The 137,583-nt window shown below is 35.3% G+C and overlaps 19 protein-coding genes and 2 non-coding genes across 37 annotated transcripts; 12 read left to right on the top strand and 9 right to left on the bottom strand.

The window, feature by feature from the left end:
• Positions 1–387: 387 nt before the first annotated feature.
• LOC114725389 (cyclin-D1-1) lies at positions 388–2,575 on the bottom strand. Of its 2 annotated transcripts, none has more exons than XM_028911901.1 (5): positions 2,039–2,575; positions 1,850–1,936; positions 1,454–1,760; positions 1,245–1,351; positions 388–880 (listed from the first exon to the last, which is right to left on the bottom strand). In XM_028911901.1, exons 1-5 carry the CDS (start codon positions 2,285–2,287, stop codon positions 647–649), a joined length of 984 nt encoding a protein of 327 aa, XP_028767734.1. In that variant the 5' UTR covers positions 2,288–2,575; the 3' UTR covers positions 388–646. The 2 variants fall into 2 exon arrangements, with proteins under 2 accessions (XP_028767734.1, XP_028767735.1); XM_028911902.1 differs by having other exon boundaries at positions 820–880; positions 1,182–1,351; positions 2,039–2,574.
• A 7,063-nt stretch (positions 2,576–9,638) lies between these two features.
• LOC114725394 (U2 spliceosomal RNA) lies at positions 9,639–9,834 on the top strand. The gene has a single exon (XR_003738415.1). It is a non-coding gene; the product is annotated as a U2 spliceosomal RNA (small nuclear RNA).
• Positions 9,835–12,202: 2,368 nt separating this feature from the next.
• Positions 12,203–23,094, top strand: LOC114725386 (centriolin). Of its 3 annotated transcripts, none has more exons than XM_028911899.1 (18): positions 12,203–12,374; positions 13,344–13,402; positions 14,209–14,302; positions 14,453–14,556; positions 14,636–14,674; positions 15,716–15,799; positions 15,902–15,963; positions 16,353–16,455; positions 17,972–18,112; positions 19,544–19,612; positions 19,701–19,757; positions 19,836–20,102; positions 20,472–20,555; positions 20,723–20,833; positions 21,203–21,273; positions 21,627–21,848; positions 22,045–22,138; positions 22,414–23,094. In XM_028911899.1, the coding sequence occupies exons 2-18, from the start codon at positions 13,400–13,402 to the stop codon at positions 22,732–22,734; spliced, it is 1,926 nt and encodes a 641-aa protein (XP_028767732.1). In that variant the 5' UTR covers positions 12,203–12,374; positions 13,344–13,399; the 3' UTR covers positions 22,735–23,094. The 3 variants fall into 3 exon arrangements, with proteins under 3 accessions (XP_028767732.1, XP_028767729.1, XP_028767730.1); XM_028911896.1 differs by having other exon boundaries at positions 14,448–14,556; XM_028911897.1 differs by lacking the exon at positions 12,203–12,374 and adding an exon at positions 12,544–12,569 and having other exon boundaries at positions 14,448–14,556.
• A 2,663-nt stretch (positions 23,095–25,757) lies between these two features.
• On the bottom strand, positions 25,758–27,492 carry LOC114725392 (LIM domain-containing protein WLIM1-like). The gene is made up of 5 exons (XM_028911910.1): positions 27,324–27,492; positions 27,077–27,173; positions 26,816–26,859; positions 26,635–26,718; positions 25,758–26,056 (listed from the first exon to the last, which is right to left on the bottom strand). Exons 1-5 carry the CDS (start codon positions 27,459–27,461, stop codon positions 25,844–25,846), a joined length of 576 nt encoding a protein of 191 aa, XP_028767743.1. The 5' UTR covers positions 27,462–27,492; the 3' UTR covers positions 25,758–25,843.
• Positions 27,493–27,882: 390 nt separating this feature from the next.
• Positions 27,883–31,474, top strand: LOC114725390 (octanoyltransferase LIP2, mitochondrial-like). 4 transcript variants are annotated; one of them, XM_028911903.1, is made up of 3 exons: positions 27,883–28,028; positions 28,127–28,194; positions 30,744–31,474. In XM_028911903.1, the coding sequence occupies exons 1-3, from the start codon at positions 27,888–27,890 to the stop codon at positions 31,453–31,455; spliced, it is 921 nt and encodes a 306-aa protein (XP_028767736.1). In that variant the 5' UTR covers positions 27,883–27,887; the 3' UTR covers positions 31,456–31,474. The 4 variants fall into 4 exon arrangements, with proteins under 4 accessions (XP_028767736.1, XP_028767739.1, XP_028767738.1 ...); XM_028911905.1 differs by having other exon boundaries at positions 28,012–28,028; positions 28,127–28,190; XM_028911906.1 differs by lacking the exon at positions 28,127–28,194 and having other exon boundaries at positions 27,958–28,028.
• Positions 31,475–37,159: 5,685 nt separating this feature from the next.
• On the bottom strand, positions 37,160–41,398 carry LOC114725391 (adenylyl-sulfate kinase 1, chloroplastic-like). 2 transcript variants are annotated; one of them, XM_028911908.1, is made up of 7 exons: positions 40,646–41,398; positions 40,108–40,248; positions 39,116–39,265; positions 38,812–38,930; positions 38,636–38,720; positions 38,403–38,449; positions 37,160–37,822 (listed from the first exon to the last, which is right to left on the bottom strand). In XM_028911908.1, the coding sequence occupies exons 1-7, from the start codon at positions 40,671–40,673 to the stop codon at positions 37,727–37,729; spliced, it is 666 nt and encodes a 221-aa protein (XP_028767741.1). In that variant the 5' UTR covers positions 40,674–41,398; the 3' UTR covers positions 37,160–37,726. The 2 variants fall into 2 exon arrangements, with proteins under 2 accessions (XP_028767741.1, XP_028767742.1); XM_028911909.1 differs by lacking the exon at positions 40,646–41,398 and adding an exon at positions 39,401–39,499 and having other exon boundaries at positions 40,108–40,187.
• Positions 41,399–47,435: 6,037 nt separating this feature from the next.
• Positions 47,436–53,157, top strand: LOC114725385 (DNA polymerase kappa-like). 5 transcript variants are annotated; one of them, XM_028911893.1, is made up of 15 exons: positions 47,495–47,553; positions 47,650–47,843; positions 48,177–48,349; positions 48,635–48,808; positions 48,929–49,052; positions 49,148–49,248; positions 49,334–49,420; positions 49,678–49,773; positions 49,933–50,053; positions 50,770–50,898; positions 51,140–51,246; positions 51,672–51,783; positions 51,896–52,038; positions 52,364–52,695; positions 52,838–53,157. In XM_028911893.1, the coding sequence occupies exons 3-15, from the start codon at positions 48,179–48,181 to the stop codon at positions 53,061–53,063; spliced, it is 1,923 nt and encodes a 640-aa protein (XP_028767726.1). In that variant the 5' UTR covers positions 47,495–47,553; positions 47,650–47,843; positions 48,177–48,178; the 3' UTR covers positions 53,064–53,157. The 5 variants fall into 5 exon arrangements, with proteins under 5 accessions (XP_028767724.1, XP_028767728.1, XP_028767725.1 ...); XM_028911891.1 differs by lacking the exon at positions 47,650–47,843 and having other exon boundaries at positions 47,436–47,553; XM_028911892.1 differs by lacking the exon at positions 47,650–47,843 and having other exon boundaries at positions 47,437–47,553; positions 51,155–51,246.
• A 522-nt stretch (positions 53,158–53,679) lies between these two features.
• On the top strand, positions 53,680–55,029 carry LOC114725382 (uncharacterized). 2 transcript variants are annotated; one of them, XM_028911887.1, is made up of 2 exons: positions 53,680–54,147; positions 54,404–55,029. In XM_028911887.1, the coding sequence occupies exons 1-2, from the start codon at positions 53,683–53,685 to the stop codon at positions 54,437–54,439; spliced, it is 501 nt and encodes a 166-aa protein (XP_028767720.1). In that variant the 5' UTR covers positions 53,680–53,682; the 3' UTR covers positions 54,440–55,029. The 2 variants fall into 2 exon arrangements, with proteins under 2 accessions (XP_028767720.1, XP_028767719.1); XM_028911886.1 differs by having other exon boundaries at positions 54,396–55,029.
• Positions 55,030–56,442: 1,413 nt separating this feature from the next.
• Positions 56,443–60,057, top strand: LOC114725380 (nuclear speckle splicing regulatory protein 1). 2 transcript variants are annotated; one of them, XM_028911885.1, is made up of 4 exons: positions 56,443–56,573; positions 57,234–57,357; positions 58,354–58,402; positions 59,222–60,057. In XM_028911885.1, exons 1-4 carry the CDS (start codon positions 56,497–56,499, stop codon positions 59,809–59,811), a joined length of 840 nt encoding a protein of 279 aa, XP_028767718.1. In that variant the 5' UTR covers positions 56,443–56,496; the 3' UTR covers positions 59,812–60,057. The 2 variants fall into 2 exon arrangements, with proteins under 2 accessions (XP_028767718.1, XP_028767717.1); XM_028911884.1 differs by having other exon boundaries at positions 57,234–57,507.
• Positions 60,058–60,746: 689 nt separating this feature from the next.
• LOC114725376 (dual-specificity RNA methyltransferase RlmN) lies at positions 60,747–64,885 on the bottom strand. 3 transcript variants are annotated; one of them, XM_028911878.1, is made up of 7 exons: positions 64,547–64,885; positions 63,670–63,780; positions 63,399–63,533; positions 62,704–62,808; positions 61,831–62,000; positions 61,621–61,720; positions 60,747–61,272 (listed from the first exon to the last, which is right to left on the bottom strand). In XM_028911878.1, exons 1-7 carry the CDS (start codon positions 64,826–64,828, stop codon positions 61,030–61,032), a joined length of 1,146 nt encoding a protein of 381 aa, XP_028767711.1. In that variant the 5' UTR covers positions 64,829–64,885; the 3' UTR covers positions 60,747–61,029. The 3 variants fall into 3 exon arrangements, with proteins under 3 accessions (XP_028767711.1, XP_028767712.1, XP_028767713.1); XM_028911879.1 differs by having other exon boundaries at positions 63,749–63,780; positions 64,708–64,885; XM_028911880.1 differs by having other exon boundaries at positions 64,708–64,860.
• A 1,855-nt stretch (positions 64,886–66,740) lies between these two features.
• Positions 66,741–67,375, bottom strand: LOC114725379 (uncharacterized). The gene has a single exon (XM_028911883.1). The coding sequence runs from the start codon at positions 67,334–67,336 to the stop codon at positions 66,962–66,964; it is 375 nt and encodes a 124-aa protein (XP_028767716.1). The 5' UTR covers positions 67,337–67,375; the 3' UTR covers positions 66,741–66,961.
• Positions 67,376–70,187: 2,812 nt separating this feature from the next.
• TRNAN-GUU (transfer RNA asparagine (anticodon GUU)) lies at positions 70,188–70,261 on the top strand. Its single transcript has one exon. It is a non-coding gene; the product is annotated as a tRNA-Asn (tRNA).
• A 390-nt stretch (positions 70,262–70,651) lies between these two features.
• On the bottom strand, positions 70,652–73,902 carry LOC114725373 (probable beta-D-xylosidase 5). The gene is made up of 5 exons (XM_028911876.1): positions 73,194–73,902; positions 72,624–72,793; positions 72,383–72,480; positions 71,496–72,257; positions 70,652–71,403 (listed from the first exon to the last, which is right to left on the bottom strand). Exons 1-5 carry the CDS (start codon positions 73,878–73,880, stop codon positions 70,745–70,747), a joined length of 2,376 nt encoding a protein of 791 aa, XP_028767709.1. The 5' UTR covers positions 73,881–73,902; the 3' UTR covers positions 70,652–70,744.
• A 5,344-nt stretch (positions 73,903–79,246) lies between these two features.
• On the top strand, positions 79,247–86,201 carry LOC114725375 (vacuolar-sorting receptor 1). Its single transcript, XM_028911877.1, has 12 exons — positions 79,247–79,825; positions 81,221–81,913; positions 81,995–82,083; positions 82,170–82,239; positions 82,310–82,393; positions 82,608–82,684; positions 82,773–82,854; positions 84,057–84,139; positions 84,282–84,348; positions 84,973–85,101; positions 85,182–85,291; positions 85,758–86,201. The coding sequence occupies exons 1-12, from the start codon at positions 79,528–79,530 to the stop codon at positions 85,854–85,856; spliced, it is 1,881 nt and encodes a 626-aa protein (XP_028767710.1). The 5' UTR covers positions 79,247–79,527; the 3' UTR covers positions 85,857–86,201.
• A 1,740-nt stretch (positions 86,202–87,941) lies between these two features.
• Positions 87,942–89,257, bottom strand: LOC114725364 (transcription factor bHLH85-like). Its single transcript, XM_028911866.1, has 5 exons — positions 88,922–89,257; positions 88,569–88,811; positions 88,361–88,426; positions 88,141–88,206; positions 87,942–88,040 (listed from the first exon to the last, which is right to left on the bottom strand). Exons 1-5 carry the CDS (start codon positions 89,255–89,257, stop codon positions 87,942–87,944), a joined length of 810 nt encoding a protein of 269 aa, XP_028767699.1.
• A 3,854-nt stretch (positions 89,258–93,111) lies between these two features.
• LOC114725378 (zinc finger protein-like 1 homolog) lies at positions 93,112–97,768 on the bottom strand. The gene is made up of 9 exons (XM_028911882.1): positions 97,518–97,768; positions 97,039–97,119; positions 96,637–96,757; positions 96,449–96,543; positions 95,837–95,908; positions 94,861–95,106; positions 94,542–94,650; positions 94,174–94,360; positions 93,112–93,607 (listed from the first exon to the last, which is right to left on the bottom strand). The coding sequence occupies exons 1-9, from the start codon at positions 97,539–97,541 to the stop codon at positions 93,526–93,528; spliced, it is 1,017 nt and encodes a 338-aa protein (XP_028767715.1). The 5' UTR covers positions 97,542–97,768; the 3' UTR covers positions 93,112–93,525.
• Positions 97,769–99,497: 1,729 nt separating this feature from the next.
• Positions 99,498–104,138, top strand: LOC114725377 (mitotic checkpoint protein BUB3.1). The gene is made up of 9 exons (XM_028911881.1): positions 99,498–99,821; positions 99,928–100,058; positions 100,985–101,067; positions 101,719–101,985; positions 102,301–102,376; positions 102,553–102,633; positions 103,240–103,318; positions 103,403–103,503; positions 103,732–104,138. The coding sequence occupies exons 1-9, from the start codon at positions 99,699–99,701 to the stop codon at positions 103,817–103,819; spliced, it is 1,029 nt and encodes a 342-aa protein (XP_028767714.1). The 5' UTR covers positions 99,498–99,698; the 3' UTR covers positions 103,820–104,138.
• Positions 104,139–105,878: 1,740 nt separating this feature from the next.
• Positions 105,879–107,186, top strand: LOC114725359 (zinc finger protein ZAT6). The gene has a single exon (XM_028911859.1). The coding sequence runs from the start codon at positions 106,196–106,198 to the stop codon at positions 106,988–106,990; it is 795 nt and encodes a 264-aa protein (XP_028767692.1). The 5' UTR covers positions 105,879–106,195; the 3' UTR covers positions 106,991–107,186.
• Positions 107,187–117,372: 10,186 nt separating this feature from the next.
• Positions 117,373–121,200, top strand: LOC114725393 (BTB/POZ domain-containing protein NPY2-like). The gene is made up of 4 exons (XM_028911911.1): positions 117,373–117,434; positions 118,083–118,152; positions 118,555–119,730; positions 120,295–121,200. Exons 1-4 carry the CDS (start codon positions 117,373–117,375, stop codon positions 120,856–120,858), a joined length of 1,872 nt encoding a protein of 623 aa, XP_028767744.1. The 3' UTR covers positions 120,859–121,200.
• Positions 121,201–124,881: 3,681 nt separating this feature from the next.
• LOC114725384 (LOB domain-containing protein 38-like) lies at positions 124,882–126,169 on the top strand. The gene is made up of 2 exons (XM_028911890.1): positions 124,882–125,240; positions 125,429–126,169. Exons 1-2 carry the CDS (start codon positions 125,057–125,059, stop codon positions 125,935–125,937), a joined length of 693 nt encoding a protein of 230 aa, XP_028767723.1. The 5' UTR covers positions 124,882–125,056; the 3' UTR covers positions 125,938–126,169.
• Positions 126,170–129,165: 2,996 nt separating this feature from the next.
• On the bottom strand, positions 129,166–134,193 carry LOC114725370 (QWRF motif-containing protein 2). Of its 2 annotated transcripts, none has more exons than XM_028911872.1 (6): positions 132,429–134,193; positions 130,779–130,898; positions 130,276–130,392; positions 130,086–130,175; positions 129,788–129,898; positions 129,166–129,689 (listed from the first exon to the last, which is right to left on the bottom strand). In XM_028911872.1, exons 1-6 carry the CDS (start codon positions 133,905–133,907, stop codon positions 129,609–129,611), a joined length of 1,998 nt encoding a protein of 665 aa, XP_028767705.1. In that variant the 5' UTR covers positions 133,908–134,193; the 3' UTR covers positions 129,166–129,608. The 2 variants fall into 2 exon arrangements, with proteins under 2 accessions (XP_028767705.1, XP_028767706.1); XM_028911873.1 differs by having other exon boundaries at positions 129,788–129,895.
• Positions 134,194–137,583: the final 3,390 nt, after the last annotated feature.

Here is a 137,583-nt window from a genome sequence, read left to right as displayed (position 1 = left end):
ATTAAAACACGTAGTATAAAACACAACTAAAGAGCCTTTCAAGTTTCAGCATTAAATCCTACTACTACTATTATTATTATGGGTTAATATAATTTTTTATTTTTTAAATTTGTTTTTATTTTACTTTTAATCTTTCAAATTTTAAATTATGAGTTTTGGTTCTTTTATGTTTTTATTAAATTATAAGACAAATATTTTAAATAAAAAAATATTTAGAATTTAAAAAATCAAAATCAAAATGATAAAAATTTTAAAAAATAAAAAATTATATTAATCATATTATTATTATGAGTTAATATAATTTTTGATTCACCGTATTTATAGAAATTCCCTGCAATTTTTTGGCCGGGTAATTGTAACATGGTTGAAAAAGTAAACGACAATATGTCACCAAGAAAAAAGATAATAATTAATTAATGTATTAACTAAATGTCACAAATAATCAAGATTACCTTAACTCCATCCGAATCGAGGCCCCTCAAAACCATCACCGTTGATTCTAACAGAAAGAGGACATTGACAGAAATAAAAACTATAAGTAACCTCTTTCTCTTGCTGACAAAAGATATTAAAAGGAAAGGACAACTAAAAAACAGAGGCGAATTCATATGGTGATGATGAATAATGAGGATACTGCAGAGGAGGTCTATTCCCCGGCAGGATCAGGGGATCGCGCCCGCCTGTTGAGCGGCTCGGCTTCGCTGGTTGACGCTGGGTTCTCCGAGCGAGTTTCGCAGCTGCCGCATGAACTAACAGCGTCGAGCACTCCTACTGGACTCGAAGGCCGCTCCGGCTCGGCTCCGGGGCATTTATAGCCAGCATAGGGACACGTGTCCACCACGTAATCCTCCATTAGTTGGTGACAGCTTCTCACCATTTCCTGTCCCCGAAGAAGAAAGTTTCTTTCAATAAATAAAGACACCAAATTTTGTCACCCACACACGCACACTCCTTTCCATGCTTCTCACTTTCTTCCATTTTCTTTTCTTTTCGGGAACCCAAAAAATACTCAGCCCTTAATCTGCGTTATACACAATGCAGCTGGAATCATTTGACGTTATAATGCAAAAGTCATTTTCAAGGTCACAAACACGTTTAGTAATTACGTTCCCCGTTCTGATCCAATAATTTACCTATTCGAATTATTAAAGACGTAAGATTTATTATAGCACAGAAATAACCTGTGAAAGGGTAAAACAAGATTATGAATAATTTATATTCACGACTAAGGAGTATGCGGGTACTTTGTTTACTCCATCATGGAAGAACGGCGGCGATTGGCCCTGGCCAGCTGAACAGAGAACCGCAGCGGCCGCTATGGCCGACGGCGCAAAACCCAAGAAATCAATAACTGTAATGTTATTCACAGAGATCGGAGTAGTGAGTTAGATAAATCACAAATAACAGGGATCCATTGAGAAAACCGTTAAGTGGAGTCAGGTATATGTGGTACCGAGGGCGGTGCTGAGGATGAGATTGGAAGCAGCGGAGAAGAGCCGGGCTATGGAATCGGGTTGCGGGTCGCAAGAGAGCTTAGAGATGAAGTAATGGAGATAATCGAAGGGTGTTATGGAGCGTAATCTCCAGCTTAGCTTGGTCATGACACACAGCTCCATTCTTTGAATCGTTTTGGGTTCGAATACAAATCTGGGATCCACTAATTGAAGGTCCAGTAACAGAGGCACTTCAGGTTCCTCCATTTTCGCCGCTAAAGACAAGCATGCCACTGATAGCAGATGATACTCCCACTGACTTTGTCGCTGCGAATAACAAGAAATCACGTCAGATATTTCCCCGGGAAATCTGATATTTTCTGGAAGAACCTCGATTTTCTTCGCATGGGAGGTACCGGAAGTGGAGAGCAAGACAGAAAACGATCGAGGTAGTTGACTGAGAGGAACGCCGTTACCGGACGAAACTCGTAGTGTGCGCGAACCTGCATTTTCCACAGATCGACAGACAAATCAAATCAGAAAATCCAACAAACAACTGTTCAAATACGTTATGTAACTGGCGCGTCAGGCGCGTTGATGCGGACCTTCAAGATCCAGTTGATGGAGTCTTGGCGAGCGGTTACGTCGATTAAACGAAAACGGCACCGCCGCAGGTAATCTGGGTCGGGCATGTGCTGTGCCTCGACGTCGATGAGTCCGCCGATGGTTGCGTCGTCTGAAGGAGGTGAATACGGCTGCAAGTACGGCGGCGACGTCCTTTGGTTTTCACCGTAGACAACTTCATCGGCAACCTCACCGCACAGCAAGTCACCGGCGGCCGGCGAGCAAGACATTGTGTAGGTGGATGGTGAAAGAGTACGAAAGTCCGGTCACAACTCCCAACAGCAATGATGGCGCTGCGTTTGGTTTGGTCATGGCTGGGAATCAAGAGCCTGGGCTTGACATTGTTTAAAAGCTGGATAGAAGATTTTTGTACGGCGTTCTTCGTTTGTCTGTTTTGCTTCTGCGGGTGAGTTACAGAGCTTGAGAAATGAGGAGGGAGGAGTCGGGAAGCAGGGACGAGACAGGGGAAAAGAGAGAAGCGAAAGTGGGAGGCTAAAGGGGAGCAAGCGTATTAATGCTAATGAGATGTGAGGTGGTGATTTCTCCGTCGCTATTTGATGGATTATTTCTCATACTTTCATATTTTTATTATGGGACATATTTCTTTTTGCCAATAAATTGTAATGGGACAATTACGTCAAACGACGAGAGAAGTACCATATGCTAAAAGGTCTTTAAAATTATAAGTATTCTGAAAAGTTAAAGGCCAAATTCTAAATTGTAAAATATTCTTTTTGCCGATAGAGTGTAAAATATTTTATAAAAAAACAATATCATGTTGATAAAAAAATTGTTAAAATTAATTATGGACGATAAATATGTAAAAATTGTTATTTTTTCTCACAAAAATTTTTATTAATAAGAAGAGAAAAAAGTATAGGACAGAGTTAAAAAAAAATACCCATCCGGTTCTTAATATATGACCTAATTATTGAGTTGATTTTGGTCCTAAATATAATACCTACCTCTCATATTTATCAATTTTCTCTAAATTACCTTTATGGATATTTTCTCAACTATAATTAAGTAGAAGAAGAAGAGGTATTAAGAAAGATGATTATAGTATTTTATGAAAAACGTGTCATTTTTCTTATAATTAACTAATTTACCTAGCTTTCTCGATGTAATCAAATTAGTTAAATAGGTCTTATATTAAGGATCGGAAGTGTATTAAAGTAAAAAGAATTGTGTGAGAGAACAAAAATGTGGCGGTTGAAGAGTGTGCATAAATCAGGAAAGAAATAATGCAGAATGAGCGAGTCAAGATAGGAAATTAACAAGAAAAATTGAGACATCATCTAAGTATACTTTTATAAACAAAAACAGGTTGTGGTGGGTCTTTCTTGTAAGAATAAACAGAGGGATTAGATTGTAAGCGTGGCAAGACAAAAATTGCAAGGTATAATTGGATGATTTCGAAGTATGACTAGTGAGGACAATTCTTTTGTTATTATCGTACTTTCGTGTTAAATCATGCTCCTTGTTTTCAATTGTTTCTATTGTACATAGTTAACTTGTGAATTATTGCTTCAAATCATTATTTAACAATGGCGAGATGTATGCAATAGTCCTTGTATAGTTCTCATTAACTGTTCACATGGAGCATGCTGCTTTTGTCTCACTAATAATTGTATGAGGACTAAAAGATCAATTGCTTCTATTCTACATCATGAATCCTGTTAATTATTACTAATTTTGGTTCTTACATGCAATTCTCTCCCGTTATATACTAAGTTTTACATTTAAGAACAGCATTTTATTTTTATTTCAACTGGGTTTTAAAACGGAAACATGTAATTATGTATTGTCGGTTCTAATTACAAAACTTCATTTATAGCCAACAAAATTTTGCAATCAGTACTCTAACAAAAGTGATGTTTTCATGAAAAGTCAGAGATTTCTTGATTCCCCTTGTCTGTGTGTCGAGTGTTTTTTTCGCGATTTTAAGTAACCCAACCGAAGAATTTGTGCCCCCATTATTTATGAATTTACAATAAACAGAATAAATACATGAAAATCATGTGTTTTTTGGAACTTTTCTTGTTTGTTTGGCCAACTGTATTTGTTGAAACTTGAAAATTTATAAATTCTTTCTTTTTAATTGACAAAAACACTGCTTTAAAAACTGGAAAAGTGATCAGAATAACAACCTGAGAGGCTATATGTTCGTTTTACGGGTTGGTCAATTGATAGATAATCATAAATGTAGAGTCTTGCCTTAGGTGAACATCTCTGTAAATATTGAAAGAAATACTATATATCGAAGCCCTTTTCTTTTGTTTTTTTTTTTAAGATTCCCATGAGAAAAATTATCCTTAAGAATAAAATCAGGTTAACATGATTTTTTATTTTTCAAGTTTATTTTTATTTTAGTTTTGATTTTTTAAATTTTAAATCATAAGTTTTAATTCTTTTAAAGGTAAAATAATTCAATTTTTTATTAAATTATACGAAGCAATACTTTAAATGAAAATAAATTTGAAGGACTAAATCCTATGATTTTAAACCTGAAAAACTAAAATCAAAATAAAAATAAACTTGAAAGACTAAAAATTATACTAACCCGTGAAACAACACACAAAGTATGAAAAAAAAAATCTTCAGATCAGAGAAAAACAACAGAAACAAACACTAGCCAACTTCTTCACACAAGACTTTATGATTAGCATCCCTATTTGAGATTCTAAAGAAGAAGGTATTCGGCATAGAATCCAATCAGAAGGACACATTTCTTTAAAAGAGCATTCATAAGCCAGTTAGTAATCAAGTTGACTTTTCTAAGAATCTAAATAATATTAAATAATATAATAGCCCACCAATAAAAGTTGGTCTAACGGAAATAGCTAGTCCCTCACAACATGACAAACCAAAGTTCAAATCCCCACTGAAAAAAGTGTTCACATTTAGTGCCAAATAATGTCTCAAATCGGATTATCTTTAATAGAAAGATAACTATACTTTAATAAATAAATAATATAATGGTCCCGATCAGTTTCCTTTTAATAAGAAACTATCGAATAGCTATGACATTCTTGTTTACACAAGACACAGGTTCTTTACTATCAGATTCATATACCACATTTTCCAAATCTTCGTAAGAGACTCTAACCACAAAACTAATAGCTTGTCTGGTAAAAACCGCTTTCGCAATGATTATAAATTTTATATAATCACCAGAATTTCATACAAGTATCTGTAAATAAAATAATCATCATCAATTAATTTCATATCTAAAATTTAGAAAGCCAGCTGGAGTGCATTATAATTAATGTTCCTCGATTTTCTGGTTCCTTTTTCTCCCCAACTTTTAGCCCAACCCTCCGTATGCTGGACTGATTAATGCCAAATCATCGTGAAGCCGCACATGTGATAATAAATTTTGAAATAAAACAAGTATACTATAGGAGTAATAACAAATTGTTAAATTGTTAAAAAAAAAAATCCTAGAAACGTTTTTCTTTTTGGTCAAATCTAAATAATGTCTGTTAATGACTATGATTAAAAGTAGATGTCACGCGGACAATGACATAATTTGAAGGGTAATAATTGTGAAGCAGAGAAACGTTTTAGCCAAACCAGTCAGACACAGAGGAGCAAGTCAATGTGTGCGTCTCATTTTGGAAGAATTAGAACCTGTCCTTATTTTATTTAATTTTATTCCTGCATTTTTTTCTTCAATGCTAATATGAAAAACTCTTCTCCACCGTTTTGAAAACAATAAATGAGATTTTTTTTGGCTTATTTTAGCCTACGAAATTTTCAGTGATACTATATTTATGCATTTCAACTAAAAAGTTACGTTAATCATGTGAAGCAAAATTTCATCGAGTTTGTTGCTCTAGAGATTGTAAAGAAGCCAATCCATTGCGAAAGGATAACATTGTTCACGAAAGAGCGAGAAAACTGTCATCAGTTCTTGCGAGGGATCAAATCACGATCGAAGCCTTCATCTTCCTCCAATCGAGCATAGGTTTCTCTCCTTGAGTCCGTAAAACCAGAGAATAGCCATAGCTATATCCACCTAATATTTTTGATCTTCCTCTTCTCAAACAACACAGGATGACAGATCACAACCAGCACCAGCAGCAACCCGTTGGAGTTCCACCACCGCAAGGTCCTCATCCTTCACTTTCTCTTCGTGCATTTGATCATCGTCTTTATAGGCTCGTGGTTATCGACGACGATGTCAACATTATAGGAATTTATAATCTCGTTGTGATTTTGAATTGTCTGAATCTGCAGGGTATCCACCGCCGGAGACAGTTTCGAAGGACAGTTATCCTCAGCCGGGGCACTCATCGCCTGGATATCCACCGCCAGGATATCCGCCGCAGGGATATCCGCCGCAGGGGTATCCGCCTCAGGGATATCCGCCCCAAGGATATCCTCCCCCGCCGTATCCTGCCGGCCAAGGATATCCACCGCCGTACTATGGACCCCAATACGCTCAACAACCCCCGCCACCGAAAAAAGATTCCGCCGACGATTGCTTGACAGGATGGTAAGTCCTTCTTCTTCTTGTCTTCTCTGTGTTCTTTGTGATTCAGTGCGATCCGGTCACCACCGGTGATTCCTCTGTGTCGCGCGGGGCGGCAGGGTTCCCGCGTTGTTAGGCGCGGTATTCGTGTTTTCTTGGCTGCATTTTGCTGCGAACCTTTTGCTTTCCCCTCTCTCTCGGTTGATTAGGGACGGTGATTTCGTCATTTTTCAGTTCCATAATTTATTTTTTCGACATGGTTTTCTCAAAGTCGTACTCCTTTCTATTTATTCTTTGATTTTGATTTCATTTTACATATATGCAGAATCTTAAAGTTTTAAAATAATTTAAATCTTCCCACAAACAATGCTAATTTCTTAAAAACATTTATGATGATTAAGCATTGCTATTTATTATTTTTGAAGTTAAGGAGGCTTTTGGTGTCATTATTCATTGGGCTTTAAGGGAGAAAAGTAGACCGAGATTTTATAAATTTAGATTTAAGAACCCAATTAGAATAATTTATAAGCAGTTTTTTAATTATAATTTACGAAATATGACATAAGTATATGAAATAAATTTTATCTCGATATATGTAAAATATCTTTATAAGTGATTTTAAAAGTGATAACAAACATGGCTTAAATTCAATCTTCCAACTAGCTTTTAGAGTATTAACTATTAAGGAGGTGTTTGGCAATCTCCAAACCATGGTTTCAGAAACACTTTTCCGTAAAACGAGGCAAATTTCTTCACATATTTACTTCGCAAACCGTAAAAGCACTTCTGAAACCATGATTTGATTTTTATCCAAACACCCCCTAAATATTACTATCTCCGGTCCTCATTATAAAACCTAATTTGTATCTTATTTGTAAAGACTGTAAATGATGTCTTATAATTAAAACCGAAGATAGTACTATAAAATATTTCACAATTAGGCTTTCTTTACTCCACTTCTGTTAACAAACATGCTTCTATAATTAAAGTTACTTTTCAATCCGCCGACTATTTGATGTACCATGATTATATTTGCAATTTTGGTGCAGTTGTGCTGCTCTATGCTGTTGCTGTATGCTGGATGCGTGCTTCTAAGAAGTCACCAATTACGTTATGCAAATTATGGATTCCGTCAAGTGCGTTCGTTCAACGCACAAAATATTTTTCTTGTTTTTCTAATATTGTTTAATTGTTTGATTATTATTTCTTTTTGCTCCAATTTTTTTTAATTATTATGAATAGATGACCTATTGGCATTGCTATTAAAAGGCCCACTGCCCTGCAGGTTCGGTGTTCTGTTAGGTCCCAAGTTAGCTTCCAACCCTGCTGAACGACTTTAATCATTGTTCCTCAACCAAACTAGGATAGCTTTCCTGTATTTACGTACAATTCAAAATAAACCATATTACTACTTAAAAAAAAAAAAGTAAAGCTTACATTTTTCATATATTGTATTGATGGAGTCTTAATTGTAGGTTACTACCTAAAATTTTTTATTTTTTTAAAACTATCTTTTTTTTTGGGGCCAGGGTAAAGCCATCTTACTGTTGTCACATAATCTATAATGACATCGATCATCATTATATAATACTCCTCCGATTATTAATATAAGACCTGTTTAACTCATTTAATTAGATTAAAAAAGTTAGTTAATTATAAAAAAATAACATATTTTTCTAAAATAGTGTAATCATCTTTTTTAATGTCGTTCCTCCCTCTTCTACTTGATTATAGTTGAGGGAGTATCCATAATGATAATTTAAAACAAACTGATAAATATGAAAAAATAGGTATTATCTTTATGATCAATATCAACTCAATAATTAGATCATCTATTAAAGAACATAAGAGTATATAATAAAAGATTTATCAGAAGCTGCTAAACTAAATTACTCACATGGGAAAATTTATTTGTAAGTGTAATTGAAGGGACCATTTTTCTGTTATAGGTTCTGCGCGGTTTTTAACCAAACTAGATCTAGCATGTTCCCTCGTAAATGTGTAATCATTGCTGTGCAATGATGGCCAAAAAAAGAAAAAATTGCTACGCAATTACTTCAATTAAAAATGAACAATGCATCACTTTGTTTTGGTATCGTTTTATTATTTGGAAAGTCTCTAGCATGTCATAAATAATTTTTTTAATTACCCGGGCATTGAAAAAATTTAAGATTTTTTTAAATATGTATAAAATAAACAGTTAAAAGAGAATAAATTATTTTGTAATGGAGTCACAGTTAAAATAAACAAGCAATACCCTATGCAATTGCATAGAACTACACTTCTTTAGGCGAAAGGAGATGGTAATAGTTAATTATCATAGGTAATTTGTATAAGCACAGGTGTAACAAACAAATCAGACAAGTGAAGTTCTTTGAGTCCAGAAGGCACCTCTTGCAACTATGTTTGTTCTGATGGGAGCTCTAGCCTTCAAATCTGCGCACACTTCATTAGAATTACAATAGTTATTAATCATTATATTTTAAGTTACCAACGACGATTCTTTCAGAGTCAATATTAGAATTAATTGTATATTAGCTGTCAAGTGTATTAGCTTAGCTGTCAATATTAGAGTTAGTTATAACCATCAGTTTCAAAATAGAAAAGCCACGTGTATGTCTTACTAGCTTTAACTGGATGATCCTATTTGGTCAAATATCTAGCGACAAACTCCTATATTCCTTTCATTACTGGCTGTATATACTGTAAGCTTGTAGTTCAATAAGATTGATTCATTTACTTTTACTTCAGATTCTTCATAATCAATGCATATTTAAAGAAAATAAGAGTAATTTGGTAATTAAATAAATAAAATCTGTTACAATAAGATCTCTTAGAATTTCAAAATAATTTAATAATTTGAAAAAATCTTTTTATATTTAATTGTTTTGGGTGAGATCTTATTATAACTTTCCTAATGAATTAAGCATTATACGACTTAAAATTCAATGGGCAGCCGATAAGTTTTAGTTACTGGGCGTTTCGTTCTACTGTGAAAGAAAACTTCGGGCAGTCCACGACTAGAGATAGCCCCACATCGGGGAGTCAGCCTCACAGCAGAGCAAGAGCAGCTATAAAAGCCGAAGAGGCCTGTCGTCAAAAGCATACCTTTCTCGGCCTTTTGGCTAAGATCAAGTGTAGTATCTGTTCTTATCAGTTTAATATCTGATACGTGGGCCATCGGCCCACATGATATTAAATTAATTTTTTTAGGGGGAGGGTCCATCACAATAGCTTGCTATTGGGGTCCTCACGTGTCGCTCATGCGTTGCACTACTGCGCGGGCCTGGCGCACCCCACCAAATCATCGTTGAAAGGAATTGTCATGAAACCGGTTCATGTGAATTGGTTTTAAAAGTTAATTAGGTTCTTTATTTTCATTCTCGCGATGTTGGTTCCCAACGATAATTTTACGGTGGCATGACATGCGGTGATTCAATTGAAAAGATTCAAATATTAAAATTATAAGTTTTTTTAATTATAAGATTGTTTATAATTGCTAGACATGTTTCCCCCCGCAAAAGTTTGAGGTAATTAATAATTCAATCGATGTAAGTGTCATCGCTAATAAATAACAATAGTATTACTGTCAATAATTTATGAACAAGATCACAAAAAAAAAAGAACAGTGCTGTTTGAATATTTAATAAAAATATGCTTTAAGATAAATATGTTTACCTTAGATATTGTTGGCCTGGCCTCAATGATTGCATTTATACCCAAAAATTCAACTACTTTAAACGATAAGCCAGTGTTACGATTTTCGTTACTGTGCTTATTCACGATTCAACTTAAGTTATGCCACCTCTCGTTCCCGTTCCAAATATAAAATTACTCCGACAGCATCTAGGGTTCCTCGAACAATGTGATATCTCACGCCGGGTAAATCCTTAACCCTTCCCCCTCTTATTAAGACTACAGAATGTTCTTGTAAATTATAGCCAATACCAGGTATATAAGCAGTGATTTCAAATCCAGAGGTTAAGCGTACTCTAGCAACTTTACGTAAGGCAGAGTTTGGTTTTTTGGGGGTGATAGTGGAAAAGTTGACAGATAAGTCACGCTTACTGCCACTCTACAGAACCGTACATAAGATTTTCACCTCATACGGCTCCTCGTTCAATTCTTTCGAAGTCATTGGATCCTTTTCCTCGTTCGAGAATCTCCCCCCCTCTTCCACTCCGTCTCGAAGAGTAACTAGGACCAATTCAATCACGTTTTCATGTTCCAAAGTTAGGTTTAAATCTGACGAGAATAATATTCTACAACTAGCAATTCATTTATTTTCAAACCAACCCATTTACTATCTATTATTTGATTGACTAATCCTTTATATTGGAATGGGTGAAGAGTCAAATGTTTTGGCAATTCCTCACGGGGGGATGAATCAAGATAATTTTGAATCAGAGTTCTAGACTTTTGTTCATCCCTCGCTGTAATAATATCTTGGGGTTTGCAGCGATAACTTGGTATATCTACTATATGACCATTAACTAAAACATGTCTATGGTTAACTAATTGGCGAGCTTGAGGAATAGTCGAAGCCATACCCAATCGGAAAAGTATGTTATCCAAACGCATTTCGAGTAATTGTAGTAAAACCTGACTGGTTGACCCTTTCGCTTTTCTGGCAATACCAACGTATTTAAGCAATTGTCGTTCTGTAAGACCATAATGAAAACGCAACTGAATGCTACATGAAGAACATAAGCCAGATGAAGGAACGGGAAGACCTAGGATGTAGAAGATCATAACATGAGTGATTCGGCAGATTTTGATTCCTATATATCCACTCATGCGGTACTTCATTGTACGATATATATAAGATCCATCTGTATAGATATCATCATCTACATCCAGAAAGCCGTATGCTTTGGAAGAAGCTTGTACAGTTTGGAAAGGGGTTTTGATTGATCAAACTAATTTGAATATATTAAAAAATAAATTAAATTAGTTATTTTTAATAAATAAGTATTGTCTTTCTTCAAATATCCTTACTAATCAAGTTTATTGGCTAGAATTATTATTATTAAAAAGACTAGCTTAGGAAAAAATAATAAATATAAGAGTTTTATATTTAGGATCAAAGTAAAAGTAAAATAAAATCTTATATTAAGTAACGGAGGAAGAAGTATACTCTTATACTACAAGGAGTCAAAAGAATAAACCATGCTATTTATAAGTATGATAATTATTTTAACTACTCCTTCCAATTCTAAATATAAGACTTGTTTTGTGGTGTAATTTATAAATTATAAATGAGATCTTATAATTAGCATATGAGTTAGTACTACTCCGATTCTAATTATAAGAGTCAGTTGACTAATTTGAGGAGATTAAGAAAATAAGTTAACTTAGTTATTTGAAATAAATAGATATTATTTTTCCTAAAATATCTTTACTAATTAAGTTTATTGATTAGAACTATCATTATTAGAGGAATTACCTTGGGAAAAAACACATAAATATAAGAGATAAAATGGATTGGGATCTTATAATTAGGATCAAAATAAAAATCAAATGAGGTATTATATTAAGGATCGAACGTATAATTAATCCGACTCAGGTCAATTAGTAATTAATAATTAAAATAATGAAGTAATAACAGGGGAAAACCGCATTGAAGCTATCTCTGTCATTTCCCCCCTTCCGGTATCCTGCAGCTTGAATCTTGTCGTCTGCCAACTTTTCCAGATCGCAAACAGTGTTGCCGGAATACGCTTCCTTCTCATCCGTAACATAGTCATTGGTCGAATTGCTTTTTGAACTTTTCTTCTCGTTTCGACTTGTGAAAGCAATTCTGAGCAGAAACCAGCCGCGATTTCGACTTTAACCTTCTGGTAACCTTCTTCGTACTACTTAATTATATATTATTGTATTGATAATACTTCTTATGGTTAATGATTCTGTATCATGGTTTTGACTTAGTTTGTGGGCCTTAATCTTTCTTTTCTTTACTTTGGTTGGATAATTTGCTCTTTCTTTTAGTTTTGGGGAAAATGGAGCCGAGAATTATGTTTAACAGCAAATACGTGGTGCGAAGATGTTTTTTCCACTAGTACGCTGGATTTCTGTTCTATGAAGAATGAATAGAATTTGTATGTATGAAGAATGAATGGAATTTGTATGCATGACTTTTTCGGCCAATTGATGATGCTTCATTAAAAAATCTACACACAGTTCAACTTGAACACAATAGAAAGTAACAAGCTTAAAATACAATGCAGAAGGAAATTAAAACAATAACCAAGTGAAACACAAAATACTTGAATGCCTATTTGAATTTGACTGTTCCGGAAGACTGCTATTTTGCCTAGTAGCATAATTTTTGAGCAGAATTTGGTCGAGGAACATAGCGATTGCCATATTTCCTTTCTAAGAATCATACGTACATATGTGCGTGTGTGCCTATACATGTATGTATATGCATATGGTTCTATGTCTCTGTATGTATAATGATATAGCATAATAGTGCTCGTGAGACTTGGTGTGAAGTTTTCCCTCTCACTCGATCTAATTTTTATGGGCTGATGTAAGTGACTATCATATGGGAGACGATGTAAAATTGTATTGTTCTTGCTCAGCAAACTCCTTACCGTGTAGACTTGTCCACTGATATGTTTTTTTTTTTTTAAAAACAAAAAAGATGCTTGTCGGCCTCAATGCTTGGTCCTTTTCATTTGGTTATGTGAATATTTTCCTCTTATTCTTGTTTATGAGATATGATGGTAAAACTCTGACCTTTGTGTTTTGACTAAAATTGAGTCCTTAATGTATTTTGTTTGGTGATAACATGTTTTCTTTAACAGAATGGCTGAGAATATGAACAGTGAGTCCTTGTTGGCTCAGATCCAACAACTGGAACATGGTATGCACAATTTATTAAATTCTGAGTTAATTTGACGTTTTTACAATGTACTGTAGGCTTTATGATGACAACGTGACCGATGTTGACTTATATGACTATTCACTGTTCAAAAAATGCCTAGTGTGTTCATATTTTATTTTGTTGAGAAATCCAAGTTGAGAGACAAGTTAAATGATTTTTAGCCTTCTTCTTTGGCCAGAGATTGAGCAAGTGCTAATATGTGTAGGTGCAGTACGTCAAGCCTCTATTGTTTTTTACTGGAAAATTATTCAATACATCAGCATATTTTGATGCTTAAGACCGTCTAAATTGAAATGGACTAGCAACATCTGAATCCGTTCTGTATTAAAATAAAATCAAATAGGTTTTATGATAAGTTGGCTTTTTATGAGCAGAGTTGCAGTTGGAAGCTTTGTGGTGGCAAAGGCTTTGACTTGTTGAATAGATTCTAACCTTAATGTGTATTGGAAATATAGACACTTAACAGAGAGTATAACTGCTGTTTGTTAGTTTAACTATAGCATCATTATGATGTTTCAATTGCTGTCATAAGCAACTGCTCATGATCTGATATTGTTAACCAGCAAAATGTTGCGTGTTATCATGCTGTCCCCCCCTCATTTATTATCATTTAGCTGTAAATGATTAATCTGGAAGTCTTTCTACATATGTATATATCGTAACATACCAACATGCCCTCGCTGATACTACATGCTTTTACTTTGACTGCTTATTTATTTGGCATGATAATCATGTCTTATACAAATTTAATACAAATTTAACTTACCTACTGTACAATATTGTAGAGCGTGATGAATTACGCAAAGATATTGAGCAATTATGCATGCAGCAAGCTGGGCCTGGCTATCTTGCTGTGGTTACTCGAATGCATTTTCAAAGGTACATGCTTTTACTTTGTTCTTAGGAAAATTATTCACATTTTGTTCCAGTAATGTTCTCCTATCGATGATTGGGATTAGCTGGAGGGTTGGTGTAATTGAAATAATAATAAACATAAATTTTGTTAAATTTCATATCTACTTAGGACAGCTGGACTGGAGCAAGAGATTGAGAGCTTGAAAAAGAAATTGGCTACGTGCACAAGAGATAATTTAAATCTACAAGAGGAGCTTTCAGAGGCTTACAGAATCAAAGTGAGTTATTTATTTTGTCTTATCCGTTGCTTAAATGATTCATTTGATGTGGTTTACATGGTTTCTTTGCTGTGTTCAGAGTCAACTAGCAGATCTACACAGTGCTGAGGTTGCGAAGGTCTCTTTCTTTCTACTGTCTTCATAATACTCTATATATGTTATGTACTCTGACACAGTTTTTGAATGGAAAACAAACTTGTGCATTTCTTTGCTATGGATTGTCATTATAAATAAAGTAGATCGCCTTTGTGACATGGCATGGAAACCTTGTCTCAAATTTTATTTGTATAACGTACCATAATTTAAATACTGTAAGCTTTTGGATTGTTTACTGTGAAATTTTTATATATGAAGTTTTGGGTAGAGATACTTTTGCCATGGGTTAAATAGGTGGTCTGCAATGGTCACATTGCACTGCATTTTTCCACTACCTCAGTGTAACCATAACCTTAATTAAAAGCCATGAGTTTTGCACTTGACTTGTGGCAGAAGATGATGAAATGAGTTCCCTTCTTTATACGCTTGCTAGTTATCAGAGTCTAAGAACAAGAATGTGAACTGAACTGCTAAGAAATTGACTTCAAAATTTGTCAGGTAGATGAGTGGCTCTTCTGTGATGTGAGGTTCATGGTTTTAGATCTCACAAGAATAATGATGTGTCATATTTATCTGTGTAGGGTGGGATCTAATGCGGTATCATATTGATCTATATTAGTTTAAAAAGTAAATATACATTATGACGTGCGAATGTGAGAAGTTGCGTTGCTGCTACTTTTTATTATTCTCAAATTGTAACAAATTAACCGTATTAAAAATTAAAAATTAAATTGATTATTAAAAAATATATGAAATTCATTATTATTTAGTTTTTTTTAATTCAATAAGATATATTTAAAAATAAAAGGATAGAATGACATGAACTAAATGAGAAGGTCAGTGTTTGAGAATAATATTCTGCCATTTAAGGCAATACATTGCAACACAGCACACTGATATATAGAAACTCCTAACTACATACAATAGTAAAATAAAATACTACTCTAGACATCGCACATGTCATGAATATTCTCTTACAACATCTCACAAGATTGCTAGTAATAGTGCAAAGCAGATGAAGTTTTGGTGACTTGCTGACATACTTGAAAATTCCTTTGTCCAGAATATGGAAGCTGAGAAGCAGGTTAAATTTTTCCATGGTTGTGTAGCTGCCGCTTTTGCTGAAAGGGATCATGCAATAATGGAGGTTACAATTGTTATTGTTTTTCAATAGAGAATGATGTTCCGTTCTTTTGGTGCATTATATGGTGTAATACCTAATGTGGTGAGTATAAATGGCCGCTGACAGGCTGAAAAGGCCAAGGAAAAGGAGGAGTCAATGTCACAGCTAATGAATCCCATCCAGAAGAGGTATTTACAATTCTAATACTTGATTTCTTGTTAACTTTAATAAATGACCATTTAGTAAAAAACGAAGGAAAATTTTGGACTACTTTAGGGCCAGAAAAGATATTATGTTTTTGTTTCTTTTAATCTGATGATGATGCCCTGGTTGCCTGATTGTGTAAATTGCGTAGCAAAGAAGTAATGAGGGAAAATGAAGAGATCTAAGAGAAAATGTTGAAACAAAATTGCATAATTTATATTAATGTCGTGTGATTATTATTACTACTGTTTTGTGCCATCGTTTTACTTTTTATTTATTTATTTATTTTTTAAATATGCGTTACAAGATTTGTTTAAGATAAAATCATTTGTTTGTCATTACTCAAAGTCAGCTTGCGAAATATGTCACGCAGGGTAGAAGAGCTTACCTCAGAATGTATTATACTAAAGAAACTTAATGATGATTTGCAAATTGATATGGCAAAGCTGGCGGAACAGAATGAAACTTTCAAGATGGTAATCATCTGTCTTACTTCTCTTTTTCTCTCTGGACTTCCTTTGTTATTCCCTTCATTGCCTATGGTATCTCAGGATACGCAAGACTGGTTACCCAAAAGCTGTGTTTCTCTACAGATTTCATAGCTATCTTCATTTACTATTTTCTTCTTTATGCAAATTGTTTGTCTCTTCACATAGTGAAGTGATAAAACAATTCGCTGCCACATTTAAGAATATGTGATTATAAGTTGTGTTATGTAAATATTGAAAGAAATATGAGTCAGTTAGGTTAGGTAGTAAGAGTTACGGATTGGGGAGTCTATAATTGTATATAAATAGGCATAGGGACAAACCCTGAGATTATTGTTGAATTTGAAACTAATCAGTGTGCTATTCAGCTATCTAATTCTCTCTTTCTCTCTGTTTCCCCAAGTTGTCTTCTACTTTCACTCTTACCTTCTACGTCAAGTTTTGTTGGTTTAACTGATTACAGTTTACTGGGAGAAAAACATGTATTGCTTAGCTATTACAACTGCATAGTAAAGTGCAAAAATTAGGACATTACATTGCATTGGACACTCATTTAAGCTTATGAAAAATTTGAAATAATGTGTGCTAATATTTGGATTGAGTTGATAGCATGCAAATAAAATTGGCATGGGTGAATCCTATTATGAAAAAATTGATAATAGGTAAGTAATAATGAGTCACATGTACTAATTAGATGAATCCCCTCATTGTAGTTTGTTTGTGGAGCCATAAAACAGTTTGAAAGATAGCATCTTAATCACTTTCTAATGTATCCTGGCCAAAGCTTGCCTGCCTGCCTTGGATTTATCTTCCGTGATTTTTTTATGCTTAATGATGTAAGCTGTGTCCGGCACTTGAGATTAGTGTAATATGCTAGCTTTAGTTATGTTTGATAGATGATGTTGAGGACTCTGCAGTACGGTCATGCAACTGGGTGTAACCTGAGTTCTGATATGTGTTTCTGTAGGCTCAAAATCTTGAGGTTACGGGTTCAAATCCCTGCAACAATTTTTTGATAAAAAAGGATTTCTATTTTTTATTAATCATTAATCTATTGTTATCTATTAATTTAATGCCTTCGTATACATGGATGTATAACTTCTTATCAATATCTGAGCTTTAAGGATCCTGGTTGCATTTTGCCAGTCTAGTATTCAAAATGTTAGTTTGTCTGAATTTAAGTGCTTAAAGAACTTGAATTGGTTTTCATTTGTGTTACTCGTTGCTTGTGCTGTTCATTAAACTAAATAGCAGTTTTTGTGATTGTCAAACCTCTAGTTAATGATAGCTTATTCTGGGGACGCTTCTTGAAGCAAAATTTAAATTACTTCTAAGTGATGTGGTTCTCTCATATTACTAATGGCACTTCGTATGCATGCATGCATGCATCTTATGAGTGTATTCAATTAGGCTCCTTTATGCCTTTTGCTTTCCTAAGTTGACTGTTCTGCAGTACCTTTAATTTATTTTCTACTAATAGCTGATATCTTTGATGAGTGTACAGGTTATTAACAAATTCTTTGAGATAAGGCAACAGTCCTTGAAAGAATTTGAGGATACAAGTTGGGATGATAAATGTGAATTTCTTTTGCATGACCCAGATGAAGTGTGGAGTTTTAACGATACTTCTACCTCCAAATACATTGTAAGATATCATAACAATAATTTATTATCAAATTATATGACCTTATGTCCTTTGTGCTAGCGATTTAGTATGGAGACTGTTGCTACATTAAGTTTTCAAGTCTTTATAATCCAAAACATATTGAGAACCTTCACCTTGAAGGGGAGCAAATGGATTGTCCAGCATGAAGATTGAGTTCTTTTAATGTAACCAAGAGGAGATGGAGGAGCATTCTTGGTCAGCCTGTTCTCGAGAATGCCTTGTGAGCCCCCTCTAGAGCAACTTTCTAGAGTACCCATTAACCTTTTGGCGGTCACCTTAGTAGAATGCCCAATAATCTTCTGGTCTGCTGGCCTCCCAGAGCAGATTTCTTAGGAGTGCCAGCTAAACAAGATATCAAGGAAAAGCTTGAGATGCGTTCTGACCCCAGGCTCATGCCCTTCCTTATGACCGGTAAATCATTGGCATGAGAAGAAGCTTTACCTCGGTTGTAAAAGTACTTCCAGACTGAGTTTGGCAATGGACACCAACCCCCCACCAGTGCAATGCTAGTTGGTCAGGATTTGACTGAAGAGGCCTTAGTGGGGAAGCCTACTTTCACAGTCACTTAGAGCAAGTTAGGTATAGCTGGGGCTCAAGCGTCTGCAGTAAGGTCCTCAGTGATTAAGATGTTTTCTTATGTCTGAAGCCCATGCCGCTTTTAACAGCTCTGTAACTAACCGTCTATTACCTGAAGTCTCTTTCGCAGCCATGGAGCAAACCACCTCTTGAGATCCACATTTGTTACTTGAGCATAGTTTCATGGCTTAACCCTCTCTGGGTCTGACAAAGACCAGCTTGTTGCTATGCATTCCGCACACTTTATGCAAAGCAAGGCTCTCTTGGCTTGTCCCATTCCATGCATTAAATTTTAACCTTTCATTTCTTTTTATTGATAGAACTTCATTAATCCATTGTGTTCGCTATGCTTTTACCAGTGCAAAGATCGCTTACTCCATGAAGATCTTTTCATTGTTCCCACTTATTTCCCCATCATATCTTTTCATTGTTCCCACTTATTTCCCCATCATCAACCATTAGTATCCATCATTGAGCTCATAGATTATAGCCACAGGGGACCACCTTCCATTGTATGTAAGACCATGCAGACATTCTCATGAAGGCAGCTCTAGCAGAAGCTGTACTGTCTGGCACTTGGTTTAATAACCTGTTGATCTTACTTGTGTTCTGCTCTTCATTTCCTTCTCATGTTTAGGTTTTTTTAAGTATTTTGTACCTCCTTCCTCATGAGGCCTCCTGTTGGCAAAAGATTCCAGTAGCGTGCATTTTTAACTTTCCATACGTTCCTTTTTTGGGTGCATATAAGTGAAAAGTTTAACCAATTATAAAGTTTAAAGTTAATGGTCTTTTTTTATCTTCTAGACAACTGTGAATAACTTTTTTCTCAGACAGAGTACATTGGAAGACGAGCTGGAAAGAGTGAGAAACTCTGTGGATAGTCTTCAAAATAAACTAAGGGTGGTAAGCATCTGGTTTATTTCGTGATGTTTTCCTTGTTAACATTTTTTTCAGTAATTTTCTAATATTTTCTCCTTTTCCGGTGTTTTAGGGCTTGGAAATTGAAAATCATTTGAAGAAGAAAATCAAAGTTCTGGAGAAGAAACAAGTGAGTCCTTTTATAATTTAAAGATTTATTTCAAATTTAATCTACTTGCCTGTTCTAATCCTGCTTATTCATGTGCAGATGTCTTTCAACATAATGATAAATAATAGCATATCGGACTTGAAATGTTATTATTCTCAGTATAGGGATCACATAAAACATTTACTTAATGATGGGGAATCGAGCATCAAATCCATAATTAGCATGATTGATGAAAGAGTCAGGAAGTTTGATCAGAGCGGCAACCTAAATTTGATCCCACAAAATGAGGCAGAAGCAGAACCAGAAGACCATGAATGCCGAGATGTGCATATTAGCCCTCAAGCTATACCTGTCTCAGAAAATGAGGTTTGAAGCTGCATGCAAATGCTGACCCCCTTTTTGCTGTTCAAATCTTTTTCTGCAGCTTGTTTACTACATGAGGATGCTGAATGTGGCACTTCATCTATTGTACTAAGTAATTAATTGCTGGAAATGTAATATAAACAAGAATATATTTATGCTGAGGACTTAAATTTTACAGAATTTTGAGGACTTAATCCAGGTGGCATAACAATTACAACACTCTTGCTTGTTAGAAGTTTTCTGATACTTTTTCAGCTGTGATCAATATGTTTATAGGATGTTTAACCTTGGATCTTGCTTAGTTTCACCATTTTTGACCCTTGTAATATGCAATCTGTAGAATTCGCATAATTCTTTCATCATCTTTTACAGAGTAATGAACCTAGTGTGCTGAACATAGAACATGGTGGAAAAGGTGGTGCCTCTGAAGCTCTATCCCAGGCATTGCAGGAAAAGGTCTTCTCATTCTCAATATGCTCTTTTTAAAAAAAAAAAAAAAAATCTGCTTGGTCTGCTCTTGCAATTAATTTACTTCTTTGCTAACAGTTTCTTTACCAATTGCAGTGCGTGTTTCATATTTTTAGTTATATCACAATTAATGTTAACCATACAATATTTTTCAGGTGGCTGCATTATTACTTTTATCACAGCAAGAGGAGAGACACTTACTGGAGAGAAATGTGCATTTAGCTCTTCAAAAGAAAGTTGAAGAACTTCAGAGGAACTTGCTGCAGGTAAATTTCTAAGGCATCCTTGCCTCAAACACCTAAGCAATGACATGCTTGTAGAATGGCGTTGGTAGAATTTAGGAACTAGGATACGGTGCAGCTGGGCAAAATTTTTGCTGAGAACAGGAAGTTAATTGCATGTTTGATTGTCATTTTCTTTATCCATCATGTTCTATTTACTTATTAAACATATCTTTGCCATACTCTCCAAGAAATATAAAACACAAATAATAATGCTGTCTCTAATTTGTGGTTTAGTGCAATCCATTTTCGAAAAACCACTTGTACATGGATCCAGGGAGTTCAGTTATTTGTTGGCAGCAAGTATACATTTTTCCTTTCTTAACCGATATATATATATATATTTTTAACCAGGTTACCAATGAAAAGGTGAAAGCTCTCATGGAACTGGCACAAATAAAGCAGGAGAATCATTTGCTTAGGGAGTATGATTACTTTTCCCTTGAATCATTTTCTCTTTCAACTTTTAAGCTGGTAGAATCTCATGTGGAGGTCTTTTTTCTTCTATTGCAATTAGAAAAAATCCTGATTTCTTCTGCTTATCCAAGGACTCAATGTATAAGACGTTCAGTGAGCAAGACTGTAGGAGAGCATTAATTTCTTTTCATGTAGTAATACTGGGGAACGATTAATTTGTTTTCTAACAATTAGATTCTTAATCATTTTGCCAGCTGCAAACTGTTTTTTGAGCTCTCGTTATTTGTTTCTATTGCTAGCTGAAGTGTTTCTCCATCCATGGTCTTACTTTGCTCTAAAGATCTAAACTAATAACCTGCAGAAAATTTGGTCCTCAGACTAAAGAGGAAAAATCTGTGGTTGATAGTGGAGAAAGAAACTTGGTTATTCATCAACAGGATGGAAGATTAAGAAACTTACTGAAGAAAACATATTTGAAACGATGGATCAATCCACTAGATGCGAGCAGAAATGAAGCTGACAGAGAAACTAACAGTGAAGGGAAATTTTTCCATCGGAGATCTAGCAGCATGGACCTTGCAAGGCATGTGCTAATTATTAGTCTTGGTGCTTTTCTTTATTGTATTATTAGATGATATTGTATGGGAAATCTATGCATATGTCATATCAATTTGACTCATTTGAAGAAGCCGCTCCTTGGCAAATGACTCTGCCTTCTCATCCTTCTAATTACTTGCATAGTTTTGCTTTCTCATTTATCTTTTATTTTCTCCCCTTAGAATGAAGATTGAAGTCGCTACTCTTAAGGAAAGCTTAGAAAGCATGGATCATCTGACTTCTTCGTTTCATAGACTTCGCCTCTCTCTTTTAAAGGTATCACATCACATGAGTAAAAGCAACAATTTTTTCCGTTAGGTAGCTGGTGGATGCTACCTCATAATGGCCTATGTGGTTATTTCATGAGCAATAACATTGATCTCATCGAATCCACCTTAACTTTTGTGAATCCTTCCTTGATGATATCTTCTTATTCATGTAGCACGAACTAAACTTACTGTTGAACTTGTCTACTACAATAGAAATTTATCCTTATTTTTTTAACTTAAATGCTGATAACTTAATATAGGTTGCTTTGATATGGTTTTCAGGCCAAAGATTCGCTGACTTCAGAAGGTACAAAATCTGGTGCTTATCAAGTCCTTGACAGTGTGATCAACGAGGCAAAACTTTTAAGGACTGCTCTTGGCAGCTCCCTACCCATCAGTTGGTCAGCCGGAGAAGATGTTGGTGTCAGCGGAGATAGTACATGCAGTGACTTGGGGTACATAAACCAGGACTGCGGTGATGAGAAGGTAGATACTGTATCGGCTGCTGGGTTTGAGATGATGGAACTTGTGATATTTGCAGCTCAAAAGTTAAAGGACGCTGCAATGCATTCTAATGTGGTTCCTGACATAGAAGCTGCATGAACACCGCTCTGTATAGATCGATGCCCTTTAAGGTGCTGCTCTGAGAAAGGGTGGATGATGTAGAATTAATAGGTAGGAGGATGAGAGTTTGGGGGAATTTGTTTCCGAAGGGAGAAAATTGAAAGCTGTGCTGGACAATCACAACGATACTGTTTCATGTTTGTACAAATTTATTTATTATGTGCGTCTTTCATTCATTCATTGTACATTCAGTGTACAGATTGGCTGATTTGAAGGAGTCAGTTACCATATTAGCTCAAAACTCCAAGGCTGATGAGTGCTTTTACCATAGTCTGTAAAATCCTCTGGTATTTTCAGATGTTATGCATCAAAAGTAATTCTGGAGTTTGATGTGGCATTTTTGCTATGCGTCTTTTCCTTCTGAGTCAATTTTTCGTTCTTGTCTAAATTTTGTCTGTGTTCTTGGTTGAAATGCACCTTCGCGGCTCTTGTCAAGCAATTGTTTTTCTTTTTCGGCCGATAGTTTGGGTTTATTTCGTGAATCAATTTGCTGAAACTAAAAATTCATGCAAACTAATTCAGTTATGAGAAACTGATGTTCATTTCCTCTTTACAGTTTGACATGCGGGTTCTTTTTTACCCTAATTTCTCTTAATCTTCTCTTTGGTGAATTTTTCTTCATCCTCTGTTGGATGAGATGGTACTCTGTATAGCTGGTCTACCTTAAAGGAGGAAGTACTATAAAAATGGAGAGCAGTCTCCTGAAAAAGAAAAGGATACAATTTTCAGTTCACAAGAACTTGCAATTCCCTGCAAAATCCACAAGGGCATCCCCCAAAAATTAGTTGAAATCCACGAGCAGGGTATCGAATATTCTTTTTCACTAACCCCACGTTATACACTTTTTTACTCTTTTGGCCATATACACACATCTCCTCTCAAACTCAAAAACACGTGGTAACTACTCTGGCCGTGCCCAGATCTGTGCCAAATCACCATATAATGCAAATCAAGCGTTTGCCTCAAAAACCATCTTGTGACGCACAATCACACAAACATCTTGGGATATTATAGTGGCCCTCCCTGTTTGAAACTCATCATTTGTGTTAGTTTCATTCAGTAATCATAATCCAACCAATAAGAGTTAGGCTTAGTAAAAAAAAGGTAATTTCCTGTAACACAGTGAACTAATGTTTTAATCTATACAAGGAGGATATCTATATTTAGTATTTATCAGTATTTCAAATAAAATTGTCTTCAATAAAAAGACAAGTGTGCCTAGAAAAAAAAACCACAGTCCAAACAAAAGCCTTCACCTTCAAAGGAGCCCTAATCTCACAAAAAGATTTTTGTCCAAGTTACTGTGTATTCCGAGGCAAAAATTGAGAGAAGGATGGACCTGAGAGAGATGAATTTCCTGGTTTCTTGCATGTTGAGCTGTAGCAATCCCAAACTCAGCATCTAAACCAATCGGGATCCTTTTCCCTCTTAAAAACTACTACCTCCGGTTCTTATTATAAGACCCCATTTGACTTTTTGTTTGGTCCTAATTATAAAACCCCAATCCATTTTGTCTCTCATATTTATGCATTTTTTCCAAGATAATCCTTCTAATAATGATAGTTCTAGCCAATACATTTAATTAGCAAGGATATTTTAGGAATGAAAACACTTATTTATTACAAATAACTAACTTAACTTACTTCCTTAATCTCCTCAAATAAGTCAACTGGGTCTTATAATTAGGACCAGAAGTAGTATTGACTGTACATAATAAACTATTCGAGAGAATAAATGTAAAGAGAATATATAGGTCCCATGTACAGTCACTCTTTCATGTCTTCCTCTCTCTCTCTCTCTCTATATATAATATAAAAGACTACATAAATGTTGAAGATTTAACTTCAACTTTGTTGAACAGCATTTTCTCTCTTAATCATTCTGTCATATATGGAGTTAATCATTTTAAAGGATTTCCTAAACAATATACATTAATTTTGAGCTAATTAAGGAATAAGGATTCTCATGACTTGATAGACTCGCCATTCCTTCCCTTGACAGACTCCTTTCTAGGTTTCTTCTTCTTTTTCTCAGAAGTCCTATATATCACTTTTATTGGCATCTCCCTTCCATTTTTATCTAACAGCTGAAGGTTCAGCTTTTCAAGCACTTTCTTTGGGTCTCGATTCTTCCCTTCCTTCTCCGAATGACTCATCGGAGTAACATCTGCAAGCTGCTGATCGATATCAGATTCAGAAACAAACTCGCGAGAAGATGAACAAGAAGCATTTTCATGCCAAGTTGGAGAAGAATTCCCCGAAACCAACGAGGTTTCTGTTTCACATAACGAGTTACAGTCATCGTTGCAACTTTGCTCTTCATCAAGAAGCTGTCCCATTCCTTCTGAACGATCCTCGTTTTCCTGTTCATCAATAATAAGCAAACTTTTTCTGAGCATATCATTGTTAGAACTCAAGAAATCATAATCAAAGCACAACTCTTTTGAGTTCTAAGAACATGAACATAGAGATTTGGAGCCCTTTAAAATCTGAAACAAGGGTGTTACTGTTTCCTATAACAGGTCAAGCCTTACTCTCACTTAACAGAACACACTCTAAAACTCCCATTTAGGGCTGGTTATTCTTGTACATAATTTGGTCTGTGATTCAATTAATATGCAGGGTCACCTTCAGATTACGCCTGGAAATATTGACCTGGTTTCATAAAGTAATAATTTGTACTAGGTTTTTTTCTGTCTTGACAAACTTAATTATCACAACCTGCGTATATGTTGCATATTTTTTCTCTTTATTATGGTAATATAGTATATAGTTTATTATTATTGCTTTCTTCTTCTTCTCTTTTTTTTTTTTGAGTACAAGGAAATACAAGAATGTAGAGAGTAAGAAAAAGAACAAAGGAGAGAGATGATCATAAAACTCTAAATCCTAAAACCCTCAAATGCAGTGCCATGTGTGAGCTATATATGCAAAAGCTCATTGACAATGGATCCAAACAGTGAAGAGGGGAAGGCAAGAGAAAGAAGGGAGAAAAGGGGAAAAAGTATTGAATCGAACAAGGCACGAGGCAGATTACAACGTTGATAGAACAGATCCATAGATGCAATAATACTCCGATTAATTAGAGTTTAAGCACCGACTTTCAAAGAAGGATTGGCGCTGCGATCTCGGGCGTCGCCGTCGAGCTGGCTGTAATTGCCTTTTTCTTTGAAAAGTTGAACGTGATGGTGCTTGCAGTATAGCTTTCCCTCGTGAGTGATGAAGTTGGCTGAGGTTATCGTACAGCCTCCATGGCTGCACTTGAAGCACCCTTTGTGATATGGAGTCCCATTCACTGTTACCTGAAAGCGATAGGTTCGAATTAGCTTCAAAAAATGAATCCGTTGTTTCATTGCTTGTCAGTGAGACGTGAGACTGAGAGGAAGCGAGGCCCCTTTTGTCTTCCATGCATGCAAAGATGTCAATAAAGGACTACAGCGTGGTAAATAAACTTGAAACTATTATAAACTAATTTGAATATGTTAAAAAAGTTAATTTAGCTAGTTATATGTAACAAATATAAGTTGATATTCGTGAAGTATTTTTTTAGTCATAATTACTCTAAGAACCCTTTTTTATGTATAATCAATAGGAATAATATAGAGAATAAATTATAAATTTAGAAAACAAAATTAATTGAATTCTTATATTTAGAATTAAATCTGATCTCTAGTTAGTTTTTATATTAAGAATAGAAGGTAGTAATTAATAACCTCACATAATGCTGACAAATGTTCAAATGTAATTAAGATTGAATTGATGATCAATCTAACAAGTACATTTTCAATATGATAATCTTATTAGTAACTGTGCTTTTTATGATCAGTGCAAGCGGGATTTTTGGCTGTTTCAAACTAAAAATGGGGAGTTGAATACATACCCTCTCGGTAGGATAAACTGTCTTCTGGCAACCTGCACATTTGTCTTTGGTACCCAAGAACACGTTTGAGAGAATCTTTGCATTCTGTTACATGTCATTACCAAATTAAAACAATTCACATGAAGGAAAGGAATTAATTCTTCGAACTTCAACACATGCATGCACTGAAATCTCCACTCACCTCGTTATCTGTTTGTTTTTCAGGTTTTTGAATCTTGGGTGTTCCTGCAATTAGTAGAGAGCATATAAATGTTTTCAGGTGGGAATATCTATTAGGGAAAACAACCCATTAGTCCAGGCCAAAAAAAAAAAAAAAAAAATTCAGAACCAGAAAGGTCCCAAGAATTCATATTCACAAGTGAAGTTTGTAGAAACATTAAATTCTCTGGGACCTTTAATAGAAGTAATCTAATTGAATTAAGATAACATAAAATGAAATGACCTTCAAAGCTCTTCTCAAGGCTACCAGTTCGTTTGTAGAGCTGATCATAATGGGGTCTGCAATATAGCACCCCTTCGAATGAACAGTAGTTGCTCAGCTGCAATATACCATCACCATCATTAATTTCAAATCCTTCTTTGCTTCAAAACCAATTGCATTTGTTTTCTTTCCATGATATCAATTTTTTTTTCCCATGAAAATACATAATTTTTCCATTTTTTAAATATTTAGTTGTTATTTACTATACCTTGAGGGTATTCCGGCAATGGTGGCATCGGAAGCAAGCCTTATGGTAAACACGGCCGTCGGCGGTTAACCGATCGACGGGGTAGGCGGTTTTGTCACAGACTGTGCACTTCTGTGTGGTTCCTACGAAACTGGCCATGGCTTCTTATCCTGACTCAGAAGCCTCGATCCTTGTTCAACTCAGAAAGAGACAGAGACAGAGAGAGATTTTGATACGATTTCTTTCTCTTCTCTTTCTCTTTCCTTCCTTTTTTCTTTTCTTCAATGGTGGAATTATGGGAACGACTCCAACAGATTAATATAAGCAGAAAAACCAGAGGACGAGAGATGAAAAAGCGAAATGAAAAATTAATGGAGGGTGGGCAGTGATTTCCGGGCGAGGGTCAAGAGATTTTACTTATTAATACATTGCTGATCGTAAGTTGTTTATGTAGCTAACCTCTATGTCTATTTTCAAGCAATCCCACCACATTCTCCTCTTTTTACAAGTTGTAAGTGATAAATAAATCATATTGCTTCGGTCGCTATTCGTCTGTACCAACAATTTTAGGTGCTTAGAATAAAAATGCATTTTTTTTTTAATTACTTCTTCAAAATCGCATCTATCTTGTGGAGGCTGGAGGCTAGCCCGATAACGCAATTCACCAAGTGGAGCTTAGTGGTGAAATTTGCATCTGGAGCAATTGCAGATATAATTTTCGAAAGTGTAAGCCTCCCATGTAGAATACAATTTGTATCTCTGCTCAGATTTTTCATTTTTCTCAGCTTTCTTTTGCCTTCTCTTTTCAACACTCGAGTTCTCAGCCGCCGAACTTCATCTATCCTCTACCTTCTAGTGGCGCCTACTCAGGCTTCCACTCTTTCACTGGTAGGTGTGGCTTTCACAGTTTCCAGATTTAATACTTCTTTTGGTTGTTTTAAAATTGGGCTCAGAAAATGAAACCTTTGATATACAGCAAAGGAACAAAATGTGGACTGAAATCCTTGCTTAGGTAGCCAGAATCCTTTCAAATTATAGTTTAAAGGATCAACGTTGTAAAGAAATATGCTTTTTCCAAATAGCTCGAATCAAAGGAGATAAATCATACCATTCGATTGAGAATCTATCCAATCACATTCTCAACTCTTCTCGGGGCAGCGCCATGTTTCTCCAAATCCATAACTTTCTTTTTCATTTTTTAGCTTCGCCCCTACACGGTTCTCTTTCTCGGAAGTTCTTCTTCCTCCCTATCTACCTACTGTTTCACCGCCCGGCATCAGCTCCCCCTGCTTTGATTTTGGCTATTTAGTCCGCTAGAATTTCATCAGTCGTTCTCCTTTTTCTTTCACTCCTGTAATCAACGATAGCCACGTGTTTTCTTTCTCGAGTCTGGAGCTCTCCATCCCTCTTCTGTGTTCATCACTCAGCCAGCTTGTTAGGAAGGGAAAGTGGGGAAGAGAAAAACTTTCGGCCGCCCATCACTTCTTCCTGGCACGAAACGAAGAGGGAAACCTTGAATCATATTTCATGTTTAAAGAAAACTGCTATTCGTTGTGTTCTTGATCTTGGGGGATGCTATGTGGATTTGGGGAAGACACTTTTGTAAAAGGGTTTGTCCAATGTAAATTAGGATTTGATTATAAGCATGAATATGGCTTTGAGTAGGACTTGAGGGGTAGTGCTCATTGTATGGCATTGTCTCATACACACACCAAATGCTTGATAAATTGCAGGAGAGACTTATAATTGAAGTCCCTGGCCAGTGCATTATAATTGTAGCTTTTTGTTGGTTTTGATACACACGACATTGTTCCTCTTTGTTATATTTACTCGTGAGTGTCAAAGTGGTGCCCTTCAGTCCTTGCTAGAATCTCAAGAATCAAGATGCTTTTTCTCTGAAATCCTGGTTTAATTTTTTTTACATTAAATTGATTATCCTAAGATGAGGTTGTGATTGTTGAATGAAAACTAGGTTCACTTGGCTGTGATGAACGTTAGTATGCATCTAAATGATTTAGGTTAGGGGTTTATGTTACAGTGAAACTTACTTTCTTTGTTGTTAATATGTGTCTACATTTATGTTGTAGGAAGTAGGGAAATGCTTTGCATATGATAGTTCTCGACCATTGGGTGTTCTTACATAAAATGCTTGTGCTCGAGAATTTTTTGTGCTTTTGATCTTTTCATTCATTGCTTGTGAGTTAAATGAAACAAAGTTACTGCTATTAGAAAGTGATTGAAACCCCCCCCCCCCCCCGGCCGCCCGGGGGGGGTCAAAGATGAGATATAAGTCAGGATTGTCTGTGGTTCTCAAGGTGAAAGCATACTCTCAGTTTGAACCTGTAAACCTTGTTCCTTGCATGGCTATCCTTCAAGCTATATTAGCACTTTCATATTCCAAAGTTTTGGTAAGGTGTTTGTCAGTTGTCTTATCTGTTTATCTCTATTATTTCCTCTATCATTGATTATTTAAAGTGTGACATGTTATTTACTTGGTAAATGCTTGGGATCTCAACTAGTAGAGACTGAATCAAACTTCGCACCAGTGGCATTTAAGGGACTAGTCTTTCCTTTGGACAGTCTAGAATAGTTTGTAGTTAAATGTGGGGTGCATGTATATTCTGTTGACTACGTAGGCATATTATTGCCATCTAGTTATAGCCACACAAATTCCACAGAAAAGGACCTCTGACCTGCTTTGTAGTTTGTTGAGCTGATAGCTGAGCTCTCATGGTTGTTTCATGAGATTTTTGGCTGGCGTAGGAAATTTCAAGCTATCCTACTTGGAATCATGAGTTGATATTCTAAATAAAATTGTCTTTTTATCAATATTTCTGCATGAAAGAAAATTAGAGATTTCATTATGCTTGATGTGAGATTGATCCTCTACCCCTGCTGACTGCTGACCACTCTTCTGGCGTTGGGGATGTGGTTATTATTCGACTGAAAATGGATCCAATGACATTGTAGCAGTGACATTTGCATCTGAAGCCATAATGCATGTAGAATACAATTTTATAAAGGGCAAATCAGGCATTTAGTAGTGGCTGGAAAATGTTTCGTCAAACTTCCCTAGTGTAATGTAATGGATTTTATTTTGGATTTTACACTAGCATGGTCAAAAGTTTATTCATCCTACCTAGCGCTAATACCAAAGTAGTTCGTTTTATGTTTTTATCTCGTTGAAGCTTCTTCTGCTTAATTATATAGGAAGATAAAGATTAAAAATATCATAGGGGCCGGGATACTTTGTATAAAAAGGTTTTTGTGGCTATAATAATAGTTTAATATGGATCCTGATCTTCATTCAATTGTTCTTTCTTTCTTTTGGGGTAAGTAGACTTGATTATTATGCATATTGAATGACTGTTCGACATGCTGAGTGACTCTGATACATAAATTCTTTTTAATAGTTCAAATCAATTATGTCATGATCAACAGGGGAATGAGAGTTTTGCGAAGTCTTGAGGTCTGGAAACTGGGAATTGTGAACTATTTGGATGCATTAAAACTGCAGGAAAAGCTAGTCTTGGATCGTAAATCCCATAGGATATGTGATACTCTTCTGTCCTTGCAACATCCACCTACATATACTGTTGGCAAACGACGAACTGATCACAATTTATTGATTCCACAGTCTGAACTTGAACGGGTAGGGGCTGAGCTTCATTACACGCAAAGGGGAGGAGACATTACATTTCATGGTCCACACCAAGCCATTCTATATCCTGTTATATCCCTTCGTGAGATGGGACTCGGTGCTCGAAGTTATGTGGAGAAACTCGAGTTGACTATGATTGAACTTGCTGCTCTGTATGGTGTGAAAGCTTGTCCTGGACAGGCTGGTGAGACAGGGGTATGGGTTGAGCAAAGGAAGATAGGCGCAATTGGTGTACGGATTTCTAATGGAATCACTTCTCACGGGCTGGCGTTTAATATGGATCCTGATCTGTCCTACTTTGGGCACATAGTTCCCTGTGGAATTACCGATAAAGAGGTCACTTCTTTGAGAAGAGAGACAGGTCTTGTCCTTCCTGGTGAAGAGACAATTCAGGAGCAACTGGTTTCTTGTTTTGCAAGGAATTTTGGTTATAGTAGTCTTATCTGGAAGGAGGGTACTCCAGTACTTTCCGATAAGGATGATACAAAATGAGATATAATTATTTTGTGAATTGATGGTTTTATAACTTTTATTCTGTCTTTCTTTAATTCTTGGGAAAATCTTCTAGTAGAAGTCATTGCCCATTACGCATATACACACACGCACGTTACATTGTGAGAATTTTTTTAGCATATAATGGATGAAAAGAGCAGAGTGAGAGAGAGATGTGATCGACCTGTGTGAAATGAGATTTACAGGGACGATAGTAAATTATATACAACTTTCTCTTTTTCTGGTCTCGTTTTTCGTTGAAAGAAATTCCAGACCCTAGTCCATCATGTTGAAGCAAGCCTGTCCAATGTTTGTCTAGCTCCTCTGAAATATAAAAAGGGTTGGAACTTGGAAGATTCCTGGAAAGAGTAACAAAAATCATTTTTATTCTGGCCGACACAGACCATGTTCTTCTCAGTAGAAACAGTATTCAAATCCCCGTCGCCACATGCAGTTTTGTTTGGTATCTATTTCTAAGCCAGTGGAAGCCTTCCATCGGCAGCCTCTATCTTTGAAAAGAAGCCTTCAGAATCCACTTGGCTATGCCCTCTATTAACTAAATAACTATCATGCTTCATAGAACTATGCTAAAAACCATGTCAGGGAGGTCACATGTTTAGTGGAGCCAGTGCTACTATTTGAAGAAAGTTGTCTTCTCTACCTTCCCAAAACAGTGCGATGTGGTTTTGAGCCATATTTTACTATTTGGTTGAATTTCAGGATATGAACAAAGACTGCTGAGGAAAAGAAACTTCCAGGTTCTGTATGACAATCTTACCCTTGGGAAAAAAGTATAACAATCTTACCCAGCCGAGTTTCGCTGTTGCTGCCACACTCATCAGAAACCAATAGGGTACGATCAAGTTAATTTAATCATAAACTTGAGAAAATGAAGAAACCGATCTTGTATCATGTGACTGTCACACGAAACGTTTGCCATGTTACATCAAACAGATTATAGAGAAAACAGAAAAGTGTAAGATTCAAAACTTAGTATCACATGACAATCTCCATTCCACGTTCAATCCGACAAAACACCAAAGATAATGTGCCCTGTGGAACAATCCATCTTTGGCAGCTACTTCTTTCCCTTTCCCTAAATCTGAAATCTTTCACACTACCAGTGTCTACTATAACTGTAGGGATAGTATTTTGGTACTCGATCCAGTCACAGAACCATTCTATATACCGATAAGAAACTTTGACGTCGAGAAGGTGCTCCACCTTTTAGATGCATATCCCCCTTCTATCTGCACAATGGAAGTGATCTACTGGGATAGATGAAACTCCTGATCCCTTAACTATCTGTTCCATTTTTAGTCTAAGCCAATCTGCCATGAATAACACTCAAAGAAGGGCTTTCTTTATACTGATTCTCATACATATCATTCGGTGTTCTAGAGTTCCAGCAAGCTGTGAGGCTGAAAGTAGCCAGCTGATGGATTGGTATTCGCCAAGAAAGTTGCTAGCTTATCCCTCCTCATTCTCTCCGATGATATCTAGTTTAGAAACACGCCATGAAGCTTCCGGGAGATCTGCGGATACAAGTTTAAGGAAGGCGCCTCCAAGCAATTCAAATCCGATCCAGAACAAGTGACCTTGAGGTGATGTGTTTGCAGATTGCAGTGTGCAGTTTGCAGGAAACTTGAAATTCCAAGCAGGATCACATTTCTCACTTAACTGCTGTATTTTTTCACTTATCGACCAAGAGAAAAGTTCTCAGTTGACGAGGCAGGAATTTCTGTTTACAATATTATGGAAGAAATTGAACCAGTAGAATTGCTTGTTTCACGAAGATCAGTGGCCTCTTGCTTGTGGATTTCTGTCGAAAAGATTACGGTTTTCAGTTGACCATGGCTAAATAGGCATTTTTTCTTCATCTAATGTATTTTTCCAGTTTGAAAGGCACTTGCCCAATATAATTTTGATCCTGCAATTGGCCCATCGCCAATAAATTAGATATGGGCATGGTTAAAATTCGGAGCTTTGACAAACAATTTGCCTAACTGGCCTGTATGTTCAATTGGAACCAAGAAATTGGCAAGGATTCGAATTGGGGCTTGTTATCTAAACAGAAACATGAAGGTTAGGCTTGAATGGATTGATTGGAGAGACCTATCACCTGTACTCCCATTTATGGTTCATATCAGTGCTATTAACTCAACAGATGTTACTAGATTCTCTCTTTTCATCTGAATTAAGAAATGAGATTAGACCTAAGGGTTCTTTTGATTTTCTAAGAGAGTTCAATTTGAGGTCTAGATAAGTTACCCTCCTGTTCCAAACTTAATATTACAGATAATCTGGGCAGCGCTGAAAAGGATGTTTCCTGGGAGTAGCATATTACTTTTTGGCTTTCTATGTGTGTCGGTATCACACATATAGGTACTTTTCCCTCGCAAAGCATTGGCTTTATGAAGATACTTAACCTAACAACTACTTTATCAGATCTTAAGAGCAAAGCAAATCCACTGATTCGTGAATCAGTTTGTTCAATTTGTCCCAAATCACTGGCCAAGTTCGCTTCTCACACTCTATCAGAGAACAATATAACACAGCAAGAGAGAGTACAATGCTTTTAGCATCCTCCAACTTGTGATAAAATCAAATATTTCCAAATTTATTAAGAATTCTCTGTATTCAGCTATAAATTATGATCTAAAGTATGTGACTGTCCCACCATGTGAACCGCCTATAAATTAACCACAACGTGAAGAATCTAACTTTTTGAAAATGTTCTTGAAAGGGGAAAAACGTCTCAAGATTTTGATAGAGATGGAAGGCATGCAAAATCAAACACTCCAACTACATATGATTGCTTTTAAAAAAATAAAAATTGTTGCTGAGATGTACACATTTTTCAAAGCATAGATAACAAATTAAGTTGTTGACAAATCAGGTTTTATTTTTTATTTTTTGCCAATGGACAAATCAGGTTTTAGTGCGCTAATAAGAGTGAATTATTGATGAACATGATGGCTACCAAAATGTACAGTCATGGGACCCACCTCACCTCCATATTGACAACTAAGGAATCCAATAAGCAAAGATTTTTTTCTTTTCTTTTAATAAAATGAGTCGGAGTACACATCTTACACATGTTCTTATTTATATTAAAAATCTTTCATAATAATAAAATATATGGAAAATTGTAAAAAAAAAGACTTTGGAATTGTAAAAATGCAGATAGGAACCTTTGATAACTTCACTTTGGGTTTTGACAATAATAATATGTCATAAAGTTGTTAAAACCCAAAGTGAAGTTGTTAAGGGTCCCTATTTGTATTTTTACCATTCTAAGATCTTTTTTTGTAATTTCTCCTAAAATATAACTTTAATACAAATTTCAAAACGATTCCATAGTTCGATTCAATAGTTAAGAGCTCAAAACATTCAAATATCAATATTAAATCTAAAATTTATAGAAAGCTATCCTATTGACAGGTTATGATGAGGCTTACCCCGAATTTTTAGCTGCTTTTTTATTCTGTAAATTTCTCCACACATTTTATTGAACTCCTCGCCACTTTGTTCCTTCAATATTCTCATATTTAAATGTTAAAAAGATGAGCGTAATATTTCCAAAAAAAAAAAATTTGTTATCCTCTCTTAAAAAAAAGTCTAATTTTCTATAAATAAAAAAAAAATTTAAAACAAGCAACGCTTCTCCTCCTTATACCAGCTCTTGGACAGAAATTATGTTTCTTCTTACCAACAAAATATGTAAATAAACATGTGATTCGAACTATATAAATTGTGTTAGGATCATTCACATTTTAATTTAATTCTTTTATTGTTTTATTTTTGCACATGCTAAGAAAATCTATATAATAAGTATGACCGGTAAAATTTTCGTAAATAAATTGCAATAATATTAGACGTTTATTAAGGTAGAAAGCATTGTTAATATAGAATATAAAAAAACTAAATGTACCTCTAAGAAAATCATGTTCATTTTATATACTTTATTTAAAAATTCATTTAAATTATATAAAATATTGTCAATATCAATATATAAAATATAAAACCATGTTGTAGTAACTATTTACGATTCATAACTAATTTCCCAGCCACACACCCCTTGTAATAATACACATGGCCAACTAAATTAAATATAGTTGGTGCAGATGTTCATTGAGAACAAAATCATAGAGAATCATCTCTTTTTGTTCAGAAAGTGGCTCACCACTTGCCACCTGAAAGAAAAGTATTGCTTCCGGAATATTCACCAATGGTGGGACTTGTGTTAGTTTCATAGTTTGGCTCCCACGCTAAACTTGATATTCCTTTTTTGGATCTTTGAATCTTCTTCTTCTCCTTCTTCTTCTTCTACTTCTGTAACTCAGCAGCTCTGGGAATGAGTTTTCCAAGTCGCGTGTGTTATGGATTCGTTTAAAGTGGTTAAAGACGGAGTTTGGTTCTGCGTTTCAACGATTTGGGAGCTTCAAGAAATTCGCTTCTCCAGAATCTTGCAGTACTTGAAAAACATGGCTGTCACTGTGATCAGAATCAGAAGAAGAACCAGATGAGAAGAATATTCTCTTCCTGTTTCCCTCATTTTCTTAGTTTTTTTTCCTGCTAAATCCTCCAACATCGCACCAAACAACCTCAATTTTCCCACGCCTACATTCCTCGGCTGTTCTTGCACTGTGCGGGGGTCAACTCAAATTTGCGGGAAGAAGATGAACATGTAAGATGACTTGTCGAGGCATCTATGAGTTTTAGATTCTAGCCGTTCAATTCATGATGATTTCATATTCTCAGAAATGATCTTCATTTCAGGTTATGCAGTCTGAAACAGATTCCTTGAGCATACATATCTCCTACTACTGCTTCTGATCTCTGGATATTTACTACTGAATGCTGATAACGGGAGCTCATAGAATTTTTCTCATGGATCACAGTCTCGTGCAAGGAATATTCTTGAGCAATAAAAAAATGCATCATCATTTTTGCCAAAGCATCATCATATTTGAATATTCTTTTCTCAATTTCTTAAGCCCAAATAAAGATATGTAACTTCATCCGATCGAAAGGGGAGCTCAGCAACCCCTATTTGATTTACTTTAAACTAGGGACACGTGGATTAATAATCGTCTCACAACTTTTGTAACCCATATTAATTTGATCAAAATTTTAAGAAAAATATTCAAAGTTCAAATTTAAATAGTGAAAAAATTGGAAATAATAATAATAATAATTCAACATCATCATCATCCACGCATGCATACAAAAGAGTGCTTACATTTAATGTTTAAGAATATCGTAAATAAGATTTTCCTCAAGGATTGCCTAGAGAAAAAAGAAAAAAAAAAGTCTTGCACCTAATATCTATAAGCCATTAATTAATACTTAAATTTTCAATAAAACATTTTTTGACTAAAACTTGTGAGCCTAGAAAAATAGTTAGTAAATTATTTGTTAGGTAAGTGGTAATTAACTTTAAATACGCTCCAAAAACATATAAGCAAAAAGTTATTACTTAACAATTCGATGTGCCTTGTATAAACATAAAATTTCGCAAAACGTGCCTTCCATGGGAACATATAGGTAAAACATTTTTCTTGAATTCCATAAAATGTCCAAGTCTCATTAATTCTAACAAAATGTCGAATTCATACATGTTGTAAGCATTTTTCGGTAATCCGTAAATAAACAAAACATTTTGTTATATAATGTTTCAAAAACACACTTATGCTAAACAAATAAGAAATTCACAACACATTGTACAAATTCTTAATACATCATACAACCTTACATCATCAACTCAATAAATAGACATCTTATTTTATAATGGATACAAGTCAATTTTACACAGAAGGATTTGGCGGAAAAAGCATCCTAGCCTACCAGATCTCAGAATATCATCTACAAACTACAATCACTGTTATTTATATACACAGCCAGAATGCTCCTTTTTAAAAAAATTACAATAACTTCTCTCATGAGATTTGGCCAAACTGCACTTGATACCTCTTCTTTTTTTGTTTTTTTGGGCAAAAAGAATCGCTCTTCTGAAGCACAAAAAATATTGATAAAAAAAATGAAGGGGCAATTTTTGCAATAAAATAGCAATAACTCTGAGATTGACCAAACCTTTGAAACATGAGGCACAAGGCGTAATTTAACCAAACCTGAGGAGAAATTAGTGCAATTTGCTAGTAAATTTATCACTTCATCAATGAGGCAGAAGACGTAGAATAAGATACTAAAGCAAGCCGTATAGCAAGCACAGTTTCGAAATTGTGATGGCAGGGACAAGCCGCCATTATTAGGCTTGAAGGTAACCTTTCTCTTCCAAATAAAAGACCACTTTTTCAGCCATCTCAATAGGGGACGAACACGGATCTCCATATTTTAGCACTATCTGATGAACAAAACACGCAAAGAATATCTTCACAACAAGGATATTTTTCATACCGACAAGGCATCGTCAAGGAGAAAATATTAAATATACTAGGTATCACCAATAAACTTTGATTCAGTGATTTTAAATTATCTTTGGAATTGAATGATCGAACTGACGTCCCAGTTTGAGCTCAACTATCTCCAAGCAAGAAAAAATATACTAAAACTTTTCAAGAAAGAGATTCACTAGAGATAGCACAGGGATTTGTTTAAGCTGTAGGGTACCACAGGGCTCACTTTTCTTTTCTCTCTTTGTAATGTCTATTGTAAGTATTATAAGTTTATTAAAAGATAATCTCGCAACAATAGCCTAATTGACCTTCTAATTTCCTTAGAAGCGCTGTATGCCTCTTGGGAAGTGCTTTGAGTAGGATTTAGTACCAAAATAGTTTTTTGGTGTTGATATGATCAAAAGCTGCTTTATAAAGCTAGGCTAATCCACGGGAACTTTTTCTCTTTTAATGAATATATCGTTTGTGTATACATGCATGTCCCATAAGTCCATCAACGATGTTGTGTAGTTGAAACTGCATACATACCTCGGAATTCAAAGGGACCTCATAAGGATCATCAATCCCTGTAAAGCCTGAATATTTTTGTATCAGTATTAGTGCGAGAATGCTAAACACAAAAGCAGCAGAAGCAAATGCCTCTAGACTAAAAATTGCCAGAAACATTGAAAAGTTAATATCGTGGAAAGACTGGTTTGAGCATCAATTTGTACAAGCCATATTCACATCAAGGAAATACTAGACTAGCATTGTCAGATTACCTTTAATCTTTCCAGCACGTGCAAGCTTATAAAGGCCCTTAGGATCTCTTTCTTCGCATATTTGTAGAGGCACATTCATGAAGACCTGTCATATCTATGTTACGCAAGTAATTTAACAAATCATAGGCCAATTTTCTTTGAATTCATAAAGCATATCAAAATTAACAAGTAGTGACCTCGATAAAGTCTCCATCTGGCAAAAGTGCTCGGCAGGCATCCCGATCTATTTTGAAGGGAGAAATCAAGCTTGCAATGCAAATGACTCCCGCATCAGCAAACAGCTTTGCTACCTCACCTTGATGGAATAAGAAATCTTTCTTTAAGCCCATAAATCATGGAAACACACATGCACACATTACAGTCACTATTCATATGTGCAGTCACAAACTCGACAATCAGGCAACTTTCCAATTGTTATAAGTACAAAGTGATTCTGTGGCATGCCCACAAGAAACTAAACATTAAGTAGATGTGGCTCACCAACTCTCCTAATATTCTCTGCACGATCTTCAGCCTTAAAACTAAGGTCCTTATTCAAGCCATGCCTAAGATTATCCCCATCAAGAACGTAAGATAACTTCCCCCTCTGATGCAAAATTTGATTTAGAGCACAAGCCACAGTGCTCTTCCCTGTCAATTTTGAAACAAATAAAGGTCAGAGCCCAGAAAGAACATAACTTGGAGACTGGATTGCATTGAAATATATGTTGGCATTGGCATACTTAAGAAGTAAATATATCATAATCAATCAGAAAAAAATTGTACACTGGACAGTACAAATCAATAACTGTATAATCCTTCGCATTGCTGAGCTCGCTAACTATTCCTTGTTCCTTTCTTTCAGCCAGAAAACTTCCCTCTTACCTTCAGCAACACAATGCCAATGAATACAGCATAACAAAACAATTTATACAAACATCGAAAGAAATCATAAAATAAAGGATGCAGATGAGAGGGAGAAATCTTTAAAGATCTGATGGATGATAAATTGCCTGCCAATAACACCACCTAAAATGTTGCAACACCACTTTGCATAACGAGGCTAAAGAAAACTAAATATGATTGGCCTAAATTATTGTTTTCGTCTTTAAAGCATGACTATCTCAATTTGGTCCTCCAGAGTGTATATCTATCAATTTAGTTCTGCAATGACTTTCCCAAATCCTTTTTGTCCTTTTGAAACATAAAATTGAGAAGTCAGTCAGCATGATTTTTACAAATGGAGGAACAAATTTGATTGGGGAAAACACTATTGCAGGACTAAGTTGACAAGGTTATGTATGAAGGGCCAAAAGATGTTGGCACTTGTTTAGTGATCTTTTTGGACAAAAACAATAACATGCACTCTCAACAGGGCAACAAAGAACACTAGTCAAGTTTGTCCGGCAGAATGAGGCTGACTTGGAATTATTTCAAACGAAAGTGAAATAGAAGCAAGAAATTAAAAATAACAGAATCAACAGACTACTGACCAGAACCACTGAGACCTGTGATCCATATTACACATCCCTTTTGATCAAGCAGCTTCTGTCTATCAACTTTTTCAACTGCGCATTTATGCCAGAGAATATTCGTTGAGTTTGCAAGGGTAGATAATTGCCCGAAATGTCTCCCTGATATTGAAAAACAGATTAGAAAGGTACAGATAGTGAAGTTGAACAGTCAACATCACTTCTACATGTCCTCGTTAGTCAACATATGCCAGAATCCTTAGGGCATGACTTTGTCAAGTCAAAACAAAAATATACAAAAGTCAGTTCCTCGACTGGTTTCCTTTTGACATTCCACTCAAACCCGCAACCCAATGTTTTGGGCAAAGTCTTGCCAAATTAACCAAAAATTTCCCGCATGGCTGAACAAGAAACAAATGAAAGAATAAACACCTTTTAACATCTTTAAGCCACCACGCATGCATCCGCCACCACAAGTCAATTCTCCAATATATATGTATATAATAATAGCAACAATACAAACTCCCCATAAAAAATCAAAGTCAAATTGAAAAATTACCCTTCTTCCCGGCATTCCCATTGCTCATAATTTCGTTACATCCGCCGGATTCTTGTCATCACCGTGACACTCATCCTATTAAAACTCGCGCTCTTCGACCCGTCTACGGCCTTCATTTGCAACGAGTCCCTCGATCTGAACATGACCAAAGAATCGGCATTTTTCAAGCCTAAAAACCCTAGCTTCGTCGGCGGCGGCGACGGTTCGAAGCGGAGCGCCAGTCCCGGGGAACAACTTCTCAGGTACGGTCTTCCCACAGTCGCCATCCCCATCATGTCCAAGTTTGAATAAGACCGTGGAAAGAGGCTGCAAAAATACCTAACAGGGAAATGAAAAGGCTGCGAAATTTATATAAAAAGGAAGAGGAGGAGAAAATTTTGCGGATCCATGGAAATATAGAATATTGGAAAGAGAACGAAAGGCTGTGAGAGAATTAGAAGAGTTGGTGAAGGTATTCGGTGAAGCCTTTTCGAAGAACAGCGAAAAAGATGGGATAATTATGCAATGAGGTAGCCAAGACAAAGTGAGGTGGTTTGGGTTGCGATGGGACAGCCCGAAAGCGACGTCGTTGCTTGTGGATCATGAGGGTACGGACTGCAAACGCAAGCAAATGTTTTCCTGGGAAAATCTTAAGTGGGGACGAGGACGACGATGGGATCAAAAGAATATGAATATCCAGTAGATGCGTATCATATATCCCGTCGGAATTTTGGCTCAGGAGAAACGCAATAATTGCACGTGTGTGGTTTACCCGCTAAGTTAAGAACTCAGACGGCAAAATTAACCAGGCGGCGGAATTAATTAGAGAGTATCTGCCCGCGTTTTTTTCCTGCCAACTACCCGCGTCTTGCACTATAATGACGCCAAACACCGATCATAGAGATTTCTTGAGTTTTATTTATTTACTAAAATATATGTTTTATCCTTCAAATTTATATTAAATTTTAATTTAATTTTTTAAATTTAAAAAGTACGTCTAATTTTTTTAATCTTAACCCTGTTAGTCTTATTCCACAACAAAATACCCAGAAATTTAATTAAAGGTAATTCTGTAATTAAATATTGACAAAACATTCTTTAAATTATTTTTAATATAATTATTTTTATAAATGCCTAATTTTTTAATGTTTTAGTATTTTTAATATTTTATTATATATCTAAATTATTTAAATATTTGAATTTTAAAATGTAAAAATAATTATACGAAAGACTAATATTTAGGCTATGATTTGCTAGTCTTTAATTATAAAATTACCATCTAAATACTCATATTTTTTTTTGTTAAATGAGTCTGACAGTATTAATACTAGAGTACTGAAAATATGCCGGCAAAAAAAAAACAGAAATATACCTTATAAATTTAAATAACTAAGCCAAAATCTGGGATAAGTTTAGACTTACTCCAGCCTTTATTTTTTATTTTTAAAATTTCCTTTGATTAAATAATCTTTCACGAATTAAAACAATGAAAACAAAAATTAAAGTATAAAAAAATTTTCTGACACTTCCTTAATATTTTCCGAATTCGGAGTAGATATGCTGTCGAAATCGAATCAATGTAGATTGGGCAAATCTTTCCTCTTTCTTTCATTTTAAAATCACCATTAAATAAATAATTAACACAGACAAACAAAAGTATTATATTGGTTATTAATATAAGATTTTATTTAGTTTTTATTTATTCTAAATATAAGACCTCAATCTATTTTATTTTTTATACTTATGTATTTTTTAATGTAGTTTTTCTAATAATGTCATTCAACCAGTACGTTTAATTAATAAGAATATTTTAAAAAAAACAACATCTATTTATGACAAATAACTAACTTAACTTATTTTCTGAATCTTCTCAAATTAGTTAATTAGTTTTTATATTTAAAATTGAAGGAAGTATTAAAAAATAGACAATCCTTACTGGTCAGGAAATCATTCTTCAAACCGAGGAGTGGAAATTTTATCAAATCTTTTGAGGACTATTAAAAATTTAAAAAAATAAAAAATACTTAGATGAAATTACTTATATCTATTATTATATCAAGTTTTTAAATTACACATAACCACATATTCTGTTATGAAATATTAACACTTAATATAAAATATATGACTATTTGTGATTGGAATATGACTTAATTATTGTTAAAAAAAACATTATCAGTTGAATTTTTGAAGACTTGCTAGAGTCAATCGCGAAAAAAATATCAGACTTGAATTTAGCAATAAAAATTATTGTCGTAAGTTGGGCTGAAGAATTTTTCCTTGGGAAAGTGACATAAAAGAGGTTAAAAATTGTAATATTTTAATTTAAGCATCTAAAAAGTTAAAATTTTAAAGAAAAAAACAATGCCACATATGATTTTTATAAATATAGTCAAATGACTAAAATATTTTTGTGTTATTTTAAAAAAAAAAAGATATCAAACATGTCATTGCCATATATTTTTTATTCAACATTTGTCATTATTAGTTCACAACTTAGTAATAAATAACTTGTCATTGTTAGTATATTTTTTGTCATTTGTTCTTTAACGTTTGTCATTGCTAATTCACTGTTTGTTAATAAATTTTTTGGATACAAAAGCATTTTTGTTATTTAACTACATTTACAAAATACTCCCAGATTATGTACCACTTTCTTTCCTAAATTTATTAGGTGTTTGAATTAGAATATTACAATTTCTAACTTTTTTTTATGTCTTTTTTTTTTCTTGCACACTCCACACGTGCAAGAGATCAACAAGACGATCCATTTTGTCAGGAGAAACTAGAGGTGGCCATCCAATCCTTTATTAATTTCTCCCATTTGAAGCCCAAACATTAGTCATCTGGTTAACCATCCACTGGCGTATTTTCTTAATATAAAAATTAGTTTTATATTTAATTTAATTTTAGATATAAAACTTTAATTTATTTTGTCTTTTATATTTATTTATTTTTTTAAGATAATATTTATAATAGTTGCATATATTAAATATTTTATTAAATAGTAATTTTAATTAATATACATAATTAATAAAGATATTTTAAGAAGACAACACCTCTTAGCGTTAAAAAACAGGAGGTAGTATATAATTATGTAAAATATAAGCATGAAAAAATAATTATGTAAAAAATCAATAGCTTAAATATTCCAAAATATTTGATATTCCCAGTCTATATGCTATCCGAGTGGTCTAATTTTAGTTAAACTTATAACTTCTATTACAAGTATCCAACTCCTTTAGAGGATAAAGACCCTGTGTTGTCGGTGCGCACACATGGGCTTTTTTAAAAAAATAGTTTTTTAACTAGAGAGGGCCAGAGGTTAATGAAAAACAAAGGGGAAATCACAAATAAAGACCCTCAAATTAGCAAAATCACTCTATGGTCACCTGAATATGCCAACTTACCATGAGGGACCCGGTCTCAAATTGTAATTATGAAATCATGGCCAAATTACCAAAATACCCCTCTTTAATTTTTTTTTTTAAAAAGAAAGCCACTGCCTCACCGGAATCCGGCCACCGGCCGCCGAAGCTCCGGCGCCGGCGGCCTTCCTTTGTTTTTTTTTTTTTTTGCAACTGTTTTTTTTTAAATCGTGGGGGAAGTGAGGTTGGGGGATTTGATCCCCCAACCTAATACTTCCCAAAATAAGGAATGACCATTGAGCGAACAAATTTTTGTTAACATTATGATGCAAAAAAAAATATAAGTTAACTCATTTACTCTTGTTCCAGGTGATAACAACAATACATTTGGAAATAGCAAGTTCTGATTGTAAAATAACACGTCTGGAATAAAAATTTAACAATATGTTTTTTTTATAACAATAAATTTTGTTGCAGGCAATAACAACAATACATTTAAAAATAACAAGTTCTGATTATAAAATAACAAGTTTGGGATTAAAATTTAACAACACATTTTTTTTTATAACAACACACTTTGTTTCAAGTGATAACAACAATACATTTAAAAATAACAAGTTCTGATTATAAGATAATAAGTCTGGGATTAAAATTTAACAACATGTTTTTTTTATAACAACACACTTTGTTTCAGGTGATAACAACAATACATTAGGAAATAACAAGTTTTGATTATAAAATAACAAGTCTGGAATTAAAATTCAACAGCACCTTCTTTTTTATAACAATTAATTATTTTATACTTTTGGAAAATAAATTATTTATAACTTATAAAAAGTACTTGTAATCTATTTAATTTGCTAAAAAAATAATTTTTATCTCCAATTTATAATCAGAACTTGAAGTATAATTTTTTATAGATTAAAAATACTTTTTTATTGTTCAAATTTATAAATAAAATTTAGGGAAAATGGCAACACACTTTTTTAATTTTTTTAAAAAAATTTTAATCTATATATCTATACAACTTATTATAAATCAAACTACTTCTTATAAATTATAAATAGTACAATTTATTGTGGATTAAAAATACTTTTTGACTACTTAAATTTATAAATAAAATTTATCTCTAATTTATAATTAAAAATACTATTTTATTCTTTAAATATAAAAACTATTTTTAATATTTAAAGAATGAAATAATATAAAATTTATACTATGATTAATAGATTAAAAATGCCTTATTATAAATACTTTATAATTTATAAGAAGTAGTTTGATTTATAATGAGTTGTATAGATATACAGATTAAAAAGTATTTTTTAGAGAAATAAATATATTAAAAATATTTTTTATAAGTTATAAATAATTTATTTTTTAAAAGTATAAAATAATTAATTGTTATAAAAAAACGTGTTGTTAAATTTTAATCCCAGACTTATTATCTTATAATCAGAACTTGTTATTTTTAAATGTATTGTTGTTATCACTTGAAACAAAGTGTATTGTTATAAAAAAAAACGTGTTGTTAAATTTTAATCCCAAACTTGTTATTTTATAATCAGAACTTGTTATTTTTAAATGTATTGTTGTTATTACCTGCAACAAAATTTATTGTTATAAAAAAACATATTGTTAAATTTTTATTCTAGACGTGTTATTTTACAATCAGAACTTGTTATTTCCAAATGTATTGTTGTTATCACCTGGAACAAGAGTAAATGAGTTAACTTATTTTTTTTGTTTGCATCATAATGTTAACAAAAATTTGTTGGCTCAATGGTCATTCCTTATTTTGGGAAGCATTAGGTTGGGGGATCAAATCCCCCCAACCTCACTTCCCCCGCCATTTAAAAAAAACAGTTGCAAAAAAAAAAAAAAACAAAGGAAGGCCGCCGGAGCTCCGGCGCCGGTGGCCGGATTCCGGTGAGGCAGTGGCTTTCTTTTAAAAAAAAAAATTAAAGAGGGGTATTTTGGTAATTTGGCCATGATTTCATAATTACAATTTGAGAGACCGGGTCCCTCATGGTAATTTGGCATATTTAGGTGACCATAGAGTGATTTTGCTAATTCAAGGGTCTTTATTTGTGATTTCCCCAAAAACAAAAAGGAAACCGCAGGGGGATCGCATCTCTGACTCTCGCAAAGCAATGTTTTTTTTTTTTGAGTGCAACGAGAAGATATTATTGAACAAAACACTCAAGGATACAACTTAAAAAGCAAGAAAAACAGGAAAAACAAGAAAACAACAACAGCAAAAAAGTCTAAAACTTCACAAGGTGACTAGAGTCTTAAGTCGTACATTGGTCTTGGCTGTGTGATCGCTCAACGAAAGAACTTCATTGACTAGCCTATGTGCTGGCTTATCTTCCTCACAAAACAATCTTCTGTTTCTTGCTTCCCAGAGCTTCCAACAAAGCAGCCCAAACGTGATGCACCAATTCGAGTCTGAGTTGACGGGTTTTAGGTGGCCTTCCATCCAGTGGTTAAAAGGCTCTCCAAAGAATTGGGGGTGGAACTGAGGGGGAACTATAAGCTTCCAACTATCTTGGGCTAGCGGGCACCGTCTTAAAACGTGGTCTAGATCTTCTATTTCATTTTTGCAGACTTCACAAGCTGGATTAAGGGTCATATGGCGCCGAAGCCGCTCTTCGTTAGTGAGTAATCTGTTGTTCAAGGCAAGCCAAAGGAAAGTTCTTACACGTTGCGCCCCGGGCCATTTCCAAGCTAATCTCCAGCGTGAGTCCTTTTCGTTCCAATCTTGTTCAGCAAGAAGTCTATACGCGGATTGGACCGTAAATCTCCCATGGCCTGTTAAATGCCATATGCTCTTGTCAGTATCTCTACTGTCAGACGGCGGCTCAATTCCAGCTATTTGCACTAAGGATTCCTCTGGTAATATTTTGTCAAAAAGATTCCAGTTCCAGTCACCACTCTCTGTTACAAAAGCTCTCACTGTCTTCTGAAGTTCACCCTCCTCGACAGGAGCGGTCGTTAGATTCTTAAGTGGACCCAAGTCACCCACCCAATAGTCAGACCAGAAGCGGACCTTGGTTGGGCTACGATGGAGGCAAAATGGACTTTCAAGTCCAAGACAGTTTAGGCTGGAAGCCCAAGGCTTAGCATTAGCGATGTCTTTTTTTTTTTTTTTAACTAAAACATAGATATCTTCCTATTGGAGACAATCCTATTCGAGACATTATCAGACATTAAATGTGAACACCTCTTCTAGCAAAAATTCAAACTTTAGTCTACTACATTATGGGAGGCTAGCTCCTTCTGTTAGACCTAATCCTAGTGATTGCATTAGCGATGTCATAACTATGCAAATGCAATTGCTACTTGCTTCTTTCCCACCCAAAAAAAAAAAAGAAAAATGGCAAACTTCTTTCGCACACTTTGGCGCTCAACTCTCGTTCCCCATTCTCTCTCACCCGCAGGCTTTTTCTTCGCCTTGAGCAGTAAGCGTTTGTAAGCAGAGGGCGATGGAGGGAAGCGAGACGTCCGGAGACACTGCTCAGCCGTGGCAATCCTACCACACCGTTTACACTAATGCCAAAGCAGGTTCATGCGCCCTTCCTCTCTCTCTCTCTCTCTGTTTTTTTTTTCCGGTGTTTGATTTTAGAAATTATGCTCACTTGTTATCTTCACACGTTTAAGTTTATGAAGCCTATTCTATATATGAGAAGCGAAAATTGAAGTACGGTTGAATTATGGGTATACGAGGGCCTTCTGCGAACCAGCTTGCAGGCGCATAGGCATTTCAAGGGGAAAAAGAAAAGGAAAGGAAGGAGCGAAAAAGAACAGTTCGTTTCTCTTTTCCTGCTCCACAGAAACACGAAAGGGAGGCTGATGTAAGGTCATCCCGGCCTTCCTCAAAGCGCCGCCTTAGTTTTCATCAAAAAATGATATCTTGTGGTCAAATTATAATAACTAACTGAAATTCGATTACAATATTTTGATCCCATGCACGATTTACGTGTAACTAATTTGATTTCCGTCTGTCTGAGACGAAGATGAGTTATACGTTTTTAGGTGTCCTTTCGTTTTCTAGTGACTTACTTCGCGTGGTGTACGTTGCGATCAAAACTGGGTTGAGTTCATATTTGTTACAGAATATGAATTGTCTGTTGCTATTCCCGTTTTAATTGTACATTCTCTTACAAGTAGTACCTGTGGATATTAAGGAATGGAAGGAGTTGACAAGGAGAAAGTACAAAGGATAGTTTATGAAATGAGCAAAGGTTCAAAATATTTTGAGAATGAAGAGCGCAAGGAGGCTTTTATCAGGCAGAAAATAGAGAACCTACAGGCTCAGTGCGCGAAGCTTACAGAAGCTGACATATCTAATTATCAGAAGGTATCATTAACATTTGCTTCTAAACGTTGTGTATAGGTGTAGCTGTTTACCGATTAAATCGTTTCGTGTTGTTATGATTTCAATAGTGAGATGAGTGAATGTTTATTCTTTTCTTGCAGTTTACATGCAACTAATCTCTTTTGTAGCTGTACCTTGTGGATTTTATTATGCTCTAGACACAAGCTTAACTTATTAGTTGTTAATATCAATTACTGCTCTACTTCAAGTTGGACAGGTTGCTGAAACTATTGCCTTGGTTTATTATCTTACTTTATCCATGGACAGGTGGCAGAGAAAAGAATGCTTGAGCTAGAAGCTACACGTGACCTGTCAAGGTGTTGGTTACATGTAGATATGGATGCTTTCTATGCAGCGGTTGAGACTTTAAGTAACCCTACATTAAAGGGAAAACCAATGGCTGTTGGTAGCATTTCTATGATATCCACAGCCAACTATGAGGTTTCATTTATGTCAGCACATTATGAGCTTGTTGTTTCTAGATTTTGACATTATCTGATATATGAAACACCGACCTTCTTCAACTTTATTTGTCTAAATATGTTTTGATATCCTACATAGGCCCGGAAATTTGGTGTTCGTGCTGCAATGCCTGGATTTATTGCGCGAAAATTGTGTCCAGAGCTAATTTTTGTTCCAACAGATTTCAAAAAGTATACATATTACAGTGATTTGGCCAGAAAAGGTAATTCTTTTATTTCCAGGATCTTTTCTGTTGTGCTGCTTTTGCGTTAAAGAGATTATTGATGATTGCTTAATAATTTTGTTTGTTATTGTTAGTATTCCAGAGATATGATCCTAATTTCACGGCTACCAGTCTGGATGAAGCATATCTTGATGTAACTGAAGTTTGCAAAGAAAGGAGTGTCACAAGTAAAGAAGTTGGTATCTCTGATTTATTTGCTGCATTAACTGGCCTTTACAAATGTAGTAACCCTCCTGTTTTCTTTTATTTTTTTTTCATAGATTGCCAAAGAACTCAGAGCCTGTGTTTATGAAGAAACTGGTCTCACTTGTAGTGCTGGAGTGGCACCAAACCGCTTACTTGCAAAGGTTCTGCTGTCTCTTTTTCACATTGAGTGGAGAGAAATGTTTTAGGGATTAAACCGTTATATTGCTCCAAATTAATTTTATTACTCCTAACATGAAGGCTTGTATGTTTAATCTTTTAGAACTAGATGCATCACTAATAATTTTATTAGGTCTCCTTATTCTGTAAAGATTAGCAAGTAAATGGCATATAGTGATCATTTGATCACGCAATACCCACTTGAAATTGGAATCTTACTTTCGTTTGTCTTACTGTTTAGGTTTGCTCAGATATAAACAAGCCAAATGGGCAGTTTGTTTTACCAAATGACCGAATGGCTGTTGTAACATTTATATCCTCTCTTCCTATCCGTAAGGTGTGTTTATTTTTTATTTCGCCCATGATTCTAGTTGACTGAGACAAAATGATTAGGTCTGTACCTAGTTGTGGCACTGTAGTTTTATATACATCTGATATCTTTGGCAAAGATGTATTTTTTTCAATTAACAATCACAATGCTTAACACTTTGAACAGATTGGGGGCATTGGTAAAGTTACCGAAAATATTTTGAGGGGTGTTTTGGGAATTAGCACATGTGAGCAGCTGCTGCAGAAGGGTGGCTACATCTGTGCCCTTTTCTCTCAGTCAACTTCAGGTTAGCAGTATGTTCAACTCTTGCTGTTGTCATGATTATCATGCAAAACCTAGCGGGCTGGTGCCCTTGTTATCTATTTCATTCGTCTGCTGGACAGTTTTGGTGCAGTGTGGATGGATATTAATGTATGATGATATAATTGCAAGTTGAAATTTGGAGTTTAGTATTTAATATAATTTTGGGAATTTCAGGTCTAGTTGTCAGGGTATTTAGATATGTCATCTTTAGTAGAATTGGTTCTGTTCAAAGTTAGGAATTCTTTAATTTTTACTGTAAACCTTAGGTTGTTTGATATAGTGGAACTTAAGTTGTTTGAGTTGCCTATATAAAAGCATATTATTTATGTTAAGACCTCAACCTATCGCTTTTGAATTTGAGTAAAATTATTGGGCGTTCTTGGTTACTTTTTATTGGTTCTAGTTCCCTTCTATATTGCTTCCTATATTTATGTGGCCGTTCAACTGAGTTTTCTATTAGGTTCTTTAAGGCTGTCCCTAGATAAAAGTTATAAACATGATTTAGAACATTTCATTCCTTGTTCTTTATAAGGTGTAAGCCTGTCATGTCCGTAATTCAATCTTCTGGTTTCTACATCTTCTCAAAATTTACCCTTTATTTTGGCAACAGTGATTTATATGTTTCACCAAATGTTTCGTTTCAAATTCTGCTTTTGATCACTCTTTGTTAATGTGACACCATCTGACAATTGTCTGCAGACTTTTTCCTATCTGTGGGTTTAGGAATAGGGGCAACAAGTACCCCCCAAGCAAGGTTGCGGAAGAGCATCAGTAATGAAAGAACATTTTCAGCCACTGAAGATGAAGCACAGTTGTTTAGAAAATTAGGTATTAGTCTTGTCTTTTTGCTGTTCATAGTATCTTCAAAACTTTTCTATATTGCTTAATTTAAACTCATTATTTGTTCTGGTTTTTTACTTGGAATTCTGAGAATCACTAATTTCAGCTATTTTCTTTCTTCCTTTTTTTTGGGGGGGGGGGGGGTTGTGGTGCTTGTCTATGATTTGAAGAGTGTTTGAATTAGACAGTAATTTAGTCAACTGTATTATTTCAACATGTGGGTCACGAGACTTCATGCTTGCAGAGGAACTTTCCGAAATGCTGTCTGTGGACATGCAAAAAGAGGGCCTATGTGGGCGAACGTTGACTCTTAAACTGAAAACTGCATCGTTTGAGGTACGCTTGACGTTTAAATTCTGTTTTAACTAATGTATATTCCTAAGGAGCATTTTGTTTTGCTTGGTTTTGCAATTCCATTGGTGAAACCCTTAGTCACTTTTTGAAGAGCTATGTTCGTAACCCTGAGGATACTTTTCACTTGTTTTCTTTTTCATAATATGAGGTTTTGAAGCTTTCTTATTGAGAAATACTTAAGCATATATGAATATGATGTATCACATGACTCGATGACTACACGATGAGCCAATAAACGCTCATTAAAGTATTGACAAACCCACTTCGGTAAACTGCATTCTCAATTGCTTATTCTATTAGCAACATAATATATTACATGTGCCTAAGCATTTTTACCTTTTGTGATAGGTGTCACTGTCATAGTGCACAATATGATTCAGTGCTAATAATAACTGCACAATCTACAGGTTCGGACTAGGGCTGTGACTTTACAAAAGTACATCAGCTCGAGGGATGATATCCTGAAACATGCTGTAAAGCTGCTAAAAGCTGAACTTCCTATTTCCTTAAGATTGATAGGTGGGTTTTATGTTAAGATGGTCCTAAGGCCAAAAGAAAAGGGATTCTTGCAGTTTATACCATGAGAAAATTCAGGTGTGTTTTGAGCTTGACCAAGGCTTTTTTCTGTCAGGCCTGCGGGTGTCTCATTTCAGTGAAGACAAGTGTGGTTCTCCATCTGACCCTACACAGAAGCCCATAACTAATTTCATTGCTTCCAGGGATCCTAAGAAGAGTTGCAGTTTATTGCTTCCAGATGTTACGGACAATGACCCTGTAAGTGATACAGAAACCAATATTTAAAAAAAAAAAAAAAAAGTGATGCAGAAGCCGGTATTTACATTGACAGGGGCCGACCTGTATTCATGAATGCAGATATTTTGATGGTAGTCATTCATTATAAGAGGATAACCACAGTTGCATCATGAGGAAAAATAATGATGCAGACAAGTAATGTCACACACACACACACACACATTTTATTTGGCTACATAATGTGGATGTTTAATTTCGGGAAAATGTTGCTTGATTGATTTGACTACTTGTAGGTGATACCTCTCTTTGTGCTCCACTGGTACTCATACTCTGGCTTTTTGTTTAGGTGGAAACACCGGTCGATGATGCTTCAAGTTCTGACTACAATGAAGTTTCGAAAGTGCTGGGATCTGATCTTTGCTCTCTTGGAGACCAGTCTGGGAGTAGCAGCCTTGACAATGTAACTTGCATGCCTAATCTTTCGGAGGATGAGCAACTTAATTCTTGCCAGGACGAGACATTATTGTGGTTCAATGACTACAGATGTTCAATCTGTGGAATAGAACTGCCTCCAAGTTTTGTTGAGGAAAGACAAGAGCACTCTGATTTTCATCTTGCTGAAAAGCTACAAAAGGAAGAATCTGGCATTCAACCAAGGACCGCTACGTTGAGTCAAAGGTATATATTATTTTGCCCCTGTTAAAGCATTTTATAAGCTTCTATAACAGCACGTAGGCAGTTGAGATGAACAATTCTGTGCCCATTTCATTTGTTCCCTGAACGTACAAGTTAATGCTGGTAATCATGTCCTTTCAGTCAGATTCGGAAGGGAAAAAATATCACAACACAGAGTAAATCCAAGAAACAGAAGTTGTCTCGGAAAGAAGGTAGATACGTGCCGATTGATTATTTTTTTGTTAAAAACGGTCAAAGCCTGTAAATTATACTACATTATTCTTTATATCTATATACTTCTGTACAGCATAACTCTACAGGGGTGGATATTTGTATCATGTGTATTCTTCCTTGTAATGAAATGTGTATAATATTCTATTTATAATCTGCATAATAGGCTGAACCCTGATAAGAAATAAAATTCCCTTTCCCGGCATTGTTTGAGTGGGTTTTGTCTTTGCTTAATTTTGTTCTTGCTGAGGCCCACCACATATGCTTCATTGTAGGAATCCATTTTGTATATTTCTTATTTAAGCGCAATCCAATTATGATTTATATTTTTGTGGAAGTTGTTTTGTTTTCTAAATAAAAGAATAGAAATATCAATCGTTAAAATAAAATTAAACCATTCAAATTATTTGTTTGGAATTTCGTTTGAATGTTTTACGCTTGGTCGATGACTCAACATCAGCCCCTCGAACTTCATGACGGAGAAAGATCATCAGGTAAAAGGATCAAAATTTCTTAAAACTGGACGGGTAATTGATTCACAATTCTATATTCAAACAAACATGATGTTTGTGACACAGTTATTTTCTGCTAATTAAAATTAGGCGAGAATTTGAGGAGGTAAAAAAAAAAAAGCTGCGAATTTTATCTTTTGTCTTTAAATTATTATTATTTTTAATTGTGGTGACGTGGCTGGCCTCTATCCAAGTGTGAGGAAATATAAACAGGTCCAAAACTTCGAAACATGTTGAGTTCATAAACATGTCCGTACCCTCCTTAATTCCTCCTTGCAAATTCCATTTTCAAAATCGCCGGTTGCAACTCAGAATCGCCGCAAGCACCCGCCTCTCGCACCCGCCTTCTTCAAATGTCAAGCTCAGAGACAATTCAACTTTGCCGTCCATGTCTGACATTCTCGAAGCTTCCAGAGCCCAGAAGCTGGACCTTCAGCTCCGAACGGTGGGGCCCTTTTTCAGAATCACGGCCAAGAGCTTGGAGAGCCAGAACGAGGTGGGAAGGGCTGAGGGGATAATTAGGGTGTGGCTAGGAGGCAGAATTCTTCACTTGGACTCCATGAAGCTCCAACGAGAAACGATCGGGATGGAGAAATCCATCTTCGGGATAGGATTGTTCATCGGAGCTTTGGCCATTCGATATGGCTATGATTGCGGCTGCAAAAAAGCTGAGTTGCTCGCCATTAATGATTCTGATCTTTACCATTCCAAGGTTCTCTTCTCACCCTCCCTTATCTCTTCCATATCGTCGCTCTTTTGCTTATTTGATGAATATGTTTGAGGATTTTGTAATCTTTCCATCTGTTGAAACACACCAACTTACTTCCATCAAAATCATGTAGTTTCCAACAGAGAACCAAACACGCACCAAGTATGAGACATTAATTTATACAGTAGGCTTTGATGATGGATAAGAAAATTGTGTAGTATGATGGTTGTTTTAATTAGAAATGGTTTCAGCTGGTTAGGTTCTACAGCAGAATCGGATTCAAGGCCGTGCATGAAGTGAGTGGATCATCAGTTGGGGACTTAGGGCACATGTTAATGTGGGGAGGAATAGGCACCCGCATGGATGCCAATATTGAAGACCTTATGATTAAATGGTGCTCCAGATTCACACCTAAGACCTGATGATTCTTATCCCTTCTGTCTCACTGTGCATGCAAAGTTTAGTTTATTTTTGGTTTAGACACCAAATTAATTAAGAGAATTATGAATAGCGTGTCTTTTTACATTTTTATATATGTATACTTAGATTAATTACATCCTCTTGTATAAAATAAGGTTTGTAGAGCAACTCCCCATCATATTACCCTATGTTTTTATTTATTTTCTTATTTATGATGGTTTTTTTTTTTTTCATGTAGTTAACAGGCTAGTTCAGTAGTTTGTTAATTTCGTTATTTTTCTCTGTTTGAAATTATTCATGTTTCATTGAAGATTAGCCCGAGAGACTAGGTGAAATGAGACACATTTAAGAAATGTTCCTTTCATTTCGTGCGCAGCAATGTAGGTGAAGTGAAAAAGTGTAATCCATATGATTGTCGTTCCTTATAATGCAAGTAATATTTTCATTCTCTTTTTTTCCAAGAAATTATTGACATAATACACAGTCCACCTTGTATGTATCCGTAATTGTGCTGCACGAAAAAATTGTGTTGAGAAGATTTTGAAGCTTTGCCGATTTATTTGAGTGAAGCATTCTGGGCGAGGTGTGGTTATTGCGCAACCATGCATAGACAAGCTTAAATTTGTTTGAAATAACTTATGAGTAGTTTTTTAATTATAATTTACGAAATATGAGTTAAATAGATAAAAATAGTTTTATTTCGATTTACGTAAAATATGTTTATAAGTGATTTTAAATAATGTGATTACTAGTGCTAAAACATTAAAAAAAAAAAAAGAAGCAGAAAGAACTGCTTAAGCAATTAAAAAATAAGTTAAGTTAGTTATTTGTAATAAATAGGTATTGTTTTTTTTTTCAAAATATCCTTACTAATTAAATGTATTAGGTAGAATTATTATTATTAGAAGGACTATTTAAAAAAATATATATAAATATGAGTGAAAAGTGGATTAAAACTTTATAACTAGGATGAAGCGGAGGTAGTATTTATTTTGCACGGACTGTATTGCAATTCTCAGGGAAACCGCATCCTATTATTAGCTTTGCCTATATTAATTCAAATGTCAATCCCAGTCAATTTATTGCAGGGGCAAGAGTCTCGTAAATAAATGAATTGAGTTGGAATTTTCCTTTCGCCAACGAATTGAGTTGGGAATTACACCAATCGCGCAATTAATTTGGTTCGGCCGTCGGCCCCATCCATCTTATTACTATTAGTTTCTAAATTTTAAGATGTAATAAAAATATTATTATTCGTTGGCAAAAAATAAAAATATTATTATTCTCCCAGATACGGTAAATGCTTTCATTAGTATCATTACCCATCTCCCCCCCCAAAAAAAAAAGATATGCTAAATGCTTTGCATACACTGAAGAATTTTAAAAAAAAATTAGTTAAAGTAGCTGGCACAAAAAGGTTAAATGTGAAAAGAAATTAGTTAAAACTGGTTAAATAAAATTAATTTGGGAGAATCCAAAAAACAAAAGCTTAAAATTATTAAGTCCTAAATGAGAAATTCATAAAAAAATGTATTGTTATTTATAACTCTATTGTTGTTAAAATCTATTAAAGTATTGGACTCAAACATCTTCTAAGCTTTAATAATTTTAAGTTTTTTTTTTTGGGTGAGATTTTCTCATAATTTTTTGGGGCCCGTTTGGTACATTACTATTTTATAAAAAATTTAGTAATATACAGATAATTATTTTCTTTAGAACAATACAAAAATAAATCAATAATCATGATCATATATAATAAAATAACTATATTTGTTTATGCGAGAATGACAGTTAGATCCCAAAATATCAATTTAATTACAGTTGGGATTTTGACAAAATTTTTCAAAAAAAATAATTATCAAATATGGATTATATAATGAGAGGAGGAGGAGAAAAAAGCCCAAGCTTCAGTCTCGTCTGTTTTAGCTGTGGATGCAGCGGAAGCCAATGTCTCGTCGAGAGGGTCGCGATTCTGCCCGACGCAGTTCTAGATTTGACCGAGAACCAAGGTGCTTGTTGCTTGCCTTTTCCGTCTAACAGTTCCATCTGAGCTTGGTCGATTTCGCGCCTGCTCCCCGCCAAAATTTGTTTTTGTATTTTTTTGTTCCTTCCGAAATAATATGTGAAATTCGGAGGAATACGACACCCCCGTTTTCGTATATTAAGTTTTTCCCCATATTATGGCTGTTTTTCGATGATTTGAAGGATATATCAATTTGTCCATTGAACCATTGACTAATACTTGGATTTCGAGCTCGGGAATTTATTCCTGCTAGCGAACCATTCGTGTGCGGTTCCAATGTGGCGATTTCAAGTTACAGTGTTTTACTCTTTTCTAGTTGAGACGCCTTGATTGCCATGGAATTGATTCTATCCGTAACGATGGTGAATATCTAGAAGGAAATTTCTTTTCATTGGCTTGCTACGACATGTGGTTCCTTGTGGCACCCTATATTACTAGCTTAAGCCAAGGAAAAAAAAAAAACATTTTCAATTTTGTAATGGCTTGTTTATTCTAAAACGCATTTGGATCTTTTTTACTCTTAACATGAATCTGAACTGTCGAAGGTGTTACGGGGTGCAGTTTTGTTTGAATACATTTGGTAGATTTCTATGTTTAATTTTTGATCCTATGGTCATGTAACTTATTTGGTTGGAGCTGCTTCTAGTCCGAAGAGGTTTAGAAGAGATGGATTACAAGAAAGAGAAAGAAGCAGAGTAACCAGCGGTGCTGATGTAGACAATGTAGATCACCATGGCAAGGATCACAAACGCCGCCGGCTGCATGATGTGGTACCCCATGAGGCCTCTTTAGCTCATGATTCTAAGAAAGAAAGTGAGGCTGAGAAAAAGGATTCAGACAAGAAACCAAATGAACATAATGAAGGGTCCAAACGTTTATCTGATCCTACTGATTTACCAAGATCTCGCTCTTATGTTCAGGTGTTGTAGGAGTTTTATGCAGAAGAATTGTTTTTGACTATTTCTATCCCTTGAAACTCTTCTCTTTGCTAGATGCTTTTGCAACTTTCTGCTTCTTTACATGTGTCTTAGAATTGGACAATTGGTTGCATCAGGAGTGCTTGTAGACCTATGAAATATGAACTAGCTTCTGGCCGCAGTCATTGTAGGCCCAATTGGTATACATAATGGAATGGAATAAAGAAACTCACTTTTAGATGAGAAATGTCTTCGTAACCCTGAATAAAAGAGAATAAAAACTTGTACAGTTATTGTTGAGTAATGATAATAGAGACGTAATATATGATGCATGTTTTGAACTTCTTGAAATGGAATCCTTTTCCATTTCTTTCAAGGTAACCAAACGAAGCCTTAGATTCTGCATATTGCTTCATATTAGTGAGCAACCCAAAAATCTAAAAATTGAAAAAAAAAAAAAAAAAAAAAAAAAAAAGGATAGCAGTTGCCTTCTTAGCTTTAAGATCCATGGTCTTCCATGTCCTTGAAGACGAGGGAAACATGTGAGGCTATGATCACTAGTGAAGCTATTATGTAACACCTTTTATCTTTTCCCAAGAAGTAGTTTACTTTATTGTCTAGGTATTATATTTCCTTGCATTGCACACAATCAGGTTGTCTATCTAATGGCTGATAATTAACGATTGTATCTATGTGCATTTGTATGTATTTTTCTTAATTGCTTGATTATTATTCAGTGCATGCAAACTATTTTTCTGGGGCCAAGTATCGGCATTCTTGTTCAGTTCCTTGCCTTCAAGTACTTCCATATATAACCATCTTAGGCTTGCCTCTGCATATTTATAACAGCACGATGAGCGAGGTAGTGCCAGGCAGGTTGGTCGAAGAGCGACTGGTGGTGAGTTTCCTTGTATCTTTTTTTATTGTTACCTTGTTTGTCATGTCACGAGTTAAAATGTGTGTCATTGTAAAATTGGCTCTACTTGCACAATCATCTTATTTCTTCCTGCCTGCAGTAAGATTTAACTATGCAATTTTAAATTCTAACACTCCATGCTAGAATTTGAGTGCCCACCAGCATGCTTATTGGAATAGATTATATTTTATTTTGGATGAAAACGATGTGTTCACTTTGACTCCCACCTTGTTTCTGATTTCTTTTCCCTCTGTCCGAAATGTCATGCATGCAATGTATAATATGAATTGGGGTGGCTAAAAATTCTGCATCTTTTTTCCCTTCCTGCATAGCAAACATATACCTCTGGAGTCTATGATGTGATAGTTTTTAGTACATGCTTCAGATTAGTTAAGCTATTATTAATTAAATGCTATGATATTATTTTCCTGTTAATGTTCATGCATAATATTGGAATGACAAATTTTGTCAGCAAAACCTTATTATTGAATCTTCTCTTGGGATAATTCCTTAGTGGTTTCTCAGACTCATGGTTCTGTGATGACCTTGTGGCTTTTCAGTTGTAATATGCGTTAGTTACTGTGGTATAAAACGTGGTTAGAAAACAAATTAAGGTTCCGAGAGCTAGATTACAGTATCTCCCTTTCGATTTACAGAAGTTGAGATCTGGTTTCATCTTAATTCCACTTTTTCCGTTCTTTCTACCAAGTTTGTAATATAAGTTACCTTCTTAATTTTGGCCATAAAAAAGTGACCTTCTTGTCTGTGACAATTAATACTGTGTGTATTTTTCCATACAAGAGCATGGATGGTGGAAGGACTCAAGAGATCACCATAATGAAAGGGCAGAGAAAGCTCATGGACGAAGTAGAGATCAAAGACATGAAAAATTAGGAGCTAAACCAGATGACAACACTTTACACAGAAAAGATGGCCCCTCTGAAAGGAAAGATGATCCTCTTCCAACTACTAAGAAAAGACCTGCATTCAGGGAGAAGAAGGTTCCAGCAGATCTAGGAGACGCCAATCCAGCTGCAACTGAGGCTGTAAAGTCAAGCCAAACATGTTACTCTCCAGAAAGGAATGAAAGGAGGGATGACAGAAGCAGCAACCTGCGCCATTTTGATAGAACTGAGAAGCAATATACAATAGAAAGTGCATCCAACAAGGTTGAAGCTAGGAGGGATGACTTCTCATTGAGAGGGAGGTACCGTGGTGGCAGCGGCAATTACAGGGGAAGGGATAGATTCAGTGTAGGACAAGGTTATCATCCTAGCAAGCCTCGAATTGAGAAGTGGAAGCATGATTTGTATCAAGAGATTGACAAGGATCCTATTCCAAAAAATGAGGATGACCAAATTGCAAAGCTGGAAGCACTCTTGGCTTCATAGGATCAGATTGCAGGCAACGTTTCTCGTGTTTTTTAACCTATGCTTCAGTTATCAGCACTTCAACTTTTGGCGTGTTCAGGACAGATTCCATGGATGCGCCACTTTTATGTAATGGGTTCAGGCTTTCTTTTCCGTAGATTTATACCTGCGTGGTTGTCATGACATGTGTAGCACTTGATTTGAACTGGTGATTCTGTTCATTATATATCAAGCTATAAAAGACAGCAAAATTAACCACATTGTTAAGTGCCGGGACTTCTCGTTTCTTGAGGTTGATTGGATTCTTTAGCCCAGTGACTCGAGTGAGGAGAAGAAAATTGCAATGTTGCTCGAGTCCAATTAATGTAAGCCTGCATAGCCACACTGCTTAAGTGCTTGGTGAGAATAACGGAGGGATAGGTAAAAGCTACAAGAATGCAAAACCAATCCATCCCTTTGCTATTGATTGTGTACTACTCCATGAGATGAGAACGGAGCACCGTTTCTCACTTTTACCGTTACGTCAACCACATTTCAAAGTAGTGCAACGTTAGGTCCTCAGATGAAACTTGTTAGGAATTAGTCGGGTAAAAGAATTAATATGCTCCATCATTTGCAAATAGAATGACCGTCCTTGATCTGTCGTAAATGAACAACGCTAATCCCACAATCGTACTGAAAGGCTTCATCGGAGACGAACAAAAATTAGGTCGTCCAGCGTGCTTAATTTTCAAATGCCGAAGCCATTTTCATGTTTGTGCCCATTTGTGATTTGAAGCGGCGTATGTTGCATTAGTCCAGAAAATTTCAAGAACCAATGACCGTCTTTGATCAAACATCCCCATTGCACCTTCGTCCAATACTATTGTTTCTCCTAAGGCCTCACTGTATGTGATTTACTCTCTTCTACAGGTTTAAACTTGATAACAATAACCAAACCAGAGATATCAATTAAAAATTCAGCCATCAACAAAAACAAAGCTACATTAAGAATAAACCAACAATTTAGTCACAGAATCATTCTCCTATAACTACCCTAACCAACTTCTAATTTTCTTCTGTAACATATCATAAGGCCTATTTAGTGTTAATCCCAAAAAAAACCAATCGTTAGTGCTCCAAAAATAACAAGTTGGTTGCAGCACTCGATAAACTAACTGATGACAACTTTATATTTTCGAGAACAACCTTGTACACTCACTGTTTTTGGGGATTACCAATTGGAGGACCAAATTGTCATCAAATAACAAGATCTTCTATGTCAGTTAGGACACCTGCATTTCCAAGAGACTTCTTGTCCGGTTGATTAACCACCAGCTGCCCACAAGCACCACTGATGTCCTGACCCATCTGCTTTCGGACTGTTGTTCGAATACCATAGTTGCCCCTAAGAATTTTCTGAAACCTTGATACTTTCTCCTCATTACTAGTTCTGAACTGACTCAGGGTGCCGATAGGATTGAAAGGAATTAAGTTAACTACCTGCCTCAAAAGGACCAAGGTCATGAGGAAAAATGTTCGAGAATAATGCATCACGTATCTAGGAAGGAAAGCATGTACTGGGGGAAAAAAGGCTTTAGTAAATAGTGTTCGGAGATATTAAACTAGGTATCAATAAGACGTGCAGCAAATGCGCAAGACCTTATCACAAAACTACGGGAAACAGGTGCAATTATTCATACAAACAGCGGAGAACAACTCCCCAAAACCGTGAGGACTATCAAATTAGTTGTATATCCTTTATTTAGTGAAAAATGCCAATGGTGTTAACGAAACAATCAAAATCCAGACATTTCTCATATAGTTCAAAGTACAGTCTTGAGTTTTTACCACTTGAAATGTCTCAACCAGCTTCCCCAGTTGGTGGGCATGTTGCTCTTCATCATTCACCCCATCAAGCATTATGTACTCAATTAAGATTTTTTGCTGACTGTAATTAAGAATGAAATACTGTCATATTTTGCACTCATGAATGAAAACATATACAATCCTTGAGAATATGAGGTAACAAAGAGTCCAAATATGAAAGCGTATACTCACCTGTTCCTTTGATATTCTCGCAATGCATCCATGAGTTTTTCCAATGGGAAAGCACGGGCTGCAGGCATTATCTGGCAACGGATATCTTGGAGCGGTGCATGGAGTGAGATTGCCAAATTTAAACCAGGCAGGTCATTATGAAGTTTGTTAATAGCATGAATGATGCCGACCTGTTACAGATGGAAAGAAAAGGAAATGTTACAGCTATATATTTCACGCATTCAAGAGTTTCTGGTCAAGAAAATCATTTGTACACCGATTTAAAAAGTATTAATGAAACAAAATTCAATAGCGCCTTGGGTAGTTGAATGAGAAAACGGCTTACAATACTATAGGAAAAAAAAATGAAGATGCAGCAGAAGAGACTTGAATATAAATAACATTGTAACTCAATCAAAAATACATTCATAATATCCTTAGGCAGAGGGATCAATTTTTGTGATCCATGTAACTCAATGGAAAAGCTGTTTTCTTCAATCTAACATTTTTGGTAAAAGTTTTTGTTAGAACCATGCGAGATAAGCTATTTAGTATTTGTTCCATATAAAAAATATGATATTCCTTAAAATGCAGCCAAAAAGTCAACGGCAAGGACAGTGCCCCAACAAATTGTAACTTGTTGTTCAATTAGATTTGAAGAAAATGCAATCGGCGTGGTTCACTAAAAGGTACATAAAGCATTAGCTAAGAAGTGATTGTTAGGAAATAAACCTAGCAGGGTTCAATTCAACCCAAAGTCCAAGAAATATAGCACCAACATAATGGAACGAAAATAAAAATTTTGTTAATCTCGTTTCTATCAATGACAAATCCAGGGCCTGGGACGGAAAAGAAAGAAGAGAAACAATGGAAGTCTACAGAGCATATATATACCGTTGAGATAGTTATCCTTTTTGGTGACAATTGAAATGGCAATCCAGTCATGACACGAATAGATTCTACCAAGGCAGAATAGTTATTCAGAGGCTCTCCCATTCCCTGTAAAATAATATATTATTAGACTGCAAACTAGACATTAACTGCCAATGCAGTGAAGCTTGTATGCATTAGGCATATATAATAATGCTGCAGAAGAGAGTAAGCTTGAGATTTGGGTAAACGAAGCAGGAAAATAACAAATAAACATGATGGTCAAAATTTAACTTCCAACACAATTGTTAGTTTATTCATAATTCCTAATGAACATCAATTACAGACTCACAAGTGCTAATCAGACATGACACGTGATCACAGGAACTTTTTTTATCCTTCTCTTTTTTTCACCTATTTTTGGACAATTATAGACCAAGGAACCGGAGTAATTCAAGTCTGACAATAGTTAGCTAAAAGGTGTGTCATAACAAGTGGTTACATAAGATCAGTATCTATTATTTAGCATGAGCCGAACAAGTTGACGATTCCAAGGGGGAAAATCAAATCTTACAATTTTGTCATTACAGGATATCATATTTTCGTAGAGCAGGGAAGACAGAATACTAGAAGAACATTGAAATTAAATATTTTGCTTCAGTTACAAACACAAAAGTAGAACCTCTTCAAATCAGCAATAGTAGGGGAAAAAGAATTACCATGAAGACAACATTACGGATTTCTGATAAACAAGAAGCATGAACCAATTGTTCCACAATCTCTCCAGATGATAAATTACTTTTGAATCCCATACTTCCAGTTGCACAGAATTTGCAACCCATTTTGCAACCTACCTGTAGAAAACAGGAGACATTGGCTTTTATTGCACCAACCATAAATCAAAAGGAATATGCTTCAATCAGCAAGAAACAGCTTCATATCAGCACTCAATTCAATTTGGGGGGGGGGGGTGGAGATGGGGGAGGAAACCTGCGATGATATACACAGAGTTGATCTTAGACCACCAGGACGAGGTTTACCACCATATTTCCCCAAACGCGTATCATACCTCATTATCACAGTCTCCACAAGAGCTCCATTCTAAAAAGAGAAATACCAATCACGGTTAGTTATAAATGAAATTAAAATGACTGATATCCCTATGTTCGTGAACCAATGCTAAATTATTATTAGCAAGGATAATTAACCGACATGCTTCAAAACTTCAAAGAACAAGGTAATTCAAGGAAATAATTAGCAGAATATATAGATAATGCTGAATTAAAGGGAAAAAATTACAAGCTCAATTAGCATCCAGTTTATAATAAACATGCCGGTATCAAAACAGAAACAGGAAAACTTGACATGAAGACTTAGGCGGGAAAGGATATGGAGATATTTTAATCTTCCAAGAACTTGAGAACTTATTTATGAATGGAAAACGTAATAATTGGGAAAACAGAAGCTTAAATATTATTTTGTACATATACAAAACATTAATTCAATTTTTTTCCATATACGTAGTCATCAAACAGTTAGGTTTCTAATGCCCCGAAAACTAGAAGTTTTCACATAACAAACACCAGGCTGCAGGGAATCAGTTTCCAAGTCCCCCTTAACATCTTTCTGAACAGATAGTTTCCTTCACCAGAAACTATAGTTCAACAACCTACCACCATTCAATTCAGAGTACCTAAAGTAACACCTTTTGCCCCCAAAGAGAACACACCCTGATTCACCCAGAGCTAGATGCATAAAAACCACTTAGCCCGATTGCACAGTGATCGGAGAAATCATAATGCTGGATGCAATAAACAGAAGAAGAACGGTCCATGAGACCGGATAGAGGGAGAGGATCGCGTAGTACATGGAGCTTGATGAGGAGCTTGGTGGTGAGATTATCAGCAGAGTGGAACACAGAGTGAACAGAGGAAGAGAGGGGCTTTTTGAACTTGGAATGAAGCAAAGAGTATGCTGCTGAGGGCAATGATGGAACTTGCTTCTGCCAGTCGAATTCCTCGCACTCACCGTTTTGCTTCTGATTCTGAACCACATGCTTCCATATAACCGGAACAAACTTCGCGTCGAGCCCTGCGTTTTCGAACTCCCTTCTAATGTCCCCGGCGTCGAACACCGATCGCATAGGCATCCTTCGACTTCTTCACCGTTCCAAGAGCGGGAGAGCCCAAATCCGTCTTCGTTGGCGCCTCGGCAAGTTTATGGTTACGCCTTTGCGGGTAACACCGGTTAAAACCCGAATCAATGGAAAATTCTCCCGGCTTGAACCCGAATCCGACTGACTTTTTTCCTCAAGTGAAAAATTATACACATATATATAATGAAATAAACTAAATTTTTTTACTAGTTGCAGTATCCTCTTATAAAAAACAATTCTATTTAAATTACTATAAAATACTAAATGTTGGTATATCTCTTAACAAAAATTTAAATATCAGTTGATGACGGACTAGCCCAAGCACAACTTACACACGCGTTTGTACCAATAATGACAGTATGAGCTGTTTTTAATAAAATAGAAACTGCTGTTTTTAATAAAATAGAAACTAAGGTTGAGTCAAGTAAATCATGTATTAGAAAAAGATGCATAAATTGGGGAGTGGGGTGGAGCTTCATTAACATATTGCCGTGTCTACATATAACACACACGTATATATACCATGGCATGAAAAAACAGATCGAACTGGCCCATTTAACTGATGAACTAGCTAGTAATCTGTAAATGTCAAATTGATAGGAAGTCAAACCGGCATCAACCTAGTCAAACTAATAGAATCTGATGGAAACTAATGATGAACTGGCTTCGATGATCATATTGTTATTGGTTTTATTTTTGTTCATTTAGCTCCTAATATCTTAGTAACACTATATTTGACTAAATTTTAATGATAATTTTTGTGTCAATGATTATTAATTTTAGTTATTGAAAAATTATAAAGATAAAAATTCTCAATGTTTTTGTATTTTGTTATTTTTATAATCAAACTATTATTGTATTTTCTTGTATTATGTTATTAGTAGTGATTATTAATACTGTTGTATTTTGTTATTTTCAATTAAATTATATTATTTTAATATGGCTAGTTGAATCTCAAGTTGATCCCGATCTGACTCATTGATCTTTGAATTACTATTTCAACTGGTTTAGCTTCCTATCTAATTTTTTATTCCTTGATATATGCATATTATATATGTGTGTGTATATGAACATTTGAGTTGTGATTGATTTGGAAAATATCTTTTTTATGCATTTAGACAGTTTAAGGTCTTTTGCATTCAATCATTGCATAATGTTTTTGCTAAGTGGTGTAAACTGCGAAGAGCACTATATAATCGCAAAATCTTCCAGTCCCCATAAGTCCTCAATTCTCAAATTTCCCAGGAAAAGAACACTGCAAACGAAACAGTTCTTCCATATTATGCGTATAAGGATAAATATGCCACTGAAACTTCGTATAAAACAAAGCATATATCTATATGTGCTTTTAATTATATGAAATTCCCCCAACGTTGTAAATCATTACTTGTTGCTTTTTTCTATATGAAATAGTAGTAGTGATCTTTGCTGGCCAAAAGAATGGTGATCTTCATTTAAATGATATTAGCATTAAAAAAAAATCATTGTGTGCGTGTGTGCGTGTGTGGAAATGTGAAACAAAGCACAAGTGATATTATATTTCATATTTGGCGGTGCATGCCATCTTTGAATTTGACAATATGTTTATTCAATTATCTTACATTTTCCGGGAAATTTTTTTCCTATATTTCATTTTAATTCGATGCTCAATACCAATTTCTCAAGACTATCAAATAATTAAGACCATAATTGCCTATTTAATTTTTTTCCAAAAAAGATCCATTTTTTTAAATCCATCGAAGGGGAAAAAATTAATTCGAATATAATTAAAAAAAAACATATACGTGTCTAATAACAATAACGTGGCTATATAACGTGAATTAATAAAGCACACTAAAGCTATATTCTTATGTAAATCAGCTTTGCTCGTTTGTTACGAAGAAGAGGAGAGAAAGGGAAAGAGAAATTGTCAAATATACACCTTCTCATTACAATTATAAAATACAAATGAATTAATGACATGGTTACCCAATCAATCGTGATTAGTGAAGATGATGAATGACCATGCTAAACAAACAAATTAAGACAAACCCATATATAAAATAAATTAAAACCCCAGAAACCCAAAAAAAAAAAAAAAAAAGTCAAACTTGCATGTGTTTCCATGGACATTATGCGATGAAATCCTCAGTACTTCCGAATGTTGTTGGAATTACGACGAGAAACTTGTGACGCGTGAGAGGAAGCTGCAGATTTTGCAGCGGGAGATGCAGCAGAAAGGAAAGAAGGAGGGTCTCGGGGGCTGACCAGAAACCCATCCTTACCATACCGGTACTCTGAGAACTCTGCGGCTGTGGCAGCCACGGACGGCGGGAGGTCGGAGCGGGTCCTGCGGTGGGAGGACCCGCCAAAGGAATCGGATGATCCGAGGAGCAGGTGGTAGCTGCGGTCGTTAGAGCTGTCGGAGTGAGAGAAGCTACGGCGATAGGTTCTGGTGGTGGCGGGAGACTTGTGATGTTGCTTCTTGATGACATCAATAAGATATGGAATCAAACCTTCCATGTTAATTAATTCCCTCGAGGAAGAAAAAACAAACTTGCCTGATTCTGTATGAATTATGATACTCTCTTGGATAACATATGAGTGTATATATATAGTCAGAGAAGGAGCACACAGAAATTGGTGGAAGGCAAATAAAGTGAAAATGGAGAACAGCTCATAACGAAGTTATAGATATGAAAAGAATATACGGGAAAGTGCCACGCGTTTAAATAACTTAACGACGTCGTTTTATATACATTAATACGTGGTAAATGCAAGGACCTTTGAATTGAATATAAATAAATACTCCTCTGATCCTTATTATAAGACCCAATTTGACTTTTTATTTGGTCCTAATTATAAGACCCAATCCATTTTCTCTCTTATATTTATACATTTTTTTAAGATAATCCTTCTAATAATGATAGTTTTAGCCAATATACTTAATTAGCAAGGATATTTTAGGAATAACAACACTTATTTATTATAAATAACCAACTTAACTTACTTCCTTAATCTCCTCAAATAAGTCAATTGGATTTTATAATTAGGACCGTAGGAGTAATTATATATCCAGAGGCGGCTATGGATATACTAGGGAAATACTCAACCATCAGGTTTGACTTTGACGTTCGTGATGGTCAATGAATTGGGCTGGTATTAGAATTTCTAGAATTCGTATCCAAAGCGAAGAGCAAGATCAGAGCTGACGTTATTATTATTAGTAATGTATGTATATCCAAATTATTTGGACTCTCTCTGTTGCTTTTTGTCAACCCAAACGGTAATGTCACGCGCGCCGGCCACCCCAAGGTCAACCTGTGGGGTATTCTATATTTGATTATTTTATTTTTGCCCTTTGTAATTGACGAACAAAGGTTATTTCTTTCAAAGAGTATTTTGACACAAGAATTTCGTGAGCATATAATATGACTGCAGGACACAAACCTTCACCTAATAATCGTCTAAAATTTGTCAATACGCCGGCAAAAAAAAAATAAACATAAAAAATCATCAATGCAAAAATGTTCGACTTCGTGGAGTGGTGGGAGAAACTATTGTCCATGTTTTCCTCGCGTGATCATGGGCTAGAGCACTTTGGTTTGCTACTCTCCCATCCATTAAATCAGACTCAGTTATGCGAGATGATCTAATTCTCAAGAGGTGGTCACATCAGAACCATTCTTCCACAATGGTGCTTATAGAGGGAATTGTTATAATTTTATGGGAAAATATTGCAATTAAGTCCCAGGAAATTAAATACAAAAAAGTCCCTTGAAATTATCAAATTATTTTAAAGTCCCAAAGAATTTCATTGTAATAAATTTTATTAGTTTAATTACCAAATTGTTCTTTTTTTTTTTAAATTTGTATTGACAACTGAAAGAGTAGTCATTGACAACTTAAGGTGTAAGGATTGAGAATTATCACAGCAGGTATTGACAACACATTTTCTCAACATATCATAAAATATAATGCATAAGTTGTCAATACTTACTACAATAGTTGTCAGTCCTTACACATTAAATTGTTAACAACTGCTCTTTTAGTTGTCAATACAAACTTTTAAAAAAAAACAATTTGGTAATTAAAAAAAATCTTGTTTGACTTTTATTTTGGTTTTAAATATAAGACCTCAATCCACTTTGTTTCTAATATTTATGCATTTTTTTCAAGATAGTCCTCCTAACAATAGTAGTTCTAGCCAATACACTTGATTAGCAAGGATATTTTAAGACAGATAACACCTATTTATTACAAATAACTAATTTAACTTCTTTTCTTAATCTCCTCAAATTAGTCAACTAGCTCTTATAATTAGGACCGGATGTAGTATTTGATTATTTTCCCCCCTTGTAATTGATGACAAGAATCTCTTGAGCATATAATATGATTGCAGGAGAGTATATATATATAAACCTTCACTTAATAATCGTCTAAAGGGGTGTTTGGTTAGAAACAAAACCATGATTTTAAAAGTACTTTTACGGTATACGAAATAAATATGTGGAGGAGTTTACCTCAATTTGTGGAAAAGTGCTTTTGAGATTACCCAAACACCCCCTAAATTAAAAAATGGTCAATCTAATGTTCCACTTTGTGGACCGTGGAGGGAGAAACTATTGACCATGATTTCCTCGCGTGCACATGGGCTTAATTAGAGCATTTTGGTTTGTTATCCTCCTATACCCATTAAATCAGGCTCAATTACGAGGGAATGGTCTAATTCTTTTGGCTTAAGAGGTGATTAGCTCAGTTGAATCAGAATGATTCTCGCACAAGTAAATGGAATTGTTATAATTTTACAAATGAAAGGGTTCATGAATATGATTCAATCATCTATTTTGAGTCCAATATCTTTTTTAATTATGTCTTTGTGTGCGTGCGTATATATAATTGTCATTAGACATGGACACACTCTATATAATAGGCATGATATATTTCACAGGGGCAAATGAAATTTATAATTGATTCATAATATTAAAATATTACCTCCCATCCTAATTATAAGAACCAGTTGACTAATTTGAGGAGACTAAGGAAGTAAGTTGAGTTAGTTATTTGTCCTAAATATATATTGCCTTTCCTAAAATATCCTTACTAATCAAGTATATTGACTAGAACTATCAAACAGATCTTATATTAAGGACCAGAGGTAGTACAATTTAATAATGTATCAAAAAATAAGATTCTAAAACACTTTTTAATGAGTTATGTTCCCCCCAACCCCAACCCCAACCCCAACCCCAACCCCAACCCCAAAAATTGAATCAATTAATACATTAATTTTCCAACTGTGTGAGCAGAGATGCTATGAGGTCCGTACCATGAAAGAGACTGATTAGTCTATATCGCAAAAAAGGGTCATCGAGCTGGAGTAGCTCAGTTGGTTAGAGCGTGTGGCTGTTAACCACAAGGTCGAAGGTTCAAGCCCTTCCTCTAGCGTCCTTGCCAAAAAAATTTTCCTTCTAAGCCAGAATTTAACATCAGCAAGTATTAATTAATCATTTTATATTAGTATCTATTACTTCCGGTTCCAATTATAACTTATAAGCCTAGTTGACTAATTTGGAGAGATTAGTTATTTGTAATGAATATGTGTTGTTTTTCCTAAAATATCCTTATTAATCAAGTTTGTTATCTAGAACTACCATTATTAAAAACTATCTTGGAAAAAAATAGATAAATATGAGAGACAAAGTAAATTGAGATTTTATATTTAGAACCAAAATAAAAGTCAAACAAGGTCTTATATTAAGAACCGGAAGTAGTATTAATTTAGACCAAACTTTCATAATATAAGTAATTAAGTATCAGAAGAAGGACTCTCCCAAATCCAATCACTCTCCACACTCAAACTTTATTCTATAATCTATACTATCCCAATTCCGTAATTTAAGCTTATAGCTGCCAGATGGACTCGATCACTTAGCTAGACATGAATCCTTCTCCATTTCCACTTCCTGAGACTTTAACATCAATCTCGTGTTTCACCTGAGCTTCACTGGAAGATCCCACCAAGACGGTATGCTTTCCAATGACCACCTTCCTCTTCCCTTCACCATCCACCACACTCAGATCTTGGCACACATTTATCTTCACGTTCACAAACTCTATCTTCCCAACCTTCACTTCCGCCCTCTTAAATGCCACCAACTGAGTCACCGGAGCTCCAACAATTTGCTCCTTCCATCGCGGCAAGTCCCAGAAGACAAGCACCACATGGGACCCGTCATACTTGGGCCCATTGTTTTTCACACCAACCACAAGCCAGAATGTCAAGTCCAAGCAATTTAGAGTTGATACGTCCAGTGCTTGTCCCTCATAGAGAGACTCATCAAGTTCACGATTGAAGGCAAGTGATGGGGAGTTGCTTTGAACAAAAAGCGTTGAAGGAGCGGAGGCTATGAAAGTGAAGAAAGAGGAGTAGCTCAAGCCATGGCCAAATGGATAGAGCGTTTTCCCAGTGTAGAATCTGTAGGTTCTTCCTGGGTAGTTTCTCGACTCATTGGCTCTCATGTTCATGTCTGTCATAGGCACCTCATCCACATATGATTGTGGGTACCATGTAAATGGGGACCTCCCACCTGAAAGTTTCAGCCTTTAGTTAGTATTAGCAATCGTAATGTGGTTTTGAATAAGAAAAAGAAAAACTTTTGTGTTTGTTCAGTATGCATACCTGGGTTGTAATCTCCAAATATAACCTGGGCAATTGCATCTCCTCCATCTTGACCAGGATATGCTACCCACAGAATCCCTCCAATGTTACTGATACTTTGAGTGAAAGATATGTCAATAGGACCAGCAGCCATAATCACCAAGATCACTATCCCATTAGTAGAACCAGCCACATCTTTCACAAGCTTCTGCTGAAACCCAGGTAATGTCAGGTTCTCTCTATCAAGCCCTTCTGCTTCAACAGATTGATCCAACCCCACAACCAATACAGCCACATCAGCACTAGCTGCCACTTTCACAGCTCCGGCTATTAGACTCTGATCACCACATTTCACATCTCTACAACCAGCCGCATAACTTAGGTCTGAAACATATTTCTTTAGCCCTTGTAGAGGGCTGGTGTACCTACATGGTATGCCTGCATAGTTGCTGATCATGACTCTGGTGGCATTGGCATTGGGTCCTATTAAAGCAAATTTCTTGGAGTTGGTTTTGGGTAAAGGAAGAGAGCCTTTGTTTTCCAATAAAACTATGCCTTGTTTTGCAGCTTCTAGAGCTAATTGTTGATTGCTTTCTGTGCATACATCAGATGGACCTAAGTTTGCAAATGGAAGTGACTCGGGGTCATCAAAGAAGCCTAGTCTCATTAGGACTATGTAGTTGTACACTAGGGCTTGATCCACCGTGGATATATCTACCTTCTTCAAATTTACTGCGTTTACTGTGTATTTTCCTAGATAGTTTCCACAGTTCATGTTTAAACCTGCATGACGATAGTTATTTGTGACGTGATAGATCTGAATTTTTTTTTTCTTTCCTTTTGGTATTAATTAAAACGAAAGGTTAATTACTCAAATGGGAAAAAATTAGTACAGCCAAAGTGTGTACCTGCTTTTAGTGCAAGAGCGACTGCATCTTCTGGTGTTGGCGTGTACTTAATTGCCTCGTAAAAAACTTGCACTGAGTCACAGTCTGAAACGATATATCTACATTGAAGGCCAAAAAGAACGATTAAATTAATTGTTTAATGACTAATTTTTAATTTAGTTATCTTTCATATGAACTAGCTAGCTAGCTAGAAGGATATCTTTTTTTTTTCTTTTTTTTTTTTTAATAATGGAAGACAAACCCGTCTAGATCCCATTGGCCTCTAACGACTCCTTCGAGAAGATCAGGGTCAGCGCAGGTGGGAATCCCGTTGACTCTGTTATAAGAGCACATCACACTGCTGACGTGTCCCTCTTCCACACAGCTCTTAAACGGAGGCTGATATGTATCCTCCAAATCTTGCTTTGTCACCTACAAAAACACACAACAAGCCCCACCCACTTTCATTAATTAATCCTTCTTCCCTGCATTCTTCTAAAACAGTAAAATACTACCTCTGGTCCTTAATATAAGACCTTGTTTGACTTTTATTTTGGTCTTAAATATAAGACCCCAATCTATTTTGTCTCTAATATTTATGTATTTTTTTCTAATGTCGTCCTTCTAACAATGATAGTTCTAACTAATATATTTGATTAGCAAAGATATTTTAAAAAAGACAACATTTATTTATTACAAATAATTAATTTAACTTATTTTTTTAATTTTCTGAGATTAGTTAACCAGCTCTTATAATTAAAACCGAAAGTAGTAGTATATTCCTGTTGGTTATGAAGAAATCAAGTCTTACACGAAACAACTTTGTTTTTACCTTAGCGTCAAAGTGAAAGCGATCAACGCCTTTCCAATTATCAAGGTCGTAAGCAGTATAATGCTTACAACAGCTCGAAACCTTAAGCCTCCCACCTCTCTCGTCGTCGTCACCAACTTGTTGCAAGCCACGAACGTACATGACGGCATATTTACTCACCACCAAGGGGTCCTCGCCGGGAGTCTCCTGGCCACGGCCCCACCGGGGATCTCGAAACACGTTCACATTGGGACTCCAAAACGTCAACCCAGCTAGCCCCACATTGTACATGCCTCGAGCCTCCGTCGACACCACCCGACCCATCTCCAGCCACAAGCTCTCATTAAAGCTCGCCGCCGATAGTATCACAGCCGGAAAGCTCGTGGCGCCAGGCACTGTTTTGTTGAACTTTGTGCCTGGGCCTACGTTGGACACACCATGGAGCGCTTCCGACCACCACTCATAAGGTGGCACGCCTAGCCGGGGAATGCCGGCGGCGGAGTTTACGAGCTGCTGTGCCTTTTCTTGAAGGGTGAGACGAGAGACAAGGTCGGCGGCTCGGGTGGCGTAAGGCAGCGAAGTGTCGCAGAAAGGGAAGGTGGCGGTTTGAGAAGAGGCCTTGTCGCATGCATGTTTTTGGCTAACTATGGGAAGGCTTAGGCTCAGAAGGAATGAAAGAAGAAGAAGCAAATGAAGTTGGGTTTTCATGGTTTTGTGTTGAGATTGAAGTGTTGTAGTAGAACACACACATATACAGATAGTAACCACTTCTGCTTCATTTATATAGAAGTTCTGAGGCCAAGCATAATGACACGATTTGGTATGAAGTATTAAAAACGAAGGGCAAGGATTAGAAATAAGAAAGTCCGTTAAAAGAGTGTTTGCTGTGAGAAATTACTTGTTACATGGGATTAAATAAATCCATGGTTGTGAGATTAGAAAATAGTATAGGGGGAGATGATATTCCCTAATCCCATCTTTATGGGTTTGTCTAAAATACTGTTTTAATAATTTTTCTCAATTACAATATTAATTTTTATCTCTAATTTTCAATACTTCGTACTAAACGGAACCAATGTGTTTGGCCTAGCTTATTTGTGGGAAGGGATAAGAGTGTGAGGCGTTTTGACAGGCGTGAATGAACTACAGTGATCAGTTATGAAAACATCCGTATATTTACCACACGCATAAAAATGTGCAATTCTCGATATACGCGATCAGGTTTCCTTTTGCTTGCTGTAAAATCTAAAAGGTGGTTGCTTGTAAACTGAGACAGAATCTAGCTGGAAAATAATTAAACGTGTGTGTATGTGTGTTTGGTTGTTTAGGTCATATCAAATATGTAATTATTATAAGATGCTTAGGCGAAACAAAAGCTTCTTTAGGCGATGTTGTCGCTAGCCAGTGGCACCACCACTGCAAATGGTCCAAAAAGTCTCAGTTAACGTAGTGCCAATATTGTTTAGATAACACTTAATAATTTGTTCAAATGATGTAGCTCAATATGATAAGCTGATCAAGTTAGTATAATTTCAGCTTTGCCTGCAAATTACTATATTATGATTCCTTCTGGGATAAGTTTTGTGGTACATATGGATAGAGATGAAAAGGCAAAGAGTCACTCATGCTTGGGTGACTTCTAAGACATATATAGAAGATATATGGATCATGGAAGTGAACCCACCATCCCACTCTCGTATATATCTAATAATTTTGTACCGACCCATACGTACGTTCTTCATAGTACTTGACTTCAATTGTTCTTCGTTTTTTGTCCTTGTTTTTTCTGTGTGCATTTTGGAATTTGCATGGCTTTTGAAATATTTACTCCATTATCGCAGCACTAGTAACTTCTTAATGTTACTTGCAGAACCTCTGTAGCATAATGCTGTTAGTTTTATCTGATTTAACAATGAGCAAAATAGGCAAAATGCAACGTCTACCTGGCTAATAAAAATTAAATGACCAAGACATAAAATTAAGAACTACTCCTCCGGTCCTAATTATAAGACCCAATTGACTTATTTGAGGAAATTAAGGAAGTAAGTTAAATTGGTTATTTATAATAAATAAGTGTTGTCATTCCTAAAATATCCTTGCTAATTAAGTATATTGGCTAAAACTATCATTATTAGAAGGATTATCTTGGAAAAAAATATATAAATATAAGAGACAAAATGGATTGGGTCTTATAATTAGGACCAAATAAAAAGTCAAATTGGGTCTTATAATAAGGACCGGAGGAGTATTATTATTGCTATTTATATTGTATTAATCTTTTTTTAAACAAATCATACTCTTGACTTCTGAAGTCATATTATCAAAACAAGTGAACCAATGCAAACAAAAACAAAAAAGAAAAGAAAACCCAAAAAATGATTGGGCCAGAAATATAACCAGAACCATACTTTTCATGTAATGGGCCGGTCAGTAACACTCGAATTACCAATCAAACAAGGAAAAGCGCTGGTACAAATGCAAAACTTAACTTCGGGCCTGCCGATAAACTCTGGGCCTGGTTGGGCCTCAGCCCAGATGTAAATGAGTACAAAGGATTGGGTTCCTTGGACATGATATAGATTCCAAAGCTAATAAAACGTTGGGCCTAACCCAGATGAGTTTGGGCCCATTGGGCGGAACCCATGATATAAGTTAAGTACAAAGGATTGGGTTCATTGGATCTCAGCCATGATATAAATTCCAGGTATAACGTTGGGCCTCATTGGACGCCAGCCCAAAATAATGTGAGTACAAAGGATTGGCTTCATTGGACCGCACCCATGATTGGTTCCCTTAACCAAGCCACTGCCTATGAGTCGCCGGCTCATTCTTCAACAGGCACGCGGTCAGAGCCCCGGGCTCCTCCCACTGCTTGGGAGCTTACGGTTTCATGTTCTATTTCACTCCCCGATGGGGGTTCTTTTCCAAGGTACTGAAAACCGGACCGGCAATTGAACCGGTCAAGGCAATGGGTCAAGGGTCAGTGGGTCAGACCGGAGTCAAACCGGGGGTCAAACCGGTGAGAAATAAAAAAATAAAAAATAATTTAAATGTTCACTAAGAATTAGATATCAATTTAATATCTTGAATTACTAGTAAAATAATTACATTCTTACAATTTCTTATAATATCATACTACTAAAATCACTAAATATTCTTCCTAACAAAATATCAAAATGGATATATGATAATAAAATATTTCTCCTTATAATTACTCAATCACTAAGTCCTAATTATCAACAGCTTTTTAAAAAAATCATCAAAATATTTTTTTTTTTTAAAAAAAGGGAGACCGGGTTGATCCACCAAACCGGCGGGTCACCCCGGTTCAGTCCGAGTCATCCCGTTCAAGCCGGGTCACACCGGGTTGCACAGTACCCCCGGTTCACAGCTGAACCGGACCGGTTCCCTGGCCGGTTTCACCGGTTTCTCCGGTCTGAACCGGCCGGTCCGGTCCGGTTTTCAATACATGTTTCTTTTCACCCTTCCCTCACGGTACTACTTCACTATCGGTCACCCAGGAGTATTAGCCTTGCAAGGTGGTCTTGCTGATTCACACGGGATTCCACGTGGCCCCATGCTACACTCGGGTCAGAACGTAAGCTAGTGATGCTTTCGGCTACTAGACTCAGCCATCTAGGGTGCAGCACTCCACCGCTTCGCCTAGCACGCACGATGCTTGTATTGCTCTCCCACAACCCCGTTTCACGGTTTAGGCTGCTCCCATTTCGCTCACCGCTACTACGGGAATCGTTTTTGCTTTATTTTCCTCTGGCTACTAATCTCGGGCCTCTTAAAAACAAGTTGGGCCTCATTGGACCTTAGCTCAAGTGTATGGTGAGTGGGCAAAAACCCATCAGGACCTTCATGCTTCATATATATTTTTTTTTCTGATCAAAATTCTACCCCGTCAAAAACAAATGAATCATGTTCAAAACACCCAACTTCCCAACATATTTTAAGCACGCCCTTATTTCGTTTTTTTTTTTTTGATACAAGCTAAGCGTCCTCAAATAAACTAATTTTTAACAGATTTAATTTAAAGTTTTGAACTATAAGCAAGGGAATATAGTTTTTAAGACCAAAAAAATTGATTACTCCGTCAATTCTATATCTACTGTTATTTAAAATCATAGCGCGTGGACTAAGGTAATTATAAAAATATGATTAAATATAATTACTAAATGTTCGATGTAGCTGGGGGGAAAATGTGCATGCCTTCGACTTTCAAGTCAACACTCGTATTTAAGTTTCGGAAGAGAATTAATTATTTGAAGAAGTTGCCGACAAAATTAGTAATTGGTCTGTGTCAGTTATCGATGATACTTGTCTAGTGCTTATTGCTTGGACTAAATGAACTGGTTATTTTAAAAAAAAAAAGCGACTAAGCAAACTATTTATATCTTTTAATTATCATAAATTATATATTGTATTTATAACTCATTCAGAACTCATTATAGATACTTTTTTTATATTCCGCAAATTACAAACTGCTTTTAAAACATTTCACTACTAGTTTACTAGAATGTTGCCCTCACTCGCCCCTAAAGTAAAATGTTGTTTAACTAATATGGAAAAATAAGGCGCAGGAGAAATTCCAAAGATATTTCATACACGACATTATGCTTTTGAAAAAAAAATTATGTTTATATTTATATTTAAACGTCACTAAAGTACACAGAAATTATTTTTCTGCTAAAATAAAAAAAAATCCTAAACTGCTCGCACTTTCTTTTTGCCAACGCTAAACTGCTCTCACCACCTAATCAACATATATTGATCCTAATTAATACTCCTTTGATCCTTAATGTAGCACTTAATTATTGAGTTGATCTTAGTTTTAAATATAATGCCTATTTCTCATATTTATCAATTTTTTTAAATTACTTCTATTAATACTCTCTTAGTTATAATTAAGTAAGAGAGGAGGAAAGATATTAAAGAAAATTATTATGGTGTTTTAGAAAAAATATGTTATATTTTGTTATGATTAATTAACTTATCTAACTTTTTTAATCTAATTAAATTAGTTAAATAGGTTTTAATTGCAAAAGAATATATTTTTCTGGTTCTTAATATAAAACCTAATTCTTAAGTTAGTTTTGATCGTAAATATAAGACCCATTTATCATATTTAACAATTTTCTCTAAATTACTCATATAAATATTCCCTAAACCATAATTAAATAGAAGAGGAAGATAGAGTATTAAGAAAGATGATTATGGTGCTTTAGAAAAAATGTGTCACTTTTTTTATAATTAACTAACTTACATAACTTCCTTAATATAATCAAATTAGTTAAATATGTCTTATATTAAGAGTCGGAGGAGTAGTATTTTATGTTTGGCCACCATCTCAGCAACCGCTACTCTAAAGCTGCGCATTCTATTCTCTTTTCTACCTAAAAATTGACATTATTATTAGATAAAAAATAAAGTCATATAATCATTTTGTTGGCAAAGAAATTATTCTATTTTTCTTTTATAACATAAGTGATAACTTCCGGCCAAAAAAAAAGGCAACTTTTTGTCTAGAGTATTATATAATTAGTTAATTACTCATTTTATTATATATTTATTATATCTTAATCAATGGAGCAATGAAGATGTAATTACTTTTCATAATTACTCCGTCCAGTTCAAAATATGAAATAAACTTTATCTATTTATATTTATTAAAAAATTAGTTAAAATTAATTTTAAAAAATAAACATGTAAGGCATTATTTTTTTTCAAATATACCCCTATTAATAAAAAGAATACGTAAAAAGTATAATAAATGAATAAAAAAAATGTTAGGAGTAAAATTAAAAAAATTATGAAATGCTTAAAAGAAAGTGAAAGTTATCTTATAAAAAAAATCAAACCTCTCTAACAATGTTTATCTTATATTTTAAATATGAGGGAGTATTTATCATAACATTTTTTTAATCCTATTTTGGTCTTATAATATTCATTATATTTTTATATAATTATAATTTATAAAGAAAGTATTTTGACCAAAAAAAAGAAAAAGAGAAGCTGGGATGAACCATGCTTCGTTGTTAAGCATAGGGGGCGCCATTTACTGCGTGGACTAAATGAAAGAGTCAGATCAGTTGCGTTTCCATTTCTAACAAGTCTCCCTTCCTTTCCCAGTCTTATTTCTCACACAACCGTTGAACAGTAACAGGCAAGTTCCAAACTTGTTTGTATTTCCGTGAATTCCCGACAATTCTCACAAATTTGTAGTGAAGCTAAGAATAAAGGCATGACTATTAACATCTGGGGTTCTTTTAATTGATCTTCCAAGCTAACTCTTTGACGATTCTGGAAATCCCCATATCCATATCTCGTCGTCCTTTTAGTGCAAACAATGAAGCTTCGGAGGTCATCGCTTTGTTTTCTCCTAGGGTTTCTGTTGGTTTCCTTAGTTCCCGCATCAGTGGCGAGATTCGTGGTGGAGAAGAACAGCTTGACGGTGACTTCGCCGGAGAAGATTAAAGGCACACATGATAGTGCAATTGGAAACTTTGGGATTCCTCAATATGGAGGTAGTATGGCTGGGAATGTCGTGTACCCGAAGGAGAACCAGAAAGGGTGTACAGAGTTTGGCGATTCCTTTAAATCAAAGCCTGGAGCTCTTCCGACCATCCTTTTACTCGACCGTGGGAGTAAGATTCTTGTACTTCCACTTATCTGCTGTTTATGTCAACGTTTGGGGTTCAGATGTTTACGTTTTATAGTTCACGAACTGCTAAAATCGAGCAGTGAGATTCCTTTATTTCTCACTCATTCGATTATTTCGCTTTTTACTAATCTGAAGTTGGTTGCATTTGTTAGTTTTAGTTAATTGCATTGCTTTGGTTCATGAGGAATGTGCCTCTCTTGTCAGTTTGCATTAATATCATAATATTTGCGTGCTTCATATCTATCTCTTTCAATTCCGTCTACAATTTTCTGTTTTTGTTAGTTTTGTTCCCTAAGAATCGTAATCTAGTTACCTTGTATTGATTCGTTGAATCCTATGTTTATTTTTGTCCAATTTAAAATAATTTAAGAAACCATTATTTAGTATTTCAGTTTATTCTGAATGATTTGCTAGTCCAAGAAATATCTTCAGGTTTGATTTGATAATTACAAAGTTAGGGGTTTGGTTTTAGACTTGCAGCTGAAACTGACATATTTTGGAATCAGGAGTAAGCTTCACTTCATGATTACGATTACGGATCAACAGCAATGCGTCTAAGTTCTTACAAATTAAGCCCTTTTAACGTTTCACTTTTGTCTTCTGTGAGAATAATTCGGTTTTTCTTATATTGTCAATGACTTCCTTGTACACTGCTTCAATTGAAATTCGTACAGTTCTGCTTAGCAGTTGGATCTTGTGGTTGGTTGAGGGCTTTTTGTCTTATTTGGAATGAGACAAATATAGTTCTTACTTAGGCTTCAGACTTAGTCGTATGAAACATCTTCTTAGTTCGGGAGGCATACAGATGATCAAAGGAACTGGAATAAACTTTTACATATAATGCCATGACCAATGAAATAATCGGCCGTGTGCTTGATCAATTCATATCATAAATTCCTGATACTTCTGCTTTGAAGAGAACTTATTTTGAATTAAAGAAGATCGGAGGCTGGAAATCTTCAAATCTATTTATGATGTAATGGTTTTAGCTTGTTCATATTTGATATGGATTCTACAGAAACCATGGTCATAATAACCATTTCATGAGTTCAGTCACTTAAGAATTATGGGCCTTTCAAATTCAAGACTTTATTAAGAAGTTACATTGACTTTACCACAATATGATGATCAAACTTGGTGATGTTTTCTCTGCAAAATAATAAGCATATGCAGGTCTGATGCATTGCATCTATGGGCATTTTGCATTAACTTACTTAATTTCTATTCATTAGACTTGTTAGATACCGTAATTCATTGCTTCCAGCAATATGCTTGACCATTAGGAATTGTGGTAGCATGCGATGCGTGATATGAGAATGACCAAGTCTTAAAATGTTCTATTAGGTGTGTTCTTAGTGCTTTTTATTTGTTCTTTCAGATTGCTTCTTTGCCTTGAAGGTCTGGAATGCCCAGAAAGCTGGTGCTTCTGCGGTTGTTGTTGCAGATGATATCGAGGAACCCTTAATAACCATGGACACACCTGAAGAAGATGCAGCATCTGCAAAATACATAGAGAACATAACAATACCATCTGCATTAGTTGAAAAACGTTTTGGTGAAAAATTAAAGAATGCCATAAGTGGTGGGGATATGGTCAATGTAAATCTTGATTGGAGAGAGGCAGTCCCCCACCCAGATGATCGTGTAGAGTATGAGCTGTGGACTAACAGCAATGATGAGTGTGGAGTTAAATGTGATATGCTGATGGAATTTGTGAAGGATTTCAAGGGCGCAGCACAGATATTAGAGAAAGGTGGTTACACACAATTCACACCCCATTACATAACTTGGTATTGTCCACAGGCATTCACATTAAGCAAACAGTGCAAATCCCAATGCATAAATCATGGAAGATATTGTGCTCCTGATCCTGAGCAAGACTTCAGCTCAGGTTATGATGGGAAGGATGTGGTTATTGAAAATTTAAGGCAGCTATGTGTTTTCAAAGTGGCAAAGGAAACCAAAAAGCCATGGGTGTGGTGGGACTATGTGACCGATTTTCAAATTAGATGCCCCATGAAGGAGAAAAAATACAATAAGGAATGTGCTGATGCTGTCATTAGATCACTTGGTATGTGGGTGATCATTGATTACAATTTTTTCCTCTGTTATTGATAATGACTTGTTAAATAATTTTAATTAATATATGCAGGTCTTGACATTAAAAAAATTGAAAATTGCATGGGGAACCCAGATGCCAATTCTGACAATCTTGTTTTGAAAGAAGAGCAAGATGCTCAAGTATTGCTCCTTATATTATTTTTTCATTTGATTACATATATCAGCTCAGTAATCCTTAGCTGCTTAATGATAACTACTTTTTGTAGATTGGGAAGGGCTCACGTGGTGACGTGACAATATTGCCAACTCTTGTGGTTAATAACCGACAGTATCGAGGTATGTCCTGCATTCTGCATGATGGAAGAAAGTCTAGTTTCTCAATTCTAAACTTTCTTTTTTGTCCCAGGAAAATTGGAGAAAGTCGCGGTTCTAAAGGCTATTTGTTCTGGTTTTGAGGAAACGACTGAACCAGCTGTTTGTTTGGGCAATGGTAAATGTTTGCTTTCTTTTCATACTAAGATATGTGGGGATTTTTAAACTCATTTCTTCCCAGTTGTTGGATTTTGTTTTTAATCTTACTTGAGCTAGTCTATTATACTAAAATCTTAAGTTACTTGGCTAGGATTTACCACAGGCTTATACATCCCTCCTCTTTTTCATATCTTGCCATACTCTAATACTGAATGGCAAACTGTTGTTGGCAGATTTGGAAACAAATGAGTGCTTGGATAACAATGGTGGGTGTTGGCAAGATAAAGGAGCCAATATTACTGCATGCAAGGTATTTAACTATTCATATTTGACATCTGTGATAAGAAAAAGTTACCATATGCCTAGCTCAATTCATATGCTTATATTTATTTTAACAGGATACATTCCGTGGGCGAGTGTGTGAATGCCCCTTGGTTGATGGTGTGCAATTCAAAGGAGATGGCTATACTGTTTGTGAAGGTTAGATTACTGCATACTTTACATTTCTTTGTTTATATATTTTACTGGGATTTAATCTAAATATGTGCAACTGGAAGATGAAGGACAAGATGAAATAAAAACATAAAATAATAATTAAAAAAAATCATATTAAAACATTGTTCACAATAATCTTTGACTTGTTAGATAATGAGCGAAATTTCACAAGTGTTCTCAAGAGAAACGAATGGAGGCAGTTGGTCACAGAAATTTCAGCTGGTCACCCTTAAAAGGAAAAAAAATACGAACGTAGTTATAAATACAATAATGACTCATAAAGTAGGAAACTATCTAAGGAAAAGAAAGCATTTGACTTCAGCCTATTAATCAAGGGAAAAAAGGTGATTCTCAATTAGAATCTGCCCTCTAGATGCCAAGAATCATGGCTTGTTAACCCCAAAACATAAGGAAACAAATAAAGGCATCCAGACAAGAATGCATGTTATATGTTTTGGCCAGAAAAAAGAACACGTTATGTGATTTCTGACAATCAGTTACTAATACTTGCAAAATAACTTTCCCCCACATGCTCATGCTTTGTGATATAATTTAGGTATTATTATCTGTACTAATATTCTCCTTTTGACATTCAGTGCTACTTGAAGGTTAACAAAGAACAATTAAATTGATAACCCAAACATGAAATTTTGTTTTTCTTTTTCTCTTAGAGGTCCAGGAGGTGTGATTTATAACTGAAGGGGGTGGGAAAGCATATCAAACCAATCATTACCTGCTGCATTGATATGAACCTCTTATTTTGCAAATCTTTTTTGGACACTTGATGAAGTAGAGTGGTCCATGATGCGTATGTATTTTATATTATTCCTTTGCCATCAGTTATGTGGGTAAGAGGGCCTGATGAAATTGTAGAATGTCCGTCATTCTTTTACCAGTCAAGAAAACCCGGATTGGAATTTTTCTCATTTTTGTTGATCAGGCATATGCAAAGAATGAAATATGAGGGATGAGGCAGCCACTAGTCAAACTGCCCAGTCCCAAGATTCTAGGAAAATATGATGACAATAAATTACAATTGAAACATTGATTCAAGACTCTAAGGAATAGGAAGTGAAAATCAAGAAAATAAATGATGAGATCAGAACAAGATTAAACTCTAATGCTGTGGGCGGTCACCCACGATCTAGTTCATGCTTCTGTTAAGCTAGTTTCTTCTCTGTTTACAGCTCGTGGACCTGGGAGATGCAAGATAAACAATGGAGGTTGTTGGCATGAAGCCCGGAATGGACATGCATTTTCTGCTTGTGTGGTTAGTAACTTTTAAGTTTCTGGACCAAAATCTACTTAGATTCCATTGACTTCATGAAATTCATAATGGTCAAATTCTTATTTTGTGGACCCATGATGGAAACTACTGAATAATTACATGAGCTATTGTCGCTTTGCAACAGGATAATGGAGAAGTTAAATGCCAATGTCCTGCAGGGTTTAAAGGTGACGGTGTCAAAAATTGTGAAGGTGAGAGATGCTGATATGTGTTACAGATCAAATTCTTCCAATAAATTTTGGTATTCAGAAAATGTAGGAAAATTGAGCATGATATGAATAGATTCCGAGATCTTGTTTGAAGTGCAATGGGATAATCCTCAAGTGAATTCTATGGACACAGTTTTGTACTTCTTTTATTTTTTGGCCATTTATACTGGACATTGATCACCTGGGTTTAAATTGCATTACTCCCTATTCTCTTGATAGTACATAGACTCCCCTCTGTTAAATTTGCTTTGTTTTGGTTAGATTTGATGCGATCATGCTGAACCCAATCAATTGACACAAGGATAATGGAAGTCGGTTAACGTGAACCATATTTCAGCATTGTGTCAGTATGCAATGCAGGCTTCTTCATAAAGTGTTCTTCAATAAACTATAATTTGAAACTTGACAACTTTGTCAACTATATCTTTTTGTACCACAAGTGAAGTGATTATAGATAGTCTGTTTTTTGGGTTTGGACTAGTATTTAGACCTGGTTGCATTGCTATTGATTAATGAGAAATGTGACTTGAGGACCTACGGAGTTATTTGTAGCTAACTATAAAGTTGAATGGTTGAAGTTGAACTCTCTCTCTTCCTTCCTCACAGACATCGATGAATGCAAAGAGAAGAAAGCTTGTCAGTGCCCTGAATGTAGCTGCAAGAATACTTGGGGCAGCTATGAATGTACTTGTAGGGGGGATCTTCTGTACATCCGGGACCATGATACCTGCATAAGTGAGTCCATGGAACTTAACATATTTACACATTCATTTGAGTAGGCTTTGTTTTTACATTCCCTGCTGGATAATCTGCAGGTAAAACAGCTAGTCAGGGGAGATCTGGTTGGGCTGCATTTTGGGTCATTGTGATCGGCTTGGCTATGGCTGCTGGTGGGGCATATCTGGTTTACAAATATAGAATAAGGGTAAGCTTTTGCATTTCCTTTGTTTAGTGATGTTATTAAATAGTCTATTTCTTGCTAAAACTCTACTGCATAGTGGGCTGTTCTTGGAGAACGGACTCTGGAACTTAGGGTAAAAAAATCTGAAATTTGCACAGTTTGGTCTCACTCCCACAGAATGTTAAACATACAATTATATTTCAACTACGAAGTTAATCGTTGTTTTAGTATTTGCACATTAAAATTTGAGTGCGAAATACCATAAACTGGTTAAGTAACCGAACAAACTGCATAAATATTAAACAAGCAAGAATTTGAATCATGGGAAGACACTTACGTCATTTTATAGCCAACAAAGGGGGATCAAACAGTAATTTAACCTTTTATTATGCTTTTTTGGCTTCTGTAGAAAGTGGCATTTCCTCCATTTATAACTTGATCATATGTTTGACTATGCGTAAATCTGATGGTATAATGGTGGATTTTGCAGTCATACATGGATTCTGAAATCAGAGCGATCATGGCACAGTATATGCCCTTGGACAGCCAAGGGGAAGTTCAGAGTCATGTCAATGATGAGAGAGCATGAAGAATAAAACAGCTGATCTTTCTCTCTTGAGATCTCATTTCATGACACGCAGCATACATGAAATGTATCTTTTTCTTCTGCTTTTTCTGGGCCTTCAACAGTCTCAGGATTGAATTTGTTGACTGTATCATATGCTCAATAAAGATTACGATGAGAAAAGTTGTCCTACGATATTAGTTTTTGGTTTTTCATTAGTGATTTAGGATTTTAGTATAGGCTTAAAGTTGATGTTCAGACGATGTATATTGATTTGTGGGGTGACTTGTGTAGGGGTAATTTGCAGATCCATATCACATGAGCACAATGTGTATTCTGCAGCTACAAAAGAATTTCATCCATACATTATATGTGCCGTTAAAAAATAAATCTACTGAAACTGCTCAAAGCTCCTCCTCCTCGTGAGTGTGGATTTTTAACAATTGAAAATTAACAATATTATTGACCTTAAATCATAAGTTAAAATGATATAATGGCTATTTCTTTTATTTTGCTATCTTAATTTTATACCATTTTAATCACAATAATTTTGTCAAATATAAACTTCCTTTCATTATCTCGATAAGGTCATCCAATCATAAATTATTCAACTCCAACAATCATGGGTGTGTTTGGATGGATAGTAACAAAATTGACTTTTATTCTATCTAATTTTTATAAAAGTCAGTTAAAGTAAAAGCTAGTTTTTTTTTGGCCAGCAAAAGTAAAAGCTAGTTAATGTAATATGATTTATGTTTAGATTGATGTTTCTAAAAAGTCAGTTTAAAAAGTTAAAATTTGTTTGGATGGATAATAAAAAGATAAGTTTAAATGTAAAATGATATAAAAGAACATGAGTTTTATAAAATACTACCTTTGGTTCTCAATATAAGATTTAGTTAACTAATTTGAAAAGACTAATAAAATTAAATAAATTATTTTAAAATGTTTATATTTATCGTTTTTCTTCAAATTAATTTATTTGATTTATAAACTAATATGTAATCTCGATATCTTAATCATGTAAATCCTATTGCTTATATATCGCCTGACTTTGTATAGTTTACTTTGCAATGAGAATTATCCATTTCATTCAAAATATGTAATCTAAATATCTAATGATATTATAAGTATTTTAAAGATATCATGTCACGTACGATATAATTATGTGATTTATTTAGTTTCTTTAATCTATTCAAATTAGTCTTTTGGGGTCTTATTTTAAAGAGCAAAGGTAATATATGATATGTATATAAGTTGATAAATTTTAGAAAAATAATAATTTAAATTAATGAAATTTTATTAGTTAATTTTTTCATCTTAGAAAAAAAATCAAATTATTAGATTAAGATAGGACCTATTTAAATATTCTTATCTTTTTTTTTCCATCTTAATTCCTTCTCACCCCATGTTATAAACACCAAAAGCTAAGAATCCTAGTTTTCCACCGCAATGAATCTTTTCCAAAAATTGGTTAGACTTTAATGAGCCAATAACTTCAAATCATCCACAAACGTGAGTTTCACACTTTCCTAAGCACTTTTTTCAGTCCAAACGGTAATCCAAACGCCTCCTAAATCTGGCCCAAGAAAAAACTTTAACAATCAAAATTGAATTCTCCAACTGCCAAGGCCCGAGTTTACCAGCCCAGGTGGCTTGTATTTGTATGGATAATGGATGTGAGTATATGTGAATATGAGCCACCAGAAAAATTGCTTGAGCTTTGTACCCAAAAAAAAAAAAATTGCTTGAGCTCCTTTCAAATCTTCATGACTCTGTTTCCAAACCCACTTCTCTATGGGAATTACATCATCTCTATTTTAATTCACATGCATTTTGTTAGCATGCCAATATATTATACATAAATAATTCAATTCACTGATGTCTCATCTAAGTATAATTTAAAAATTTTAACAAACCTAACTATTCTTGAATCATAAATAATATGACTTATTTCTTAGATTTTATGCAATGCACAGATTCACAGAACCCCTCCTAGTTATCCAATAAAACAAAAAAAAAAATGCAAATGTATGCAGCAAAAACATAAGATGATATCCTTTGGGAAAAGTTAAAAACGATGTATCCTGTTGTTGCTGCCGCCTTTTCTTATGCCTGTTTAGTTGGAGTGAAATTGAGGTCTAGTCCAATATTCAATCCATTGTTAACAATCGGAGCGTACATCCATAGATCATCAGAGCTAAGAAGCTGTTAATTTGATATCAAAATATGAGAGAGAGAAGGATTAAGCTGATAATCATCTTTCTAAAACTAAGGTTTCAGATGATGAAGTTACTTAGATTGTTACCTTAATTTGTAGCTGTAAAAATTTCACATATTGAGCAGCTTCCTCAAGCATAGTGCTTATATCCACCTGCATATTTTCCAAGTTCATCTAGCTTCAGAATTTAATCATCTAGTCTGAATTCAATTTATAAACTGATAAAGAGATTATAACGATTATGGGTAGACACACAAATATTTCGCATAATTTAAGGCATGTTTTTGTCTCATCCGCTTAAAATTACCTTCGTTCCATTAGGGACAAGGTTTTGTAAGATTCTCAACCTTTCATTTATTCTCCCTCTTCTTCTCTGCATAATGTAGAAGGTAAGTGTTAGATATTAACCTTCAAGTATGATAACAAGATTATTAAAGACGGATAATTTTTACCAAGGCTTGACAACTGAATCTACATAATAAGCTAAGCTAAGTAATGAATTGCAGGAGACTTACTCTTGCATAGAGGCTCTGGGGATCAGTGGCAGGACCTTTGTCAGATCTTGATTTGCTGTTTGAGTTAAGATCTTTATTGTTTTTAGGGTCTGTGTCATCCTCCTGAGAAGCAGTGGAATCATCCTCTGATGAGCAGAAGCTGCTAGAGTTGTGCCCATGAAGGCCACCATTGCTTCTATTCTCTTCCTTGTTGCTTTTAAAAGACTCTGGATTCCTCCTTGGTTTAACATTCCTCTTGTTCTTCTGTATCCACAAAACCAAATCATCATGGGCATCTCATAAATTCAAAGGACTAAATCAACCTGTTCGTTCCTAAAGAAAATGCACACTGATCTGAAAAAATAGCGGTATACCTCAAATGAGCTCCTTGATCTCTTTCCAGAGTTCTGCAGGTTGCTGGTTTTACCATCCTCCTGTGCTGGTTCAGAAACTTGTACTTCACGGGACATTGATATGGAACCAAAATTATTGGTAGCATCAGCAACATTTGAAGGAAAATAGAAGCTGTCACCAGTGAAGCCTGTAGGCCAAAATGCAGAAGAAGATTGAAATCCCAAGTTGGCATTTCCATAGAGATCCTCTGGGACTGAACAGTTTTCAAGAAACTGGGTCATAAACTCAGCTTCCTGAGCAGTGTAAACCCCACTAAGGTAGCTCCATTCTTGAGAGATTATCTCACTAGGCTCCATTATTTTTCTCTGTAAGCATTTCAGAGAGAAGGGTCCCTTATTTTTTTGTGTTTGAATGCTTGAAAGGAGGAATAAGATGAGTACTCTTTATTTATACCCTAAGAAGGGGTGGCGTTGAGTCATATAAAAGAATATATGTGGACTTGGAATTGCCAAAAATTGGATCGGACAAAGTCATAATTCCTTCATGAATTGACTTTGCACAAGTCTTTGAAAGAGAGCAGTTATATCATCTGAGAAGGACTGGACCCACTTCATGTACATGTACTTGTTGTGCATTATAATATTCTGCTAAAAGATTCCCCTCCAAAAATGTTAAGGGGGTATATCCTCGATGTCATGCATTATATGAAATCTGAGAAATAAGTCGCAGTATTCATAACTTACAAATAATACAGCTTGTTAATTAGAGTTATTAGAATTCTTATATTATATATAGACATATAAATAGATTCTCTTGAGTTATGCATGCATCTAATTTTTAACTTGCAACCTCTGGATTAAATATAGCTAAAACCAGACACTAGCATCTTCTGTCTGGATTCTTGTCCCCTCCATAACTATGTTAAACTGTAACCTAGCTCTTTGTTTTCTCCTCTACAATCCCAGATTTCAACACTTGTAACCAGATATATTATGCTTGTTTTACAAGTTAGTTGGATTATGAATTAGTTTCAATGTATTTGTCCATTCTTTTATGTTAATATGCTGTTATTGCTAAATTGCAGTAGGAAGGACCCGTGCAATTACAATTTTGCATACAGTTCGAACCAAGCGTTGGACTATTCAGACCTGTGTACAACACATGAAATTTTATCTTCTGTTTTAAAACTGGTGGCTTGCCAATGTTAAAATAAGCCAGTTAGACAAACTTGGTCTGTGTTTCTGTGAACAACTGCTTGCAAATTTTATATTGCATACTACTTCCTCTAGTCCTTTTGGTAAACTCCAATTAACTGCTTTAGGTAAATTAAGAAAATTAAAGAAAGTTAGTTAAAATTAGTTATTTCTTATAAAATCTAAAGACTGTCCTGGATAAAATTTATTAGTTAGAGGAGTTTGATTAATGACGCAAAATAACAGAATACTAAGAAAGTGAACTCTGATAACATACATCCGCTTTCTTGTAAGTAGATTTTCATTTCAACATCGGAGGAACAGAAGAAAATGGTAGCATGTTTGTTGTTTATCCTTTTTGTCTATGACAATCAAAGAACAGCTTTTGATCAGAGGGAATCAAATCTTAGCGTTTTTTAAAGTAATTAAGAAACCCCATTAAATAACAATCTGATTTTGTCACTCTCGCATGCGACCCGCTGATGATTGTTCATAAATTTTATAAGTATAGTTCAAGACCGGAAAAAAAAAATATATTATGCCAATTCTTTCTGGGGTTTACACGGAAAAATAGAGAGATATTCAACTGATTGTTTATTTTATTTTATTTTATTTTAAGACACACAGCATTAACGCACGACTGCTAAAAGTATATTTGTAGAATATCAATGTGTGTTGGCCAAAAAGGTAGAATATCAAGAAATTAGCTGGCGTTTGATTTTTTTAATTTGCCACCATTTTCTAATTTTTCAGAGTCAGTTATATTTAAAATGTTGGAATTGTTGGAAAAGGATTTGTTCGGGGAGGTAAAACCCATTTCAATGATTTCTACACCTTAAAAGGATTAATATCTCGTTATTGGTTAGAGATACCACCTGATTTCTACAAAAAAAAAAAATGTTGGAATTGTTTAAATGTGGGCTAGAGACAGGCGAACACGCACATTACATGTTAATTAAGTGGTAATCTCGTAATGAAATAATTATTAACTCTTGATTTTTTTTTTTGGAGAGAGACTGATGCGGACAAATGAAAGGAGTATTACTTAAAAAGGGGAAAGTCAATTATGATATTAATAGCACATAAATTAAAGAAAGCCGTGGGAGTGGAAAATCCTGATTAACCCAAGCACAGACGTGTGCGGTCCACTGTTTATAAAAACCAACTCCTCGGACTAATACCTTCTATTTTAATCAATTAAAGCAATTTTGTTTACAAGACCTCTATTTATGGTACTTTTATTGGTTATTACTTATATAGTATTCCATTCGATTCCAAATATAATATGAGTAGTTTATTTTAGTTCCATATATAAAACCTCAATCAACTATTTATTTAATAACTTTATAATTTTTTTAAATTATTCTTATTAATTACATATATTAAGAGAACTTATATTAAAAGGATTACTTTTGAATACAAATAATTAAAATTTATAGTTTAAATAAAGTAATATATAATTTTATAAATAATTAAATTAACTAATTTTTTAATTTATACAAATTAGTCAGTAACTATTATATTAACTGGAACTATATAATATTTGCCTTTGAGTTGTAGACTTTACACTTCGATGTTGATATTTTATAGACAGGGATATTATTCCCATCATAGGTGGGATGCAACACTGATGTTAATCCTTAAACAACATTAGACTGTTCTTATTTAGAACCAGTTTGAAACAGCTTATAAGTAACTTTTCAATAGTAATTTATGAAATACGAGGCAAATATATGAGAAGAGTTTTGTCTCGACTTACATGAAACGTATTTATAGAAGATTTCTACCGCTATCCCAAACAGGCACTAATTGTTAATCCCTAAACATTGCTTTTCTCCACATTTTCTTTGCACACCATTATACCGCACTTTATGAAAACGTCATGCTAATTAAGGTGATCAATTCATTAACCAATGGTACCGATAAAAGGATTTGACTTTAGAAGCTCCAAAATGCTAATTAAAACCTACTACTCCTATAATATAAGGCTTGACTTTTGATCTATCAGCAAAGTAATATGAGGAGTACTATTTCAACTTATTATAAAACCCTTTGGCCGAAAGGAAAAATACTTATTATAAAATCCACACGTCAAACAAGGTTCAGTTCAAAGGATTGAACTTGGACATGGGGTTTAAATCTAATGATCTTCTTTTGTTATCGTATCTCTTTCAGATTGACTTTCAAGACGTTAAATATAAAGAATTTCATTACCCCCATGAATAGTCAACTAACGGTAGTATTCCTTAAATGTTTATGCGTGTGTATATAAATATATTATGTATTGTATACTTACATATACTAATTATGCCCAGTTTAGCGCGAAGTACTTTGAACTTTACTCAAGTGCTCATTAATGTTATATTAACAGTTCAATTTTTTCTCCTTAATTATAACTCTGACTTCTTGAGTTTAGCAGCAGCTAGCCATGGAGTTTTGAGTTTTCACGTGCTTTTTGACAACTTTAAAATATAAAATGATTCTGCAATTATAAATCATAAAATTGACTTCGAACTACAGGAAAAAAAAATAAAAAACACATGTTTTCAGTGGTGGAACCAGGACCCACGGGGTGCAATGTAATGTAAAAATAATATTTTATTATTTCAAAAAGTTATTATTTTTAAATCACCTATTTCATAATATTTTCAATTTTTGAATTAAAAATATGCATTTCAATTGTCCTCTATGTAATTTTTTTTAGTTTAGAATATCTATAAATAAAAGTATGCAATTTTAATCTGTTTTCCATATTAAAGGTAGGTTACAATATCAAGACTAGAGGGGGCAAAATATCAAATTTACCTACCGTAGATGTAATTTCACCAAGTCTACAGGATAAATCACATAATTTACGAATGGTACAGTTTGCTATTTTATATTGATGATTAATATTGATTTCCGATTATTCAACTTACTGATGCTTCTTCCAGAGTATCGTCATTCTCCTAAAATATCTCGCTTCACTGAAAGAAAGAAAGGAAAAGGACAGATTTTATCAAAGATGGGCTTAGGACTGAGAGCACAGAGACTTTCATGCATTTGATTTGAATGAACAAATTACAGATAATTCTGTCAAAGGTATTAATGTGGGAATTATAGTTGAAGTGGTCTGGGCAAATCGGTGGTGCAAGTTTACAGATTCAATATAATTACAGAGTAAGCCAGTACAGAAAACATATGTAAACCCCATTTCCAATTCCACTTCAAACGAACTGAGGGCAAAGAACAAAGATGCCTATGAAGGAATTTTATGGAACACATTACTGTCATCAGCATTCAAATGAAACTTATCTTCCATGTACTTGTATGTTTTTTACTGAAACAGCAACTGGTCCGAATAATGGTGCCAAACAGACAACCAGCGAGAGCACCGGGAGCCAGCGATACTGAAACTTAACATGCCTTTAGAATTTCTGAGCGTTAAACCGTTACTCATCATTAGGAAGCTCTTCACCAGGACCTCGTTGCACTAGTCTGTAATACAATATACCCATAGTTGCCATACATGCCCTGCAAATAGTCATAAAAAATTCATCATTACAACTTACAAGAGCTGTGTATCTGAGTTTTGAATTGGGGTCCTCTAAATTTATTAAAGTTATCAATTCCAAGTTCAAAGAAATATGGAGATAATACGAGATCTAGCACCTTGTGCTACAATAGCATTCATGTTCTTCTAAGAGCAAGAAGAGAATGGTCCATGAAATCATGTTGAGAAATATAGATGTAAGAATTATTCGACATGAATTCAGCCTTCAAGCTGTTTTGGTCCTCATCAACCTTGGAATACATGCGACTTGCAGCAATTAAATGGCAGCTCACTAACCTCACTCACTACCTTCTTCTTTCCTTTGGTCTTAAATGTAAGACCCATTTTGTAGTGTAAATTACATTACAAAATGGATTTTACATTTAGGACTAGAAGAGTACTAAATTATCCACCATTAGTCATTTTATAAGTGATGCTGAAGTAACTCTGAATTTGCAGAAATCTCAGAGCCTGTTTTTCATCTTTTCAGTTTCTCCAAGACATAGTTTGGTAGGAAAGAAAATGTAGAGGATAAGAAGAGATTTACATAATTGCAATCATGAGAAGGATTTTTCTTGGGTCCATCCTTGACGATTTTTGATGCCGTGTACGGCCTTCTGAGGTTTCATTTCCATTTGATGCATCTTTTCTTGGAGGTGCAGTAACTGGCAGGGTAGGCAATGAACTAGACCAAAAGGGAAGCAAAGCTCTAAGAAACTTATGGCGGAAGGAACCTGCATTTGAAAAGATGAAAGCTTGAATTAACCAATTGATTTGCCCATCATGAGAGCAGAGAAAACCATGTCTAACCAGAAGGTTTAGTTTGAAGGCTAGAAACAGAATGCATAAATAGATTAAACTAATTATTGATTATTGATACATTTTAAAGACGAACTTTTGTAAAGAATATATCACCTCTTCTTGTATACTTTTTATGATCCCCATCTTCATCATCAGCATAATATGAAATTTCAGAATTTTGCCGTTCAGCATGGAGAGAACTCTTCCTAGTGGTAGCACCAGGCTGCATTATTCGCAAAAATGATGGGGGAAAACTATAAGGGATAAAAGATGCGTATTTGAAACAGCACAAGATTCACAATAGAAGGCAAAAAAAAAAAAAGGGAGCAAAAATTTAGATCTAATCAGCAAAAGGGCAGGTGAATGCAAACAAGATAAGTTCACCCAAATATAATGATTTTAGATGCAATTTCTGGGAGTAAAATTCTCTTACAGGAGCAGGACTCGGTGTCTTAATGAAATTTCCTGCTGAATTAGGACTGTCTATTTCCACAATATCAGTCACTGAAAGTTTTGGCCTTGTTCCAGGTGGAGACGAATATCCTTCAACGGAGTCTGATATTTCATTATTTTTCTTATCAATCAATGGATCTGAAGCAAATGCTGGAGGAGGACCGTGAGATTCTGTGACTGGCAATGAAACCGGATGATTTCCAAAAAGACTCTTTTCCACACCAGTCTGCACAAAAAGCAGGCAATAAATATTCAATATATATTGATTATACAATTAAGAAAAAAACAGAGAGACAAATAAAGAGAATGACAGACCACTTTAACACGGAAAGGGGGAAAAAAAAACTACATAAACTCAAAATTGTATCATTAAATCTAAGGGCAGTTTTGAAGAAAAAAAAGGTGGGAATAATTTACTTTTGCAATCATGGATCAGTGCTACAACACAAATACTGAGCATGCCCAACTGCATATAAACGAATATGGACTTTGAATGAACATTCAAGATGCTATATGATGGCATCTACCATGAGGTGACCAAAGAGATTGCTGACCAAAGGAGATGAGCATGGAGGTAAAACTAGTAATATCCTAGTTTTCGGGGAGAAAAAAAAAGAAACAGGAGGAAACAGCAGTTTATAGTGAGTGGTTTGACTACAATCGAAAAATAATGGTGTGTTCCGGATCATGTCCTTTATAGGTCAAAAGTTTTAATCCCAGATCCATACACACCAAACTGAACATATCACTTTTTGCGGATTTCTGGCTGGTCATATTGTAATCTTCTACCCCTTCTTTCAAACTGCAAACTCATTTTGTATCTATAACCATAATAGAATCACAAAGTAAGCATCCCATGTTTGTGCAATTACATCAAGAAAGCTACCCTAGTATTATCCCCGTTAAGAAATCAGAAAATGAATCCTCAAAACATTATCAGTACTTAATTCATATACCTGCACAATAGCTTCCTTCAATTTTGAATGAAGACGAGATTCAGAATCTTTCACACTTTTGGGAGGCCATATCTGCACGCAACAAATAAAATTTCGTTTGGAATGGGGGACCATGAAACAGCCAAAAGGTGGCAGAAGAGATCTCATAAATGTGGAAGTATATGCAAAATCAAATTACCATACAAGGGAATATAAGAAGACAATTGCAATTTGTAGCTAACAAAGTGCTAATTGTTCAAACACCCTGCGCTTCTATTTAATTATGCGCTTTCTCTAAATTGATAGAGCTGATGACCTCACACTTTATATTATAGATAGAACTATTTGATTTGGTTTATCCGGGGGGGGGGGGGAGGAAAAAAGGAAAAAGTAAAAATGAAGGGGAGGAAAAAAAAAACTTGATCTGCAAGTTATCATTAGGCTTCCTTTCTTTTCCCTGTGTGTACATATTTTATGTTCGAACCACTAGCCAGAGCCATATAAGTATGAACAGAACTAGGGGGAAAAATCAGCATGCTAACTTTGAGTGAAGAGTATACAGGCTATTACGCTACTACCAACCAAAAATCAATCTTATTCCTGAAACAGAAATCATTTTAAGCTAAATCTTACCGCAGTGGAACATGAGGGACACACATATCCTGCTGGGGCAGTATGCGGAGGAAAGCTCTTGATATGCGAGAGCAAACAACTTGTGTGTATAACATCTATAGAAAATTTGAATCGATGTTACATAATTCAGTCTGTGTTCAGGAGGATTTTTGTAAAAAATGTGTGTGTGTGAAAGCAAAATGACATACGCAAGCAACCCAGTCGAGTTGTTTGAGATTCTGACCCCTCTTCTAGAACAGCTTGACATTGGCAACATTTAGGCGGCCAATCATACTCGCCATCTATAACCCATTCAGAGTAAGCCCGGACCTAAGAATGATGACACAAAAACAAGGCTTAAGCTCAGTACATCCTTATTGTCCTTGCATAACCTTAATAGTTCCTCTTCCTTCTTAAATTAGTCTCCAAGAAAACATTAAGAAAAGAATAAAATTAGGTCCAGGTGCACAATATAAGAACAAAACCTTGATAATGTATATGCGGTGAACAAAGTTCAAACAAATCTAGAGAGGAAGATAACTAGGAGGAAGAGAATGCAGCCGGGCCATCTTAGCAATCATTGAAGAACAATCTTAACAACACAAACTTACCACGCAGATTTGGTGCTCAGGGAAACAGATACATTCTCCGCAGACAGGAACTTTGTGCACGAAGCAATACAACTTAGTAGCCTGTGCACCGAAGAAAACCCAACCCATAAGTTAGTACTTCGTATGCAAATTCAATTGAACGGTGCGTGTAAAGGATACAAGATCAGCTTTGACCAAAAGGCCTGACAATAGAAACAAGATAGTTCCCCAGAGCTATAAACCAAATTCACAACAACGATGTGCCCTTACTGATTACTTCTAAGCTCAAATCCAATAATTATAAGCTCAAGCTTCCGTTTCAAAAACGCATTTGCATGGAAATCAAACTAATGCTTAAGCTCACAGATCACGCGTGATCTGAAATTACAATACCAATCCGATCTACTCATTGGTTTATATATCAATCATAATTACCCCAAACGAATTCACAGTAAAATCATCAAGAAAAAAATTGCGACGTGAGAGAGAAACAGGCGAACCTTTCGACACTTGCAGACCACCATTGCATTGACCGCTAAAATCAGAAGAGATTAAAACAAAAGAACCTCACAATGATTCAGCTGGATTTGAAAGTAATTTCCTAGGTATTACAGCAAAGTGCGAGATCGAATAAGCATAATCACAGGAACCAAAAAATAAAACACTCAAGAAATTTTGTTCTAATGATCTTCTTCACTGGTACTGCAGTTCATACGCTGAGCTCACTACGAAGAACCCCGTTCTCCTTTTGCCACCGAGATCCGCAACACTTTTTTGTCCAAATTTTTCCTAAACGGGTGCAGAAAACTGCTTAAAAAATTATTTGGGCCGGGTTATAAATTGGTCCAAACTATCAATGAGCACCTGGATTGCGGCCGTGGCCGTAGTTTGAGATGATTATAGTTTATGAATAAAATATTTATTTGTTGGCAAAAAAGAATAAAATATTTATTTGTGTGAATGTCTATTGCCACACATCTCCCTTCAACTTTCTTAATAAAGAAATCTGGCTCTCATAATTCCTGTAATCTATTCTATCACTTATGTTCATGAAATTTGTGTTTTCTCATGCCCTACCATTTCGCATTTAGTATTATGAGACTTCTAAATTATAAATACTTATAAATGGAGGATATGTATCCTGAATTTGATACTTTTGAAGTGAATAAAAAATGTTGAAAAAAAGAGTGAATGAAAAATATTTTCTCTTAAATCTCTTCTTTTCAATTCTCTATTCCTCTATACAATTTTTTCTTTCTCTTATTAAATACCCCACCATCCTTAATATAAGAACTATTTAACTAATTTAATTAAATTAAAAAATTAATTAATTATAAAAATATGATATGTTTTTCTAAAACACCATAATTATCTTTCTTATTATCCTCCCTCTTTCACTTATTTGATTATGGTTAAGGAAACATCCATAACAGTAATTTAGAAAAAAATTAATAAAAAAAAAAGTCTTATGTTTATGATTAAAATTTTTTTGTTTCTAATTATTTAGTATCAAGATTAACTTAACAATTAGATCCTGTATTAAAAAGGGAAAGTACTACTATTTCATATGTTTTTTTTCCATTAAGAAGAGGGGGACAACTATCAAATGAGTCACAGCGACACAATTTGCAAATGAATAGCATTTCAATTCTCGTTAAAACCTTTTATTGCGAGCGTACGAAATGGTCAATGGTTTGTGCCTAATGGGGGCAAAAAGATCTAGCGTATTAGTTTCCTTTTAGTATAATAAAAATGACTTCATAAATAAAATATAAAACGATCAGTTATATATTAAAAAACAAAAGTCTTATTTTGTCCATGAGTATCGATTTATATCTCTTAAAACTAGTTGCAATTTATGTTTGTGTGGAGAAACACGTTAGTCGTATCTTTCGTTTTTTTGGCCTAAAAAGTTAGTCGCATCTAACATATTTTTTTAATCTTTATATAAGACTTATTTAATTAATTTAATTAGAGTTAATTATAAAAATATAATATAATTTTTTTTAAATACTATAATCATTTTTCTTAGTATCATTTCTCCTTTTCTTACTCTGTTATGATTGAGAGAATATCAATAAAAATAATTTAAACAAATTAATAAATATGAAAAGTATATTTTATATTTAGGATCAATGGCATCTCAACAATTGAGTTTTTCATTAAGACTGGTGGAGTAGTTAATCTGGCAGTTACTGTTTGACCTCATCAGCTCAAATCAGGTTGGATTATGACAATTCCTCAAAAGGACACAATTATTTTGTTTTTCATAATCGAATCACATAGTTTTATTTTAAAAAATTGAGTTAGGTTAGGGTGAAACGCGGAAATGACATCTGCAGATCGTTAGATTCAGCCTGACCTGGATATCCTCTAAGTGCGTTGGAATAAATTCGTGCAATATTTATTATAATCTATTTATGTCGTCCATTGGTCAAAACGACTACGCCGTGTTAATGGCCTTCCAAGATGGTGCTACCACCGGGAAATGGGAATAATGGACGTCCCTGATTTGAATTTGAATATCCACAAGACCTTAAAAATTTGAACTATTCGGCGTCTTCCCATCAAGTTCACGTCAAAATTTCAAATCACTTCCCTCCTTCTCATCTTCGCTCTTTGGTCTGAGACTGAAATTTCTTCTTCGTAGAAAAACCCTAAGATTGCTAATCAATCCCAACATGTCTTCTGTGGTACCGCCGCCGGCCCCCGGCCGAGAACTCTCGAACCCACCCTCCGACGGCATCTCAAATCTTCGGTTCTCCAACCATAGTGATCACCTGCTTGTCTCCTCATGGGATAAGGTGTGCGCCTGCTCTCCATTTCTGCTTACTTGTCGTTTTTACTGTTTTGCTAATTAACAATGTAGTTCGTTACGCTGAGCCTGAGCTTTGGTTAATATCTGATTAGAGTGTACGATTGTATGATGCGAGTGCCAATGTGCTCAGAGGAGAGTTCATGCACGGTGGACCTGTGCTTGATTGTTGTTTCCATGATGATTCTTCAGGATTTAGCGTCGGTGCCGACAATACAGTGAGGCGGTGAGTGTCTTTTTCTTTCTTTCTTTCTTTATTGCTGAGTCTGTTTCTTTTGATATTTTGAATTTTCTTCTTAGTTCCCGAGATATGTTGTGTGAAATGCGCTGAGGCCTCACTTGTTAGTGGTTCACGGTTGACTCCTCATGTCGAGTTGCTTGATTAGCTTGAAGTAGCGTTTTGTTGCGACCTTTGCAATGCGTTTAAGCTACATGAATGTGCTTAAGAATGATTCTGATTTCTGAGAAGCAGGTTCAATCTGTAAGTGTTTGTTTAGACAATGAACGCTGCTTATTCTAGCTTCTTCCTCTGCTTACTATGAGTGTTGGTACACTCGTGACTTTAGTGATAGTATTCATGTCACTTGTCAATAATGCAAATCCTTGTACTCTAGGCACAATGTTATTTATTTGGAATGAAAAGCTATGGTTGACCATATTGTTACAATAGAAACAAAACAGAGAACATCACTACGTCTGTCCAAGCCAATTAACTCCTTATAAATTACCCGGGGTACACAAAAGGAAAAAGAGGGAGCATTAAGCATACTTGTCTCCTCATAATTGAAGTTGCTTATCTTATATCCCGTCAAAAAAAGAAGTTGCTTGTGTTCAGGGTGTCTGCACGCAACCTTGCACAAGTGCATGTTGCCCAGTAGCAACCTTGTGCAACGTAGAGGTTCCCTGCACACAGCCTTGTGTAGGTCTAGGTTGCTCGTCCGAGTTGCTGCAGGCATCCTTGCGTGTGGTCCAGGTTGCCTGCGCACTGCCATAAGCTATAAGTCTGTCTTCTATCGTCTTGAGCTTAACCTAAGTTGATTTTAAATTTAATTATTCAACACAGGTGAACATTGCAAAAAAGTAGTTAGTGTCCAGCTTGTAATGTTATTGTCATCGGACCTGAGTTGATGTTAACTGTATGATTTCTTCCAGGTTAGTCTTCAGCTCTAATAAGGAGGATATTCTAGGAAGGCACGATGCACCTGTTCGTTGTGTAGAGTACTCTTATGCGGCAGGTCTGTTACTGTAGCCGTCAAAATCCACTAAGGATTTACTAATACTGCTTACCTTATCTCATTAGTTTTCTCTACTTTTTAGTTTTTATACTTGTATGTAGCTGAGATGAGATCCGTAGTGAAAGAAGCTTTTCTTGAAATGATTTGACAGTTAGCAATAACAAGAACAAATTTTGATTATTCGCTAATGATCCTGTATCACTCTTTCACACCCTTGGCTTATTTGAATGCTAGTTTCATGCATATTGAATTTAAAGTTCTCTTCTCAGCTAAACCAAATGTGCCTCTAGTCAGAAACCTGTCAGAATAGTAAGTAGCAATTTAAGATATTGCTCATAAAATTTTGGATTATATACTCTCTAAAACATCAGTTGGAAAGTCAATCTAGACATCTTCAAAGTTTTTGTAATGTCATGTAGATGCAGTCTATATGGCCTTGAGGACCATCACCATTGTTGAAATGGTTTATAATGTCAAATTATCAAACAGTTGTTGCTATGTTGATGTCTCATCTCATGAATGTTTTGTTTGCTTATATAATATTATCCTGCCCTTTCTTTGGAATTATTGTTCTATAGTTGATGCCCGGCATTGTTATGATGTGCGGCTTCAATAAAGTCATCGTATCCCACTTATTTGTTTTTATGACAGGGCAATTGATCACTGGTAGTTGGGATAAAACCCTGAAATGTTGGGACCCTAGAGGAGCAAGTGGACAAGAGCGCACACTTGTTGGGACATACCCACAACCTGAGCGTGTCTACTCTCTTTCCTTGGTTGGGCATCGTCTGGTTGTAGCAACAGCTGGAAGACACGTTAATGTTTATGATTTGAGGAATATGTCTCAGCCTGAACAACGGAGGGAATCTTCATTGAAATATCAAACCAGATGCGTGCGCTGTTACCCAAATGGAACAGGTATTTACTTGAACTTTTGGGCTTTTTTTGGGTAAATTGTTTTAAGTTGTCTTCGAATTCTCATTGAGTTCCCTTGAGTAAACGACATATATTTTCTGTTATATACCGTGCTTTAACCTTTTTTAAAGTACTGACATTGAATATGCTGAGGAATGCTACAACCATGTGCAAATGAATGAAGGAAATAGGACTCTTTATATGTTCATGTTATGTGTCATATAATGAAATTCAGCTGATGACATACTGATAGTTTGTCATTTTTATTCTTTATATATGATCTGATGCATTCGGTTCTCATTTGATTTCTCCATGCAGGATATGCACTTAGTTCAGTTGAAGGGCGAGTTGCAATGGAATTTTTTGATCTCTCAGAGGCTAGCCAGGCCAAAAAGTTGATTTTTTCCTTTCCTATCTCTATTCATGGATTTTGTTCTCCTGATATGATATTGATATTCTGCTCGCCTCTTATCAGTATCTATGATATATTTTGTTGGTTTCATTCAAGAATAGCATACGTTCACCTTCTTCAAACAACTTTTCGGTTAGTGACTTCCAAGTTTCCTGCAGATATGCTTTTAAGTGTCACAGAAAATCAGAAGCTGGAAGGGACATTGTTTATCCTGTAAATGCCATAGCATTCCACCCCATGTAAGTATGATAGTGTTCTTCATTTCTTGGTCTTGTTTATCTTACTTAAGCTATGAGGCAGAGTGCAAAAGTTATATATGTAATTTTTGGTCCATTGACTATAAACCAAGGGTTACCACGATGCAATAGGTGCAAAGGGGAAATACCTTGATATTTCATCGAGGAACCAGTTTCTTTTTATAAGACTTCAATTGATGAAGGTCCTTAATACAATCTGAATAATGATGGGCATGACCATGATGTTAATTGGAAATTAAATACTTGCAAGTATGCTTGGAACTATTAGCCACATTGAAACTGAACGCTGACAGATGGTACCATGATCGACTGTGAAATTCAGCTGACTAAAATTTGGGCAAACTGATTTTACTAATTAATAAAGAAAGAGGCAAGCTTTATATTGATTAATTGAAATGAGTCGGCATCTTTAAAATACCCGCCTTAGTTGTGTCTTTAGGCTTACATTGAAGTTTCAACTATACTAGGTTATAAAGGCTGAAAATGTGTCTGTTGCCCTTTTGATCATACTGGGATATGATGGAGTTGTTCACAATGAGATATCTTGGAGTGCTTAACAAGGTGCTTTATGTATGATTCTACCTGCAGATATGGTACGTTTGCAACTGGCGGTTGTGATGGTTTTGTAAATGTATGGGATGGAAACAACAAGAAGAGGCTATACCAGGTTTTGGTTATTTCACTGATTTTTTGAATATTTATTTCTACTTTTTATCTGAGTGAATTGCTGAATTGTCGTTTTCTCTTTCAGTACTCAAAATATCCAACTAGCATTGCAGCACTTTCATTTAGTAGAGATGGACGCCTCCTGGCTGTTGCATCAAGCTACACATTTGAAGAGGGAGCTAAACAGTACTCTCTCTCTCTCTCTCTCTCTCTGTGTGACACTCCCCCGCTCCCCCCCCCCCCCAATACGTATTTCAACCTGAGTACTGGTACTCAACATGTTTTTCCCTAATTAAAAATATTTGAAGAGATTGTGCTCTGAACACATCGTAACTTATTTCTTGGAACTAATAATAATAATAATAATGAAAAAGAACACTTTGTAACTCTAACCTCTTGCGTAATCTTGTGCAGGCATGAACCAGATGCCATCTATGTACGCAGTGTAAATGAGATAGAGGTCAAACCAAAACCCAAAGTCTATCCGAATCCGCCAGCGTGATTCCTGATGATCATATTGAATATAGTAATTATTTTCTTTTTACGGATTATTCTGGCTACTTCTCCCAATTCTTTGTGACTTGGGTATGTAAACTAATTTTGTGCTGCCAATTTCTAGATACCAATTGTGGCAAGATTTTAGCTTTTCTACTGTTTGCCCGGTACCTCCACATTCATGGAGATACTGATGTTGTAAAAGTTGACTTGATGAGTCCGGTCTAGTGAGATGCCTGTCCTCACTATTACATGTGGTGGTTTACCTGCCAATAGAATTAATCAATGCTCAAAGTATTAGTTTGGAACGGATCCATTAAATCTCACTTTTCGTTTTTTGTGCACACTGCGCCTAAATTTAAGTCGCCAATTCAATGTGGTAGTTTCCAGGCCATAGGGTCATAAATTGAAGCCATATCCACGAGAAAGCAACTCCAATATTTAGCCAAGGCCAGATTAAGCTAAGGGACCGACAAACCAATAACAAAAGAAAAGTTGTCTAGATGTCTCGTCTCGTTACGTGATGCTGCGCATATTCTCGGTAAGCGATAATTCAAGTTTCTTCCCTGGCTAACTTGTTTCAGTTCATCACTAGGTGTGAAAAAGATAAGTTTGAAAAAAAAAAAAAAAATTCTTGCCAATGATTATCCAACTTAACATGAATACATAAAAAGATGGATCGCCCCGGTTTTTCCCCGAAAAGATATAAAGCTACGTAAAGAATAACCACGATGAGATCATCCATGGATAGTGCAAGAAGGAACAACCACTAGAATGGTCACTTGCTTGAGAGAAAATTCGTGAGAGGATTGAATCGTGTCAGGGTGAAGCATCTAGAACTTTCCACGTGGCACCATGTCAGCTACACCGCCGATTTGGACGGCTTTTAATTTTTTTTTAAAGAAAATATATCTCGCTTGTAATGTTTCGTGCCGGATGAGGATGAAAGGAGTAAGCCGCACTGTTGAGGCAAATCAGTGGATCATTAACTATCAACGGCTTGTCGGTTAGCCCCCACGTGGAACAGCGAGTATTTTAACTGGAACTCAGAGATCTCCACCGCCACGTGTCGCCACATGGTCCCTCCCTTACGGCTCATGTCCTGTTCCTCTCTTCACGCCCACACTCTTCGTTTCTTTACTTTAAATTAAATAAAAACATATAAAGACGGAAATCTCAATATAATTGCCACCATAAATCGGGAAATTAGAATACCTGGTAACCTGGATCAATTATTAGAGAATGCTAGAGAGAGATGCCATGAAGGTTTTTTTTTTTTTTTTTAAATTTTCTGTATAAATTTTTTAAAAGATTAAATAAATAAAGGGGGGGCGCGGGGGCAAGTAAGGATGATGTTGGAGGAATTAGCTGGATCCCCAAGTGGCCAAATGTGAGACTGCCAACCAGTGATTAAAAGAATTAAGAGAGTGGGCACCGCCAAACAGGGCGTGACTGAGGCGCGTGACGTTAGTCTTCCCTCACGCATGACTCTAACTCTATACCGTTCCCTTCCGCCTCCTCTACTTTTCTAATCATATCACCACAAGACAAGCCTCAGATTAGTCTAATTAAGCTAACACTATATTTTACCCACTGAATTATATACAGTAACTTTAATTTTGAAACAAAATTAAACTCGTAATCATCATGCCGCGGACGATTTAGCTCGTTAATTATCAGCTTTGTCTCAATAACCTGGTTATTTGAAGAATCAAATTATATATTAATTAGAGACGCCTCTTGGGTAATTGCTGATTTGGTTTGAGCTTTGATTTGGTTATGGACGAAAAGTAGTAGTAGTTGAGTGAGGAACAAAAATGCTGGGAGGAGGGGAGATATTTGCGGAACAAGTCACAAGGTTACGTTGAAATAAGAAAGACGTAGGTGAGAGATAGCTCACTTAATTAACCACAAAGTAACTCCAACGCAAACAAACAACATTCTTCTTCCCTTCCCTTCCTTTCCCTTCAGCTTCCTTCCTTCTTTCCTTCGCGAAGTAATCCCACAAAAAAAAAAACCGTGTTTTGCACGCATCCAAACAATTGAATTTTGACTTTCCCTTCCCCGTTCTCATTTCGTGTTTGGGTGTATCCGTGTGTTTTAAAAAAACGCAGACCCCCTTCACGTACCTTTGTTTTGACTTGGAAAAAGTCTTCTCTCTCTCCCCCCCTCTCTCTTCCTTATTTGACCCACTTCACTCTCTCTTTCTCTCTCTAAAACACAACCTTCCACCTACTATCTTCTTGCTTGCTTCCTTCCTTCATTTGTTCAGCTTCTCCTACTATAAATTCATTTGCTTCACACCCCCACTTCCTCATTCACTCTTCTTTCTAATTCCAGATTCCCGATACACTTCTTACCCTTCACTCTCTCTCCAATAAGAATGGCTTTAGAGGCTCTCAATTCTCCCACTACTGCTCCGACTTCTTTCACCTACAAGCACGAGGAAGAAGACGAGGAGCTTGATCTTCACTGGGCTAAGGGCAAGCGAACCAAACGACCTCGTTTTGACTCCAATAACCCTCCTTCTGAGGAAGAGTACCTTGCTCTCTGTCTCATAATGCTCGCCCAAAGCGGCCACAACAACAACGCCGCCGCCTCCTCCTCCTCCTCTCCGCCGCGTCCTTCTCCTTCACCGTCGCCTCCTAATCCTGTGAAGCCCTCTCATAGGTGTACCGTCTGCAATAAAGTCTTCTCCTCTTACCAAGCGCTCGGGGGCCACAAGGCGAGCCACCGTAAGTCCTCCTCGGAGTCCACCGCCAACGCTTCCACCGCCGCCGACAACGCTTCCACTTCCTCTGGTGCTGGCACAGGAAGGATGCACGAGTGTTCCATCTGTCACAAGGTCTTCCCTACCGGTCAGGCCTTGGGTGGACACAAGAGATGCCACTACGACGGCGGCAACGCAAACAGCAGCAGCGCCGGCGCCGGTGTGTCCTCATCGGAGGGAGGCGCTGCGTCTACTGTAAGCCTCCGCGGGTTCGACCTAAACCTGCCGGCACCGCTGATGGACTTATCCCCGGCAGGATTCGGAGACGAATCTGGGATGAAGATGGGCGTAGAGCAAGAGGTGGAGAGTCCGTTGCCGGTAGGAGCCGGCAAGAAGAGAAGTCGGGTGCTTTTTCCGAGTGAAGCAGACGATGTAAAGCCACCGTCGTCTGCGTTGTTGCAGAATTGATAGGGTTGTTGTGTTAGAATACAGTGAATGAATTGATGAATTGATTTGTAATATCAGTTTCTTTATTGATTGATTAGGATCAGACAGACTTTGATTTCTTTTTCACTTGTGGCTTCTTCTCGTTACTCTCTGTACAGACATATTTGTTCATTGCTTTTTTGGCATCAAATAAATTTACCGCTCTCGTTTTTATTTACATTCACGTTCTCATTCATTATTGTCTGAGATTCCCCTCACCCCCACCCATGCAATAGTTAACTAATCATTTTTAAATGTTCATTTATTTATTTTTAATGAGAAGAACGATAATATAAATATTATAAACCAATTTAATTATTTTTTTTCTTCAGAAGATCATCAAGATAATCTGGATTAGTAGAACCTCACTTTAGGTAGCAGCCAAGAGGAAAGAATCACTTTCGTTAGTGCAAAAGAATGAAGTGAATATTTTCTTTTACAGTCACAGGGACCAATGAGGAAGAAAACACATCGGATTTTCCTTTTTCCCCCCCTTTTGTGTACTTGAAAAGTACAAAGATCGGTTAACCAAATGTACGGTCTTTGGGAGAAAAACAGCAATCTATGTTAAGAATGAGAATGACTACATAAAGGATGCCACTAAGTTCAGATAACTTTATGAATTTATGATTTTACCCCCATGCCATAAGAACAACCTTTTATGTTCTGAGCAAAAGTATATTTAAGCCAATATTCCACTTTCAGAATTTGCCCCTTTCGTGGGCAATTAGCAAATAACAACACGCTATTAAATGATAAACAGGACTTGAAATTATTTATTTATTTATTTATTGACCCAATGATATTTCTCTCAAAAAAGAGGAAGGGAGAAAAATTAAAAGAGGAAAGGGATACCTATTAATGATGGGTTGGCATTATAAAGTTATTGATGAATATTGACCATGGAAGCTTAGATGAAGTCAAAGTCTTTTTCAATATGAATAACCAAATCTTGTGGAAATTTCTCTCTCCAAAAAAAAAAAAACGAAAATTCAGCAGCCGCGTGAACCTCAATTAATATACCAACAACATTAACAAAGAACAATTCCATTATATTGCTAGTCAATTGTCACCACTTGTTAGCATTATTCATTCATTTTTTTTGTAATTATGGTAACTTAATTATTATGCTTTACATTAGTAGTAAAAATGGAATCTAAACAGATTGGAACAATTATTAATCAAAAGATAAAGCAAAGAAAAAGTATATAAATTATTAATGAGGCATATATAGGCACGTTAGGGTAATGGGGAAGGTGGGTTGAACCAAAACCTTCCCATGTGGTTGCTGTCTCTAATCAACATGTTGGAATCATTATACCAAGTTTAATTTCAAATAAAACACTTTGAGCATTTGGCTTAATTAGGGACACTCTCACTACTTGTTGGGTTGGCGAAATTATACTTACCCACTAATTTATATATCCAAAAGTCTTTGTCTTTGTACTCATCCTCAATACTCATAGGCCATTAACTAGATATCTATTTATTACTAATAGTTTAGTAGTTTAGTCTGCTTTATTTTTCCCTTGGCATCTGGAAAGTATCAAACAAAGCCAACTTCAGTGTACCATATGATTATCCATTAAGAAATTAAAACAAAACGAGCACATTCTAATGGGGAAATAGTAATTTCATGAAGATCTACTCCTCTGATCCTATTTATAGAGCACTGAGAGAAATTTTTTGTATGGATATATAATTTTACCCATCATTTATTATTGTATGGACTTTGTTTATATAAGATATAATGTATATTAAATAGAAATAAAGTCAAAAAGTTATTTTATTTTAAATGAGAGTTAATGAAGTTTAAAATTTTTCTTGATCTATATAAAACATGCTAGAAGTACCTTATAAATAGCATCAGAAAAATATTTTTGAACTGAACGGGAAAATAATTAATGTGCGCCGCCTCATACTTATTTGATAGATTAATGCACCCAACTAACATAACAATTTGGACTTAAATAAATTAATTTTTACTTGATTTATAAACAGGCCACAATAATTGCACACGTATTTTATATATCAGACCAAGATGATCCAATTAAGTTTCTTGGGACCAAAATTGTGTGAAACGATTAGGCAAGGGCAGATGGGGATTGCTTAACGTGGCTTTGGACCAATGCAGATTACAGTTACGTCACTACAGAGAATTGCTTTTAGTCCTAAATAAAGAATATCATTACTTAAAAAAATCTGAATGATAACATAAACAGAGAGTTATTAGTAACTAGTACTTTCTTTTCTTAAAACTTTATTGTAATTCTTAATAATAATAATAATAATAATAATAATAAATGGTATAGTTGAAGGCAGTTTGAGAGTACGTGGTGGTGATAAAGTTAAGGAAAGCGTTGAATAGTATGTGAAGTAGTGAAGAGGCTTACGCGTTGTTAATAAGGAGGTGGAGGTGGACGCGTACCAATTTGTGACTTCAACGCGTCTCAAAGCCTACTAGCGTCTTCTTCAAGTTAATCTCTCACTGAGCCCTAATCACACTCTTTATTCCTTAATTCTTGCCGCCAATACTGCTCTAACACCACCGAATATTCTTTCTGTTATTACTTACTCGCTCCGTTCTTTATTATAGAGACAAATAACCAAATTACGTTGATTAAAAAGTAGTTAAAATTAGTTAAGAACAACTAATGTGTAAAAAATATTTTTTTTCCAAAAATACCCTCATTAATAAGGGGAGATAGCATGAGAGAACAATTAAATTATTGAAAGAAGAGAAGTAGGAGGGAGAGAGTGTGTGAGTTGGAGACAATAAATATGGGTAAAATAGAAAATTAGTACAAAAAGTAGAGACAACTTTTAAGTGTCTCTTATATATAGGAACATGCCATAAGCATCAAATGTCTCTTATAATAAGGAACGGAGGGAGTATTACATAATACCTCCGATTTTTAATATAAAACATTTAATTTATTTCTAAATATGATATTTTAATTTACTTCATCGCTCATCTTTATCTATTTTTCAAAATAATCCTTATAATAACCGCACATATTAAAAATTTTATTAAATGGTAATTCTAGTTAATACACATAGCTAGTAAGATATTTTACAGAATACAACACTTATTTATTATAAATAACTAATTTAATTACTTTTTTAAAATTACTTAAATTAGTCAAACTAGTTCTTATATGAAGTATAGTAGCCAGCACATCCTTTCTGTATTCTTTTAATCTTGTTGATTAACTTGAACAAAATCAAAAGCCATGTCAGTCGCAGGCTGCTTCTTAATTAAAGTCTAGCCAGGGAATAGGAGGAAGACAAGTTTTGTAAGCAACTTACATAGTACACTGAATCTTCATCTTTATGCGAATCTACCACTCAATTTACATCAGACTTTTATTTTTTTTTCCTTTTATCTTCATTGAGATATTTTAGAATTTTGCTCTACTTTTCTTTTCTTGTTTAGACGATCCTAATTAATGGACATTCATTTATAATTTTGTTCTTCATTGACATGTTTCCTGAAAGAATAATGAAAGAAATCATCCTTTTGTTTCTTAATCCCTCCTTGGATATATACGGATTCTGAATTATTAAACTAAACTAATTTGTGAGCCATCGGGCTGGATAGACTCACAAGTACATATATTTGCTATAATCTCATGCAAATTTGGATTAATGAGAGATAATTACGTATGTGCATGCATAATTATAGTCTCATAATTGAGAGATTGCTTCGTGTAAAAGTCTAAGAAAAAGATGGAGAAAAGGCTATGATCCAGAAGCTTTAAGTTAGATGATAAGACGAGACGTTTTCAAAAAAGCCAAAAAAGATAAGATGATACAAATGGCAATTTTTATCTTTCTTTAATTTCACCTTTTCCCTTTTAAAAAAAAAAATTTGCTTCTTCACCAAGAAAAATTGCAGTTTACTACGTACTATTAGTGACTTTTTTTTACTCTTCCGATTAACCACTCGTTCAAGAAACGACATTATCGTCGTTATTATATGAGTAAATTAATGATGTGAGAAGTGAAATGGATAGTGATATGGGCATTTGGAAATGAAGACCAAGACAAACCAGGAAGACGCAGCACAAAAAACGTGACAGAAATAGCACTTTAATTAATTACATCCTTCATTTATCATTTAATTTTTTTAATAATCTTATTTTTTTTATGCTTCATCTTCTCGTTCTCTATTTATATTTTTCAACTTTATTTACGATTTTTATTATATATATTGTGATCAAGTAAGTACAACTGACTATATAGATCAGGTCAAATCCCCGAAAATAATAACTAAGAAAAATGATTGATTATAATAATTCAGTTAGCAGCCTTGCACTAGTTTACAAATAGTTGGTTATTTTTAATTAAGCCCAAAAAGATTTAAATGATCTAATTAATTAAAAATGGAGAATGATTAATCAGCTTGTTCGGTTGCTTTCGGAGAGTGTTAGGCATGGTCGTCCATGGCCATCGTGTTTGGTGGTAGACAGGGAGTTACTGAGTCTTTCCGTTAACAATTACCAACAAAAGCACCCTCCCTCTCTCCCTCCCAGTTTTTTTTCCTCCTGCCGAGCATAGGTATTTTTTTATTAAAGACAATTTTATTAAAACACTATTAAGTATTAAATATAAAAGCCTTTCTCAGTAAAGATAGCCCCTTCTGCTAGATTTAATTTTTATTGTTATAAGAACACTCTTCTAACATGAAATCAAACGGAACCACTTTTAGTGCTTATCGCAATGACTGCTTATCAAATATCAATCATTCAAATCTAATATAGATGGCCTAAATTCAATATTTAATATTTTATTTTTAAAAATATTTTTTTAATAGGTACATAATTCAAAATAAATGTAACCTCTTAACTGTAAGGTTTTTAATTTTTTTTATTTTAAAATCACTAGTTAAAAATTTTAAATTTAGACCATTAAAATTGTATATGAATGTTTTAAATTTCACCGCAGGAATGACTATCATAGTGCTCATGACTGATACTCATCTCTACAATGAGCACGAAAATTGATTTCGAAATGAAACTCTCTTTCTCTACACGCACTATTAGCCAATTCTAAACTAAAACGGTAGTTCAATAATTGTAATTAAGTGTATTTTTATTGCCCCATGGAGCCACAAACACTTTATTGGGTTCTAATCAATTTATCAGATCCATGATTCGTTACACAGGTATTGTTTCAGTATCTAGGGGAGCTTAGGATTATGCCACTCTAAGATATTTTAATATTGAAATTAATATATATTAAATTCCGTTTTGCGCTTGAAATAATTCATCATAACACTTGTCGTCCCCCCCTTTTTTTCCCACATATATTTTTTTGATATAATTTTTCCCCTTTATTTAATCAGAAATTTTCCCTATTTTTATTATTACAAGAGGTTTTATGGGGAATCAGATCCTCGATCTGGCAGTTAGGCCTTACTTATCTCTAAATCAGCATCCATATAAAATATAAAAAGTTCTGTGGTCATATTTCTATACATATCAAAGTAAAATTTATAAAAAAAGAAATTATAATATTCGTGAGTAATAAACAATACACTTCAGCTTATATTCTATTTAAAGTACCGAGCCTAGGGTGAGTCCTCCCCACATTATTAAAAAGTATTCTAAGAAAATTAAAACACATTTTTTTTATGAAATATGAATAGCTAACTTAATTTTTTTATATTTATAAATTAATAATCTAATTCTTATATTAAAAATGATAAGTAGTATTATTTAAAGCACTCACTACGTTGGATTCATCTCTTGCTTCTACGTAGGTAAAGTAAAAGAAATTCTTCCAACCAAAAAAAAAAGAGTAAAAGATATTCCACATTTGTATCTGATTCTTACCTAAATTGATTTTTTTTCCTCTTGTTGCAATGAATAAATAATCCATCAAGTTGTTGCATGATTTGCTGTTATACATGACAACGTACCCACTAATTATAATCCATTATTATTATCCAGGGGTTAGGTGCTTAAGCAGCCTCACGTGTGAACATGTTGAAGACGAGACTATCATGTTAAGCATGATTTATGTTGATTATTATTTATTAGTAGTTAATACGCCCTGGTTAATTACTGGCCCCAGAAAAAATATATATGTTTCACTTAATTTATTTTAATTTTTGCATTTGCGATTTGACATGTCTTGAGAGAATGAGAGGTTCAGCTACCATCCTTCAAAATACAACATTTCAAACTCAATGCTTTCCCTTTCAAATGGGAATTATTTTTTAATTATATATCTAGGAAATTTCACACGTGTTTATCGTTGTGGAAAAACCTAGCAACATCTGGAAATTTTGACAGGGTAACAAGTTGATCCATCAATTGAAACACACATATTTTATTTCTACGTTTGATTAAATCAGTGTTTTTATTAATTTGGATTCCTTAATTTTATTTCAGCATTCAAATTATTCAAGAGGTCTGAAGCCGACGGGGATGACAAGTGGTAGCCATTTTCACGCTCTTCTGCCGAAAGGAACATTTTCATTTTCTGAAAACCCAAAATGGGGCTTGTGGCCCCGGGTTATATGGGCCACGATTTAGCCCAAATCCAGTTGTTATAGGAAACATCTAAAGCACATGTTAGCAACTTGAAATATTTTAACCAATGGGAGTTGAGTCGAGTAGAAAGAACTAGTGCTCATAATATAGTGAACTAAGATTCAAACTTCTACAAAAAGAGGTACCCATATTCAGTTTATGATAGTGTCTCGAATAAGATTGCTTCTAATAGAAGGATATATGTGTTTACTCAGAAAAAAAACAAAAATAGTTTTCAGTACATTTATTATTTTTAAAATAATTTTTTGAATATATCTTTTTTTTGGTAGAAAAATTGAATTACTCCTCTGGTTCTTAATATAGGACCTAATTGTGGAGTTAATTTTGATCCTAAATATAAGACATATTTATTATATTTATCAAATTTTTCCTAAATCAACCCTACGGATATTCCTCAATCATAATTAAATAGAAGATGGAGGGAAGATATTAAAAAAGATAATTATGGTATTTTAGGGAAAACAAGTCATATTTCTTATAATTAACTAACTTACCTAACCTTCCTAATCTAATCAAATTAGTTAAATATGTCTTATATTAAGAATCGGATGTGTATATACTTATTGTTTAATAATTTTTAAAAGTGAATGCAGCAGGCTCTGACTTCAGTATTAGTGCGACATTAATGAGGTCCATTAGCACAGGAATCTGTGCTATTGAATGAGGTTCATTAGCATGGTAGTAATCTCGGGCAAAGATCATTCGGCCTCTTTGTCGACTAAGTTTCCGGTGCCACTCTCCACCTCCTGGGAGGGTATGCCCGGTATAGGTGTGTGTCATGAGTGGTTGAGGTTTTAGTGTTGGTAGGTGACTTACAGCGATAAGCATATGCTTTTGCTGGGCGATTGCAGCAGCAATGGTCAAGTGTATTGGTCTCAATTGAAACTCCTCGAGCCTACCCTTGCTTTAGCCACGCAAGAGACCTTCATGCATCTGATAGCGGTGATTGTGACGCTGCGTCTGGTATGCTTTTTCCATCCCTTTTCTCTTCTCTGTGATTGGTGGTTTGGCCAAAGCAGCGAGCTAACCAATCGGTTAACATGGTCCAAGTCAACATTTTTCCAAATCGGGTCGGATATCATTTTGCATTTCGTTTCCGATTCGTATCACTCATTTACTATTCCCAGGATGACTATCCCAAATCTGATTTTCGGTCTCAGCAACCCACATATGGGCGGGCCTCCAGTGTACACATGGGGATGACCTCATCCCTTACGCTAACTGTCATATTTTTTTAGCAGAGGAGGCAGGATCTAGAACCCAAGTAAAGGAAGCTTCCGACGATTCATGTTTGGTTGTTGTCGTAAATGTGTCTTCAAGCTTCCCCACTCTAATAATATTCTAAAGCTATTTTCCTCAACTTTCAATCCTTCAAGTTCTAACATGGCATCAAAACTCACAACTTCCATGACAAAAAAAAAAGAAAAAAGATGTTCATTCTGCCTATCACAATTAAATTCTCTCTAATAGTCATGTTCATCATCTATCTCATACAACCCAAACTTCAGGTCACAAATACTTTCTCTCTCCAGTTTGCATTTTTTCTTTTTTTTTTTTATATCTACCTACCCTTGACGTACTGTTATGCACGTGCTCTTGCCTTTACAATCCGTTTGACGTACTTCAGGTCACAAATACTTTCTCTCTTCAGTTTGCATCTTTTTTTTTTTTTTTAATTTTAAATATCTACCTCCCTTTGACGTACTGTTATGGACGTTCTGATTTCGTCCAGACTCTTGTTTTCGTAGTTCATCTAGTTCTGTCTAGATTTTATGGTTTGTACTCTTTTTATTTAAGGATTAATAATATTCTAACTGTTATCCATTGTTAAATTTGATCCTTAAATTATGCGGATAATAGTCAAAATATTTTTGTCATGAAAATAAATTTCTAAGGTATATAAGAGCAAAACAAAAAAGATTTCAAGTGCCGAATAATCTCTTATGAATACTTCCCAAGTAACTCAAATTCGAGACCCAAAAGGATTCAGCAGTCCTTACACCGCTAGACAACGAGCTGTCACTCTTTCTTTTACAGAAGCAACAAAATAAGGAAAGCGAGAGAGAGAGAGAAAATTCTCATTGGAACCATATTAATCAGCAGCTCCAAAAATATTCCGGCAATATTTTCCACCCAGATTGCAAGAATATTACCAGCCACCCAACACAACAAAAATCCAACAATATTCTGGCAAGTGAATATTTTCTCCAAGGATTCCAAAATACTCCTCCGGTCCTTAATTATTGAGTTAATTTTGGTCCTAAATATAAAACCTACCTCTATTTACCAATTTTTCCTAAATTATATATATGGATATTTCCTCAATCATAATCAAGTAGAAGAGGAAGGGAGGATGTTAAAAAAAGATGATTATGGTATTTTAGAAAAAAAAATATGTCATATTTCTTATAATTAACTAACTTACCTAATTTTTTTAATCTAATCAAATTAGTTAAATAGGTCTTATATTAAAGACATGAGGAGTATTTCACAAGTGAATAATTTCCTTTCTTTTGTTTTTTTTTTGGCCAACACTAGTGAATTTCATAATAATCGATGCGACTTTATCGTTTTATCAAGGTAAATTATTAATATTTAAAGTAAGTGCATGATTGATCATGTTGATAGAGTGATATTACACTGTTAAGAAAACAAATCTCATGTATAAATCATTTTTTCTTTTGCAACCTTATAATGAAATCAAAAAAATTTTGGAAATGAAACCCTGTACAAACATGGAAGAATATATTATCAATATTGAAGCATGATGGGATCAAATGACTAATATTAATTGTTACAACGCCTCTAAATAAAAAATAATACTTCTTTAGTTCTAAATATTATACTCATTTTATAGCGTAATTTTTATTATAAAATGAATATTATGTTTAAGACCGGAAGAATACTGCATCATGAGATTCCAGCTCAGATTTGTTAATGATACAGTGGCGCGTGGCTGCTTTGAGAGATTTGCATTATTACAATAATTCCATATTCAGGATCTTGTTTATTTATTTCATGCTCTGCAAAAGATGCTGATTGTCTACCGTTTTGGTGCTTGTTTCACCTGATGCCGATGTGCTGTCCCCAGTTGGCGGGTTTCAAACTTCAACAGTGAATCCGATGGAAAATTATAAATATTTGTATGATGTTGGACTTGGAACTTGAAGCTTTAAACCACCGTAGGTCTTGGTGTGAGTCTTTTTGGCTTTAAAGGTCGCTAAGAGGCAAAGAAAATATTTCACTAGAACTGAAAAAACAAGATAATTAACTCAGTTAATCTTGACGACCACCAAGCACTTGTATTGTGGGCAAGCGAGGTGGAGTCAGATTTGTGCTTGCTGGTGTCTCTGCTTTGAGAAATATTTAGTTTAGTTATTCTGTTGGTTATGTCTGCTTAGCTGACTTGGTGTGCCCGGACTTGGTGGGCTTTGCCGCCGACCAAGGAAACAATCTCTTCTTAGGGTCCCTTTCCATTTAGGAGAACTTTTGAATAAAAAAAAATGGACCATCCCATCTTGTTATCCCTCTTAAAAATTCATCTTCTGCTTTGTTCGCTGTCAAGATTCGGTAGTAACAATCATTGCTCTGCTACAAATCCTTCTTTTCTCTTATAATTGAGATTTAAAATATGTTTAGTGACTTGGTCCCGCCACCACTTCTGGGGTACTCTTTTCCATTTCCGGGAAGTGATTATAGAACTCAGGCTCATTTTTAGTGGGGGTGGCCATGACTCACTGGATTTAGCAATTAACAATTCATTAGTGGGCAAGTTTTGTTTGAATTGTTAAAAGTGATCTTAAGATGAAGTTTATGAAACTTGGTTCCAAGCCAGATACCTTCCAGACTGATGGAAACAATGCTAGGTGAGTTACATACTTCTTTCGTGTATAGGATTTTGTAGGACGGGCTTAACCTAACTCTTTGCCTGGGTAAATGGAATACATCTCTCTGTGTATGTTCTTCAGATCATTTGTTGAACTTAGATTCATGGTCTGCATGAAGCAGCTGTAATTGACAAGGAATTAGGTAGGAATTGGATTCAGCTTAGGTGATAGGGGAGAGTATTAAATATAGGGTGGAGAATGCTTCATAATGTACCGTGAAATCAAGGAGTTCAGAGAATATTGATGCTAGTTAGCTTTCCTGCTGAGTCCAAATTGGATCTTGGGAAAAGCGGATTTACGAAGCAATTCATGCCTAACATTAGTATTCTGATTTCTGAAGCCTCAGTATAGCGGTTTAATATCAACCTAAGAAACAAGAATTTTGCCTTGGAATTTGGCATCTGTAACTACAAATTCATAATCATCTCACCATTGTTTTTCTCCCTTTTTGTTTTGGCGTTGAATTAGACATTTTAGAGTATAGAAGAAAAAGAACAGTGCTTTTAACTACTCAACTAGCTCCTTGACAAAGCCAAATAACTTGAAAACTCTGCCTCTTCTGGGTCTGATTTTTATTTTTATGTAACTAAAGAGTAGAGTGCTTAGCAGAATGCATATCTTGTGCAGGTTTGTGGCAAGTGATTTGGCATCAGATATCATTGTTACTGTCGGTGATATAAAGTTTTATTTACACAAGGTATACCCCATCTTAACAAGCTTTTTCAAGTCCCCGAAATGAGAACGTCTAGCCAATTTTTAAGTGGTATCTTGTTCTGTAGCCCCAAAATCCATTGCAAAACACTATTAGTTCTCTTTTGCTAATACTTGTTGAAATGAAAAATCTTACATGCATTTTTATCACGAATTATATGTATTTTTATCACCATTACAATCACGTAAGCTCTAAACTAATTCTAAGACCTTCCTAATGAGGTTCCAAATTGCAGTTTGGTTTTCTTCAAAATTTGGTAGCCCAATCAGTATTTGAAACATATTGTTGCCTTTGGGGAAAGTGGGCTTGTTTTGTTACAAACATATCAATCTGGTTGGATCCATATTTCATCATATTTACTAATATACACTGAAACCCTCTACGTAGTTCCCTCTCCTGTCAAAGAGTGCTCACTTGCAGAAGTTGGCCACCACCTGTAATTTGGACACTGGAGATGAAGTTCAAATTTCTGAAATTCCTGGAGGTGCTTCTGCCTTTGAGATATGCGCCAAGTTTTGCTATGGCATGACTGTTACCCTCAATGCTTACAATGTAATTGCAGCTCGATGTGCAGCAGAATACCTTGGAATGCATGAGACTATTGAGAAAGGGAACCTCATTCACAAGATTGATGTCTTTCTTAGTTCTACCATCTTTCGTAGTTGGAAGGATTCTATCATTGTTCTTCAGACTTCAATTCCTATGTTACCTTTGGCTGATGACTTAAAGATTGTGAATCATTGCATTGAATCTATTGCAAGTAAGGTGTGTCTTGATGTATCCAAAGTTGATTGGTCCTATTCCTATAACAGGATGAAACTCCCTCAGGAAAATGGTATTGATTCAAACCAGACTGAAGGTAGAACTCGTAATGTGCCAGCAGACTGGTGGGTTGAAGATTTATGTGAACTTGAAGTCGATTTATACAGGTCTTTAATGACCAAAATAATAAAAAAGAAAATTCTATCTGGTGAAGTGATTGGAGCAGCTTTGAAAGCTTATGCCAACAGTAGATTGCCTAATTTCAGCAAGGGTATGATCCACCACTGGGATGTGTCAAAGCATCGTTTAATAGCTGAAACAATCGTGTGGTTATTGCCTGCTGAGAAAGGAAGTGTTTCTTGTAGGTTCTTGCTCAAATTATTGAAGGCTGCCATTTTTGTAGATTTAGGAGATATGACTAAAGAAGAGTTGGTAAGGAGAATTGGGAGGCAATTGGAGGAGGCTTCTGTTAGTGATATTTTGGTACAATCAACTGATGGGGAGGCTACCATGTACGATGTTAATATAGTAAAGAAAATTGTAATAGAATATTTAATGCAGGATCATAATGCTGAGATTGAACAGGATGGACGCAGCGGACCCAAGGAGATAACAAGGCCAGGGATTTTATCAGAAGGTTCAAAGTTGATGGTTGCAAAACTTGTTGATGGATACCTTGCTGAAATTTCAAAAGATCCCAATTTACCATTATCGAAGTTTGTTGATCTTGCTGAACTGGTGTCTGGCATACCTCGTCCTACTCATGATGCACTTTACAGGGCCATTGATATGTATCTTAAGGTAATTGTTCCTGAAAAGATATTCTTTAAAAAAGACTTCTACTCGGATCCAAATATGACATCATATAACAGAAACAGAATCTATTCCTTCATATGCTGTCTTGTTTTAGCACATTTTAATCCTATAAAATGTCTGCTTAAGGGCGTCTGATTTACCCCTTGTAGTTGAACGCATTTCATTTAGCCATCCTATGGTCTGCCCTGCACAATCACCCAACTATGAAGTTCTTAGATAAATATTAAACTGATAAAATAAAAAAAATCTTTGTTAAAAAGTCTGATTATCTTGTATCTTGAAACAGTTCAACAAGTGCAGGCTTTTCAACGACAAAAATATCCATTGTTTATAGCCAGATGGTTATTTCTGATTTATGTTAAAAGGTGAACAAAAAAGTTACACACAATGAGGTCAAGTGGTAATAGGGCAAACAATCGGAGGGATGCATAATAAACCAACTTTTAGGCCAAACCACATCAAGGGAAACAGCAATTTTATCCTAATTCTTAACATCATTGTGAAAAAGTAACTGAGGCATCCCTTCAATTTTATTGCATTTGGAAACAGGAGCACCCAGGAATCAGCAAAGATGAGAGAAATGGGATATGCAAGCTCATGGATTGCAAGAAGCTATCGGTTGATGCCTGCATGCATGCAGTCCAAAATGAAAGGCTACCGATGCGTGTGGTTGTGCAGGTTCTCTATTTTGAGCAGGCAAGGTCTGCTGCAACTTCTGGCACAAACACTCCTGATATGCTGAAAGGGACCATCATGTGTATAAACAGTGGAACCCATGGTGGTTCAAGTAACACAGAAGATGACTCAGATAATGTTGCCACAGCTGAGGAACTGAAGGAATTGAGGAAGGAAGTTGCATCCTTAAGTTTATCCACCAGAGACAAAGATGGACATGATGATAATAATAATAATAAACCTATGACAGACAAGGTTGTCATGAGCAAGATGAAAGGGTTGCTCAAATCAAAAAGGTCCTTCATAAAGCTGTGGGTTAGCAAAAGTGGTGCTGGAGAAAATAATAGTGGCTCCGACTCCTCTGAGAGTAATGGTTCTGCTATCCCAGAAGAAGCCAAATCTACAGCTTCCAGAAACAGGAGGCACTCAGTTTCCTGAAGGTGAATTGAATTCATTTTGATGCATTAGTTGCCAACATTGGTGTTTTGTCTATGGATTGAGTATAAAAACCAAGGTATATATAGTTTGGGATAGTAGAATTGTTGAGGATGGAAATAATGTGATCCTTGGTATTCATTCTATTCAAACTAGCTGAAACTCAAACTTTTGTTCCCAGTCAAGTCCACATAATGTGAAGGAACCCTCTCTGATAGCGGAGACAGAGACAGAAATAACAAATAATAATAAGATTTATAATCTTGGTCTCCTTATATCTTTTGCCTCTATATTAAAAAATTTCCAGCAACAAGGGATGGGTATTTAGAAGTTAGAACCCACCTTGTTAGAGTGTATGAGGGAGCAGGATTAAGGATTCAATCTGTAGTATGATTTCTACTTGGATGCGGATGATCTGCACTGTTCTTTCAACAACTAGCTAGAAGGGACCTTGAACTTAATTACTTTTGAAGTCTCTCCCAACACGCCAAGGCAATCAAAAGAAAAACTTTATTTCATTTTCAGGCCTTTCTTTTCTTTTTCTTTTTAATATACGTTTCTCAACTACTGATTTATAATTAAAAATTGATTATTTTTGCTTGTCATTTTTGCTATAAGATCACTCATCTTTAAGACAAGAGTGTCCGATAAACATTGTGGATTTAGCTATGAGACCGGTTTGATTTATAATAGGAATCTGCTTTGGGGGATCACAGTGCGAAGAGAGAACTGAGGGAGAATTTTAGCAAGAAATCAAGCCAGTTAATTTCTGAATTATTATTAGCTAGCCACCTGTAGATTCTTTAAGATTATTACTTTTTTTTATGTGCTTCATAACAGGACAGAACTATTTGCTTGAGTCTAATCCAATTTAGAGCACAGACAAAAGAAATTAACATTTCTGCTTCACAACAATGACAACAGCCAAGCAATACACCAAAAATCACATTTTAAAAAAAAAGGTTATAAATTTATTAAATCGAGATCATTTAAAAAAATACTCTATATATGTATTACATTAATTAGTAACTCGCAGCACATATCAAAAGGAACAAAATCACTAACCCAAAATTCACAGAAAGCATGCATTAAAATGAACGTCAGAAGGGCTGTAAAACACTAAGTAACCATTGTGGGGTGACTAATTAATTCTCAGATTAATAAAAACAAGGTCATTCTAACTTGTCTTTAGGCTGCATAATCATTGCGCATCACCGCTATTTTAAATTAAAAATTCTGTAAATAATTAGCTAAGCCAGTTGTTACTATGCTATTTTTTTTACTATATTAATGAAGCCATTGTACAAATCGTACCCACCCTCACGTTGTTCCTATCGAAAGAAACTCAGATATTGTTGGAGAGCAAAAGCTTGAAATATCAAAGTTTCAAAATAAAGGATTAATAACTATATAGTAGTATCGTAATTTAAGACAGTGCGGTAAAATTTTCCTAAACCTTCTAGCTCTTTTGACTTTAAGGGTTAAAGCTGAGCATTAGGAGATCATAAATAAGATAACAGAAGAAAATTACTTTGATGAATAAATAGTAATATCCCTAGAAATGTCGTTAAGTTTTGAGACCAACCAAAACCTGAATGGATTCACAACACAATTCACTTAAAAAAGGAGAAAAAAAAAAGAGATGAGAAGAGAAATTCATATAAATACTAATTAAATCACAAAAAAGTATGGCAATAAGTGAAAAATATGTACCTGCTATTATTTTTTATATCGTAACTTGTCGTTACATACTACTAATTTATTATTATGAATTTTTTTTAGTGATTAAATTGTTTGTATGAGACTCCACATTAATTTTCTGAAAGTAAATTGAGATATGTTTGAAGCATATGTAAATATGTAGGTATAAAAAATAAGATGCCCAATTCTGAGTTCCAAATCCCATTTGTCTTCCTGATGCATTGAAGGGGCAGAAGAAGTTTATAATATGAAAAGGTATGTGATGCCAATAATAGTCCTTCTTTCTGAGACTAGTAAACTACGTAAGGTCGGATTTTATTTTTAAATCTTTATAACTAAAAAAATCTGTAAAAATATTTTAACAAGAGGATACAAATGAATAAAAAAATAAAATAGTGAAAAGAAATTAGTCGTTAAGAATATTATAACTTTGGATGATTCAGATAAATTGGTGGTGTGAAAAAGAATTAAATATTTAATAATGTGTGGTAAGCACGAGGCTAAGTGGGAAGTGAGTATTGAGTTAATATATATAAATGATATTAATAATGAAGGGGAAGAGGAAGACCCTGGAAATAAAAATAAAGAATGTAAATAAAATAATGGCAAATGGGGGAGAGATGGAAGAAGCCAAAATCTGGAAGCTCCAAAAGTTTTAACCAAAATGGAATCCCATTCTCCACAAGCACATTAATTTTCTTTAATTTTATGGGATATATATAATAACCACTTTTTTTAATCTCTCTCAAATTAATCTAATTAAATATTATATGAATGCAAATGTGGTCCATTAATTTTTGGACAGACACGTCACTTGTATTCTTCGACTGGCTGTAACTTCTATGCCTATGCCTTCATCCTCATCCATCAACCGACCAACCCCTGCCTTCCTCGTTCCTTTTTTTTATTTTTCCCTTTCCATATTTAAAACTTTGCTTTCTCTCTAACTATTTCCCATTATAAATATAGGAGCTAATAGATTTATTTTTTTAATGTAAGAATTCAATTCACTTTATTTCTTAAATTTATAATTTTTTTAATTAGTTTTATGGATTGCACATATTAAAAAGATTTTCATGGCGAGATAGTTTTCACGCAAATAATTAAAGAAAGTGTTTTAGGAAGATCAATATACATTTTATATAAATAATTAACTTTTTCTCTGCAGGATTATCTAATTCTTATATCTAGATTTGGAGGAAATTAAATATATATTTTCTCACAACTTTTCCAGCTGCCATTTTGAGTCAAAAGTTATATATTCTCGGACTTGCATAGCAAATTTCAAATGCATATATAAAACTATAACCAAGCAAATTAGGATAACAATTCCTACATCTACATCAATTGATACTATTCCTGTTACTTAATATAAAAGTTGATTTGATATTCCATTTAGTTTTAAATATAAGATTTTAATCTATTTTGTCTTTCATATTTATCTATTTTCTCAAGATAGTCTTTATAATAGTTGTATATGTTAAATATTTCATTAAATGGTAAATCTAACTATATACACATGGTTAGCAAGGATATTTTAAGAAAGACAATATCTATTTATTACAAGTAACTAACTTAACTAATTAACTCAAATCATTTAACTAGATCTTATGCTTATAGAATCTTTGAAAAGACACACTATTGTGAGTGAAATACAACTTAATTTCTCGTTCTGTGAGGATGAACACTAGTAACTGATGATAATTACGTATTAATATAAATTATTGCCCATGTGTTTGCAGATACCAACGGGCACTGATCTTAGTTGAAGAAATTTTGACTGTACAAGCAGAATCCGTGTAAATGTAGAAAATGTCTTTGAGATGAATGCCTCCAATTAGGCTCACAAATACTTGATTATAACCTAATTAAATTGAATTTATATAAATGCAGAAAACGTTTTTACGAGAGATATTCCCAATTATGCCAAACAATACTTGAATTTCATCCTATGAAATAACTATATATTAAAAAAAGTGTGTGTGGGATTAAAATGTAATATTGGAAAACTGGGAAGGACGGAGAATCCAACGGTGGAGGTCTGGAGGAATTCCAACATTTGCGGAGAACCTGAGCAGCTGTCGTCGCCAGTTTCTTTGGAAGAGACCAACGCCCAACCCCACCCCCATCACATATAGTAGTACTACTCACTAATTACTGTATAAACTCAACCACATAATGAGATTAAATTAACCATACTTATTGTATAATTAACAATTAATAATCCATTCGTGCTTTGGCTTATAATATATGAAATTATATGAATAATGGTGAAGGTCTTCCCTCTATATATCCCATTCCCATAACATTTCATTACATGCAAGCCTCATCTTCCACAACCCTTCCTTCATCTTTCTGTTTCTTTTTGAGTCTATCATTAGCTTCCCACTTTGGATTTTGAGGGTTTAATCAAGAGTTGCAGGTGAACAGGAGCAGCAGGAGGAGGAGGAAGAAGTGCGTGCGCGCGCACACACATATATATAGAGAGAGAGAGGGAGGGATGAGCTGCAACGGTTGTCGTGTGCTTAGGAAAGGTTGCAGCGACGACTGCATGCTCCGAGATTGCCTTCTGGGCATAGAGAGCCCACAAGCCCAAGCCCATGCCACCGTCTTCGTCGCTAAATTCTTCGGCCGCGCCGCCCTCATGTCCTTCGTCTCCGCCGTACCCTCCCCGCAGAGATCCGGTATCATTCATACGCCACCTTCCTCTTCCCTCTTCCCTCTTCCCTCTCCCTCTCCCTCTACAATCTCTATACATACACAGTGTCACACACACACAGCCGTCATCAATACAAAACTAATTATATTCGAGAAGGGCATGACAGGAAGATAGAGAGCTTTAGTTTTCTAAATTGTGTTTGTGGTTTGGCAGCTTTGTTTCGATCGCTTTTGTACGAAGCAGTGGGACGAACCATAAATCCGGTGAACGGTGCAGTGGGCCTGCTCTGGACCGGGAATTGGCATCTTTGCCAATCAGGAGTTCAGAGAGTTCTCTACGGCGGCGCCTTGACTCCACTCCCTGACGTCTCCGGAGGAAATTCGGCACCGACTGCGGCGGAGGACGATTGCTTCGGACCCGTTCTAGATCTTTCTAGGCAGCGAGACTATATGGCGGGATTGGGATCAAGTAACCTAAAGAGAAAAGTTCGTTGTTACGACTTCGTGTTGGAGAATAATATCCAAGCACGCGATCATCTTGTTGATCATCAGTACTGCTTGGGGAGATCAGGTTCGCCGGAGAGAGTGGTAGTGGTTGGCACCGGCCGAAAGGATGATGGGAGCGCAGCGACGCCATCGGAGGGATCTGAAACGTCAACGTTAGGGAGTAGCGCTGCGCAGTGTGGCACTGCTGAAAGGAAGCTCCTCAGGCTTTTCTTCTAGAGGAGATGAATTCTAATATACAAATCTTTTCCCCTTTTAATTTTCTAACTTCGGTTGGCAGAGATCGACACTTGAATCTTAATCTGGCATCAAATTTTCTGTCATGTTGAATGTATCAAGAAAATAAAGATGAAGAGAGAATGCAACTATGACTTTCATATTGAAACATCCGGCAACAACTACTGTCATTTTTTATGGTGAGGATGTGTTCAAGAGTAGTCTTTGTTCTTAAATGGGGGGATCTGCAAATAACTAATTTGCATACAAGAAAACTAGCTAAGTTGTAAAAAATTTGCGTTGATTTCTTTAAAATATTCCTTTTAATCGTTTGCATTGGATAATACTACTTTGTTATACTGAGGTTTTATTTGAAGGTTAAAAAAACTTATCCATTAACCCTGACATCTAAGACGGGAAAGAGTGAACAGTCTCAAATCCCTTGGAGAATGGTTAAGTTTGAGAATGAACAAAGTTACGTCGATAGAGTTACCACCCTTTAGTATTTCTCCAACAACCATGTTTTTGCGATGCTATTCCAGTTCTAAATATAATACTCTTATATACACTATGTAAGGGTCTTATATTTAGGACTGAAGTAATGTTATGGTCAAATTTTTATGTTGTCTGTTGCACACTGATGCAAATTGGCAACCACAAAGCTATAATAGATTGTAGGTTGGAAAATATGTGTGTGTGTGATTATAAGAGTCATAAAAATATGTGAAATTTGAGTATATTTGCCTATCTGGTATTTGCAAAAAGATAGCATTCATTCTTAATTGTAAGGAAAACTACTCATCCGGTCCTAAATATAAGACTTATTTTGTAATATAAATAACACTACGAAATGTGTTTTATATTTAAAACCAGAAGAGTATTAAAAGATACAGCTGAGGAAGAAGGAGATCAACCTAGTAAATAGTAAATTTAAAATAGAAGCTTATTTTATATATATATATAAAAAAATATCCAAAACAACTAACGACACAGTTGGTTCAAGTGGTTCGGCACTTATTCCCGTTAAGATGCCGAGTGACATTTTTACAGGTATTTTTACTGTTATAATAACAACGTTCCATTGTTGCTCAAATCATGATATGTAAAAGCGGGATGCTGTTATTGTGAAATCTCTTGACGTGTAATAACGCCCACTATTATTATAATGGAGAATTTTTTTTAATAATTATCTAATTGGGTCAACGTGGAATATTGTTAGACATGATTGAGAATAACTTCCTCAGACATTTTTTACATTTACGCAAACTAAAAATCGAGATATCAAAACTCCATCCACTGGAACTAATGCTTGTTCGTTGGTATAATAATAGGGATATTAATTGACCTTAATGTGAAAGCATGAGGAGGGATTGGAGGATAAAAAGGGTGAAAATCAGAAAGTCGAAGTGAAAACTGGGGAAGGAGAGGATGAACAGAATCTTGGGAATCATAAAGTGGGAAAGAGACAAAGACAAAGATGCTCTAATCTAAGCTAATGGAGGAATTGAGGCATGACATCAGCGTCTCTTTAGTGGGACAAAATGTTGATTACGTGGGAACTGGGAGCACAACATGGGACCCAACACACAAGAATGTCCCCTGACCCTTTACTTACTCCAAGAGCCATATCTTCACTCCCAACAAGACTTCAAACTACTCATTATGCAGCTATCATCATTCTTCATTTTCTGGGCACTTATTATTTTGGGTCAAAGGTGAATTACAATGCTCTTTCCCTTCGCCACAAACATCTTTGATCATTGTTTTTTTGAAAAATAAACATAAAATCAAAGCTTCATGTAAGGTGCACTTTGGTCCCTATATTTTTATTGGTATGTGACGATCGACTTTGGTTCCTCTGATTTCATAAAGTCAGATATAATGGTCCTCATAGTTTGAAAACTGGGGAAGCATTTGAGCTGAATTGAATCTGCCGCTAATATCTGATTATGCGGTTGTTAGTTCTAATAGTTGAATCTGTTGCTTCTTATAAATTTGCTTTCGATTGATACAGTCTTCTTGTAAATTATAGTAAAGCATGGAGATCATTTATTTGACGTTGTCAGACCAGAGGAACCATATTAATGCCAATTAAAAGACCAAGCAACCAAACAGAAAATTAGGTTAAACATCGAGGATCAGAAGTTTTTTTTTTTACAAAAAAAAAATCATCATATGCACTTCTTTACATATCAGCAACACACTTATAAAAAAAAAAAAACACAGATATTCTCCTATTGAAAATAAAAGTGTTCGAAGAATTATCAGGCACTCAATATAAATATCGTTTTAAGTAAAAATACTTTTTTTTTAAACACAGATATCCTCCTAGTGGAGGTAATAATATTTGGTATACTATTAGATACTAAATATAGACACTTATTATAATAGATACTCGAATTTTGATCTGTCGCCTTGTGATACCCAATTCTAGTAGCTGTGACATGTATTTATTAATCTTCCACGTTCCTGCGTTGATATATTGATGCAGGCGATGCGTAAACTTGTTAGTGGTCCATGATACACACAGGTCATTGATTTGAACCATATTAAGTATCCACTAAGGAGGCCCATTACTACTTGATAAAGCAACACATTGTCCGTGACTCTGACCACTGCATCCTATCTCTTCCCCCTCGGGGAAATTAATACGCGTGCCAACATGTCCATTACTATATAAACTCAAACTCAAATCCGTGACTTCAGAAAACGACATATATTCAAATGTTAAAAAGCTACGCAGCATGATTTCAGATGGTGTACGTTCAAGCATGTACTGCTAGGGATTTTAATTTTAATGGTTCTGACAGAATCTCAACAGGAAACTGCAATGCAAATCATAGTTGAAGATGCAACCCAAATCTTTTGTAATTATGACAAAATCATACTTAGTGTCTTCCTCTCTTTAGAACTGTACATGATTTGACTGGAAGGAAACGAGTCAGGAGGGTGACTTGTTCCCCTCATTCTGTTGCTCTTACCCCTCTTCATTTCATTTCACTCCATACAACGGAAAAGCTTTTGTCAACAATAGAGAGACAATTTGCCCCTCACATCATCAGAGTAGGATGTTGTTAACAGACAGGACACTTCTGCTAAATTATGGGTCACTATAATCTTGCCTCAGTATTTTTAACTCAATTGTTAAACCAATATCCCAATCCATAATCTTCAATTATCTGTTTATCCAGCAGCTACAAATTTGGCAGTACACGCACAAACTTGTTTTAATAATCTATGGAAAAATGATGCCTGTGGTTGTTATAATCTAATCTTAATAAAACAAAGGCTGCAGGGCTAGTACCAGCATTCAAATGAATATCTTGGCCACAGAATACCTACTAAACAATGATGAGTTGATTACATATATTTATATATACACATAAGACTGATAGACATTACCTTTTCCTCGAATGACAGAGTAAACTGTATACAGCTAACTAGTGAGAGACAAGCCACCCTTTTTTCTGTAACATTCGGACACAAAGATAAAACTACACACAAGACGTAGAAACCACAGCAGGGATCAAAATGTAAAATGAAAACCAAAACCAGCTATCGACTCCTTTCCGTTGTTATTACCTTCTGGGTCATCATCATCTCCGCCCCATGGAAAAATAAAAAGGCTGGGGGTAATGTTAGCATTGAGAGTGAGCAGTCAAATAAGATCAGTTCTACACACGTGTTGTCAGGCAGCTGGTAGTTGGCACACGACAAAGTTGTAATACATGTGTTCTTAAGCTACAATCCTTAACCTGTCATAATTATTTAGATACATAAGAATAATAAGAATACTTGGATTCTTAGTATACGAATGTTTCACCTAAACATGATTGATCGATTAAATGATTACCTGCATGGCTGCTAATGAGGACAAGAAATCCTTGCATTGTTCAAGCAAAAATTTTTCCTTGGTGGTCACCTTTACAAGGTCCGCCACCAAGGAGTTAGTTTCTTCCACCTGCTAGAAACAATGTATGATTCTACCACTGTGAGTGCCGAGATGTTTGGATAACATGCTGATAAAAAAGAATTATATGCATATATTTTCGCTATTATATTGACTTTAAATACCCAGCAAAGACAATAATTAAAAGAACAAACATCCCTCACTGGCAAAACCCATTTAGAAGAAAAAGAAAGAAAATCACCTTTGACAAAAGAGAGTATATTGAGGATGCCATTGCCTGCATCACATCAACTGCTGAACCCACAGCATCCTTCAGATTTGGTACATCAGCCTGAATTTTTTTTTTTTTAAAATAAAAGAAAGAACTTAGTTAAAGTTTGACAGTCTATTCTAATAGGTGTTGCATATCTAAAGAAAGAAGTAGCACATACTATCGCTTTCTCAGCAACAGGAAGACGGAGGGTACTGGCCCTTAAAGCTTCAGTTGCTCCAAGCAAAGAACTGGAGTGATCTTTATCCAGAAGTGCCCACTCTTCCAAATAAGGCATCTATATAAAGAAGCATAACAGACTTTGAGAAGTAATAACAGAGAGAAAAGGAGACATGGGATATAGAGATTAGGGAGGAAGAAACTAAAAATTCACTCAAAACTGAAGACTTCCTGTCAAGATTATGGTAATTTGTCTTTCAAGATGAGTATAGGGCCCAGAAAATAACGATGTAAATGAATATAGACTCTACACCCCTACTCTCCACCTGAAATCAGTCTTTCATGCCTTGTTGGTATCAATCTTTTAGCAAGCATTTCCCCACCAGAAACAAAGATGAAGACGTTTCCAGTTGAATTTTATCATGCTTGCTAGTTGCTACTTTTAAAAAACTACATGCGTCACTAAAGAAATATTAGTTTGAAGATGAAAGCCCTGAATCTCACCTGTCCCCTTAGGATGGCAGTTATCTTCAACTTTTGCCTCAACAATAGCAACTTGATTCTTTTAAGTATGACTGAATGCCGAAGTTCTGAGATTGATACCCATGCATTCCACAAATGTTTCTGGCACAAACAAAAACATTTAGCCTACAGCGTGAACACTATTATCATTGACAAAACGCTCAGATATATTGTTTAGAAAGCACAACAGCCATTGCCATTAAAAATCCAAGTGTGGACAAAACAAGTTTTGAATAAAGTCTGACCAACTCATAAGACTAAGACTTCAAAGCATCATGTTAACATAATTTAAAGACAACAAAACATCCATGAAATTGACTGGGTATTGCCAAGTCTTAAACCACTAGTACATATCATGAGAATAAAAAAGCTCAACTTGACCCAACTTGGTCAGAGCCCTGATAACAAGGTCAAAACAATGATAGTCAAGTTTTGCCACCCTCCAGGTACCACAAGGTAAACCCAGACTATTTCTACCCATCGTTCTATTAAGACCAGGCCAATCTGTTGAAGAGTACCAAAAAATCACTTGATAGCTGATAGCAGTTTGCCAATACTTCAGCGTGAGTATATACTGGGTAAATTGAAAAGGCACAAAAGAATCAAAGGTGAAAATATAGAAATACAATTATAAGGACTACCAAGAGTCATCAAACATTGGTTCGTGGTAAAAGGGCTATGGATTTTTATTTCACTGAGAATTCCTTTTTCAATTACCTTTTTCTCTTATCCCTCACCCAACTCTGATCCTAACTCAAAGCAGGTGCTTTGCCTCTTATTCCTCACCCAACTCAGATCCTAACTCAAAGCCGGTGAAACAACTTTTTTTGCTGGCAATCCCTTCAACTTCCTTAAGTACTGTGCGCTTGTATTCCTTGTCGCCTTATTACACCATCAGCTAAGAGCAAAACCCTTTCAATCCACACATGGCCTTTCCCTAACATTGTCCAAGAATGTTAAGCAAACACACCAGACCAACTTTTCAATACAGAGCTTCACCAGGCTCCTAATTACGCCCCATGAAGTATTTCTTGTCACAAGAATACACAAGGTAGTCACTGAGCCCCTTAAGTAATTACAAAAACCATGGAACGATTATCTTTGAAGGTATTGCCAACTGAACATTTCACATTGAAGCATAAAACTTAAGAGACATCCTTTTACAACCATTCTGTACGGTGTAAACCTTTCCCCTCCAATTCTACCATTAATTGCAAATTGGGATAAGCAATGAACTGGCAGTCCATCTGCATTCTGGAACCGAGAATCCTTCCATGAAGTTGAGGCTTCTAAGCTCCTTTTTAAGTGGTGTAGCTATTCGCCCTTCACTTAGAAATATTAATACCCGTTACTAACTGCATTTCCCAATCAATCATTCTTCTTTCCAGCAGAATTTGTGAGACAAAGGGAGGTTTGTCACTTGTTGTTTAGAAATGCCCTTTAAAGGAAATGTCGTACAATAATATAATCTAATGAACATATAAATCTAAAAATTCTAAATCATTCCAGATGCATTCGATATGATAGCAAGAAAATAAGACCCCATCTGGGATATTCACATCAATTGCAATGAATAAAAACTATTATTTAAGTTAAAGTGTGATTTATAAGACTTATTAACCATAAAGATACCTCTGCATTCAGTTTCTGAGTCTTTAACGTAGCATCTGCCCTGGCATTAATAAACCTCCACTGCAGGTACCGATTATATAAAAGCCTCAATGTATGTGCATCAAATATTCGATCCTCCCCTATCTTCCCTCTCCGAAGATCAACAGAGAAACTAAGAATTGAAGGTGCACTATTAGAATTGCTATTGATAGAGGAGGCAACTGCACTTCTCACCCGAGATGGACTAGGCATCCCCCTAGAAGGTGACGATGAAGCAGATACCCATAGTTTACTTGGGGATGCAGGACGAGCAGTTCCCCTAATTGGGGAGGCCATAGTTCTTGGAGATGATAATGGACCATCACTATTGAACCTTTTTAACTGAGTCAACTTTGCTGGCACTCCATTTCTCGAGCCAGGGCTTGTTGATAAGGGTGAGCCCGGATCCTGCAAGCGGCGTAGGCGGCTATTAGTTTCCTGCCAAAACCTCGCAGACACGGCAATGCCACGAGGTCCACCCTTAGAAGCCCCTCCACCGCCATCTTGAGCTCCTGAAGTGCTACCAGAGGAAACACTGTCCGTATCAGATGTGTTGAGATCAGAAGGCAAGGAAGACTCGTTCACCGGATTTGCATCTGGGGATTGCTGTGCAGTCTTGAATAGTTCAACTTTGCCCGAATCCAAACTCAATCCCCCATCAAAAGACGCCCTTCTACCATCGTCCATCATTGAATGCTGCAATGCCCGAACCACTTTTCCATATCCATTTCCGAGAAGCTTCTTCTTATCACTCGTACAATCCACACTCATAGACAATTGATTAGAACTTGAATTTGTCTGCCGAGTCCTAGCCGGCCACCGATGCTGCTCCATGGGTCTCGAGTTCTCCCCCTGATCTCCTCCCCCGTCACCCTTACCTCTAACAGGAGTTGACCTCCGCCGCTCTGGCGTAGCCTTTCTGGCATTACTGGAAGTCGGCGTCGCCGCCTTCGTCTTGCTAATCGGAAGCGAAAATGCCCCCCCTTGAAACGAAACCGATAAACTCCGCGTAGAAGTGACCAAAAGCTTCGTAGCTGCTGATACATCACCAGCATTGGCTGGCCTCGAATCAGGAACAGGCGTCAGAGACCTAGGCGCTGTCCCGGGCCGCCGACGGTCCACTGATTGTGACCGTTTGGGCAGCGTAGAGGCCACTGGAGTCGATGCAGGAGTGGAATTGGTGGAGCGTGATATAAGCGGTGACGGACATCTCCTGGATGAAGAAGACGACGAAGTGGAAGTGGAAGTGGAAGTGGAAGTGGACGGAGAGGGAGACATGTACCTAGAAGAGACCTGCCTGCCCTTGGGCCTTCGGGGTAAGGTGCCATTGTCTTTCTCTGAAGGAAGGAGCGGGGGTCTGAGTGGATTTTGGCGGGTTTGTGATTCTTCCTGTTGCCTCGAAGAAATCTTGCCGTTGGGTGGGTCAGTCGAAGCTGCTTCAGAAATAGCAGCCACCATCATATAGAACTTGACAATCCTGTTCTCACATTGCCGCCGAAATCAAGGTTCTCGTTCACAAACCCCAACTCTTTCCATGGCCGATTCCGAGCGGAGAGATCCAGAAATCACAGGAGAAGTAGGAAATCAAGAAATGGGTGCGCGCAACACAAGATTCAACAGTTCAAAGGAACAGTGGAGGAAGAAACAGTGACGGGGTATCTTGCTTGCTGGTTGTGGATTGAAATAGGGAGAGGGTTGAGAAAGCGAGAGTAGGTAAACGGGATTTGAGGGAGTGAAGAAGAGTGTTTCGGAGAGGAAAAAGCTTTTGGGTTTTGGTTATTGTGAATCTTTGGAGGAACGTTATGTTTTATTAATGACGGTTTAAAGTGCTAAATCGCTACCTTCAGTCTGTTCTTTTTTCCACATTCGCTGACTCAAAAAAAAAAAAGTAATTAATTCGGTTATTGTTAATACGCCGATAGTGTAGTTGTGAGCTGGAAATTTCTTAATAAATGTTTTAAATAAGTAACCGTCAATGCACTCAAAATATCCCGGCAAATTATCCTATACAATTAAGTAACGTGACATTTTGGAATTAAAACACCAATAAAGCAACGATTTAGTAATACGAACGTCTTGTGGCCAAAAATAAAGTAAATACAATATTGAAGTCATTCTCAGAATCTGGACCAGGGAAAAAAAAAAAGTCATTTACAAAAGTTTAAATTGCAATGCACGATAAATGGGAAAAAAAACTGGAATTATGTAAATACCAAATAAAAGATGTCAACAAAAATTTATTGTCATTTATAAATTTAAACTTCTCAATGTCAAATAAAGTTGTGTTACCAAACTTGATTTGAGATTTGTAATTAATTTTCAGTTTCTTTTTTTGTCATTCTCTAAAAAAAATCCAATACACAATAAAATTCAATAATTTCAATATAATATATATAATCCGTTCAATATGCAATATAGTATTTCAAGGTTTATATATGTTATAGACAACCAAACGCTCTGAGGTCTGGATAATACAGTTTAATTTAAATTATGTTGTATCAAATGTGAGAGCATCTAATTAGTCTGAGTAGAATTAAACAATACTTCAAAGAGTTAATTTTTAAAATAAAAAATTACGAAATTTGAGTTGCGTAAAAAAAAATTTAATGAAACAAATGAACTGTTGAGCCCACGATCCATTCTACATTGACATGAACTTTAATTATTTAATTTAATATCCTACAAAATATTAAATTAAATATGTTAAATAATAACACAATAAGAGAGTAATTGAAATAATTTATTTCTTACAACAAAACAATGAGACGTGCATTTTAGTTGTTGAAGCTTGAGAAGTTAATCAAGTTATTTATAACTCAAAACTTAAACATGTAATTTTTTTTTTATATCCACTAGTTTAGTATTTTATTTTTCTTCAATTTAACAAATGATTGATTGTAACAACACATGAACATTCTACAGTTAAAATGTCTCTTTAAAAAAAAAAAAAGTACAGAGTTGCTTACAATTGGCATGAAAATATCATTTGACTTTTTATCAAGTCCTTGTAGCCACCAATAGAAATTGGGTTTAGTAGAAGGAGTTAGTCTCTCACAACGTGACGAACTAATATTTGAATCCTACTGGGAGAAGTATCCACATGTGCAACAGTGTCTGGAATAAAATTATCTTTGATAAAAATATACCTATACTTTGGGGGGAAAAGTCCTTGTAGCTTTTTTTAAAATCAATCCCTTATGAACAAAAATCAAATACTAAAGAATAATCGGATTAAATTATAAAGACTTGATGGGAAAAAAAGTCTGATTAAAATTAAAGAAAACAATAATGACCTAATAAAAAGAAAATAAAACTACGATGATCTGATTAATTTTGACCACTATTTATAAATCATTTGCATCTGTTTAGTTATCGAATGGAATACGTGTAGTGTATGGGAAGAAGTCATGATATATACGGCAAAAAGGTGTAGAAAGAACAAGTAGATTAGACTGTGATGTTTGATACTTGTAATTTGGATCACGTGCATAAAACGGGGGAATATAACAATTTTTTTTATAAAAAAAAGTGATTTTAGACACTCACAAAATAATCTTATAATTAGTTGACAGGTTTGATACTCCAAAGTGACGTAAGTTAGAGAGGTTACTTCAAGAAGAAAGAGATAAATGAGCTAACCCCCTCCAGAGCTTACACATTATCAACCACAATCCCCATCTTTGCTTAATTGTGATTTTTGCAAGCTAAGCTATATATATATATGTATATATCCTTTTACTACTTCTGGTCCTAAATATAAGAGTTAGTTAATTAATTTGAGTATGTTAAAGAAATAAGTTAAGTTGGTTATTTGTAAAAAATAGGTGTTGTATTTTCCTAAAATATCCTTGCTAATCAAGTATATTAGCTGGAACTACTATTATTAAAAGGACTATCTTGAAAAAAAATGCATAAATATGATAAACAAAGTGAATTGAAATCTTATATTTAGAAACAAAATAAAAATCAAACAAGATCTTATATTAAGGACCGGAAGTGGTATTTAAATATTATTATTATCATTCCTTTTTTATTAGTGTGCGTATATTATTAAGATGCCCTTTCTCTTTCTGTCCCTCTCATTCATATTGCAGCCTTTGAAAGCTACTTAATTATTTAACTAATAATTTATTAACACCATATTGTCTTTGGATGTTCCATGCTTCTATATATTTATTTATTTACCTTCCACTTCATCTGACTTTTCCCTCACTTGGACTCTCTCACGTTTCAAGTATCGCTTGCAATTTAATTTTGAACTTCGTGTTCTTTCTTTTTCACTTCAATTTTTTTAAAAAAAAATTTTTGGCTACTTTGATACGCATCTTTTAGTGTCTTTTCCTTCTTTTTGACTGATATCTTTCACTAAAGCAATCCAATATATGAAACTGGCTCTGGAATTTCACCCATTCTTGAATCCATTTCCCTCACTTTTGCTACTCCTTGTGTAATAAGTGAAAAAATAATTATAATTATTAATTGCCATCTCAAACTCAATAATTAAACTATAGTCTTCTATATTTATACAGAAAAATTATGTTATGAGGATAACTTCTTCCCATTTCAAAACTAATTTTACATGACACTTCTTTCTAATGTTTGGAATTTAACCCCAAAAAAAAAGATTAATAAGAGTAAGGCATCGCTTCAAGTTCCGAAGAGTTATAGTAAATATTTTGACAAGTTATTGTGAAACAGAACTTTTGTTGACAGGTGGAGTTTTAAGGTTTATTGTACGTAGAAAATGATCGTACGTATTTTGAACTTTGTATCTATGTCTTATAAATTATGACCCGTGCATGATTATAACCCACTAATTAATTCGCATCATTTCATAAGTTGGTAAAATCATTCCTTAAATTATATATAATTGCACAATCCGCTTTACTTAACTGCTTGGGAACTCATTATTCTAAAAGGAAACAATGACCAGCCAACAAGAAATAGCTTCTTAAAGTTTTATTTATTTATTTTATTTAACCATTATTAGTATTTGCCGACGTGTTTATATGTGCTAAGTTTGTTGCAGTAAAGGTGATCAAAGTGCCATTGTAAGTAAAATCTCATAGCCATCCCCTTCTTTCCATAATAAACAAATAGCTGTCTACTCAACATTAATAAAAATAAGTTTTTTTTT

This window comes from Neltuma alba, unplaced genomic scaffold, assembly GCF_004799145.2.
Source record: "Neltuma alba isolate B1F8T4 unplaced genomic scaffold, ASM479914v2 tig00012250_pilon, whole genome shotgun sequence".
In the NCBI taxonomy this organism is placed as follows: domain Eukaryota; kingdom Viridiplantae; phylum Streptophyta; class Magnoliopsida; order Fabales; family Fabaceae; genus Neltuma; species Neltuma alba.
This window is presented reverse-complemented; position numbering and strand designations above follow the sequence as displayed.

Bases quoted from the DNA above. Each gene is read 5' to 3' on its own strand.
- LOC114725389 (XM_028911901.1), bottom strand. From the start codon at position 2,287: ATGTCTTGCTCGCCGGCCGCCGGTGACTTGCTGTGCGGTGAGGTTGCC. The intron at 1,761-1,849 runs GTACCTCCCATG...TGTTATTCGCAG, and splicing joins TGTCTTGCTCTCCACTTCCG to CGACAAAGTCAGTGGGAGTA. The intron at 1,352-1,453 runs GTACCACATATA...ATAACATTACAG, and splicing joins CATCCTCAGCACCGCCCTCG to TTATTGATTTCTTGGGTTTT.
- LOC114725386 (XM_028911896.1), top strand. From the start codon at position 13,345: ATGGCTGAGAATATGAACAGTGAGTCCTTGTTGGCTCAGATCCAACAA. The intron at 20,834-21,202 runs GTAAATTTCTAA...ATTTTTAACCAG, and splicing joins TTCAGAGGAACTTGCTGCAG to GTTACCAATGAAAAGGTGAA. The intron at 22,139-22,413 runs GTATCACATCAC...TATGGTTTTCAG, and splicing joins TTCGCCTCTCTCTTTTAAAG to GCCAAAGATTCGCTGACTTC.
- LOC114725392 (XM_028911910.1), bottom strand. From the start codon at position 27,461: ATGGCCAGTTTCGTAGGAACCACACAGAAGTGCACAGTCTGTGACAAA. The intron at 27,174-27,323 runs GTATAGTAAATA...GGTATATTGCAG, and splicing joins ATTGCCGGAATACCCTCAAG to CTGAGCAACTACTGTTCATT. The intron at 26,719-26,815 runs GTGAGTGGAGAT...GACATGTAACAG, and splicing joins AAAAACAAACAGATAACGAG to AATGCAAAGATTCTCTCAAA.
- LOC114725390 (XM_028911903.1), top strand. From the start codon at position 27,888: ATGCATTTTTTTTTTAATTACTTCTTCAAAATCGCATCTATCTTGTGG. The intron at 28,029-28,126 runs GTAAGCCTCCCA...TCGAGTTCTCAG, and splicing joins CAGATATAATTTTCGAAAGT to CCGCCGAACTTCATCTATCC. The intron at 28,195-30,743 runs GTGTGGCTTTCA...CATGATCAACAG, and splicing joins TTCCACTCTTTCACTGGTAG to GGGAATGAGAGTTTTGCGAA.
- LOC114725391 (XM_028911908.1), bottom strand. From the start codon at position 40,673: ATGAGCAATGGGAATGCCGGGAAGAAGG. The intron at 40,249-40,645 runs GTAATTTTTCAA...TTTCAATATCAG, and splicing joins TGGGAATGCCGGGAAGAAGG to GGAGACATTTCGGGCAATTA. The intron at 39,266-40,107 runs GTCAGTAGTCTG...CAAAATTGACAG, and splicing joins CACAGGTCTCAGTGGTTCTG to GGAAGAGCACTGTGGCTTGT.
- LOC114725385 (XM_028911891.1), top strand. From the start codon at position 47,475: ATGGAGGGAAGCGAGACGTCCGGAGACACTGCTCAGCCGTGGCAATCC. The intron at 48,809-48,928 runs GTTTCATTTATG...TATCCTACATAG, and splicing joins TATCCACAGCCAACTATGAG to GCCCGGAAATTTGGTGTTCG. The intron at 49,774-49,932 runs GTGTGTTTATTT...CACTTTGAACAG, and splicing joins CCTCTCTTCCTATCCGTAAG to ATTGGGGGCATTGGTAAAGT.
- LOC114725382 (XM_028911886.1), top strand. From the start codon at position 53,683: ATGTCCGTACCCTCCTTAATTCCTCCTTGCAAATTCCATTTTCAAAAT. The intron at 54,148-54,395 runs GTTCTCTTCTCA...AAATGGTTTCAG, and splicing joins CTGATCTTTACCATTCCAAG to CTGGTTAGGTTCTACAGCAG.
- LOC114725380 (XM_028911884.1), top strand. From the start codon at position 56,497: ATGCAGCGGAAGCCAATGTCTCGTCGAGAGGGTCGCGATTCTGCCCGA. The intron at 56,574-57,233 runs GTGCTTGTTGCT...AGCTGCTTCTAG, and splicing joins AGATTTGACCGAGAACCAAG to TCCGAAGAGGTTTAGAAGAG. The intron at 58,403-59,221 runs GTGAGTTTCCTT...TTTCCATACAAG, and splicing joins TGGTCGAAGAGCGACTGGTG to AGCATGGATGGTGGAAGGAC.
- LOC114725376 (XM_028911878.1), bottom strand. From the start codon at position 64,828: ATGCCTATGCGATCGGTGTTCGACGCCGGGGACATTAGAAGGGAGTTC. The intron at 63,781-64,546 runs GTACTACGCGAT...TTCTCTTTTTAG, and splicing joins AGCTCCTCATCAAGCTCCAT to AATGGAGCTCTTGTGGAGAC. The intron at 62,809-63,398 runs GTAATTCTTTTT...ATTATTTTACAG, and splicing joins TCCGTAATGTTGTCTTCATG to GGAATGGGAGAGCCTCTGAA.
- LOC114725379 (XM_028911883.1), bottom strand. From the start codon at position 67,336: ATGGAAGGTTTGATTCCATATCTTATTGATGTCATCAAGAAGCAACAT.
- LOC114725373 (XM_028911876.1), bottom strand. From the start codon at position 73,880: ATGAAAACCCAACTTCATTTGCTTCTTCTTCTTTCATTCCTTCTGAGC. The intron at 72,794-73,193 runs GTAAAAACAAAG...GTGTTTTTGTAG, and splicing joins GCTTTCACTTTGACGCTAAG to GTGACAAAGCAAGATTTGGA. The intron at 72,258-72,382 runs GTACACACTTTG...ATCGTCATGCAG, and splicing joins CGCTCTTGCACTAAAAGCAG to GTTTAAACATGAACTGTGGA.
- LOC114725375 (XM_028911877.1), top strand. From the start codon at position 79,528: ATGAAGCTTCGGAGGTCATCGCTTTGTTTTCTCCTAGGGTTTCTGTTG. The intron at 82,855-84,056 runs GTTAGATTACTG...CTCTGTTTACAG, and splicing joins TGGCTATACTGTTTGTGAAG to CTCGTGGACCTGGGAGATGC. The intron at 85,292-85,757 runs GTAAGCTTTTGC...TGGATTTTGCAG, and splicing joins TTTACAAATATAGAATAAGG to TCATACATGGATTCTGAAAT.
- LOC114725364 (XM_028911866.1), bottom strand. From the start codon at position 89,257: ATGGAGCCTAGTGAGATAATCTCTCAAGAATGGAGCTACCTTAGTGGG. The intron at 88,207-88,360 runs GTAATTTTAAGC...GAAAATATGCAG, and splicing joins TTGTCCCTAATGGAACGAAG to GTGGATATAAGCACTATGCT. The intron at 88,041-88,140 runs GTAACAATCTAA...TCAAATTAACAG, and splicing joins TTTTACAGCTACAAATTAAG to CTTCTTAGCTCTGATGATCT.
- LOC114725378 (XM_028911882.1), bottom strand. From the start codon at position 97,541: ATGGTGGTCTGCAAGTGTCGAAAG. The intron at 96,544-96,636 runs GTATGTCATTTT...AATTTTCTATAG, and splicing joins AACTCGACTGGGTTGCTTGC to ATGTTATACACACAAGTTGT. The intron at 95,107-95,836 runs GTATATGAATTA...CTTTTTGTGCAG, and splicing joins TGAAGGAAGCTATTGTGCAG to ACTGGTGTGGAAAAGAGTCT.
- LOC114725377 (XM_028911881.1), top strand. From the start codon at position 99,699: ATGTCTTCTGTGGTACCGCCGCCGGCCCCCGGCCGAGAACTCTCGAAC. The intron at 101,986-102,300 runs GTATTTACTTGA...TTCTCCATGCAG, and splicing joins CTGTTACCCAAATGGAACAG to GATATGCACTTAGTTCAGTT. The intron at 102,377-102,552 runs GTTGATTTTTTC...AGTTTCCTGCAG, and splicing joins GAGGCTAGCCAGGCCAAAAA to ATATGCTTTTAAGTGTCACA.
- LOC114725359 (XM_028911859.1), top strand. From the start codon at position 106,196: ATGGCTTTAGAGGCTCTCAATTCTCCCACTACTGCTCCGACTTCTTTC.
- LOC114725393 (XM_028911911.1), top strand. From the start codon at position 117,373: ATGAAGTTTATGAAACTTGGTTCCAAGCCAGATACCTTCCAGACTGAT. The intron at 117,435-118,082 runs GTGAGTTACATA...TATCTTGTGCAG, and splicing joins ACTGATGGAAACAATGCTAG to GTTTGTGGCAAGTGATTTGG. The intron at 119,731-120,294 runs GTAATTGTTCCT...ATTTGGAAACAG, and splicing joins CCATTGATATGTATCTTAAG to GAGCACCCAGGAATCAGCAA.
- LOC114725384 (XM_028911890.1), top strand. From the start codon at position 125,057: ATGAGCTGCAACGGTTGTCGTGTGCTTAGGAAAGGTTGCAGCGACGAC. The intron at 125,241-125,428 runs GTATCATTCATA...GTGGTTTGGCAG, and splicing joins ACCCTCCCCGCAGAGATCCG to CTTTGTTTCGATCGCTTTTG.
- LOC114725370 (XM_028911872.1), bottom strand. From the start codon at position 133,907: ATGATGGTGGCTGCTATTTCTGAAGCAGCTTCGACTGACCCACCCAAC. The intron at 130,176-130,275 runs GTATGTGCTACT...AAAAAAATTCAG, and splicing joins CTGTTGCTGAGAAAGCGATA to GCTGATGTACCAAATCTGAA. The intron at 129,899-130,085 runs GTGATTTTCTTT...CATTGTTTCTAG, and splicing joins TATACTCTCTTTTGTCAAAG to CAGGTGGAAGAAACTAACTC.